The sequence below is a fragment of the Cnephaeus nilssonii genome, assembly GCF_951640355.1.
Source record: "Cnephaeus nilssonii genome assembly, chromosome: 8".
NCBI classification, from domain to species: Eukaryota; Metazoa; Chordata; class Mammalia; order Chiroptera; family Vespertilionidae; genus Cnephaeus; species Cnephaeus nilssonii.
The window spans coordinates 8,171,967-8,316,145 of NC_137079.1; the positions used below are offsets into that span (position 1 = coordinate 8,171,967).

The 144,179-nt window shown below is 50.9% G+C and overlaps 1 protein-coding gene across 1 annotated transcript; it reads right to left on the reverse strand.

Moving 5' to 3' along the window:
* Window positions 1-322: 322 nt before the first annotated feature.
* Window positions 323-76,244, reverse strand: ENPP6 (ectonucleotide pyrophosphatase/phosphodiesterase 6). The gene is made up of 8 exons (XM_079779326.1): window positions 75,777-76,244; window positions 43,427-43,606; window positions 29,683-29,794; window positions 19,963-20,104; window positions 18,993-19,172; window positions 15,605-15,742; window positions 8,832-8,955; window positions 323-3,741 (listed from the first exon to the last, which is right to left on the reverse strand). The coding sequence occupies exons 1-8, from the start codon at window positions 76,015-76,017 to the stop codon at window positions 3,536-3,538; spliced, it is 1,323 nt and encodes a 440-aa protein (XP_079635452.1). The 5' UTR covers window positions 76,018-76,244; the 3' UTR covers window positions 323-3,535.
* Window positions 76,245-144,179: the final 67,935 nt, after the last annotated feature.

Below are 144,179 nucleotides of genomic sequence, written 5' to 3' on the forward strand. Positions count from 1 at the left end.
GTGATGGCTGCAGAATTCTATGAACTTGCTAATGGGGAGTTTATGGCACGTGAATTAAACCTTGATAAAGCGGTTACATTTTTAAAAGTAAATATGCTCAGTATATTTAAAACCTAATTTTCTTCCTTCTTTCCCCTCCCCTTCTTTCTTTCCTTCCATTCTCTTTTGCTTCCTTCTTTCTGTCAAATGTATAAGGATGGGATGGACTATATCTAGTTTATGGAATGAAGTATAATCACCGATTGGGTGATTAGGAAGCAAGCCAAAAGTGAAGTTTATTTAATTTGAGGTACTAAAGACAGAGAATATCTGAGGTGTAAGCAAATCGTTTTAATGACATTTATTCTTTTTCTCATTCAACACATATTTATGGGACATTTATTAAACATTTGAGGCACCTGCACTCAGTGCGATTTTATGATTTCAAAGCAACACAGAAGTGTATTTTCATGGCGTGTACCCGAGACCAAGTTTCCCACGTTTATGACCAGCCCGCCACGACCACGCACACCCTCCCTTCCTGCTGGCCAGCAGTGTATGCGCGCTGCCTTTGGTCTATCACGAATTGCTTAAAAAGAGTAAACATGCAATCGTATTTGGAAATCCCTCGATATTTACAGAAATGCAAACCACTTAGAAAACCCATAAAATAGTAGCGTCTTGAACAAGAGTCTGTCTGATAGCACCGCTGGGAATCGCAGACCCCCGGGAGGAGCGGGGTGTGGGGAAGCCTGCGATGCCTTTCTGGCTCCTCTCCATCACCGGGGTGAACCCATCAGCTTTGGTTTCAGGAGGGCTGGCGGCCCCAGGAGAAACTGGTGGGCTTTGAAATGACTGTCGGGAGACTCAGGTCTACCAGGGTCATTTCGGCACCATTTCTCCTTAGAGCAAACCCAAACCTCCCATCAGTGTGACTTCAGCGTCACGTGGGGCCCCACCCAGGTCCTGCCAGCCTGCGTCTCTGAAGGAGGGTCAGGGGATGCTTACACTCCCAGGACACATGCAAACTGGTGTCTGGGTCTGAACTCAGAATGGATTCCCAAGGTCACTTTAAGAGGAAAAGGAGCTGGAAGTTATCATTCAGAACGAAAGGTGAGAAAGAATCCTCTGGGCCTGTTCTAACTTATGCTTACATCTTCAGGACGTAATTGGATTGGGTTCTGGAGAGTATGCAGAGACAGGGAAAGCAGCCATTCATCTCTTCGATTTAAGGATCTTCCTTCCCTTTATCTTTGTTATTGGCAGGTCAATCCAATGATCATTATCATCCTCCTGGAATTAGCCACGAAGTAGTAAAATAATCCAGAAAAAGTTGTCTATAGGTATTCCTCACAGATCTTACTTCTGTGAAACAAAACCATTTAGAGAAAGTAAAATTTTCCTGGGGGAAAGAATGTACCTTTAAAACAAAAATCAAAGGGGAGGGGCGGGGGGGACTTTAGCCAAAGAATCTAGCCACTAAAATGCATGCATTCTTTTAGGCACAAAGTGTTTTCTCCATTTAGGGGCTGAATTTTCTTAATTAGTTACCAATAGTCATGATTCCAAAAGTTCTTTATTCTCATTCATTGCTTTGAGAGCATTTATTGAGTAACTTCACTTTGTCAGACAACTATCTGAAATTTGATTATGTAACTTGAAGGTTTAAGGCATGAGTGTGTGTGTGTGTGTGTGTGTGTGTGTGTGTGTGTGTGTGTGTGTGGTGGGGGTGTGGGCAGAACAGAGCAGGAAAGAAAAATGCAAGACAGTATACATGTTTGGACCCCTCTTCATTTGATGATCCACTTTTAACCGAATCGCTTGTGTATGTTTTCAGGATCCTTGCTTCACAGGAAGGCGGGCCGGGCGGCGTTCATCAGAGCTCCGTCCTTGAAGGAGAGAGGAGACTGGAACAATGGCTGTGCACTTCACAACCGCTGCCGATGTTGAGAGCACTGATTTGCTTTCAACCAAAGGCTGGTTGGCCTTCTGTCCCTTGGATCCGATGCTGCATTCTAAAGGCACGTTACATAAGCCCTTAGGAAGTTTGTGTGCAGATGAAGTGGATGTTTTGAAGCAGGGACCCTTTGCTCCCATGATTCAAGGCACAGAGGCGGCTTGCTTCGCCTCCTGGAGTCAGGGTGAGCGCTGATATCCGTTTTTCAAGGTCAACACCCTGGAAGGGGCTTCATCGTCCCGAGGAGACCGGAGGTTGTTTTCCTGACACAACAGTCTCACTGGCAGATCCGCCTGGCTTCGTGCGAAGTCATTTTTAAAGCAACGATGTGTGTCCATGAGTCGGATCACTTAAACATGCAGTTGTCCCTTGTTTGTGCAAGATCCCCAGCACCCAACTCGCTGATGAACTGAAAACATTTCGGCCAGGCTCCACGGCTCGTCTCGGGGGCCCGGAGACCTCAAGTCTCGCAGGTGGCAGCTGCACCACTTTCCTAATCAAATGGCTTGTTGGTCAGCGATGGGGATTTGACGCCATCAGGTTCTCTGCCCCCACCCCGCCCTGGTTTTCCTTGGAATTCTGGGGCACGCAGGGATCCACTTTGCTGCTGTTGTTTAACAAGCAAAGCTCCAGGACACCGACGCATAAGACTTATGCTTAATGCATCACCATTCCAAGAAGTGACCTGAGATTTCTGCAAATGTGTCCCCTCGCTCGTCAGCCAGATACCCTTCCCAGCTGTAATGTGCGCCGGGCGTTGCTATAGTCCGCGTTGTGTGTGGTGATCCAAAGAGTGCAGTCTCTGAGAAGGCCTTCATGCTGGCAGGCGGCGGGCAATCCATCAACTCACCCACAGCACGCGGGGGCTGCTGCGGGCGACGCTTCAGGCCGGGATACCCCGCGAGACGTCACACAGGAGCCCTGATCTACGCTAAGCCTTTCTGCTCCTCAAGGTGACGGGGACATTTTTGTGCATCCCGACTTTGGGAGGGAAGTCATGCCTGCCGCCTTATTCTGAGTTCTCCGATCTTTCGTGATTTTGATTGATGGGTGGCCCATGCTAAGATAACACCCTTTTTGGGTCTTTGTAGAAGATGGAAAAACTCCATGAGCTGGGACAGGACCAGATGGCAGCCACGGCTGTCAGGGGGAACCCCCTCTCTCTGGGAAGGAAGGCGCAGTCCAGGACTTGTGGCCACAGATCCCGAGGAGGGCTCCTGGGTGTGCACAGGGCACAGGCTGGGGGCTGCTCTGTGCAGAGCGGGACGGAGTGGGGTCCCGGACTCTCACGCAATATTCTCTCAAAGGCTGCTTGCTAGGGACAGGCCCTTGCTCAGACGGTTCATCTGAATTTCCAAATGAAAAAGCAAGGACAAGCTGACATACAGCTGAACAGATTAAGAGCAAGATGTTCCTTATCTTCAGTTCAGATATTTGTTTCTAAGAAGTAGGGGTTTTTATGTATAGAATCATCCAAGAATAAAATATTGGCAATTTGTGTGGCCCTGATTGTGTTAAAGAAGCTATTACTCAAATAGGACATAAAACTGTTCCCCGTGAAGGCCCCCTTGGCTGAGTGTTTGGGACACAGAGGAGCAGCTACTGAAGGAGCAAGAGCAGAGTCAAGGCCAGGGCCAAGCCGCCGGGCAGATGCCGTGGCGCCGTGCTGGCCGGACTCCTCAGCATGCACATCACCCGGGACCAGGACCCGTTATTGGGCAGCGGGGCGATGCCTGCCGCGCGGCACATGACGTTGTAGACGTCCACGGAGCGGATCGGGGCGGCTCTGAAGTTGGATTTGAAATCTGAAAGACAAAGGCAAGCAAGTAAGTTATCACAGTCAGTGACCGGGCAGGGAGGGGCGAGTCCCAGTGTGGAGGAATCACGCTCAGGCTCCACGGGGCTTTGGGATTGCAAAACCAGCTCTGTCAGTGGGGCGTGGCGTATGGGGAAGGCCACAGGTTGTGAAAGGAAGTCACTTTCCATGGCTCCTGGAGCCGAGTTCCTTTAAGAGACAAATCCCCGCCCAGGCTGACCTTGAGCATAACTGTGCTCCTTGTACCCGCCCAGCTCTGTCTTTCCGGAGGCAGAGGGCCACCTGCAGCTGCTCCTCCTGCAGAGCGCTGAGCGCAGATGTGGCCAGAAGTTCACCTGTCCTGCAGGGCTTGCCAAACCCAGTTTCCGGACACCTATCTAGCAGGGACTGGTTGGCCAGGGCGCCAATTTCTACTGCAGAGACCCCACAGCAACGCAACGATGTTTCACGCCCTGGCTGGGTTGCTCAGTGGTTACAGCATCGGGCCACGGACCAAAGGGTCATGGCTTCAATTCCCGGTCAAGGGCACATACCTTGGTTGGGGCTTGACCCCCAGCCCCAGTCAGGGCACACGGGGAAGGCAACCAATCGATGTGTCTCTCTCATGTCAATATTTCTCTCCCTCTCTCCCCCTCATCCCTCCTTTCCACTCTGTCTGAAAATCAGTGGAAAAAATATCCTTGGGTGAGGATTTAAAAAAAAAAAGAAAATGTCTCTCCACTTCCCAGAGGGCCCAGGGCTGGATGGGACATGGACCGTACAGCAACTCAGAGCAACAGCGATGGCTTCCTGAAGGCGTCCAGAGGACCGCTTGTGCCTTCGCTGGGAGCCTTTCCTTGGCGGATAAAATAGCTTGGCTTCGTGAGGAAAAGCGACCTGGAGTTGGGGTTACAGAGCCAGGAAGGTGCTGGGAGGCCTGATGGAGGGGTGTGCTCCGGAATCCCAGAGGCTGCCCCAAACTCCAGCGGGGACACAGGCCTGGGAAGGGTGGGGCTGGCCCTTCACAGCATCCTAGGTCAGGGGCCGAAGGAGGGATGTCAATCCGGAGCGCACCTCCTCCTTCCGCCCCCCACCCCGGGGGCACATAAGATGCTGACTGCCAAGTGCTTGTCTGCTTAAGAGCGAATGGGAGAGTTTGGCAATACATGTCCACAAGCAGTCTCGCGTTTAGGCCCCAAAACAGAGCTTCCAACAAAATACCCAAAGCTACCCTGGGGTTGAATTGAGAAGGGAGATTGTACCCATCGATACAGCCTGGGCATGGCCTTTCAGAGAGTTTAAGGAAATGGGGGGCTGGACGGCTGCTCACTGTGTAACTGCTTTGCTAACATGGGCACAGATGCTTGATTTAAAGAGCAAACAGACCCAACAGCAACTTCCGGCTCTTGTGTCCGCCCTGAGATTACAAATGTAGAAGAAAGTTACACACAGAAAACTCTGCCACAGAGCACGTCGGATCCAGAGCAAGGATGGGCTGGGCACAGCCTGCACCCCCTTCCTAGCTGGGTGACCTCAGGGAACGGGCAGGGAAATGGTACCCCATCGCAGCTCCAGGCACGTTGTACGTGCTCACTACGAGGCAGCTGGTGTGATTGACAGGCGTGTGGAATAGGTGCCCAGCAAGGGCAAGCGATGGATGGAAAACAGTCCATCCGTTCTCTGGAGGCCTCACTTTACTTTTGGCCGGGGAGGCTACAAGTCAGCATCATCTCGGGGGACAAATAGTTTTTTTTAAAAAAATCCAGAACCTCCCAGGAGAGGCGAGCGTAAGGGCTGCCCCGGGATGCCACCCCTTCTTACTGTTAAGGCAAGTCGTACACTGAAACGAAGGTGGTGGTTGTACTTCCCCGGAGATGATCCCTCTGCAGCCAGAAAACTCAATGGAAAGGTCGCCCCCGTGATGGGAAAGCAAGTCCTCTCCCTCCTGCTGACCCGCCAAGAACCTGGGTGTGATGATCCCACTGCCCCATCACGTGGTGGCCATGCCCTTGCCGTGTGGGTGGGCGGTGGCAGTCGGCGGTAAATCCAAAGTGGGCCTTTCAAGCACCCACTTCTTTAACTCTTAACAGAAATAGTGAGGTAAACTCTGCAGACAGAAGTGTTGGAGATACAGCATCGTTTTCTGTTTCAAGTACAAAATCAACTCCTGTGCCCGTAAGCAGGAAGGAGAACCGGTTGCCTTTCCCGTTCCACCTGGGTCATGGCTTCCTGTTCTGCAGGGCTGGGACTTGGGGCCCAACGCAGACATGATTCAGGCTGGAATGGGAGCTTCTGGAAAATTCCCAAAGAGCAAAACCACACCCCCATCCAATTGGTGAGGACTCCGCCAAAGCTCTGCCAGCTCCACGTGGCATTCTGAACCGCGACTGGGAATCTGAGGCATCCCCAGGGGTGGACATCTTGTGGATATAAAGACTGTTTCTCTCAAAGCGAGAAGGTTCTGCAGACTCCCGAGGTGCCTGCAACCTAGGACTGTTCTCCGAGTCCGCACACAGCTCACTCCGTCAGAGTCCTGCTGTCTCGTCGGAAATATGGAGTTCTTTGGGGCCGGATTAGGTTGTTCCGATTAGAAGCGGGGATTAACCAGAGACAGGCTACCTTCCAGAATGATTCCTCTCTCCCTCAGCTGGGCCAGACTCCCTGACTTCCACAACTGCCTGTGGGCAGCCACGAGGATGCCCGGCCTCCTCCCTAAGCGAGAGGCGCCGACCATTAATCAGGAGAGATGGGCCTCTATCTCAAAGTGCAGCTAGAGAGCCATTAGGGGCCTTGCTCTTAAATTGTCTTCTGAGTAAACAGCCAGTGTGTAAAGCTGTTCAATCTTTCATAAGAATCGGAGACGGGACGGTTGGCAGGGGCTCTCCCGGCTCTATCTGCCTGGGAACATGTTCGCAATGAGCCCCGTCGGTTTGCATCAGGGGTCGTCTTTCGGTCTATAAAAGACTCGGGCTTTTAGTAGTCAAGGAGCCCGGGATGGAGGCCTTTGCTAATGGACAGAATCTCCCCCACGGAACGCAACCCAGAGCTAATGCAGCTTTGGGTATTTTGTTTAACGTTTTTGGTTTGCTTCTGCTTTAAAATACGCCCGGGCCTTGCTCATAAACACTCCTTCAACTGACAACTGTTTTGCATTCATGATCCTTTTTTCTCTCTGGGGAAGGGGGAGGTGATGGTTTTGAACGAAAGCCCGGCTGTCTGGTGCTCTCCGGATAAAGGCTGTGGCCCTGGAGTGTCTCCCGCCTAACCTAGCAGTTGACCTCCACGGAGTCCTCGGGGTCTCATCACTCATTCATTCAGCTCTCAGCTGCATGGATCTGGCAGGGCCCAGGCTGACAGGGAGCACCTGATAGCTATTACTGGTTGATGGCCACATGCTGGACACCCTCTGCACGCCCTCCCCGCGCCCCAACCCCAGGCCCAGGTCCTGACCCGGTCAGGGCTCTATAGATGTTTGCTGCTACTGTTTCTGAGTCTTCCTTCAGCATCGGGAACTTGGATCACACGTGGGAAAGGATTCAGACCCATGAGTTCCCCAAGCTCAGGTTGCCAGAGGCCCCACGGAGGGTGCGGACACAGACACCTCAGGTTCTCAGCCACTGTGCTGGGGTAAGGGGAGTGGGCCAAGGCAGGGGGTTGACACATGCCTTCGCTTGCTGTATCGGGAAGAAGAGCAGGGCTTCGTGGGGTAATCTCTAGCTTATACTTTGAAAGGAAAGCGTGGCTTTCATGGATGGGAGCATTTTGATCAGCATCCAGAAAAGGGCATTTGTAATGTGGGTATCAGGGTCGGCTGGGTCTATTTAACCGGGAGAGTGGACAGTATCGGGAAAGAGAGTCGCTCATGAGCCAGTCAACTGACTGGTGATGGCTGTTGAATGCTCTTTATCCTAATTATTATTATTTTTTAATCCTCCCCCGAGGATATTTTTCCATTAATTTTTAGAGAGAGTGGAAGAGAGAGGGAAAGACAGAGAAACATTGATGTGAGAGAAACACATTGATTGGTTGCCTCTTGCACGGTAGGGTCTGGGCTGCGGGGAGGAGCTGGCAACCATGGCACATGCCCTTGACCAGAATCGAACCAGGGACCCTTCAGTCTGCAGGCTGACGCTCTATCCACTGAGCCAAACCGGCTAGGGCAGTGGTCGGCAAACTCATTAGTCAACAGAGCCAAATATCAACAGTACAATTGAAATTTCTTTTGAGAGCCTAATTTTTTAAAATTAAACTTCTTCTAACGCCACTTCTTCAAAATAGACTCACCCAGGCCGTGGTATTTTGTGGAAGAGCCACACTCAAGGGGCCAAAGAGCCGCATGTGGCTCGCGAGCCGCAGTTTGCCGACCACTGGGCTAGGGCTATCCTAATTGTTTGTTTTTTAAGGAAGGGGGTGTCAGGTAGTAGTATGATCCTCAGAGTATTTGATAAACTTTTGCAAAATGTGAATTTTCGGTGCTCTAAATAATGAAAGCAAATGACCAAACAGGCCCTCTTCACCCCTGCTCTCTGCCCGCCCTAGAATTCATCTGGTTGAGGAAGCCACTTGCTTTCATCCAAGACCCCCCTCGTCCTCCTGGCTGACTCTCAGAGTCAGCCTCCGGGTCATTTCCCAGCCTGCCCTGCAGCGCAGACCAGCTTCTGGTTGCCCTAAACCGAATGACCCCCCAGGGCTGGGTGCTCCAGACAAGAAGTGTGGGGGAGCCAGGCCCGGGGAGCAGCCACACCAGCGCTGAAACTCGCAGCTGTCAGCACGCCGGTGTCCGGTAAGCGTTCCTGGACATGGGATGGCTGTGAAGTCACATTCTGATGAATTAAGTGAAAAATGAATCGCAAACATGTGGAACACATTTTCCGCGCTGCACTCAAGGTTTAACATTTACAAGGAAAACTATTCAGCCACATTTGCCAAACCCAAGGAGCATTTGAACGCCAGCCAGCGAGCGATGTTTCACGGAGACCGGCTGGGTCTGCTCAGCGTTGCTCATAAAGCAATCACGCCAGCCTTCCCTCCGCCATGAGCCCCTGGGGACGCGTCCTTGGGAACGGATGACTGACAGAACCCTGTCATTGCCCCGCCTACCGGGTCCGAAGGCCAGGAAGATGCCCCTCATGTCCATGAGCTCGTTGTCGTATCCGTGCCATCCGTGCTGCCAGCCCGCCCTCTTGCCAGTGCTGTTCATCCAGAACGGAAGCATCTCTCGGCTCTGAAACCAACAAGGCAGTTACTTTCCCGGTCCCAGCACCGTGGCCAGTGGGCACCTGGCCCCGACCACCACCCAGCAGCAGCGGGGACTTCCTTCTTGGCATGCAGGCGTTCTCTTCCTCGGAGCTGAACTGTACCCTGCACCTTGTAATCAGATGTTTTTTGGGGTTTTTTGTTGTTGTTGTTCATCCTCTCCCAGGGATATTTTTTCCATTGATTTTTAGAGAGAGTGGAAGGGCGGGGGAGACACACAGAGAGAGGTACATCGATTGGCTGCCTCCCACAGGAGCCCTGACCAGGGCCGGGATCCAGCCTGCAACCGAGGTACATGCCCTTGACCAGAATAGAACCCGGGACCCTTCCGTCTGCGGGGCCGACGCTCCATCCCCTGAGCCAAACTGGCTAGGGGCATCATCAGTTTTAGAATCACTAAATATAGCATGTTTGTGACCGGCGGGAGGGGGGGTGATCAAGTGTTCCTGCGGTAGAATAAAAAATACATTTGGCCCTTACCCCAGGTCCCTGGCACAGAGCTCCCAACACCCTTGGAATTTCCTGAGTGACAGGAGTCTTTGTGTTATTCATAGGGAGCCCCTTTCTCCCTCACCTGAGTTTGGGCTAATGGCATGACCTTGGGGGAGGGACCAGTTGCTTCAGGATGGAGGCCGGTCCCAGGAGGGACCAGCTACATGATGAGAGGGTTAGACCTGTCGGCCTTTCTCTGACCTCTCAGGTGGAGGTCAGCCACGTGGCCACTGCTTTCATCGCCCCTGACAACACAGCGACACCCCGTATGAAACCCGGGTACCACATGGCCCAGGAGCTTCTGACTGATGAACTCATTGGTGTGCTGGGAGGGTTCCCCCAACAGGAACGAGTATGCTCTGCGCCCCTCCCCCAGGTGTCTCTTCTGCGGGGCTGGTCCTGAGTTGCATCCTTTAGAACAAAACTGTAATCCTAAGTACAGCACTTTTCTGAGCTCTGAGATTCACTCCAGTGACTTATCACACCGGAAGGGGGTTGTGAGAACCTGCACATTGTAGCCAAGTCCAATACAAGGATGTGTAGGCTGGGGACCCCCGACTCTGGCTGCCATCTGAAGGGGGACAGGCTTGTGGGACCGAGCCCTTCACGGGATAGTTAGTACCAGCACTGAACTGAGTTGTAGGACACCCAGTTGCTGTCAGAATTACTGGGAAACACGGCATCTAACCTAGTCATCTCATTTTTCTCGCAAAGCCCTTGGGGCCCAGAGGTGGTCCACTCTGACCATCTGGTGCTCCTTCCGCCGTCCCTACTGCCCTGTCCTGCCTTCCTTCCGGCTCCGCCCTCCAGAGCAGCTCAGCATAGCAGCCCGTCCTCTCCGTGGAGTGACGCGTGCAAAGAGGTCACCCCAGCTCCTCTGACCCAGGCATCGCAATCTTCATTTCCTCCACCGGGCATGGGTTCCAGGGCCACCCCTTCCCCGAAGCCCTTCTTCCCTCCAGAACTACATCTTCTTCCCCTGCAGGTGCCTCCTTGTGGCACAAAAGGCGTGAAGGGGAGTCCTGAGGAGGCCGGAGCCAGGCGGACGCCCTGAGCCCTTCGTGCCCACGGAGCCTTCATTCCTGGGAGCCCAGCCATCCTCTTACTAAGCAGGGTCCAACATCCCCAAAAGCTCAAACGCAGGAGGTAGAGGTGGCGGGTCGTGGTGAAGGAGTAGAAGCGAAACAGCTCAAGTACCAGCAGTGCACAGGCCGGCTCACAAGACGGTAAGAGTCCCGTGTAGTCAGCGTGCCATGCGGTTCACCGAGAGCAGAAACCGCCCTTCACCAAATCGCCACAGCATCCCAGCACGGGTGGTGTGTCCCTACTTTGTAGTTGAAGAAAGCAAGGCACACGGGAGGTGAACTGCTGCTCTTACAGCTGCTGAGAGGGAGGCCTGGGACCGAAATCCAGGCCACCTGTCTCCTGTCCTTACGCACCTTCCACTGACCACGGCCAGAGGTCCCCCAGTGCTCCTGCGGGCCCTGGACGTGAGGCCCTCCTGTCCCTTGCCTCCTCACTCGCCGTAGTGGCGGCCAGTTATAAAATAGAGAGAGACTGTGGAACTGGATGGGTTAAGTCTCACCTTGCCACTTCCTAGCCCCGTGATCCACCTGAGGCTCAGGTTCCCTGCGGAACCATCACACCTTCCTCAAGAGGGTTTGGAGGATGACATGACTGCGTGCTCAGTGCCTGACACACAGTAGGTGCTGCTCGCTGAATGGCTGCAGCCGGTCCCAGATGCACGGGCTGTGGGGCAAGGCGCTCTGGCCCTGACGGCCGGGCAGGGGTGGTGGTGAGGCCTGAACTCGCCTCTGCGTATTTAGCTGTCAGATCGCATTGCACACCATCCCCTCTCAGCCCATACATCGCCCTGGCATGACTGCTTGCCAAATGGCACTATTTCACTGCCTCTCCGTTTCCTGAGTCTCCGTCACCCCGGTCCCTCCTCCTCCAGCTGTAGCTCGTGTTTTTCCACGGGCACGCTTTCATTCACGTATTGCATTTCTGACTTGCTAGGCTGTGTCTGTTCCTTATCTGTCTGATCCTGAGCTGATGATCAGGACGCGTCCCAGTTTAGCTTTGTCGCAGTCCGGGGGGCTGCGACGCCTGGACACCAGGTAGGACCCTGGGTTGCTAGCGACTTCCCTGATTATGAGCCCCACAGGACACGAGTCCCCCGAGACAGAGGCACAGGGGGAAGGGAGATGGAGACCAATTACCTGATTGAAAAATTCCAGTCAAAATTCCACAAATACAAACACACCACCATGAAAACCTGCGCTCACAGGGAGACCCACGAGTTTCCATGACAGGGGCAACCTGCTCCAGGGACCACTGTTCTCACTGGTTTTCAAAAGCAGTGATCACCCGGCTGAGTGCTTGAGAAGCTGGCCAATTCCTGTGAGTGACTGGATGGGATGTGGAGCATTGACTGAATGATTTTTGCTCCTCCTTTCCCACCGAGCGGCTTTCCCCATCGGCACACGGTTCCTACATTCCCCTCCCGGTGCTCGGTGCTCGCGTCAGAGGCAGGGCGGGTGACGAGGCATGGCTCACAGACCTGCTTCAGAGAGTGACCCCCCGGGCTGCCCACCCTCCAGCTGCCGGTCGAGGAGCCCGACCCCACCTGGCAATACCCTAGGGAGGTGCCCAGACTCTCCAGGTTTGGCCAAAGGTGAGATGGGGTAGGACTGGTGTGTGTGTGTGTGTGTGTGTGTGTGTGTGTGTGTGTGTGTAGCCATGGGGAACGCAGAGGCCACACGGGAAGCTCTTACAAAAAATAATGGTTGGGTACGGAGGTCCCCCAGCATCGGGACCCTTGGGAACTGTTGGGTTGGTGGGAAGGGAGGCACCGAGAGGCCCCGTGAGGCGGGGAGGACTGTGTGAGCTCACCTGGGAAAAGCCACAGACGAAGGCAGCCGGCAGCCCGGGCTGCTGGAAGGAGCGAGGGCAACGGAGAGTCTTCTGCTCTCGGTGCCTGCTTGAGGCCATGCCAATCAAATCCGGTGACCGGAATCCGGTCAGGTTAGAATAAACAAAAGGTGAGCGCTGACCTGGGTGTGTGCCGGGCCTGGGGGTATGGTTTCCTTACAGACCCCTGCCGCTCAGTCTGTGGCATCAGCATTCTAAGCGCTCTCCCGAGAGGCCCCATTGGGAGGCTCCCCGGGGCCCTGTGGGTGGTGGCTAAGAGCCTGCAGATGTGTGTGCCACAGGCCGCTGCAAGGAGATGTCCTTCTACCCGTCTCTCTGCCCTGTCTGAGACGGCGCCCTCTTTCTAAGCAGAACGGGATTGCACAGGCTCTGGCCCTGGTCCTGGAAGTGAGAAATGCCCGACAGGGAATGCAGCGGGTGGAGAGGAACCGAGCTCCCTGGGGGAGGGGGGAAAGGGGGAGGACGGCACCGTGTGGATGGGGTTTCTCTCCGTGCCCCCCCCATCTTGTTTATTGACATGTGCCAGGGGTGCAGAGGGCAGGCTTGTGTGCTCAGACGGCTGGCACAGACGACCCTCATCACCACCCGAAAGCCAGCAGCTCCCAGCACTCAACACCCGCTCCCGGGAGCTCAGTTAGCCAGGCCTGGACAACGCAACTCGGGCTGCCACTGCCTATCAGATTGGGAGCCGCGTCTCCCAGATCGTCTTGATTTCCCCCTGCCCCCCCCCCCCCCCCCCCCCCGTGTGTTCTGGGCCAGGCCTAACTGCCCTTCATCCTCGGGCCTTAGAATTGAACCTGTCGTTTCATACCCTTTGCCAGTTTTCAAAGTAAATCTTTCCTCTGGAGACGATCGGCCTGAATTCACTGCATTTCCCTCTGCTGTTCTGCCCGAAGGCGGGGGGGTTGGGGGGAGGTTGGGGGGGGGGGGGGGCGCATGAAGAGGCCGCAGGAATCAGCTGGGGAGCTGGGAGGGACTGGAGAGAGCAGGCGCCCTGCGCACGGCTCCTGCCCTGGCTAACGGGAGCAGAATTGCCATGGTACTTTCAAAGCCTTCTCCCCACTCATTTGGACTACTAATAATTACCTAAGTCACAGGCCTGACTTAACTCCTCTGTTTACTTGGCTTCTGATTTACAAGCCCACCAAGTGAACACCCTGTCGATCCAAGAATCAACCTTCTCCACATTCAATTCATTTCATTCGAATTAAACAAGTCCTCAGCCCTGGCCATGGTCTCATTCCCGTGGAGGAAAATGGAAGGTCAAGGTGCCACAGACCTGACCTCAAGGAGCTTCCACTCCAGGAAGCCAGAGAACAAAAGCAGACGAACCCATGTAGCAGCCGGGGCCTGGCCAGGGCTTCCCGGGAACTCCAGGTGGAGGGCATTAGGGACGAGCTGGGTGCTTCCTCGGAGAGAGGGTATGTGAGTTGGGCTAAAGGACCGGTGGGATTCAGGAGGGGGCCCTCCAGGGACTGTACTGACTGTTTATTGGGGTGACTGATGTTACCAGGACCTTGGAGGGCAGGCCTGGGGGTGGGGGGTGGGGGCAGGAAGCAAGCTGGGGGGGGGGTGCTGAGTGGGGGGGGTGCTGAGTTGGGGGAGCTAGGTCAGCAGTCGCCCTGGGAACTGTGTGGTGCTGAGGACAAATGAAATCTGCTTCCCCATCTTTATCTTTGTCAGTGACACCACTCTAAGCCAGAGGTCGCCTACCTTTCGGACCTCATGGGCCACCAGTGGTCCACAGACCACCGGTTGGTGACCACTGCTCTACGCGACCATTAAAAAAAACCTGACTCCATTAACTGTCTTCCTGTTAGAGCAGCCGGCTGCTTAGAGTCTGCAAAACTTAAACTGGTGGCAAAAAGTTTACAGGGAAGGCGTTTGTGCCAAGGAAGCAAAATCATGCACGCTTATGGCATGGCGGCTGCCGGGAGAAAGGGAGAGGGATTCTATTTTATTGGCCCCCAACCAGCATCGATTTGTCCTGACTCGGCTGTTTTCCCGATTATGGCTAAACTAGCAAGAAGATTCCGCTGCCACGGACGCTGGACCCACAGAGAGCCCTCGCAGGCCTGAGGCCCGGGCTAAGGAATGAGAACGGGGGGTGGCGGGGGGGGCTGTGACTTAACCCTCCTTGTTTATTTGCTTTTAAACACTCAAAAGAAATTCTAGAGCTTTCTGACTTGGAACGTGTCCAGCGTAAGGCCTTCTGCATGGCTCGGAAAGTTGGCTCTATGGGGTCAATGGGATGACAGGCACCTACTAGACCGCATGTGTGTTCGGTGCGAAGCCCTGGGAACCCACTCCGGGGGAAGCTGCTGTGGGCCTCGGGCAATCCCGCTCCGGGGGAACTCCAAACTGTGATCGAGCCAAGAGAAGCACTTGGTTCTTAGAGGAGAGAGCGGTAGGGGCAGCGGGACCCCCTTGGCGACATTTGAAATGACAAGGCGTGGGAAGGCAAGCCTGTGGAGGGCCCAGCTTGGCCTGGGGACCGCACAGCTGGCATTTGGGACCAGGTCTGCTTCGTTTCCTGGTGACCAGGTGCTTTCTGTCCGCGGGCACACAGGGATGACTCCGTCCTCCTGAGGGACAGTTCCATGTCCGGGAACCCCACTGCTCCACACCCAGGCCCCACGTCCACTCATTAGCGTGACCAGTATTTCTGATCGCCCCCTGAGGTCTTTCTGGAGCTAAAATACTATCGTAGGCCGGCTCCTTTGGTGGCCTCCCTTCCACTCCCTCTAAAAGTCAATAGGAAAAATATCCTCAGGTGAGGATTATCAAAAATAAATAAACAAATAGAAGTCACCTGACCAAGTCTCTTGATTCTCTAAAGAAGGAAATCAGGTAATGAATGACACATAAGTGAAAACAAAATCTCTTCCCTGGGAATGCTGAAGAACTAGTACCTCTGGTTGTTTGGTAGAATTTGTCTAATGCAGTGGTCGGCAAACTCATTAGTCAACAGAGCCAAATATCAACAGTACAACGATTGAAATTTCTTTTGAGAGCCACATTTTTTAAACATAAATTTCTTCTAACGCTACTTTTTCAAAATAGACTCGCCCAGGCCGTGGTATTTTGTGGAAGAGCCACACTCAAGGGGCCAAAGAGCCGCATGTAGCTCATGAGCCGCAGTTTATCGACCAGGGGTCTAATGCATAAATTGTCGTCTATTTTATAATTACCTCCGTTATGAACCATCCTTCATCCGCCAGTAAGGTCAGTGGAGAGACAAACTTCCCTTTCTTGTAGTAGAACCTGCTCGGTATGGCTTCCTTCTCGTAGACAGTCATGTGTTCCACTGTTCGCAGCTTGTTGTATATCTGCAAAGAAAACCAGGGGTGACTGGGGCTGCAGTCTCTTTGTCACATGGATGTGAGTATTTAATGCACCTGGAGGAGAGGGAGGACTTTATAAGACTAAAAAGAAAGAAAAAAAAGAAATTACTCCAACAGCTGATAGACTTGACTACGTAAAAAAGAGAAACTTCTATATGTCTCAGAAAACAAGGGGGTTCATCTAGGAAGGCTGGAGATCCACATGCCCATGACCTAGGGGTATCGTGAGAACCCCAGTACAAGTGCGCCTGCAGGTCTGTAGAGGGACACGTACTGCAAACTGGAGCAGCCCCAAAGCCTAGCAACAGTGGAAGGGATACCTGGGTCGAGGGGGTGATGGCAGTGGAATATTATACAGCATTGAAGAGGAAATGGATTATAGCGACACAGAACACCTGAATTTCAGTCTGAGACACACACACACACACACACACACACACACACACAAAAGCAAGTTGCAGAAGAATACAGACAAGTTTTCCTATTTTAGAAGGTTCAAATAACTACAAAAACTAATGACCGTATTTGGTAAAACTATAAAGAGAATTAGGGAAATGATCACTCGAAATTTAGGACAGTGGCTTTCTCTGAGGAGGCTGCACAGGTGACAGGGTCTGAGAAGGGCACACAGGAGTTCCTACAGGTAACGATACTGTGCTATTTCTCAGTACATTGAACATACACTGAGTGGCCAGATTATTATGATCTCTGAACGCATAATAATCTGGCCACTCAGTGTGTATATATATATATATTAGAGGCCTGGTGCATGAATTCGTGCATGGGTGGGGTCCGGCCAGCCTGTCCAGGGGGACGGGACATGGGCGGTTGGCTGGCCTGCCTGCTGGTCGAACTCCTGGTCGAGGGGACAATTTGCATATTAGCTTTTTATTATATAGGATATACACTGAGTGGCCAGATTATTATGCGTTCAGAGATCATAATAATCTGGCCACTCAGTGTAAGGTGCTGTCCTAATATTATCCTTTATACCTTACACACATTTTATAATAATTTTTGGTGTCTACTAAATAACAAATGGACAAATTACAAAAGCTTATTTATGTCAAAAATGCTAAAATAAAATTAAAGAGAGAATGAGAAATTGGATACCACCACGGCCAAAGAAAAAGGATTTGTTCTCTAACTTGACCTAGAACAGTGATGGCGAACCTATGACACGCGTGTCAGCACTGACACGCGTAGCCATTTCTGATGACACGTGGCCGCTGAGGCGGCTGCATGCCAAGGATGAACATTTGCGAAATAATGTTTTTTCCTCAAAGTGACACACTACCCGAGTTATGCTCAGTTTTCTGGCGAAGTTTGACACACCAAGCTCAAAAGGTTGCCCATCACTGACCTAGAGCATGTCCTACCAACACCCGAATCTTGAAAGTACCAGTAGTTTGCCACTAATTACATGCTAGTTTCCTGACGACCTGACATGTAAACTCGGCACCCGTCTCCCATATTTAGCAGCAGCTTACATGTTTCTGGCCAAAATGAAAACCCACTGGCTGACGCCGAGGAACTACTGACTGTAAATTGGAGTTGATCCACTCGACTCTGAAATTAATTAGCCCTCAGGCTGTTTGGCAGAGAGTTTCCGATGGGCCCGTGCGTTGTGACTTCCTCCTTACGCGAGTCCACACTCTAGGGAAGTGGGGTGCCTTTGCAGGAAGCTTTGGGGAGAAGGGGGGAAAGTCCAATGACACAGCGCGGGTCTCACACACGGTTGTGTCCATCACGTGACAGACTGTCACCCAAACACGGCCCCCACTTGTGGATAATCTACCAACTGCTTTAGGCAGCTGGCAGCCGCCTGGTCGGGAGGAGCGCTTCCCAGCTCGAGAGCTGCTGCCTAAGCGTCCTGGAAACGGCGCCCTCCTAAGTGCCAAATTGGAGGTACGGGGAGCTTGCCTGCCAGGGAAACAGACCGTCTCTGTCTCTGTCTCCGCAAGAAGCAGTTACGGTGGCGCCTGCCCCTGTGTGTGATAGTCTTCCCATTTCGTGTTGAGGGAGCTCATGGGACATTGTGCAAACACGCTGTCCCTTCCTGAGAAAAAGGGATGTCCGCCGGGGGCAGGGGCAGAGCTGGGGAGGGTGGGCTGTGGGCCACTGGGTCCCTCAGCCCCACACTGACAGCTCTCAAGCTCTTCGATGGGGTGGGGCGGGGGGGGGGGGAGAGAGGAGTCTCTCTGAGCCAAAGAGAAGAGGCCGCAGTCCACCCCTGCGCTCCATCCACACCAGCAACCTCCCAGCACCCGTCGGCCAGTGTTTCGCGGCTGTGAGCATGGGGGAGGCACCAGACCCGCCAAGGCCTACTCGTAGCACCCCACGGCTGGCGCCTCCACAGGCCGCAGTCACTCGTCCTGGCCCAGAGCAGTTTCTCTGGGAGCCGGCAGGAGCCCCAAAGCCTACACTGGGAGGCGACCAGGCCACGTGGGGCCGAGCGGTCACCCAACGGTACCCCCTGCCCCTCCTCATTTTCTCCGGGTGACTCAGCACCAAGTTCTGCAGATGTAATTGGTGTTTGGGGAGAAGGGTGGGTAGAGGCCTGTGATCTCAGGGTGCTGGGTCCCCGGAGGGCAGCGATGCTGGGAGCGAGCGTGATGCCACATCTGCACGTGTGGGAACTCAGCCACTCCCCTTGGGAGCACCCCCCTTTGATGGTGATGATCATAAGTGACACGTGCATCGTCCGTGCAGCGGCCAGCACGCGCCTGTGCTTTCCAGCAGCCCCGGCGGAAGCTGCTCTGCGTGGACAGGGGGGCCTGGGTAGGAAGATGCGGGTTATGGGGAGCGGGATGGGACCCCCGCAGAGTGGGTCCTGAGCTAACGCTGACCACAGCACACGCGGCCTCAGCAGGGCATCCACCTGCTTGTCTCCAGCGCCCTGGCGGACAGTCAGACGGGGCTGCTCCCGAGAAAGAGCGTCTGCGTCCGATGCTGCCCGGCAGGTGCCGCCCGGGGCCAGCAACAGGCCCGTGAAGGGCTAAGCGCTCGGCCTGCGAAGCACTGTCCACGCCTTCTCTCCTTCAGTTGCCACTGACGCTCAGTGCGGTGGGTCCCTGCACGCCCATTTTAGAGAAGGGAAAACAGAGGCAGGGGAGGCTGAAACCGTGATGGAGGTCACCAGCTGTGGCAGGACAAAGGTCAAGCACAGAGTGGTGGCCGGGCTCCATTCCCCCCCTCCCCCGCCCGCCTCCCTTCCCCGCCGTGTGCCGCTTGCCTCCGCGTGTTTCCCCGGGGCCGGCCAGAGGCTCACAACGGGCCCTCGGTCCTTCACTTGCTGCAGGTCGCCCAGGCTGATGTGCTGCTTCAGCTCAATCACTTTGTCCTTCCAGAAGATGTCAGTCATCCCGTGGTCGGAGAAGATGATGACGTTGAGCTTGTCCTGCAGCTCCCGCTCCTGTGGGTGGACAAAGGCGGTCATCACAGCAGGGAGAGGAGGGGGAGGGGGAGAGGAGGAGGGAGGGGGAAGGAGGGGGAAGGAAGGAGTAGGGGAGGGAGAGGGGAGGGGAGAGGAGGGGCAGGGGAGGTATTTTAAGCTACACTCTATAGAAGAAAGGACACGTAACCAAGTCTGAATTCAATCGTCTGCTCCCCTCCTGAAAGTACAGTTCACACTCGGCAGAAGCACTCTGGGGAGGGGGCGGGCACTGATCCCCGTTCCAACGGTGCTAGAGACTTCACATACGGGCCTTTCACCCAGCAAAGTGCCCTCACTGTTGTCATCTTTGGCTCTTTCAGCCAACTCGCATGGTAATAGAACTGTCCCTCCCATCACAGATGTGCAGAATGGAGCCCAGCGAAGTTTAGAAAAACAATGCCTTGCCTGAAGTCATTCAGCCAGGCCATGGCAAACGAGGGACAGAGCCCAGCCTGGCTCCCTGGCATTGGCTTTGGTGCAGAACCGGCCATCTCGCTGAGCGCTGAGCCGGCTGACCATGCCGTCTGCGTCATTTCCCGCCCCCGGGGCCTGGCTGTAAAACAAGGGGTCTCTTGGTCCCCGAGGAGGGGCGTGTGAGGAAGAGGAAGAGAGACCATCACGGCCTGGGGCTGGCCTGTCAGCTTCCACAGCAGGAGAGACGATGCTGAGGGGTGTGACACAGCAGGAGAGACGGTGCTGAGGGGTGTGACCGTCAAGGAGACAGACAGAGTGACAGGAGGGAGGGCAGCCGGGCCTTGCTCTGGGTCACCTGGATCCACTGGGCCATGTACTTGAAGACGGTGTCCACGGCCTTCAGGGCATCCTTCCTCTGCGGCGACGAGGGGCCATAGTGGTGGCCCTCCACGTCGATGCGCTCGTGGTATATGGCGGCCAGGTCGGCGCGGCCACTCCTGGGGGCAGCAGGGGTTGAGTTAGCGCCGAGAGCAGCCCCATGTCTCCACTCTCACCCCGCTCCCAGGCCCCGGGCAGGCATCGGCGTCCCCAAACCCGCCCTGAGGGCCGGCAAGGCTGGCAGCTCTAAATGACAAGGCGATATGGACATGGGGGTCCTTGGAATATCGGGGGGGGGGGGGGGGGGGGGGCGGGGCACTCTCTAAAGGACATGATGGTCTAACCACTACGCTGTGCCTCTGAAACGGGTACAGAATAATATGCAACGTAAAAAATACACAAAAGGATGCAGAATCCATGTCGAAAAATGAACAGGGTGGGATCTGCGGGGAGAAGCAGGAATTCAGCACCAAGACACGCCGGTCCTGAGCACCTTGGTGACAAGGGTCAGAGGGCACGTGCATGGGCCACTCATCTCTGGCTGCTGTGGCATTGCCCGTCATGTCCCCAGGGTGGAAGTCGTGGTCACAGGCAGGGATGCTCTGATAGCTCCACTCCCGCCACCTGCTGGCATTGGGGGCCAGAAAAACGAGAAGCAGCCCTTTAAATAAGGGCTGTCCCATTATTGCTGGGCGGTCGGGAAGCCTCTAACTAAAGCCCCAGACTGTGGGTTCACTGATGGGCCAGAGCAAATGTCACCACGGCCTTCTGGGAGGCAAACAGGTCCGTGTTCGGGGCTGACACCAGCAGACACTCCGGAACGCTTGTCCTCTGGGGACACAGGAGGGGTCAGCTCCAGTGTGGACAAAGAGTGAATCCTGCAGTGACCACGCTTCTGTGGGTCCCGGGAAAAACACCCGCTTTTGGCCAGAGGACTCAGGTAAAACCCAAGCTCAGTTAGCCCTCGAGGCCGGGCCAGGAATGGCCAGGAACTGGTGATGGAAATTGGAGTCAGGGAGGAAAGAAAAATGCCTTCAAGCGGCGTGTGCCACCGAGTTTCCTCCTCAGCCTTGCCTTTGCCCAGTACCTCAGAACAACGACGATGGTGCTGCTGGTGTAATAGTAGTAGCTGGAACAAACAAACTGGTACAAGCAATGGAGAGGAAATGAGAGCCAATTGGTTTGCTTGGACTTTACCAGGGTTGATAATTAACACTCTGGTGGAATGCCCAATTTCTCTTGAGAAGCTTTATGTTAAATGCACAACACACACACACACACACACACACGCTCACACTCACACTCTCTCTCACACACACACTGTCTCACACACACACACATTCACTCTCTCACACACACACACACACTCTCACACTCATACACACTCTCACACACACACACACACACTCTCACACTCATACACACTCTCACTCTCACACACACACACTCACTCTCACACACACACACACACACAAGGTGGCCTGGTCTCTCTTGGTGTCCTCAGAGCAAGACGAGGTGTCCTCAGAGCCTGCTGTGCCCCGGGTCTAGCAATCCACAGAGGGAGCAAGTAGCCTCACAGCAGACCCGACAGTGCGGCTTACGTGACCAGCCCCAGGTCTCAGGGGCGGTGCTGCCTCCTCGGGAAGCTGGCCGTGATGCCAGGCCCAGCCGGGGGCCCTTCGGGGGCTGACAGGGCACTCCAGGTTCATCTCTGGTTATGATTTTTTCATATTGACTGCAGTTGCCCATGTATGTGTCTGTCCTTCTCACTCTCTAAATTGTGAAATTCTTTTACCCTAGGGGTGGTGGTTCACTCTCCTAGCTGTAGCCTAGTATTTGGCACACAGTAGGTGCTTTAAAACTGTCGGTTGAATGTATAATAGTATGTGCTCTGTGAATGATAGGTTCTCTGGGTCAGGTGATATGTTGAGGGCTTTTACAGACATTATCTTATGTAATCCTCACAACAACCCTATAAGGTAGGTATGTATTGAACACAGAGTTCAATACAGTTGCCAGTATCACACAGCTAGTGAGAAGTGTATGGGACTCAAACCCAGGCGGGACAGACTCTGTCACCCTGAACACAATCACTGAAAACTCTGAAAAATCTCAACAGCCCACAGCACATTCTGCTTAACCCAACTGATCTTGGGGAAACGGTTCTTATCTATAATAATAAAAGCATAATATGCTAATTAGACTAGACAGCCGAACGACCTTCCGGACATCCTTCTGGATGACCTTTCGGACGACCACGCTATGACACCCACTGGTGCCAGGCCAGCCAAGGCAGGCGCAATGCAATTGGTCGGTGCCCGGCCATCACCCCATGATCACCCTGCAGAGGGAGGCCCAGGCCACCAGCCAGCGGGGCGATTGATCAGTCAGGGGGCTCCATGATCACCCCGCCCCAAAGAGGGAGGCCCAGACCACCAACAGGCGGGCTGTGGTGGGTGGGCAGGGCCTACCTCTTTGGGGTCATCAATTGTGGGGCTCTCGAACTATGAGAGGGCACAGGCCGGGCTGAGGAACCCCACCCCTGCCAGTGCACAAATTTCGTGCACCGGGCCTCTAGTTCTCTTATAAGAATCCTGCCAACCCCAAGAAAGCTGATGTGAGACACGGCAAAGGCAGCACCATGAAACGGGGTCGTTTTCACTTCTCCACGTACAGACTCCAGCCTGCGGCCGGTCATGCCTTCAAATTCTGGAGCTACGGTGAGGAGTGTCCCTATAGAAAAGCACGTGGATATTTTGCAGATGAAGCAATAGATCAAAGAGGATTCTGGGAGTTAGGCAAGGCCTCACACATCTGAGACTTGCCCAACCTGGGCTTTTGAGTGTCCACATCCACTTCGTTCACTGCACTGTGCCCAGAGAAAGTTCTGGTACTGTAACCTCGCTGAAACGCCATTTCTCTGCCATGACCCTTCCTCCTTCCTACCCGTCCCTACACCCGCCCCCCTTCCTTCCTCATCGAGCCCTTCGGACATCGGCTTCTGGTCAGCATCACGCTGTCTTAAGGACAAAGCCTCAGGCCTGCTGGCCACACAAACAGCGCTCCGGTCAAGCTACAGATGACATCTGGACTTCAGCTGGGTCACCCCAGGCCCCTGAAAGCAGAAAGACCCTAGGGACCACCCCACAAAACCAGACAGAGCCACGCCGTGCTGACGTCAGGACCTGATGCCGTGATCAACCACCCTGGCCCAACCAGTCCGTAGCGCCACGACCCCGACTCCTTCAGTCACCGCGAGGAATGACCTCCCTTCCATACAGCCCTCCCCGGACGCCGTCGGGGAGCCAGGCCTCTGAGCACCAGCTCACTGTGACTCTGGGCTGGCACCATTTCCTCAGCTAGTAAACTGTAATTTTCTTGGCTGTTAACTTCTGCTCCCATTTGGTTTGGCTTTGATGCACACAAGTGAGTGGACCCCTTTCGGTTGGTAACAGTCTCTCTCTTCCTTGTGGTCAGACTTGCCACGGGGCCCACCGCTTAATGACGCTGTGTTGTTGCTCTACTGCCGGCCCTGAGGTGGGCGTCACGGTTTTGCTTTCAAGGTAAGTGAAATGTTTTTTTATTTTTATTTTATCAAAATTTTTGTTGATTTTTGCTGAAACCGGTTTGGCTCAGTGGATAGAGCGTCGGCCTGTGGACTGAAGGGTTCCGCGTTCGATTCCAGTCAAGGGCATGTACCTTGGTTGCGGGCACATCCCCAGTAGGGGGTGTGCAGGAGGCAGCTGATCGATGTTTCTCTCTCATCGATGTTTCTAACTCTCTATTCCTCTCCCTTCCTCTCCGTGAAAAATCAATAAAATGTTAAAATTTTTTTTGTTGATTTTTGAGAGAGAGAAACATCGATTTCTTGTTCCACTCATTTATGCATTTATTGGTTGATTCTTGTATGTGCCCTGACCAAGGATTGAACCCGCAACCTTAGCACATTGGGATGATGCTCTAACTGACTGGACTAACCAGCCGCCACTTTTCTCTTTTTAGAACAAAAATAAATTAGCCCTTCTTTACAAATGCCATGACCACAGTCCTACACAACGGGGGTTGGGTTAGGTTGTTATTTAGGTGTTTCCCACAAATGATGTTATCACATGTCACACTCACATGTGAGCGGCCAACCCTCACATCTAAGACAGCAGAGAACAAGTCACTGAGATCTCCAAGTGTGTCGGCGGCGGGTGGACCTCTTGCTGGCCCTGATGCATTTTCACTTATTCCTAAATCTCTTGGAGGCCCAAGTTCATGACAGTGAAGGGCGATGGTGCTTCCTCCACCGCTACGTTTGAATGTACGGAACCTTCCAGAAAGGTCATTCCCTCAGGTAAGCCTCAGCACGTAGCTGTGTTGTGCCCTTGTATAGGCAGCATCCCAGATGTGCGGCTTTCACGGTGTGTCCTGTGTTTCGGTGTGCACCCTTCCAGGGTGGGGCTTGTATGTGGGGAACAGTTCCCAACCGGGATTGCAGTCAAGTTCAATGAAATGCTTTTAGGTCATTTCGTCTTAGACACCTCGCTTCACCGCCGCAGCCACTGGGCTGGTTTCTCTTAGACTATTTGCCACATCCACAAATCTCCGTGTGATCAGACAGCCAGGGCTTCTCGCAGAGGTACCTGATGGCTTCGTGTCAGGAAGCTGTCAACTCCAGATGCCGGCAACACCGGCTTCGGGGTGCTTGCGAATCCGGGATTTATGCACGTGCCTTGCGTGAAAGGCTTCGATGCTGGGGTCTCCCTGATTCATTAGGGACCCACGTCTTCCAGGCTGAGAGCTCTCGCCTGTTTGGAGTCTAGCTGACAAATTCTTGGTCGCCAGCTGTTTTCCACCTGGGCCTGGTCTCCATCACAGGTCAGCTCATTTGTCACGGAGTGCTCGGGTGAGGAGCAATGGGTGGGAATGTCTGCAGGTCTGTTACTGGCTATTTATGGCTTGAAGGTCCAGGAACAGTGCCAGGACATGTGGCCATCAGCCCAGTTACCTGAGAGCTGCAAGGGGCCCCTCGTCCCGGGGTTTCAGGGACACTCTGGTCCCCCATCACCTCAGGATTCTGTCCAGGTTTCTTTTCAATGTAAAAAGTTCATAATGCCACATTCATTTTCCTTACTGACGAGGGTTGGAAAGAGAAAGAATTAGGGAGAGAGAAATGGGGGCAATTTCAAGGAATGGTGGACATTACTGACTGTTAACAAAACTTAGAGATAAGGCCAGAAAAGTAACCTTCCGTCCTTGCAGTGCGGTACAAGGCAGCGTCTAGTAATCTTGCTTACGCTCCCAGACTGAACTACGGATTAGCGCCCAGACGCCAGAAGCGCAGCTGTTAACCTGCTGGAGACTGACAGGATGGAACTACTTTTGTCTGATAGAGATCATGGTGTGATGATCCTCTAAGTTATTAAGCATTTCTGCATCTTACAATAATTGTATCCCATTTTTCTCGACCATCCTTTTCTTCGTCCATGTTTCTTATAGTCTCCTTTCAACCCATCTTGTCATCTCCTGAGTCCCTCGGAAGGAACTAACTTGAACTGTTGCGTAATTCTCAGATACTCATGCAGTGAGCACATGACGAAGTTTTCATGAGGAAAATTATGCTTGGCTGGGCACCCAGAACTAGACACACCTGAGTTCAAGTTCTAGCTTCTCTCTTACTAACCCGGAGGTCTCTGAACAGCTCTACGCCTCAATTTCCCGTCTGAAAAGCCTCCTCAAAGCCTCCTACCTGGGCACTTAGTGAGCTGGTGTTTGTAACGTGCTTGCCACACAGCAAAAGGGAGGCAAAGGGGAGACACACCCCATGTCTCTGTTCCACGCAGACATGCGTCGCGTTGGTATTGCTGTGTGTCGAGCAGGGAGGGGACACCAGTGTCTGCTGAGCCTGTGTTCCTACCCCTCTTCCTGGGGCCCATGGAGGAGGGACAATGCCCAGGACACTGGAGCTGTCGCCACAGCCTGGCCTCCCCGCACCCATGGCCCCGCGTTATTGGCCGACCTTTTGAGAGGTCACAGTGGTCAGTCTTCCCGGCCCAGTGGGAGCGTCCAGGCCCCTGCGGGCGTCCAGGCTGGTCTGCCCGCTCTCCTGGCTGCTGCCTGCCCGCACCCTACCCAGCTCCTGGGGCTTGCTGGTCTCGGCATCATGCACCTTCCCCTGCCTGCACCCCCGCCCAGCTCCTGGGGCTGCTGGGCTCCACATCACGCACCTTCCCCTGCCACTAAAGCACAAACATCCTGCAAACAGGACCTCTAGGGGATGCATTAAGCCAGGGGTCCTCAAACTTTTTAAACAGGGGGCCAGTTCACTGTCCCTCAGACGGTTGGAGGGCCGGACTATAGTTTAAAAAAAACTATGAACAAATTCCTATGCACACTGCACATATCTTATTTTGAAGTAAAAAAAACAAAATGGCAAAAACACCCGCATGTGGCCCGCGGGCCATAGTTTGAGGACGCCTGCATTAAGCAATGTGGATCTCACCTGCTCTTTTTAGACAGGGATGTTATGGGCAGGGGTGCCGGGGTGTCCCCTTGAGGGGTGTCAAGGCACCAAAGTACCGGCGATCAGGGCTGCGTGTCGCTGAGCACAGGAGACAGCGAGCAGACCTCTAAGGCCCCCGTGCCACCGCCACCCACATGAGCCCAGGCCCAGCATGTCCCTCCCCGCCTGCTCCCACTCCAGCAGCTGTGCGTGTGCTGTATGGACGGGAGGGCTGAGCACTGCCTCGGAAGCAGATGTCACTCACTTCACACTCAGGAGAGGCCCCGAAAGACAGGGTCCCACACCCCGTGGAGAGGACTGGGCTCTGGTCCCACCGAGTCGTGGGAGGCACGCGTTCAGCTGTCAGTCAGCGGGCTGTCTTGTAAGGGGTGGGGTGAGGGGGGACACCTGTGGAGTGCCCACGCGTAGAGCAAAACGGGTCGCTGGCAATTGAGCTTTGACACAATCCTAGCAGGTGGGCGTTGATGGCATCAGTTCTCCTCCCCTCCCTGCTCCTCCACGCTGAAGCTGTCCACGCGCAAAGGTAGAACGGACAAGAGTATGACTCATGTCGGTAAAGCGTGATGAGCACTGGAGGCGATGCCCAGGTCAGAACAGGAAGCGAGTCAGTGCTTCTACACAGTCGCACAGTATCTTGGCTGACGCGGGCCCTTCGCTGACATGCTGTCCCTGGCGGGAGCCCCCCATTAAGACCTTGACCGTCTCTCCTGCCTTCTGTCCAGGCCTTACCTCTCCTGTGTCTGTGTGTGTGTGTGTTTGCACACTCGTGTGTGAGAGCTCTAAGTGCTCTTCATATTACAGCTAGGGATTGGAGACAAAGCTGGAAAAGAACAAGAGGTGAGTATGGAGCTCTAAACATGTTTCGTCATTTGGGGCTGATGGAGAGGTAAATACTTATGCATTTTGCCTGAACACATGCACCAAGAGAATTAATGATTCCTTTGAGTCACACTCTTGCATGAACAAGCTGCGACTGGCGAAGTGATCTTGATTGTTCTAGACTAGTGATGGTGAACCTATGACACGCGTGTCAGCACTGACATGTGTAGCCATTTCTGATGACACGTGGCCGCATGCCGAGGATGAAACATTTGCTGCTCCTGAGGATGAAACATTTGCGACTAGAGTCTTGGAGTTAGTTTTTTCCTCAAAGTGACACACTACCCGAGTTATGCTCAGTTTTTTGGCGAAGTTTGACACACCAAGCTCAAAAGGTTGCCCATCACTGTTCTAGACGGGACAAATGTTGGCTCACCACTGCCGGTCCTTCATTCTGCTTTGTGAGAAGGAAACGAGATGTGTTCTAGTAGTGAGGAGACGTTTCCCCTTTTTCTTTGTGGGGGAGACTAAGTCATCCTACTGTCCTCCGAGGGCAGTAAGCATCACCTGGCTGATTATCCCCTCCCCCTTCTCCCTCCCTCCGCTTTTGCTTCCCCTCTCTCAGGTTAAGTCCTGACTGGTTTGGGGACAGTAGATCCCACTCTCTACCCCTATCCCAGGGGCCGTTTCTGTGGCCCTGTTAGCTTCTGCAGTATGAGGAGCCCCCATGGCAACTGCACTGGCCTGGTTCCATCCTGCTCAGGCCTTCGCCACCTTCACGTGGCGGGCCATGTGAACGCCATGCCCTGGAGGCCAAGGCCGCCTACAGAGACGCCTGCAATGCTGGGCGATGTGTTAGCCCAGAATCCCCATGTGGAGGCCGAGCTTGGGGCCACTTTCCTGGGCCTCCGGTTCTTTATAATGTTTGCTCTCTAGAGGAGCCCAGTGCCTTTCTACACACACGCACACACGTGTACACACATCACTACCACCACCAGCACCACCACTACCCACAACAACAACAAAACACCATCCTCCCCGTCTCCGGACGCTGTGCTCCACGGTAAAGCTCTGCCTCCCGGGTGCCATAGCTGCGCCATGTTGCTTGAAAACGAAAAAAGAAAAACTTCCCTAGAAACAGGAGGCGGAGACACACTTCTCCTGGACACAGAGCACTGTCCCTCCAGCGTCAGGTGGGCCTCGGGTCAGGGAGGCCTGCCTGGTTGGCCAGCGTGCAGGCCAGCGCTGAGCTGGGATCCCCGTGGCTGTGTGAGGTGCTTCTCTACCTGTGAGTCCCTGGGCGGTGCACAGTGGGAGACCACTCAGCTGTCACGACAAGATGGATGCAAAAAAGATCCCATGCCAAACAGTGTTGCATTATTGGGAGGTGTTTGTGTGACAACTACGTTCCACATTTTCCTATTTGGCAAGGCGGTGGGCTGTAGGGAGCGCTAGCATTTGTGCATGCTGGAAACAGCCTCATGCAGACAGAGACCCATCGAAAGTTCCAGCTCCTCTGCTATGCCTGCCGCGCCACTCTGCTTTGTTTGCACAAACGAGGCTGCCACACAACATTCCAGTTCGTCGTGTGGGTGGTCTTCCAGCATTTGTGGGCAATAAAGACAGCAGAGTAGGCAGGAGACAGATCACATGGCACATCCGAGTTACAACCCATGTGGAGAATATTGACTTACAGGTGACTTCCTCCAATCCCTCTCCCTTGCCTCCATGTCCCCCCCACAACTACCCCCCTCCCACAAATACCCTAAAATTTTACTTTGTTCCTTCTCAACTTTTAAGAATTTTAAACCTATTTTCTCTCCAATCTGTCGATCAGAGCCTGAACCCTTATGTGCCCAGAACGCCTTCTTGATAGACGTTCGTGGAAGTGGAATCACTCTAAGAGACAGCAAAGGCAAGCCTGTTGTCTCCTCCTGTCAGCTCTGTGGGGGTCACTCCTGCTCCCCATGATGCCTGCGGTGCTGGTGGCAATAATGGGATTCATACTTGGCCAATGCTACCTGAGGTACAGTCCCGTGGTAGTGCCTATGGCGTGATGGCTCTACGGAGCTGCCCTGCATGAAAGTCCTTCCATGGTCTCCACGCTCTGAATACAATGGGTCTTCCGCCTTGACCCCACCCAAGAGGCCCCTTCAGACCTATTTCACCACAGATCCTCCCTTTTGGCCACATACTTGTTGATATCTTCTGAGATACAAACACTCACCAAATCACGGCCTACCTTCCACCTACACCGAGACTTTAGAGACATTCCACCTACACCAAGCCTTCTTAATTCACGTTAGTATTTATCTTTGGTCCTGGAAACAAGGAAGAACAATGGTATGGCTAAGAACCTGGGGCACTTACTTGAAGGAGTCGAGAGCATCGCTGACTGCATTGGCAAAATTGATATCCGTCGGGGAAGTTTTATATTCCAGGCAGTAAGTGGGTCTGACACCAAGAATCTCAACCTCACAGCCTAAGAAGGAAAGAGATGGTAAATGGTTACTGAGGTAGGGTGATGAGCCTATTTCAGGATGTAAGCTCCATTAGTTAAAAAAAAAAAATGGTGTTGTTCATTTTCAAGAAATAAAAGAACTTATTGCTGATACGTGGCATATTTAACTGTAATTTTGTTTAACTGGAGCAGAAATTCTCAAATGTCATTCCTATTCAACATCAGTGACCCCTAACAGGGACTAGCAGAAATTGGTTAATAACTGTCTTCCTCAATTCCTACATTTGAAACAAAAAAATTAATTAGTACATAGAAATGTCTCAATTAAAACATTTTTCCTGTAGAGTTTTTCATAACCACTGATTCTTCTCTTGTACCACTGCCTATTCTAGAATCGGGTGTTAGGTACTATCTGATTAGTCCAGGAATAATAAAATAAGAAAGCGTTTCACTAGTCTGACTGGACTAGATTAGCAAGCCTAAAAATCACCGAGTGAACGCGAGGACTCTGAGCCGTGACCTTGCCTCTCCCCAAATGAAGTAGAAGAATAAAAGGCACTCAGATGTTAGGGGCTGCTGTGGCCTTAGCTCCTCTGCCCCAGCCGCCTGGAAGGTAGAAGCAGTTGCCCTGAGGAAGAGACACCCAACCTTCTCAGAATCGAATGCAGGAGACGGTTGAGCCCGTTTCAGCTTGAGTTAGTTGGGTGTATTCATTGAGCACCTACTAGGAACTAGTTGCCATGTTCAGACCAGGCGGAAAGAGACCTTTATTAGCCAGGGGTCTCCCACCTGGAGCATCCCGGAGAGGAGTCCATGGGGAGGAGACATACAGGAAAACAGTGTACTGCGTGAAGTCTGGGCGAGGTGGTGAGGGGCACCTCCTCCTGGAAGCCCTTCTTGAATGCCCATGTTGGGCTGTCTTGCAGACTGCCTCTAGCCAACGTGTCGGGGGCTGGGAGTGAAGGTGGGAAAGAAAGGGACATCCCAAGCAAAGAGAGCAGCAGAAGCAAAAGTTCAAAGTGAGAAGCAATAAGGTGCGTGTGGAGAACTGTCCACACAACGCAGCTCCAGACAAGGGGTGTCAGCAGACCAGATGGCGAGCTTTCCTGTAGCCCTGGGAAAATGATTTCCAAGGTGGACGTGAGTAAAAAGTGGGACAAGTTGGGAATGTGGGGAGAAAGGAGCGTCTCTGTCAAGAATCACATTAACCCCACTCCTGGGTACATCTGGTTACAGCTGGTAGCCATCTGGTCTATAGCTGGTTACAGCTGATTTATTAGAAGGTGGGGCAGCCTCCGAGAAGAATTCCTTTATCCGGCATTCCGGAGCAAGCTCTGAGTGCTCCGCGGACACGCCATCCCTCTCTGGCTGATATCATGGGTGCGGGGAAAGCAAGCGTATCTAAGAGAGGCCCAGAAGGCAGGAAGCTGCCTTCCCAAGATTTGTTTGTTGAGAAGGATGAACAGGCTAGAGGCCCCAAGAGTAAATCCTGCCCGTGGGTTCTTAGAAAATATTCATCATTGGAAGAAATGCCAGTGGGATCTTGGCCAGTTATAGCACATAAGGTATCTGCGTTTTATCAGTTGAAGGTTAATTTGTGAATGTTTCTTGTTCTCTCGAAGGTATCTAGTCAGCCAGGTATGAGTGGGCCCACACTTTGTATCTGCTCTGTGCTCAGGGTCAACAACCCAAATGCAAGCAAGACACCGCCTATCCTGCAAAAGATTACCAGCCTTACACAGTGCGGCCAGGTATCTGCTTCTGGCACATCTGACATATGGTTATGTGAGTTTGCAAGCAATGGAATTTTGACCATGCTTTTGCAGATAAAGCAAACTGCATTGAGAAGTTCTAACGTTGGGTGGTGGGCACACTGTGCAATATTCAGATCTTCTAAGATAGAAACCCACACCTGAAACCTATACCATCATGCTGACCAAAAGTACTCAATTAACACATTTCGTTAAGTAAAAAGCTGCACACTTTTTTGTTTGTACATTAATATCAAACCATAAGTATTTTGCATTAATAATAATTGTTTGTTAATATTATCAATCATATATTCTGTTAAAGCTTTGTTGGATTAAAATGAATCTGGATTTAATATTGGCATAGTTACATAGTTTGCCTGAGAAATGTATACTTGCCTAGGTTAAAAGATGATGTAAAAAAATTTTGTTGATTAATTACACGTAGTATTATAACGTTACACACAATGTGCGGCAACGTAGACCTGTTGTAACACTGTTACGGATTTTTTTTTTAATTTTTAGAAATAACAATGAATTTTAACTTAAGAATCATGGCAGCATCCTTCCAGAATTGCATCCGTGTCTTCGCATCTTCCTCGGTTGCATGGTAGCCTGAGCAAACGTCCCCCTCAGATAATAGGCTTTAGAAGCTGCTATAACTCCTTGATCCATTGGTTGACTCAAAGACGTGGTGGCTCGAGGGAGAATGTCCACTCTGATATTAGGAAGAAGATAACCAGTAGAAGGAAGATGTTCAGGAGCAGGATCAGCAATAAGTAAAATCTTGAAAGGCATGTTATTCTCCAAACGTCCTTCTCTCCATTTCACTGGCATAACAAGCCAGCAGGGCAGCCTGGAAGAGGAGCGGGGTCAGCCGTGCCTTCTCAGGGCCCCGGCAGCTTCCTGGCATGTGTACTCACACATGTGCGTGAAGGCCCTGGGGTCCCCACCGATCACCAAGGGTTTCAATTTGCATCCTGCAACATTGCCCCAAGCAAGACGGCTCTCCTGTCCTTAAGAGCCCGGAAACCTGATATTAACTTGGCCTCCGTACGGATGAAAGTCCTTTCAGGCTCTCATTTCCAGATTAGGGAGGTTTTATCAACTTGAATATTTGCTTTGGCAAGTAGTTTTCCTCCCCGGTCAGCTTATCTAGAGTTTCCAAAAATTCCTCAGCTGCCTTCACATCAGCACTCCCAGACTAACCCCTCGCTTTCACCTGACGTAATTAGCAATGATTCTTGCGTCATTTAGACCACCCAGACCTAGCAGTCAATTCAACACAGTAGCTGGGTCCAGCCTTTTCTCAGCACTGCAGGTGCTTTGCCTTGGCCGTGACCGCCACGGTGCTGAGAGGAGAGTGGTCCTGTGGCTGGTCTTCGATCCAGGTCCTTAGAGGTTTCTCCGTGTCTGCTCTGTGCCCTTCTCAACGTGGCCTCATTGCCTCCAGACCCTCCAATGAAGCAGGCCCTTTAACAGCTTCCGTCACTCTGTTCTTGTTCTTCAAGCTTGGAGCGATGGTGGGAGGGACGTGCGTGGCTGGAGAGCAATAACCATCGCTGATTTTCCACCTTTGTCGTCCTTCGTCACTTTTACTTCATTTCCGGGCCAATCGCTCAGCATGGCCTCTTACTGGCAACTTTAGCAGTGGATTTTGTATACTTAGGGGCCATGATAAATTTAAAAACATGAGATTAAATCAAGCACAAGAGAAAATAATGCATTCAAGAGACTCAATGAACACAAGATGTATGAGGCTGCTGCCGACCTAATACAAACGTTGTCAGTAGAAAGATATAAAGAATGATAGATATAGAAGATATATCTACATAAAATATGAAGACATGGAGGATTGGGATGTTAGTATCAATAAGCTGAATGCAAGTCCTTCAGACACAGTTATTTTGAATAGAATCTATACCTCCATGTGCCCCGAGACAGGACTAGACTCCTACCCAAGTGCACAGAAATGGGGAGAAATGGAATCTTTCTGCTCCCTTGTCCAATGACCTCTCCTTGGTGAAGTCTCAAAAGGAGAAGCAGCCCGAGCCAGTTTGGCTCAGTCAGCCTAAGGACTGAAGGGTCCCGGGTTCAATTCCAGTCAAGGGCACATGCCCGGGTGGTGGGCTTGATCCCCAGTAGGGGGCGTGCAGGAGGCAGCCAATCAATGATTCTCCCACATCATTGATGTTTCTCTCCCTCTCCCTCTCTGAAATCAATAAAAAAATATATTTTTTTAAAAGAAGCATTTTCCTTACCTCTAATCTCCTAACCCAGAATGAATAAATGACCAGGAAAGCAGCCAGCAAGAAATGACAGCCATGACGTAATGGGACATGAGCTAATGAACTGGTGGTTTCAGAGAGAGCAAGGCTAATTTTGCGTGGTGAATTAGTGCGGGAGCTTGGCTTTGTTTTCCTTGGTGTTTATCTGATGGAAATCAGCAGACTGGAGGGGGTGCTGTATGGATCCCACAAGATAGTTCTCTGCCCGGGAGTCTGTGGGCCCCTTTCGGGATCTACCGCAGGTGTAATCTGTGGGCCCATTGCTCAGCCTCGGGGCTGCTGCCTCCAGGCCATTTCGGGGCCTCCCCAGGAGCATGGAGTCTGGGCAGATGAGGTCATTGCAGGTCACTCCAAGGTGCCTGCCTCTGCACGGGGACCTGGGGGGAAGCAGAGGCGATGGCCTGGGCCTCGCGGTTTCACAGCGCAAATAGGAGCTTTGGAGTGAGATTCTGGTTTCACAACCACTCCCAGGGCAGGTTTGACTTTGCACCACCTTGTTTGCTCATGGCTCCCAGGGAAATTGGATGGGAATTACCCTTAATTAGGGTTCATTTTTAGGACATCGTCTCATCTCTGTCTCGAGTCCACCTTCCCACTGATATTTCCCACCTGAGGCTGGGCGAGTATCCTCTCCTACAACCTCATACAGAGGCCCTGAGGAGAAAACAGAGTTACAGGGAACTTACAGACAACCAGAGGGCCACCACTAAGCACAGGCACCTTGGTGCAAAATACATGAAGGAATGAATGAATTGAAAAGACATTTCTTCAGCCCGGCCAGTGTGGCTCAGTGGTTGAGCATCGACCTATGAACCAGGTGGTCATGGTTTGATTCCTGGTCAGGGCACATGCCTGGATTGCCAGCTTGATTCCCAGTAGGGGTCGTGTGGGAGGCAGCCGATCAATGATTCTCTTATCATTGATCTTTCTTTCTTTCTTTCTTTCTTTCTTTCTTTCTTTCTTTCTCTTTTTAATATATTCTTGTTGATTTCAGAGAGGGAGAGGGAGAGAGAGACAGAAACATCAATGATGAGAGAGAGTCATTGATTGACCAAGCCTGCAACTCAGGCATGTGCCCTTGACCAGAATCGAACCTGGGACCCTTCAGTCCACAGGCCAACACTCTATCCACTGAGCCAAACAGGCTAGGGCTCATCATTGATGTTTCTATCTCTCTCTCTTCCTCTCCCTTCCTCCCTGAAATCAATAAAAAATATTTTTATAAAGAGACATTTCTTCAAAATACTTAACTTCCATCATCAGAAAATTATTTTAATATACCCATTTATCACAACACCACTTGACTGCCATGGACCACAACTGCCCAAATAAATATGCCAATCAATGATGTCTACAAGGATGGAAGGATGCCTCCATGGCAGCCTTCCATCAAATCTTTTCATTTTACAGGTGAGGGAGGGAAAGCCACGGATGGGAGACGTGAACGTCCCAATGTCTCCCTCCCTGCCGGCTGGTAGCTGGCTCTGGGACATTCTCGCCATGCCCACAGCTTCCCCGCAGGAGCCTGGCTTCCTGGCAACCCTCTCCAAGGACCACCAAGGGGATCCCAAAAAACTCACATTCCCCCCACTTCCTAGAGCACAGGGCTCACCTTGCAAGCGCGCCCCAGCTTTGACACATCTTGTAACAATAAGCCCCGAGAGCTGCATTTCCTGTGATCGGAGGCAGGTGTACAATTGTTGACTACATGTCTCAAGAGACCTTATTAAAGCAGCGAAGCCAATTAACTCACTCAGAAACATGGAACCTTTTCCAGGAAAACGCATCGGAGCCACAGGAGCTTGTGGGAACAGGTCCTGGGGGACAGCGGGGCCTTTGATCCCTGGGGTCAGGAGGGCCCACGGGGTTGGGAGACCTCTGACGGAGAAGAGGGTGGTGGGCGGGCCTCGTGTGCAGGGGCAGAGAGCAAGCCCGGGCGACAAAGGAGATGAGAAGCAACTCGTCCATTAGAGCAGATCCCAAAACCTCAATGAAAATGCCTCAGTGGCACCAGAAGGGATTAATAGGGGGGCAGGGTGAGAAGAAGCATGTGCCTCCCTCCTGCTGAGTCTCCGCTTAGGAAGTCGGTGGTGAAGCCACAGCAAAGCATGATGAGGGCAAAGGTGGAGTTTCGTCTCTGCACCTGCTGGTTGGCTTTAGGTGGGAAAGTCTCCGGGCCAGGATTGGGCCTGCCCTCCTCCCAGGTGGAACCAGGTGAGGAATGAATGACCACTGCTGGACTGATGTCCCCGGGGGCCTCTCAGATAGGCTATCAGGGCTGAGGCAGGTGCTGTGCTTCTAGATCATCCAAATCTTACAAATGACCACATGATTGCAGTGAGTTCATGCTGGCCCACGGGAAGCCATCTTGACCTCTGCCCCACATGGTATTCCCAACCAAAGCCTCCTTCTCAGAACAGGTGCTTTGCTGAGATTTGGACCACAACAGACCGGGCCAAGTCAGGATGCTGAGCCCTGCAGCTGGATGCTGAGCTCTGGCACCTGCCCAGGGACTCCCCGCGCCCCAGCCCCTCAAATCTGAGCCTGTGATCTCCAAGTCGGACAAATGGCCCTTTCCCCATGTGTCTGAGGGGACCTTGGACCCTGACCTGTGTGAGGTGGTTCTGGGTTACTTCCAGGAACACTGGGACCAGGAGTGAGTGCTGTGTGTGTGGGCCTGGCGACCTCACCTCTCTGCCACCCTTGGGCCAATAGCCAGAGGCCAGTCCAGTGTCCACACTGCCCGGTGGTGAGTGCCACCTCTGCGTGTGGTCATGTGTATGACTTGTCCTGTGCATGAAAAAGCCAGGCTTTGTCCTCCTTTCCTTCTCCAATGACTAAGTGGCCAGCTCCAGCTGCCCGCCCCTTTTCTGTCCCTACTTGCCCTGAATCCTCTTGGCGAGTTAAAACAGGGCTTGCGCTCACTCTGTGCTCTTTGCTGAAAGGTAGATTTGAATTCCTGATGTGAATTCACAATTTTTTCTTTGGGGCTAAGGGTGAGCTGGGTGAGAGCACTCCCCTGCGTCTCATGAAAACGGACATAGGCTAAGCTCTCGTTCTGGGATCTGGGGGCAGAGGATGGATTGAGCATCTCCTCTGGTCAAATACTCTACATCTCTTGTCTCATTTCACATGCCCGGCAAGCCTGCGAGGTACATATGGTCATCCCTGTCGGACAAATAATGAAACTGGAGCACAGGTAAGGTAAGTGACTGTGCCCAGTGAGGAAGTGGCTGAATGGGTCCAGAAGGCACGTTCTGGCTCTTTACATGTCCCCGCGGTTCCCTCCGTGCCCCAGCTGCCCTGCTGTGGAAACACAGGAGGGGGCAGGGCTCTCTGCACACAAAGGGCTCTGGTGGGAGAAGTGGCACCTCTGTCCCAACACCCCTGAATCAGCCAGCCGCCGGCCCACTGACCCGGCTGGGAAAGGCACAGCAGAGGGCGCCGACCACGACCACGACGAAGGGAACAGCGTGTGCTAAGATCCTGGATAGGAAGGGAGACACAGGGAGGGAACTTAGAGGGGAGGGAGGTTGGGGTATGGGTGAGGTAGAGAGAAGCTGAGGCCAGGCCACACTCTATGGTTCAAGCTGAAGAATTTCTTATCATCAGAAGAGGAATGAGAAGTCATTGGAAGGTTTCGGGAAGGAAGGTGACAGCATCACACTGGCATTTTGTCAAGACTGCGCTGGCTGCAGCATGGAGAATGGAATGTAGGCATCCACCATGGATGGACAAGGGGTGACCAACCCGTTAGGATGTTATTTCACGGACCCAGGAAAGAGGGGAGGTTAGCTAGGACCAGGACAACAGAAGTGGTGAGAAATCGGAGGATCTCCAGGACCTGCTGATGGATTGGATTTGGGATTAAGAGATTGAGCCACGGCCCAGGAGGGTCTTGTGCTCCTGTTGCACCAATGGCCTCCCAGATTTGTCAGCAACTCCCCAGAGCATGGGAGGGGGATCCAAAGGGAGGGGTCCTGACAGAGTGGAGAAAAGGGCCCCAAGTTGGTACTTCCCGGAGTAAATCAGTCCTCCGTAGAGAAGGAATGCTGGAGTCTTGGCTTTTTGTGGCTGGGGGCCGTTAGCTGTAGCCATTCCTCCCAGGCTGTGTGCTGTCCCACCAGCACCCTCACTCTCGCTCCCCCACCTTGGCCACCCTCTCAGGTGTTGAGTCACGCTGCCAGATGAAACCAGATCCCTTATAGATGATACCGTGATGCAATTTGCTTTTCATTATCAGACCTTTAACAAATGCACTTTTACATTTACGTGGGCTAATGCGAGATTATCATCTGTCTCCTTGACTGGATGATAAATTCCCAGGGGGTGAGAAAAGCCTGTATCTGGTTTTGCTCATCGTTATCTCCTCAGAGCCTATTCCCGGGCCTTGAGTCACACCCTTGTAAGATTTTTATGAAGAAACACATTTTCCGTGATTCGTGAAGAACAAAAGTTCATCCCTGGATTTCTCTTTAAGGTTTTCTAATTCCATATGGATGATGCTGAGAAACTCTGAGCTCTATTGGCCAACATACCATTGTCCTACAAGAGGATTGGATGTGGCTAGGTAGCTATGAGAACTTTCCAACACTGGAGGAATTGCTTCTGCAGTCGGCAGTACAGAGAGGCAATGCCTTCTCAATTTCCCTGCAGCAGCAATGGTTGATGTTCATAGCAGCATTATTTACAATAGCCAAGATCTGGAAACAGCCCACATGCCCATCAGTAGATGAGTAAATAAAAAAGATGTGGTACATTTACACAATGGAATACTACGCAGCTGTAAAAAAGGAAGGATCTCTTACCTTTGCAACAGCATGTATGGACCTGGAGATTATCATGTTAAGTGAAATAAGCCAGTCAGAAAAGACAGATATCACATGATCTCACTTATATGTGAAATCTAACAAAATAAACTGACAAAATAGGACCAAAGACATGGATGGATGGAACAGACTGATAGCAGATCTCAGAGGGAGGAAAGGGCAGGGAAAGATTAACCAAAGAACATATATGCTTATATGCTTAGCCTATGGACACAGAAAATAATGTAGCAAAGGCTTGGGGAAGGGGGGGATTGGGTGGAGGGGGAAAGTGGAGGGGGGTGGAAAGGGGAACATCAATAAAAAACAAGACTATTAAATGGTTGATGCCTAGAAATCCTGCTTCTGAAAATCACTCCTTTGGGAAGACCTCAACTTGACATGCACATTTGTAATCTTTTTCTTGCTGACACAGACAGACAACGTTAGTGATGAAGTTTTACCAAAGTCACCCACACACAAAGGAAGTGACCCAAGGTGAATTCCACCCAAAGAGCTTTAGAGAACATTGACCCATGCCTACTTTTGCCATACATCATTCATTACAAGAGCTTGTGTTTCATTGGATACTTTGGTGAGTTTTTAACACATGGTTGCATCGCCTTTAAAATATCAAATCAATGAGATATTATAGAGACATATGTTGCCATGGAAAACCATTTGGAGTCCTCATCATTGTGGTCTCTTGTATCCCATGAGCACAAAATTGTGAGTGTAGTATGCACGAGTGTATTGATCTGAAAAGGGAATCCATAGTTTTGATTAGTTTCCTAAAGAGTGCAGGAACCAACAAACTACACACTAAGGCAGTGGTTCTCAACTTTCCTAATGCCACGACCCTTTCTTTAATACATTTCCTCAGGTTGTGGTGACCCCCAACCATAAAATTATTTTCATTGCTACTTCATAACTGTAATTTTGCTACTGTTATGGATCATAATGTAAATATCTGTGTTTTCCGATGGTCTTAGGCGACCCCTGTAAAAGGGTTGTTCAACCCTCACAGGGGTCTCGACCCATAGGTTGAGAACCGCTGCCCTAAGGCCTCTCCCGGTTCTAAAATTAGATACATCTTAAACTCTAATGACAAACTGGGGATGTTATTGGAACATTTCGTGAAAATTTGGACCCCTGGTATTTGCAATGTCTAATATTGCCTGAAAAAAATTCATTTGTTACTCAAATGTTTGAAGTCACATACATAGAGTTAAAGAGCTTGGCCATAATGTTAACGCACACGTTTGTGTGATGGATGCTGGGCTCCTAATTTTCCCTGAGCCTAAGGGTCTGCATCTAATACAGCCCAGTTGGATGTTGTCAGGGACCCACCACAGCAGACAAGGAGAGGATGCTGTGAACAATCCACAATTCCTGATCAATAGCCAATATGTGCCTCCTTACGTATCCTGATGAAATCACCTTGCTTTGAACAACTAAAACTTGATAGAAGCTGAGTCAGATAACCGTGGTTAACTCCCTACCCAGCTCACCTCCGGCAAGTGGGCGAGGGGAAGCCAGGTGGAAGCGTGTCTTTCGCCCACATAGAAGGTGTCTTATTCATCTGAACGTCAGCTCGGGACAGGAAGAGGCCAGCAGAAGAGCCCAGCCCCACACCCAGCGCCATCCCAGAGCCACACGAAGGATTGCCCTCAAGTCCTCCTGATTGCTTGCCTGTAGGGAGTTAACACTGCAAAACGCATGCAGAACCATGCGGAACTTAGATTCTTCAGGCACTCGCTCAAAGAGTCTGGACCACAGGCTCCTAAAAGCTTTTTATTTTTCTGTTCCTTTTTTGTACTTCATGATAGCCACAAGAATGAACTTAAAAACTACTACCACTGTGTAAGGTAGCACTGGTGATCCAAAAAAAATGGCGCCCTTCTCTGCTTTGGGTTACTCTCCATCTGAAGTGAATACGGGAGCCTCTTCCTTCTCCCCTCAATAAATTCCCTTGGACCTCAGAGCACAAGGACAGGGCAGGGGAATAAAATCAGTGAGGGAGCCCGGCTGGCGTGGCTCAGTAGTTGACCGTCAACCTATGAACCAGGACGTCACAGTTCAATACCTGGTCAGGGCACATGCCTGGGTTGCGGGCCTGATTCCCAGTGTGGGGTGTGTAGGAGGCAGCTGATCAATGATTCTCACTCATCATTGATGTTTCTATCTCTCTCTCTCTCTCTCCCTTTCTCTCTGAAATATATTAAAGATAATAAAAATAAAATCAGTGAAAGACACACCGTCAGCTCTTATCCTTTGCAAAACATTACTGGGTCCTAGTCATGCAGTTCCTGGCCGGTTTCGTTGGGCCTTCCCAAAGAAATATTCCATTTCAGGCCTGGGATCCTGTCCTGAGGCACAGTTCTCCCAGCACAGCTTCCTGGCACCGTTGGGTGGGGAAATAAAGGGTCTGTTTACAATATTCTCTTTCTCAGGACTGGAGGTGCGGTGTTTTGGACTCCTCACCACTGATCAATTTTTCAGTCTGCTGCTTTATCTACCTGACAGGAAGACTTGAACTCCTGCCATTTCTAAATTGCTCTTCTAAATATTGACTTAATGGCGAGACTCAAAGTGTCATAACACAGCTCACTGGAGCAATGAAGATTTTCCAGGCCTCATCGAGGGGTCTGCGCAATGTCCTGTGGGACTAGGGAAGGAAGAGGAGGATTCGAGAAGAAAAACAAAATTCAGCCATGCTTAGAAGAAATGCCACTGCACTTCGCTTCATCTTCCTGAGACAAATGAACACTCGCCGTGCTATTAGCTGTGGCTGGAGGGGACCAAGGGGAAGGGGGAGAGGAGAGCAGTGACCCTCATCCGTCAGCTGTCAGCCAGGGTGCCAGGCCATCCTGGCAGGCTGGGCGGCCACTATCTGTGTCTCCAGTCCAGGAGGACTGGACAGTGTGTAGGAAACCAGAGACTTTTCATCCAATTTCTATCAAGACATCACCCCAGCTAGGTCTTTAGCGAATCCTCTTGTAGGTCACTGGGGAAATTCTAGGAGGCTATCCTTTTAGCTTCTTTCCTCCTGATAGTTAACACCATGAGCTGATCTTAAGGCATCGCACCACATTAGCTATTGAATCTTGCCCTTTGAGGAGCTGTTTTGGAGGATCAACAAGATATTTTACATGCAAATTAGCTTTGAGGTTTTTTAGATACTCAGTGATATAGAAATTCAAGTTGTGTATTATAATGAAGAAGCCAGATTCTCCAGGATGAGATCAAGAATAATGCTCTGTGACTGCTCAGGAAGAGCTCAAGTTCCAAGACCTAGAGTGTTAGGTGAACCAGATACCGGGGAAGAGGGCCCTCGGCCTCGGGGAGTGTTCGTCTAGAGGGCCCTTGGGTTTGTTCTAAGGTGGTCCCTGAGGCAGCGCACCCAACCTGCACTCTCCTATGTCTGCATGTGGACCCTTGTTGGTTTGTGTTTTTTAAATAATGATTTCTGAGAATGAGCTCAAACCGCAGCACAAGCTTTTGGCTTCAGTCCTCCCTGCATTGGGCTGAACCACGAGCTTGGCACCTCCAGCAAGTCTGATCAGCTTGGCTGATGCACTGTCTTGTCTCCTCGATCTCACATCCAACTCCGTGAAAAAGCCGAGTCTCCATTTAAAGGTAATGGAGCTCTCTGAAGCCCCTCCCTTGCCTGAAAGCTTCTTACCACACCAGCCAAGGTATCTGCGATGGACACAATCCCAGGTGTCTTCTGAGGAAACGCTAGCATTCCCCCTGAAACTGCATCTGCCAGCAGGCCAGCCTGTGTCTGCCTGTTCTCCTGCCTTCACAGCTCCCCTGTACATGCCAGGCTCTGCTCTGTGGCACTTCCAGGGCACTCGCCACAGCATGGCTCTCCATGGCTCTGTCTGTGTGTGTTCTATGCTCCTCTGAGAGCAGGCATAGCCTGGAGTGCCCTGAGCAACTCTCCACGTGGCCACCTCCATCCAGCATCTTCCCAACTCCTACTGAAGGACACGGCCTCAGTTGTGGGCCATCTATGATTCAGCCTTGGCTTACTCGTCCTTCTCTCCGCTCTCTGCCACCATCCCCCACAACCCACCATGCTCTCATCTAGTTATCCCTTCATTTCTCCTAGACCTTCCCTGAGACCTTCTTCCACATGGCAATCATCGGAGCTGCACCATTAAGAATTAGGGAGAAAGTGTCTATAGCCATGCCCATGGAAAAGTCAGATTGCGCCCTTACCTGAGAACAAATCCCACCACGGGACAGACAATGTGAAGTTAGTTGTTTCGTTATCACTGAGTCCTCTCATCCTTAATGAACGATTTTCGACTGTGAGACGAGAGTGTCCTGAAGACACCTCAGAGCAGCCAGGGCAGCTTGCACGGTTACTTACCTCATTGCAGTAAGTGAAGTAATTTCTTTTTCATTGAATATTATTTCAAGGGGCTTCACCAAATACACTACTGACAGTTGTAAGTGCTTTGAATCATCTTTTCAATGCGAGTAGAGGAGCTCCAAATCTAAATAAATGGTATGCCAAATTCTCTTGCCAGGCAAATAAGCACGCTGTAACTATCTCTCGTGTATATCTAAGATTTTGCACAGGAAAAAGCATGATAGACTACAGCAGCAATCTGGAAATGGCATTGTGCCTGCTCTGGTGTTAGAGAGTTCAAAACAAATTTTTACAAACACGTTCAAAAGCAATCTTTCTTGAATAAAGATCTCATTTTCCAAACCCTGGCTTGGTCCTCACCCTTGTCACCCGCATCCTTTGTCTTTGGAGACTCCACGGTGTTTTGAGATTTGGGTGGATGTACTCACCTGGCCAGTAGTACATGTGGACCTTCCTTTTGGCTTTGGTCAGGGTGACCCACAGAGGTTCTGACCCATTCCACCAGAGTGGCATCAGGCTGTCTTTGTTGACACCAATGTCAAATGACTTGTTGGTGTTGGAGTCCCACATGTAGTTCCCAATCATCTGGTGGACCTCAGAATGTCTGCCTGCAGTAAATAGAACAGAAAGCTGTCGTTACTGTTCTGGGATTTTTATATTGTATTAGTGACCCGGTGCATGGATTCGTGCACATTGAATGGAAATTAATTAGAAGGTGGCCAGTGGGGCGGTACTGGGCGAGACCAGCTGAAAATGCCCTGGAGCCAACCTCCCATGGCCTCTCCCCAGCGTCTGCAGAGTGAGCGGGGTCCCTCTGGCAGGTGGGGTCCTCTCTGCCTGGCCTGCAGGGACTGGGCCGAAACTGGCTCTCCGACATCCCCTGAGAGGTCCCAGAGTGCACTCTGTAAAGTTGTTATCGTACAGGGTGTAGAATGCAAACACAAGTATGCATACAGTAAACCAGATTCGGAGCTGATAGTGCCCCAGCAACAACATAACCCGCGGCCGAAGGTGGAATCACCCAAGGTGCGTCACCCGAGAACCGCCGCTGCCAAGTCACTGCAGCTCAGCAGCTCCTGTGTTGAGCGTCTGCCCCTGGTGGTCAGTGCGCATCATAGCAACCAGTCAGACAGGTGGAGGGACACTTAGCATATTAGCCTTTTATATATATAGATCTTTGTTTGGTTTATAAAAGCTGTTCAACCAGGTGGAGGGACACTTAGCATATTAGCCTTTTATATATATATATAGATCTTTTTTTGATTTATAAAAGCTGCTCTACACTTAGGAAGTATAGAGCAGCATAAACATTGGCGTTTGATTTTTTTTTTTTAACATAGATGTTTCTTCTCTCTCAGTTGTACCATAATGGCACATCACAAAGTGAGAAGTCCAATAATCGATCGAGGATGGGATCATTTTGTGTGAAGTCCATCTGCCAAGTCTAAAGCTATTTTAAGTTAAACTGAGGACGCTGTGTGCAAAATGTGGCCCATTGTTCCTGGCTGGAAGTCTGAGTATGAATCTGAATGGAAATGGCAGACCGCTGTGGGACTTGGGTTAGGGCCTCTCCCCGAGCACTCCCGCACCCCTCCCAAGCTGGTGATCTTCCTGCGAGATCACAAGTACAAGCTATGGAGCTCATTCCCTTTCTTCCTGTAGATGCGGAGTTACCGCTTCCTCGCCGAACAGTGACAGAACCTGTGGCATTTGGAACAGAACGGCAAAAAATAGATTCAACACGAAAAAACAACAACAGCCCAAATGGAGTGTTAGAGACACGGCGGTTGCTTCTGTTGGGCACGGCTTCGTCCCAGAAGAGAAGCCAGAAGCGAAAGACACACGCGCTTGGACGCTTTTGAAAAATGCGAGGCTTAAATTATTTATGTGGCGGCAATCTGTTACATCTTTAAAGTAAAAATAACACAAACATTGGCAAGTGCATCAGAAGTTGCTGCAATTGTAGAGAGCGCCACTTGGCACCGGATAAAGCCTGCTTCCTTGAGCTGACGACGCTTCACGGACGTGGGCTTTTGTTTGTTTGCTGTTCCTTCCTGACTGTCCCCACCCCAACACACACACACACACACACACACACACACACACACACACACACACACTTAATTTTTAAGGAAAAACCATAACATAAAATTTGGAAATTTGGAAACCCCACATCTCATAGAGGGAAACCTTTTATTTCCTCACAGAAGCCCAGGCAGGCATTGCACAAGTCACGCTTTGACTTTAAAGCCCGGAGAGCCACACAGGGTGGGTCTTTTACCCAGGGCTTTCCCGGAACCAGTGCTTTGTCCTTGTAGGAGTTAAAGGGTTCCCACATGTAGGACCCTCTCGGACCCTGTTTAGAAAGTGGGTTTCACTCTGCTGGTGGCTTGGGCCTGGGGTTGTAACGGGAGGCTGTGTTCGTCAAGGGCTTAACCGCAGCACGGATGCGGTGCGGGTCCCAGGCGCATCCCTCTGGGCTGGGAGGCTTGCCTTCGCGGAGGCCAGCAGGCAACGGTGCCCCAACCTCATCGGCGGCTCTGTGGCTTCTGCTGCGCGGACTGTCCTTCCCGCGAGCGGGTGAAGACGGGCAGCGGGGCCTGTCAGTCCGAGTCTGCACTTGCTCGAGCTGGTTTCTCACCGACCCCGTCTCTCTCGCTCTTTCGTGTGTCTTGCCAGGGTGAGCGTGGTGGGAGAGAACAGAGCAAAGCAAACGGTGCTGGCTTCAGCAGCCCACAAGCTCTGATCTCAATATTTCCACCTGACCCATCTCTTTTTATACATCTGCAACTCTTCCTCAAAAAATACATGTATTTATTGGTTTCAGAGAGGAAGAGAGAGGGAGAGAGAGAGAGAAACATCAATGATGAGAGAGAATCATTGATCTGCTGCTTCCTGCACGCCCCACACTGGGGATCGAGCCCACACCCCGGGCATGTGCCCCTGACCAGGAATTGAACCATGATCTCCTGGTTCATAGGTCGTTGCTCAACCACTGAGCCACGCTGGCTGTGCCATCTGCTACTCTTCTTGATTTTCCTATGCTTGTGCTCAATAAACAGAGAAACCCTTTGCTCAAGGCTTCGGCGGAGAACTTCCTGACGCCAACACACACCACGCCTCTCGGGGGGCTCTCGGGTGTGGTGCGGAGAAGGTGACTTCTGCTTCTCCTCCCAAGGACAACTCTGTGGGGCTTTAAAATTTGTGCGACAGTTACACGTTTTTCTCCTTTTTTCTCCCTTATCCCTAAGACACAAGAGTTTGCGAACACAGGTTCCACAGCCAATAAGTAATTTTTTATTATACAAAAGCTTTCCTAATTCCTGGTGTATAATCACTTTTACAAAGTAATACTCATCTTTCATTTCCAAATCCATGCATTGTGTTTTCCTGGGTCCACGTGCGCTTCCATTGGGTGAATGTGGCTGTGTCTACTAGATATCCAAACAGCTGGCTGAGCCCGCTGGTGTGGCTCCATGGTTGAACGTCAACCCATGAACCAGGAGGTCACGATTGATTCCGGGTCGGGGCACATGCCCAGGTTGCTGCGCAATCCCCAGTGTCTCTCTCATCATTGATGTTTCTATCTCTCTCTCCCTTTCTGTTCCTCTCTCTGAAATCAATTTTTAAGAAAACAGCTGGTTGAAACGTGAAAAATAAACTTATATTTTAGGCACATCAATTTATTCCAAACATGGCAACATAAATACAGTTTACACATACTAATGAGGAGCTGATATGTTTTCACAGAGGCAGCCCTCGGGGAGTTGAGTTCCAAGTTGGTGGCAGGCCTCTGTCTCCCCCGCCCCCCCCCCCCCCCCCACACACACACACACACTGGAAGTCTGGGTTACAACTGAACCAGGCTGAGGGCCGTCTGTCCAGCTCAGGAAGGTGATGGGTAGAGTGGGAAGATGCCAGCCAAGTGGTCAGAGAGACCATTGCTAGCCCACTTCACAGGTGAAGCCACTGAGGCCCAGAGAGTCTCGCACCAGGAGGGGTGGTGGACTCAGGCTTCCGCAGGCAGCCTGGCCCGGAGCCCTGGCTCTCCACCGCTGTGACCTCCTGCATGAATCACAGTGTGGGAACTGGCACTCGGTACAGGTCCCGGCCCTTTGCAAGCCCACGGGAAGGGAGCTGGTGCCCACACGCCATCAGCCAGCTCCACCCTCCAGACAGGACGACTGGGGACCGGCTCGGTCCAGGGTGAGGGTCCAGGGCTCCACCTCCTCAGGCAGCGCCTCACCTGGGGCAATGCATGGAGGCACTGGGGGCCAAGGGAGGCGCAGGAGGGTCCTCTCTGAAGGCAAAGGCCTGAGCCAATTGGACAGGTGCTTGCTGATCGGCTCAATGAAAAGACGAGCTAGCAGCGTCTGGCCACCTCCCATGTGGTGGGAACTAGAGCTTCCAGCTCCCATCTCATTGGGCCTCCCATCACTCCGAGAGACAGACAATATCACCCTCTATGCCGTGGGAGAACTGGGGCTCAGAGTGGCTGGGTGACCAGGTGGCGGGCAGAAGGGCAGAGCCCGGTCCAACCCAGGCTTCTCTGCCCGTCCACACCCTCTGGTACCAGCGACCCCACAGCCCCTGGGTTCTCACCGCCCAGCAGGGCCCAGGCCGTTTTCACAGAAATGGCCTCAAAATCCAGGTCTGCTTCCGACTCTCAGGAAAGTAGCCACATGGAGTTTCCCGCGTCTCAGAAAGCCAGACGCACGCCTGTCTCCTGCCCACTGCCATGCGCTGTTACCGTAAATATCCTAAAGGAGGATGCTGCCAGCCCAGGGGCACTAACAAAGCAAGCAAGAATCTTCCATCCTCTCTCCCTCTGGAAAGAGTCCAGCCGTGGAAAGAGTCGTCCAAAGCTCTGAACCCTTCAGGTCTCACGCTAATGAGTGCATTTTGGAGATCAAATGTATAAACATCACCTCAAACTAACACTGCCCTAGGAAGCAATCATACCCCGATTCCCAGCCGGCGGCCTGGGCGCGTCATAGAAGGCAGGCTTTCCCACGACCAGACTCCTCTGAGCACTTTCCCCTGAGTCTTTGTTGGGTCTGAAGACTGGTATAGACCCTGTCTGGTACATTTTCAAATAAATACTTGCTATCCAAGGGACTCGAAAGAATGAGCAATGCATTGCTCAAAGCCCCCGACTCACAAAAGGAAATGTGCTTCCCAGATCGCCTTGCCAGGGAATACATCTTATTTTGTTAACTTGTCCGAAGGCAGAACGTGGTGCATTAAAGACGCGGCTTTAAAAAAAAAGGGGGGGGGGGCACACTTAGGTTTTGGATCCAAGCCATGTTCTCCAATCTAGCCTTTCCATCGGTGCAGAACCTGGGATGACCGATGGGTGATCTCCGGCAACACGGACCAGACATCAACATGTTATTGGAACAACCGCTAAGGCCAAGAGTTGATACGGAATGATCAACTCCAGCTGTTAGGGAGTGTGAGGTCATCAGCAATACCAACGGCTCTATCCAGTGTGAGCCAACCAAGCCACAGGAAGCAAGTGGAAGAGAACTCGCGTCTTCGGCCCGGTCCGCCTTGTTTGTCTTTGCGAGAAGGTGTGAGGGACCTATCCACGTTCACTGCCTTGTGCCAGGTGTGGCCACAGAGAAGTGAGACCAGCCCCCCGAAGTCATGGGGTGAAGAGAATTCAGGTCATCGCGGCAGCCACAGCGCATCTGTTCTGATCCATGGCCAGCACATACACGAGCGGTGTTGGAACTGACAAGGTGCCTCACTTAATGATGTGTGGACAGCATTCCCTGTGGGTGCTCTTGGCATACGTTGACAGACAATTTGCCTTCGGGATGAAAGCGTAACTCAAATGTGCAACTCACCCCCTGGCTGGGTGTGAGGAGCGCCCTTCTGCCGTGTTCCGAGTTGCCCTGTCCAAACAGTAGGCACCGCTGGCATACAGGAGGTTGTGAGTGAGAATCAGAAGCATCGGGCAGGATGGGAACAGGCAGGAACGGAGGGCCTACGAGAAGCCTGGGGCCCAGCAGAAAGCACTGAAGTGTGAATGCTATGCCTGCCTGCTGTGGGACCCCACCCGTGTCGCTTCACTTCGGTGGGAAATGGGAATAACATACTTCCTTGCCGGGGTAAGTAATTTGGGGCAGGTAAAATTTTGCACAGTGTCTGGAACACAGTAGACATTTGATAAACACCACCTAACCACCCCCCCCACCCACCCCTTAGAAGGGCGATGTTATCAACTAGCATGCAGCCATCAGTGGTTTCTAGGGAGGGATGAGGCTGGGCAGCCTATTTCTTACTTTGTATTTATACTCATAGTCTGGGGAAGACTCTCAAAATTCTTGACGGTGAAGAAAAGAAGCCTTACCACATTTTGCTCCGGAAAGTCTGCCAGAGGTGAGTCCCAAATTCAGAAACTAATCCCGGGCCTCGCCTGGGGAGAAAGCGCCGCCCCGCGCCTGGGACATGCCTGGCCCGACACTGCCCTCTGCTGGCGGCCACAATGCTCTCCACTGCCCGCAACCTGGGGCGCTGCCCAGGGCCGCCTGTCATTTTGTTTTCACATCTCACTGTGGGAAGGAGCCCCGGGATTCTTAGAGCTGCTTGTGAAGATGCTAAACCCGCCAAAATCCAGACCGAGGCAGACAGCGAGGCCAGCGAGGCTGGGCGGCCGCGCACCCAGGCAGCCCCGCACCCAGGCAGCCATCTGACTCTCCTCTCTGCATCTCCTGTTGCCTTCCCCTGTCCTCATCCACCCGCTCCTGTGTAGTTACACTTCCCTTTTCCAGATTGGCTCTGTTTGGTATTTTATTATACCGTTCTCCCCCCCACCCCACCTCCACCCCACCAAGCCCTGCATCACCCTCCTCTTTTCCCTTTCGGTTAAGGTCAGTGACTTTCCCCTCCAATCGGCAATGGTGCTCCAGTGGACACTTAACTTCCCTAAGACCCTTTGTCCTTCTAGCCACCCCGGCCCTTGGGAGATTCCTCCTCCCTCCCGCAACGCCTCTCCGACCTTCCAGCTACAGTGCCTGGTAGAGAGTGGACATGTGTCTCAAGCTGTGCCCCCTCCTCCCTCCCCCAAACACACATGCGCACACACACACACACACACACACACACACACACACACACACCGTGACAGTGGTGGCTCCAGGATCCAGGCTGGGTGGGTCAGACCCTGCCCCTCGCTCCTCTGCTGGGAGGAAAGGCCCCAATGGAGAGACGCAGGACCGGGAAAGGTGAACCGTGGAGCATCATCACATCACGGGCCGCAGGAAAGAGCAGCAGAGGCAGGAGGAGGAGTCTTCGCTCCGCCCCGGCTCCACCTGGGCCTCCGGGTGCAGGAGCCACGGAGACCTCTGCCGGGAGCAGCAGCTTGGATTCGGCCCCTTGCCCTTCCTCACTCTCAAAGTCACCACCCCCCCCACCCCCGCCCCCCAAAGACCAACAGAGCCAAACCCACATCCCAAGGACAGCCCCTCCCACAACACTGAGAGGCCAAGGGTCGCTGTGAGTGTGACGTTAGGAAGCCTGTGAAGCAGCCGAAGCCTCTCTCCCTGTGCGTGGTGCTGCGGGGGGGGGGGGGGGGGGGGGGGGGGGGGCGGGGGGGGCAGAGACCCTCCACAGGACAACGCCCACACCTCGCCCCCTCCCAGCTCACACGAAACCGTGTCCTCATTTGGATTTTAAAAATGTCATATTCTTGCCAAAATAAGGCTTTACTCAAATCTAACCAGAGAGAAAAATCAGACGAATCCAAAAGTCAGCCTGTTCACAGGACAACGGGCTGGGCTTTTCAAGAATGCCAACGTCCCTCTTGAAAACAAACAAAACACCAGGGGAAGACGTTCCCTCTTCATGGAGAGCAAAGAAACATGGCAACCAAACGCACTGCTTGAGCCTTTCGGTTTTTTATTCTTTAAAAAGCTATGAAGGATCCTTTTTTGGCCAGTTGAGGACATGTGGTGACAGGAGACTATGCCCCACATGCTGAATTGTTTAGGGGTGAAGGGTCATGATGTTAGCAATCTACTTTCAACTGGTTCTGCAAAAAAACAACCCAAAACGGAAACGTATATTTCTCAGGTGAGAATAAATGGATGTGCCAAATGTTAATGATTAGGGAATCACAGGAAGGGCACACGGATATTCATAACTCTATGTCAGTGCTCCTGCAGCGTGGAGGTTTTTTATTATAAGAAATGGCTGATATCCATGTGATGAAATACTACTCAGCACTACGAAGGAACAGCCTGTGGTTACATGTGGGTGAACCTCAGAAACATTATGCTCAGTAAAAGAAGCAAGATCCCATATCGGATGACTCCATTTGTGTGAAATATCCATAAAAGGCAGAGGTAAGAACACGTGAAGTACATGAGTGGCTGTCTGGGGCCGAGGCAGTGACAAATGGAAATTGCCAATAATTGCGAGGGATCAGACCTCTCAAGGGACGAGACCGCGGAGGTGAGGAGAGAAGGAGAAAAGAAGATCAAGGACCAAACTCTGAGCCGCCCCAAGGTGATGGGGCTGACGTAAGAGAAATCAGTAGAAGTTTCTGGAAGTGAAGTTGAGGGGAGGGAGGAAGCTCAGAGCCCAATGAAGAGATGGTCTCTAGAAAGCTTGACTGTCCAAAGGTAAAATGCCACGTGAAGAGGTTGAAAGACGTCATTGGATCTGGCTATCCGAAGGTCTTGGGTGAATTCAGGAAAAGCAGTTACGGTAGAAGGATGCCATCGAAAGTCAAGTTGCAGTTCCTACATTTGCCCGGCTCTGGTCGGAGCTGAAGCCTCCTAGAGGCCTCCCTCACCTGAGTTGGTCTGTGTTCCCACGTCCTCGTGGCCAGCATGACCTTTCTCAAGTGAAAGGTCATGCTGGAGGCCCCTGCTCAAACCCACCTCCCTAAGGCATTTCCTGCACTACCAACAAAACCCAAAGTCTGCACCACCACCCACAGGGACCTGGTGTGGCCTGTGGCCTTCAAGACGGAGATGGAGCCCTAACCAGTGTGGCTCAGTGGATAGGGCATCGGCCTGAGGACTCAAGGGTCCTGGGTTCAATTCCGGTCAAGGGCATGTACCTAGGTTGTGGGCACATCCCCAGTAGTGGGTGTGCAGGAAGCAGCTGATTGATGTTTCTCTCTCATCGATGTCTCTAACTCTCTCTCCCTCTCCCTCTCTGTAAAAAAAAAAAAAAAATCAATAAAATATATATATATATATATATATATATATATATATATATATATTTTTTTTTTTTTTTTTTTTTTTTAAAGACGGAGATGGAGATGAGAGTAGACACACCTGAAATCTACTGGCGGAGGTTCCGGAGGACGGGGAGGAAGCAGAACTAAGGAAAACCCCTCATTGGTGAAGGTCTGACATTGGTGGAGGAAGATGGAGAAGGAAGGGTTTGGGCAGAAAGGACCTTTGCAGTTCTGAGAAATTTGGGACAGACGGTAGTATACATGTTTGCTTCTTTCTGTGGCCCTGCCCAGGGAACGCAGCTCCATGATGTAGAAACATCGCCCTGTTTGGTGCCTGTGTCTCCAGGGCCTGATGAGTGACCACTGGTGGGGCTGGTGGAAGGCTTTCTGAATGGATGGTGTGTGAATGATAGACACCTGCAGCAAGCCCTGAGCGTATTCATGTAAAGAATGAATGAGTCAGGCACAGTCTGTGAGCTGGGGATAAGGACCGAGCAAGACAAAGTCCTGCTGTCATGGGGCATACGCTCTTTAATAAAATAAACGACTGCGTATTGGGTGCTAGGGTCTAGCCAGTCATTTGTGAAAGCGGGTATGAGTCCCTTCAAGGGAGCATGTTCCTGTAGGAGCCAATCCCAGGACAGGGTGTAGCATGGCCCGTGGGCCAAACCAGCCCAGCGGTCTCTGTTTTTAGTCTAGGGTTTACGCTTCAATTCCAGAAGCCAAGCGCTGTGCCTGAAACCCTCCCCAGTGCTGTGTCCTTACGCAAACGTTATCCGAGCTCGGCTTCTGTGGGCTAAATTTCGAGACTTACAAAGCAAACATTTTCTTAAAATGCCAACCCAATTCTATTTAACAAAGTCAAACATTGTCCGAGGCTTTTGCTCCCAGTAAAGAAAGTCACCTCTTCCCCAACTGCCCCTTTCAGTCCTCCCAATGCCACCTGAGGCCTGGGAGACCACGCTCCTTCCTGTCGCTGGTGGGCACCTGGCCACTCTGATTGCTGGAAGTCACCAGGAGTCCCCGCCTTGGGGCCACACTCAGGCACTTCCTGTAAGACGGAAAAGGAATACAGAAGAAGCCGAGTGTGGAAACTGAGCCCAAGTATCTCCAGAGTCTGAAAATTTAAGAACAGTTTACCCTCAAAAAGACGCAATTCTGAGGGCCAAAGATGAAGAAAATGTGTTGCCAATTAAATGGTGGAGACAATTCTGAACAAAATAAACTAATAAACAAAGTAGAAACAGACTCATAGGTACAGAGAACAAATGGACTGACAGCCATCAGAGGGGAGGGAGGGGGGCTGCAGGGCTGGGTGAAAAGGTGAAAAGATTGAGCAAAAACAAACAAACAAAAACAAAACCCACAGACACAGACAACAGCGTGGTGAGTACTAGAGGGGAAGCGGGTGGAGGGAGGTAGAAGAGGCAGAGGGGGCATTAATGGTGACGAAAGGAGACTTGACTTGGGGTGCTGAACACATAATCCAATACACAGATGATGTATTGTAGAATTGTACATCCGAAACCTATTTCATAACCAATGTCACTCCAATAAATTCAATTTTTTACAAGTGTAAAGTAAATAAATAGATAAATAAATGGCGGAGACATCTGAAAATACAGACGTTAGGTTCACTGTAAATCCCCTGGGCCGTGGGCGAGGCCACTCTTGCATCTCACGTGCTTCCTGGTGTGATCGGAGAGACGTTGCCTGGAGAAGCCAACCCCTGGGCTTGTGAACACTTGGACTTGACACCCCTGAGATCTAGAAAGATTGATCGGAATCGACGTGACAGATAGGGTGACTAAGCGAGCAAATGTCCTCGCTGTTCTTTTACAACTTAATCTCCTGGATTTCCCATCTGTGCCCCTCGGGGATGGCCCGGAGCCCACCCACTGGGCTGTTTCCCAGGCTGAGGCTTGGAGCCCACGGCTCTGCGTGCGGAGCGGCCCTCGGCCCGGCTGGAAAGTGGATTGGAGTTGATGTAATAAATCACCCCTCACGGATATGCCAAATATTTCTCCCCAAGGCTGCCCTCCTTTTGTGCAGGTTGCTCCTGTGAGCGGAAGGGGGACGCAGCCCATTAGATATTTTGCTAAAAAGACTGAAACGCTGTTCTTCGGGGAAATGGGTAGGGAAGGGTGTGATTTTAAATAGAATAATTTCTGGCCCAGGTTTCTAATCCCAAAAATCCTGCCTCAAGCCAGGCTGTTTCCCCCCCTTTTAAAAATTATAGCCCTGAAAAAAAAAAAATTATAGCCCTGAGTGTTACCAGAGTGAGGAGTATGTGCAAAACTCTCACGCGTGGCTTTGGGAGTAAATGGAAATGCTGATAAGCTTCATTTGGAGGACATGCTGTGAAGAGGGGCATGAGGTCACGTGGACGAAAGGGGCCACAGCTAACCTGACCAGCTCAGGGGAGGCCTGCATGGCCATGGTCTTGCAAACTCAGAGACCTAAAGTAACCACAAAGGATGGTCTGAAATCAAACTTTAACTAAAAGCAGGGATGGTGGGTAGTTATAGCCTAGGCCGGTATCTTCACTGACAAGGTCAACCTTCACCTCAACTGAGCCTATCTGTCTTTTTTTTTTTTTTTTTTAATATATTTCACTGATTTTTTTTACAGAGAAGAAGGGAGAAGGATAGAGAGCTAGAAACATCGTCCTGCATGCCTCCTACTGGGGATGTGTCCACAACCAAGGTACATGCCCCTGACTGGAATCGAACCTGGGACCCCTCAGTCCGCAGGCCGATGCTCTACCCACTGAACCAAACCGGTCAGGGCCTATCTGTCTTTTTGCATCTATAATAACATACCCTTGAAATGTCTAGGTAACCTGTAACTTCCCTTTTTCTGGACCCCTTGGGGCACAACCTCATGTGCTGGGCACCAGGACAAATACCACAAATTCCTTCATTGTTATGTTAATTGTCCCTGCACCCACCTAAGTATGTGTCTATCATTTACTTTGCTTTCTCCCGCCTCTCTAGTCTATCACCAATGGATTTCATGTAACCCACCTATGTCCCTATGTCCCTTTCCTTTGATTACAATGTATAAATACAGATGTAGCCCGCCATTCTCCGGAGCATTTCCTCAATTCATTGAGGTTCTGCTTCCCGGCGTATGTCAACAGTTTGGCTCAAATAAACTCACAAAAATTCTTTACAGGTTTCAATGGTTTTTTTTACATTAACATCACATACCCACCTTGCCTTTCATGGACATGAGCCAAGGTCAAGGACATGAGCCGAGGTCAGGAAGTTCAGGGGAAGCAGATCAGAGGTGGTTACAACAATAGATTAAAAACAAAGAAGATGACCGGGCCGGCACGGTTCAGTGGTTGAGTGTCAACGTATGAACCAGGAGGTCACGGTTCAATTCCCGGTCAGGGCACACGCCTGGGTTGTGGGCTCAATCCCCAGTGTGGGGGTGCAGAAGACAGCCAACCGATGGTTCTCTGATCATTGATGTTTCTCTCTCTCCCTCTCCCTTCCTCTTGAAATCAATAAAGATATTTTAAAAAAAGAAGAAGATGGTAACGTTCAAATTCACTCCTTAGAGCCCTCATCCGCCTCATTTTGTCAGGAAAACAAAACCTAAACCCAGAAACACTTCGAGGCCACGAAGTTGGTACCACCATAGCCCGGACTAGAACCCAGTCTCTTGCTTCCGGCCCGTCGCTGACCTCACCCAGGTATCTTCAAGGGACAGCGCAGAAGTGACCAGACCAGAGCCCAGGAAGGGCCCACATGGGGGAGAAGTGGTTGGGTTTGGCAATGAGCTGAAAACAAATACTCACTATGGCTGAGTGAAATCCAGGGAAGTGGTGTTTGGCAGAAGCAATGCCTTTTTATTTCTGATCGTTAAGAAACCCATATTCTCCCGCCGCCCACGAAACCACCTGGCCATGGAACGGAGGCTGGGCCAGAGCAGGAGGCCTCTCCCGCCCACGGGCCTGAGCGGCGTCGCTTCTGAGGACTTTTCCAGACTCGTTATAAATGGCCCAAGCTCCCAACCCTATGTCTCCTGGGAACATGAGAGCCATTGTTTTAAACCACCGAAGCCCTGGGCCACTCACCAATTTGGAATTCAGTGAAAAGGCAAACCGTCATAATTTTAAGTTGGGTGTCTACTTGCCTCTTAAAATATTCGAGTTTGCAAAAGACTTAATTATACCCATTTCTGCTTTGTACTCTTACATCCTGGGCTGGGTGTGGACGGGCCTGGGGAGCAGAGGCAGAGAGGGTCGAGGAGCTGTGTCGGAGGCAACCCTGGCCACTTCCGTTGGCTTTGTCATCTGCTGGGGGACAAAAGTGTCCCCCTGGACAGACGGGCAGCAGAAACCATTTCCGTCAAGAGTGGGGGTGGGATCAGAAGAGAAAGGTTTACAAGGACACTGGTTGAGATTTAGGATAACGCCAATTCCGAGTAACCTTAAACAAATACAAAGAGGCATTTATTGAGCTTCTACGCAGTGTCAGGGGCCATGAGACACCTGAGTGGGAGGTAGGCGACTGGGCCCTGCCCGGGCGGGACCACCAGGCCCCCAGGCCCCAGAACCAGGGGCAATCAGGAGGGACTAGGCGGGGTGGGGGGTTGCAACTCAGTAAGGGGGAGGTCAGCTCCCAGATGTGGCTTATCAAAAGAGGCCTGTTTAAGCCCTTTTCCCCAACTGTTCAGCCTGGGCCGTTTGAGATAAAGCAGCTGAGTGTCTGGGGTTGAATCCTCTCTTTTATACTCAAACCCAGAAGCGCTAATTGTTTGCATTGTCCATTGAGACACACAAAGCGGGGATTAAAACAGTTGGTTGCCCATGAGGTGGCTCCGTCTGGAGGAAGCCCGAAGACGGAGATGCATGTCCTCCTACGGGTATCTGCATGTGCGGGCATGTGCCGGGTGCAGGCATGTGCCGTGTGCATAACACAACCACCTCCTGGCTGTCTGAGGGCCAGAGCCACTTCCCTAAAAGCAGGAGGAGAGAGGCAGCGGGAGGTCATGGGATCACACGGGAGTTTGACCTCACAGCCTGTTCTTCATGGGCTCTGTGATCTGAACAGTAATTTCCTATGGCCCAGCCTTGGCTTCCTCGCTTGTAAAATGGGGATAACTGTGCCCGCTGTACAGGGTTTTATGAGGATGGATTGAAATAGTATTTGAAAGCACCTAGCACCGAGCGCTACAGACATATAAAGCGCCTAGCACTGAGCGCTACAGACATATAAAGCGCCTAGCACTGAGCGCTACAGACATATAAAGCGCCTAGCACTGAGGGCTACACACATATAGACATACACATACTCAGACGCCTGGGAAATGCACATTCTGCTCCCTGCTGGACTGAGTCTGGCTGCTTGTAGGTCACCAAGGAAGGCTACAGGCGTGCTGCAGGGACAGAGGCCACCTGCTGTCTCCTCAGGCTCCCAGTCTCCCAACCGGTGGCATAGGGTGAAAGCTGAGTGATGCCTGGGGATAGCAGTCTTCTGTTGGGTCCTGACTTACTCACTTCCTGGCTGGGTGACCTCAAACTCCTTACTTACTCTGTCTAGACTTGACATCTTTTGTTTGCAAAAATGCCCTCCCATAACTCCCAAGCCAAGGTATCAAGATTAGAAAGGAAGACGCAGCTGTCTTATTGGCAGAGTGGACGAAAGGGGCCACAGCTAACCTGACCGGCTCAGGGAAGGCCTGCATGGCAGAGTCTTGCAAACTCAAAAGACCTAAAGTCACCACAAAGGATGGTCTGAAATTACACTTTCACTAAAAGCAGTTGTAGGTCACCTCCTAGACCTGTACCTTCCCTGACAAGGTCAACCTTTATCTTAACCGAGCTTATTGCTTTTTTGCAGCTATGATAACATACCATGGAAATGTCAGGGTAACTTGTAACTTCCCTTTTTTTCGGACTCCTCGGGGCACAACCAAATGTCCTGGGTGCCAGGACAGATACCACAAATTCCTTCATTGTCATTGTTGTCTTGTTAATTGTTGACCGTTAACTATCCTGCACCCAAGTAAAAGAAGTATGTGTCACCCAACCAGCCTGGCTCAGTGGTAGAGCGTCAACCTATGAGGCAAGGTCATGGGATCGATCCCCAGTAGGGGGCATGCAGGAGGCAGCCGATCAACGATTCTCTCTCATCATTGATGTTTCTATCTCTCTCCCTCTCCCTTCCTCTCTGAAATCAATAAAAATATATATATTTTTAAAAAGTATGTGTCTATCATTTTACTCTTTATCCAGTCCCAGAGGCTTTGCTTTCTCCCACCTCTCTAATCTATCACCAGTGGATTTCATGTGACCCACCTATGTCTCCTCCTTTGATTGCAATGTAAAAAAAAAAAAAAAATAGATGGACATTATCCTTTCTTTGAGCATTATCCCCAATCTGTTGAGATTCTGCTTCCCGGCAATTGTTGACAGTTTGGCTCAAATACACCCACAAAAATTATTTACAGGTTTTAATGTTTTCATGTTAACTGCAGGAATCGTGACCTTGTATATTCGTATATCAGAGAATCCTAAGGAATCCATAAAATACTATTAGGATTAATTTTTTTAAAAATTCGTCAAAGTAGCCAGATACAAGATTAACACCCAAAAACCAGTTGTGTTTTCATATGCTGAAAAAGGAAATTAAGAATTCTACTCACAATGACATCATAAAGACTAAAGTGCTTAGAAATATTTCACAAAAGTGTGAGACTTGTGCTCTGAAAATTGTAAGGCATTGCCGAAAGAACTTGGAACCTGACTAAGTGGAAAGACATCCCGTGTTTGTGCATCAGAAGACAATATTTTTAAGAAGGCAATGCTTCCCAAATTGTTCTATAGATTCGACACAATTCCTGTCAAAATCCTAACTGGATTTTTTGCTTTGTTTTCAGAAGTTGACAAGCTCATCCTAAAGATGATTTGGAAATTCAAGCAACTCAAAATAGCTAAAACAATCTTCAAAAAGAAGTACAAAATGGGAAGAATTACTCCAATTTCAAATTTCCTACAAAGTCAAGTAATCAGGACAGTGTGGTCCCAGCATAAGGATGGAATACAATGGAGGGCCCAGGAATAAACTAACTTTTATGATCAGTTGATTTCTAACAAAAAGTATCAAAAAAAGGCAGTGGGAAAGGAATAGACTTTTCAACAAATGGTGCTGGGGCAACTGCCTCTCGTTATACACAAAAAATTAACTCAAAATGGATCACAAACCTAAATGTAATATGAGCCTAACCAGTGATCACGGACAACAGGGGGAGGGGGGCTTGCGTGTGGGGGGATTGGGAAGGGAACGGGGGGAGGGGGTTGATGACAAATATGTGATACCTTAATCAATAAAGTAATTTAAAAAAAAACACCCTAAATGTAAGCGCTAAAAGTATAAAACTCTTCATGATGTTAGGTTAGGCAATTAGTTCCTAGATATGACACCAAAAGTACAGTCATTAATATATATATATATATATATATATATATATATATATATGACTTCATCAACATCAAATGGTTTTGTACTTTAAGACACTCCATCAAGAAAGCGAAAAGACAACCACTACCCAGAGAAAAATATTTGCAAATTATATTCCCTAACATATATCCAAAATATATAAAGAACTCCTACAACTCATAATAAAGACAAATAACCCAATTTTTAAAAATAGATAATAGAATTGGAAGACATTTCTGCAAAGAGGTTATAAAATAGCCAATAAGCTCATTATGTTAAGTGCATTCAGTCATTAGGGAAATTCGAATGAAAACCACAACAAAATACCACTTACACCCAATAGAGTGGCTATCATATAAAAAAAAAGTGACAAATGTTATCAAGGATGTAGAGAGATGAGAACCATCATGCATTGCTAATGGGAATGAAAAAAACGCTGCAGCCAAAAAGCATTAGCAATTTCTCAAATGTTAAACATAGAATTAGCATATGATCCAGCAATTCCACTTCCAGGTGTGTGCCCAGGAGAAATGACAACATGTCTCCACACAAAGACTTGTACGTGAATGTTCACAGCAGCATTTTTCACAACAGTCGCAAAGCAGAAACACCCAACAGCAACACGATGTGGTCTGTCCATGCAGTGGAATGCTTCTTGCCAATCAAAGGAATGAGGTACTGATACAACACGGATGAACCTCAAAAGCATCATGCTAAGCGAAAGAAGCTGGACACAAAAGGACACGGATTCTGGGGTTCCATTTACAGGAACTGTGAAGGCAAATCTCTAGAGAAATAAAGTAGATTAGGGCTTGCCCGGCCAGTGTGGTTCAGTGGTTGAGCAGTGACCCATGAACCAGGAGGTCATCAGGACACATGCCTAGGTTGCAGGCTCAATTCCGAGTAGGGGGCATGCAGGAGGCAGCCAATGGATGATGTTTCTCTCTCATTATTGATGTTTCTGTCTCTCCCTCTCCCTTCCTCTCTCAAGATCAATAAAAACATTAAAAAAAAAAAAAGGAACTAGATTAGGGCTGAAGGTGGGAATGTTGAGCACCTACAGGACACAAGGTTTCTTTGGCGTGGTGGAAATATCCTAAAAGTATATTGGTGATAGTGGTACATCTCTGTAAACATGCTAAAAATCACTGAATTGTCTGTGGGGAGGTCTGTGTTTCTGAAACAACCGCTGATACTGCCTGCTTGGACACATGCCTTCCTCTGGGACATTTTATCATCTCAAACTGAGCCGTCGGAACTCACTGTGAGTGTCTCTGGAGGGGAAGGGAGCGAGAAAGGACATCTGCCTTTGGGAGAAGAGAGGAAGAGAGGAAGGCGGCACGGGCCGCAGGATTTGCAGGACCTGGTGCAAAATGGAGATGTGGAATCCCTTGTCCATAAACTATTAAGAATTGCAAAAAGTTGACAGCGGAGCAGAAAAGCAAGCATGGGGCTCCATGGGAGTACCCAGATCACAGCTACAAAGCTGGTCCTGATGGAAAGGTATGAGGGAGTCCGCTGGGCCAGGGAGAGCAGGAAATGGGGAGTACTGCTTGGGGGGAGCACTGAATTCTTGTCTGACCCTCAGATTTTTTTTTTTCTCTCTCTCTCTGATCCTCCACACCAGTGGTCGGCAAACTCATTAGTCAACAGAGTGGCAAACCGTGGCTCGCAGTTTGCCGACCACTGCTCCACACAGCCTTTCCCTCTCCACAGAGCCTATCAAATCCTTGACCCCAGGTTCATTCTGGCCCTGGGGCCCAAGGACTTGACTCCAGGTTCCCACATTCTCGCCTTAGACTCGGATGGCCTCCCTTAAACCCACATGCTCAGAGATGTCAGAGTAAAAAGAATAAACAAATAAAAAGAAATGTCAGAGTAACTGTCTTTAACCACAGGTCTGGTCTCCAAACTCTCATTATTGCCCCCTGTCGGAATCCTGCAGGCCTTACCCAGACACCATCACTTCAGCGAACCTTCCCTCCTCACCTCGCAGCCTCAGAAATGGGCCATGCGTCCCCTGTGCCTATTCTATTCTGTCCTGTGCTTATATTTATTTCAACATGTACTTACTTAGTTGCTCCGTCTTAATTACAAGCTCATTCAAGACAGACAGAGGCCATGTCCCAGCCATCTTTAGACCAGCCCCTCTCACAAAGTAAACGTTCAATATATCCCTCCTTGGAGACTGTTCATATACAAATGTACTGTGTGAATAGACACCAACATTATATGTTGTGATAATTGCCAGTTTCTGTAGTTCTGACAGTCTGTGGTAAAGGAGTCCACGAATAGATAGATTAGAACACAATCTCCAAGCCGCACCCAGCTCTGAAATGTTACTCCCCGAAGGTCAATGCCTTTCAGAGGAGGGACGTCTTGTGGAAGAGAAAGCTGGGGGGAGGGGAGCTGGGCCCGGGCTGCAGCAAAGCAAAGGGGAGGACTGCATGTTCCCAGACAGGCCTCCAACAGAAACAGAGGTGGCCGAGCAGAGGCGGAGAGATCAGCTTCCAACACGCCAGGCCACCGCGGGGGTCACCACTGGCCACGTGGACCCTGGTGACCCCTTTGTCAGAAGGTTAGGAATCAGGCCGATGTCTGCTGACGGAATCTGGAGGCGAATTTTCAAGACCCCCACACAGTCCAACAGGTGGTTGGGGATTGGGTAAATAACACCGTTTTTTTGTTTTCATCCGATTATCTTGGCTTTCAGCTTCATGTGGAAAAATGCATGTTGACACAGTCTGAGAGTGAATTCTTTGGAACAAGATTCCCTTATCTGTTTCATCAGAACTTGGCGAGATCCTGTCCGGAGTTTAAAGCATAGCAGCCGGCCTTCAATAGACACCCATAGCCCTGGGAAGTAGGGAGGACGGCTGAGCGGAGTCCAAGCACCACCCCAGCATTCTAGGTGGTTCTATCTCCTCTCTGACCAGATCTTTGATAAAATCTACAAGAAAGCTTCCTTGAGTCTCATCTCCACTACAGCTCACCCATCCTGGAGGTGTTAATGAGGGTGAGAGAAGAACCAAAAGCAACCCATGCGGGGAGCCCACCCATGGAAGAGCGGAGTGGAGAGCTCAGAGCCCAGCTGAGAGCTCAGGCAAGGAGGTGACCTGGGTCACCGGGCAGGCAGGGTCGGAAAGGACACCTGGGCTTCCCTGCTTGGTCACCCGAGGGAGGTCGGACCTGCCCGGACTCGGAGACCTGTGCTTGGTGAGCTCCTGCCCTGACCTGGCTGTAGGACCTGCGTCTTAGGGCTCGGTCTCCTGTGCTGCGCAGTGAGATGAACAAACGCATTCAGATTTCCAAGGTGTCTTCTGCTTTTTACATTTTGTAGCTCTGAATGCCTTCGGGGGAAATTCTGGATCAGGATACTGTGGGTTTGGTTACATATTCCCGAGCTCCTCCGCATGGTTTCCGTGTTATATTTTACCGACAAACGCACGCTGAAACGAACTCTGAAAAGTCACAGGCAGACACGGACAGGGAGGGCTGCCACGGTCTGGGACGAGGCCAGCTGGCCAGGCTGCAGGGGAATGGGCCAGACGGGGAGTAACCGGAACCTGGAATGAGATCCACCACAGATCCCAGCTACACCGGGGACATCGCTGGGTGCTGGGAGGCCGTGATGACAGGAGGAATGTGGCGTGGTGGGGCTCGGGGCCCCGCCAGGAGAAGCATGTTCAGTGTGGAGAGGAAGGAGGGAGCGTAGAGGCTCTGGAGTATGGCCGGGGCTTCGTTAGCAAATAGCGGACCCTCAGCAGATGAGGCGCAACAACAAAACTCTGGAGGCCAGAAGACAGACAGACAGGACACGAGCCTTCCACCGTGGGGTCCGACAGAAGTCAGCTCCTGGCACTGACCCAGCGCGGTCCAACAAGCACCCATCAAGTGTCTCCTCCGAGCGGGCACGGGGCCCTAACGCTGACACTGCCCACATTCCCACATTCCCCTGCCCTTGAGCAAGTGTAGACCGAACGCAGGGTGGGGTGCAGGCTGGCCTGCAGGGGGAGCCTCAAGGAGCCACCTGGGGAGTGGGAGCTTCAGGGCTGAATGGGAGGTGGGACCTGGTAGGTTGCCCTCGTCCTGCTCCTCAGAGGGGCAGCTTCCGGAGGTGAGAGTCTTCAAAAGGCAGTGACAGCGCCTACACCGGGGCCTCCTGAGCCCTGGCTGGCTGTGGTTTGTAAGCCGGCAACACAGACCGAGCAAACCAAACATTGCTTTAGGCCCACTGGGCTGGGGAGCCCCATGTCAACAACCCTTTTAATGTGATTCTGTTTCCCTAAGTCCCAAGGAGAGTGCAGTGAACAGAATGTGTGTGTCCTCTCAAACCTCATCTATCGAAATCTAATCCCTAATGTGAGGGCATCAGGCTAAGGCTGAGCCTCTGGGAGGGGATTAGGTCATGAGGGTGGAGCCCCCGTGAGTGGGATTAGTGCCCTTATGAAAGGGACCCCAGAGAGCTCCTGCCGTCTTCCCGCCATGTGAGAACTCAATGAGAAGATGGCCATCTGCTGCCTGGAAGAGGGCCGCACCAGCACCGGCCCTGCCAGCGCCGCGACCGCACACGCCCAGCCTCCGGAACTGGGAGGGATACATGCCCGTCGTTTGTCAGACACCCGGTCTGCGGTGCTGTCACAGCAGCCTGGACTCAAACAGGGGCTTAGCCAATGCTAAGCTAACATGTCTGCTAGTCACCCAAAGATGAGCAAGTTCCGCTGGATCCAGATAACTCTTTCAATTTGATATTTTGAGCAGATAAATCATACTGTTCAAAAAGAGAGACAGCTGTCCCATACATTTGCTTCTCATCTATCCAGGGGTCCCTCCAGTAAGAAGCCAGTGCCTGGTCCCTATGTACCTTTAGAGATGTTTTCCCTCCTGGTGGCCCCAAATGGTGGTGCCTCGGGTGACCGCTGCCTCTTCCCTCCCCGGGGAGTCTGGCTGGACCAAGGGCAGGGGGTGCTGCCTCCACGCACGGAGCATTCCTGACCACAGACGGGGGGGACGGGTGTGAAAAACCTTAAAATAACGGGCTGTGGCCTGGCTTCCGGGAACATCTCAGCTGAGCGGCTTCGTGGCATTCTCCAGGGACTGCTGGAACCAACGTGAGGACCCTGGCGACTTCTCTGAGGCGCCAGCGTGTCCTGGGGCGCCCTGGCCTCTCTGGTGGACTCCTGGTGGGGTGTGTTGCAGGCCAGGGGTGTAGCCTCGAGGGGGCCCGCCTCCTTCCCCAGAGACAGCACGGGAGCCCTGGAGGGCGTCCACGTGGCCGGGGAGGGCTTTCGTGGCTTTTCATTGTTCGGGGCCGAGGAGTGGGGTGGGGTGGGCAGCATGCTCCAGGCGGGGCCTGTGGTCTCCTAATGAGGGACGAAAGCCCAATATTTGAGGTTTCCTCCCAAATTCCTATGTTTGCTTAAGGTTTCGCCTTCCACCAGTAAATCAGTGTTCTCGGGTCCACCTGAGAGAGCCAGGCCCGCCCCGTGCAGACGAAGCCCGCCTGCTCGGGGAACGGGACGCGCTGCACGGCGGGTGGCCTCGTTTATTTGATTTGTGAGCATAATCTGGAAGCAGAGCCCACGCCCAGGGCCCCCCAGGAAAGCGCTGCGGGTGTCTTGCCCACTTTATCCCCAGCACGGGACCTCCCTCTCCTGCCTCCCGCCCTGCCGGCGGCAACCGCAGACCACGCTCTCCAAAGAGGTACAAAGAGGGGGGCTTGTGACCATCGGGGAAGAGGTGCAGGCTGTCACTGAGCAGGGGTGACAGTCACCCTCTCCCTCCGCCCTAACCTCCTTGGACCCTCCCTGGCATCCCCAGTCCTGGAGCAGAGTGCCCAGACCCGCGGTCGCCAACCGTTTGGACCTCAGGGACCACCATTGGGCCACGGACCACTGGTTGGCGCCCGCTGGCCTAGACCACCCCACACTGCACTCACTGAGCACACAGCTAACCCCGGGCGCCCTCTGCCCGGGCCTCTGGGGGGGGGGGCGGGGGGAGCAGTGAGAACTCAGGACAGAAGAGGGTGTGGCTCATCCCAAGTCCCAGGGGTCGCACAGACTCCAGAAGGAACCGGGCCGGCTGACTCCCCCGTGCTCACCCCGTCGGCTTTCCAACCTGCTCCCCATCAGTCGTTCTGGTGGGACCCCTGGGTGAGCAGACAGGGCTGCGCAGACCCCAGGGGACGGGGACGGGGGCCTGGGCTCCCCCCACACCTGGCGCATTCACCCCGCAGCGCAGGCCGGGCGCCCTGATGCAGGTGCTCACACACGTTCTCACAACCACCCGCTGGTCCCCCTCAGACCCCGCCACCTCAGGAGTGCGTCCTCTGAGGGGCATGGGCCTGGGGTCGGGGGGCTACTTCCTCAGGTGCAAGTACCCGCAGTGTCCCCCACCAAGTCTGTGTGCGCTGTCCGCCTGGCAGGCCTCGTCCCAAAGAGCCAGCCCTTCCCCGGCCCCTTCTCCTCCCTCTGAAAAGGGCTGCCGGCCGGAGATGGTTATGATCAAGCACCATATCCACCAAGAGCCAAATGCTCCAGGCAGGACCCAGAGGAGCCCCCCAGCTGCCCGCCCGCCGGGGAGACGGGAGACAATGGCCCCTTTCACGAAGGGGGCTCTGCAACCTGAGGAGGTGCTGCTTCAAGTCTCCGGAATAACCGCTCACATGCTGACTCAGGCTCCCTCGGAATGCGCTCTCAGTGCCCTTTTTCCCGTTTTTGGCACATGGCACTGCGGATGAAGCCGGCACTGAGAGAGGCAGGGCTCACCCTGCTCCCCGCAGCCTGGATGCGAGGGGGGGGGGGGGCGGGCACGGGCCTGTCACTCAACCTTGGGGTGGGGGAGGTCAGCCCTGGTTCGCAGCCTCGGTGGCTCCGGTGGGTGGGCCTTCTTAAGAAGGGGCTTGCTCTTCTTATAATCAAAAGCTTTCGCCACATTCGGAAACTGTACCCACCACCCTAACCACTCCCTCTTGGGGGCCCCGGGTTCCCAGCAGCTGAACGCCATGTAGCAAGGGGTCCCTCTCATCACCATGGAAGCCAAGAGAAACATGCCTCTGAGAAGTGGCCCTTCAGTGCCGAGAGGTCTGCGGAAGGGCGCTGAAATAATGACGTGCGGGAGAGGTTAGTCTTGCGAATTCTTGGAACACACTTTTTTCTCAGGGCATGAGCCGGTTAGCGCTCTCCGAGGCTGCCGTTGGCCGACGCCTCCCTGACCCAGCCCGCCTCTTTAGGCAGCTTAACCAGGGCCCCGTAAGACCTCCGTTTTCAGTAGAAACCTGTTGTTAGGTGTCCCTAGGAAGTGACAACATTTAGGGGGGAAATCATGCAGATGAGACGGCAGACTTGACTGTGCTTCTGGAGAAGTGTCCTCACCAGCCGAGTGGCAGGCAGAGAGATAAGAAGCCCATTGCCTGGGGTCCCCTGGGACCCACAGGAGCAAATTCTCTCCCCCTGTGGGTATTCTACACGTTTCTGGACTCTCCTTTAAGAGGTTGTCTCTGATCCCCTAAAGTCTCAACTCCAGGTGGATATCCTACTCCAACTTGAAATTTATTTTGATGAAACTTTACTTCCCCCATAAAGAGTCCCCCCAAACTTTCTCATCTCTGCTCATAAGAGTCCCAGACTCCTGATGCAGGACCCCTTACTTTTAATTCTTCCATATTCACTCATTATCCGACCAGCAAGTTCTGCCTCAAGGGCACTCTTCCAATTCAACCCCTCACTCACAGCCATCAAAAAGAAAAAATGCTCAAATGTTTCAAGTGGAAAAGGAGAAAAGAATGAGCTCATTGGATTATCTTCCATTCAGCTTTCTTTTTAAAAAAAAAATGTTTTTATTGATTTCAGAGATGAAGGGAGAGGGAAAGAGAGAAACATCAACGATGAGAGAAAATCATCGATCAGCTGCTTCCTGCACACCCCCTACTGGGGATCAAGCCCACAACCCAGGCATGTACCCTGACCTGGAATTGAACCCTGGCCTCTTGGTTCATGGGTCACACTCTACACTCAGCCACACTGGCCAGGCTCAATTTAGCTTTCAAAGCCTTCCATCAACTGAATGTCTTTAAAGAAAACAAATGCATCCCTCTCTAACCCTCTATCCCACACCTGAGCGATGAATGGTTTGAGCACCTCCCCTCTTGTGAATGCGTCTCTGACTTGGCTTATGTTATGTCCCTCAGATCAGTCTTTATAGATGTTTTTTTTAAGACCTGGCTCAAAATTCATCTCTTACTACCAATCTTGCCACTCATCCTTCAGTGTCTAGTTCTAGTTCCACCTTCTCATGGAAATGTTCAAGACCATGGTAACCCTCCCTGAGCGGCAGATATGTATATCTCTAATCCATTCATTTTCATTAAGACCCACAAGGTTCTTCCAAAATGCAACCCATTCCGTGTCTGTGACACAGCGCTGTGATGTTAAAGATGATTCCTGCACCCATTGCCGGGGGGTGGTGTACACCCCTGACTTACTGGCATCGAGTGAGCAATAGGATTTGCTGTGGCCAATGAAATGTTAGTGGGTGTGACTTGTGATACCGCTAGGCAGAAGTTTTAAGCATTATCATTTTCCATTTTCCCTCAGCGGAGTGACCAGCATGTGTTATTTAGAAACTGCTTCTTCAGCCTGGGTCAAAAAACGAAGAGGAAATGGGGCCACGTTCATCCTCAGTGTTCATATACATGAGTGAGAAGCACACCTGAGTTGTTGTAAGCCTCTGGTATAGCTTGTTATTGGAGCACGGGTTAGCCTGATCTTACTGATACAGTGTGTAATGTGGAGAGTTTTCAGAATGTTGACTTTACACGTTTCTCATTCTGGCCTCACCACAAGCCTATTTGGCCAAGTCTATTTTCTCCATTCTACTGATAAATAATATCAAAACGCAATAGAACTGCTTCAATTCCAAAAGTCAGAAAGTCACATAATAGATGAGCTTAGGTCTTCTGCAGCAAACCCACAGCTCTTTCCGCGACATCAGGTGCCATGGGTCGAATTGTGTTCTCCAATTTAAGTTCTATCCCTCAGTGTCTATGAGTGTGACCTGATTGAGAAACAAGGTCTTCACACGTGTCATCAAGGTAAGATGAAGCCATTAGTATGACTGGTGTCCTTGAAAGAGAAGAGACACATACAGAGACACACGGGGAGAATTCCATGTGACAGAGGATGCAGAGACTGGAGGGATGCAGTGATATATCTACAGACCAAGGAAGACAAGCACGAGAAGCTAGGAGGAGGCGTGGGACAGTTCTCCCAGGAGCCTTCAGAGAGAGGGTGGCCCTGCCCACACCTGGATTCTAGGTTCCCGGCCTCCAGATCGGTGAAGAAATCGTTTCTGTTGTGGTAAGTAAGCCACCCAGCTTGTGGGAACTGGTTACAGCATCCCTAGGAAACCAACACACCAGGACTACCTCAATCTCAGGGCAGAAACCACCAGAGCGCCGCAGCACCTAGGTTTGGGGATGGCAGTAGTCTGTCTAGGAGAACATTCATTCTTCTCTTGGCAGCGTAGTCTCCATCCCACCTTACTACTTCCCAAGAGCTAACATAACCATGTGCCACAGCTGGTGGCTTCAACAGCAAACATCAGATTTCTCATAACTTTGGAGGCCAGAAGTCCAAAGTCAAGGTGTGGTCAGGGTTGGTCTTTCCTAAAGCCTCTCTCCTTGGCTTTATCATCTTCTCCCCGTGAATTCCCTCGTCTTCCCCCTGTGCCCACCTGTGTCCTGATCTCCCCTTTTTACACGGACACCAGTCATATTGAGTCACCCCCCCCCACCCTGCTTACTGACCCCATTTTAACTTAATTACCTTTTGAAGGACCCTATCTCCAAATACAGTCACAATCTAAACATTGGGCCTTCAACTGACAACTGAGGGGGCAGGGGGCACACACAATTCAGTCCATAACACCATGTTTCTAATATCGAAGTAGCCTCTCACAAGGCCCATGTTGACAGCCTGGCCGCTTGAGCAATCTGAGAACACAGGGTGGCCCTGCCAGACCCAGCCCTGGTCCGACAGCCAGGACCACACACAACTTGGCCTTGGCTGTCCCCTCACGGTTGTTTGTGAGGTTCGGAACCGCTTGCCTATCTCACGCTTTGCTGTGCCCTCAGCTTTCATAGCTTCTGCCACCATGGCTGGAATTGGGCTCTCTCTCAGGCTATGCCGATGGCTAGCATTCTGGTTAAATTCCCAACAGCGGGGCTTTGATCCCTTACTTGGCACAGCTCCCTTCTCCTTTCAACCCTCTTGCTGCCCCCAACTTTATCATCAAAATTTGAAGCAAAATCGATAGACACAGTTTGAGACGTAGGATCATTAGACATAAATGGTAACCAGTTCACCTCAATGACTGCTAATTGCTTAAATAAAACAAAGCATAATTCCAACCTTCTTCTTCTCCTTATTAATTTAGGAATATCCAAAAATCACTTACTTATATGTGAACTCTAAAAAACAACACAAAAGAACTAATGAAAGAAAATAGAAACAGACTCATACAGAGAACAAACTGATGGTTGCCAGAGGGGAGGGGGTGGGAGATGGGTGAAAAAGGTAAAGGGGAATAAGAGGTACAAACTTCTATTTAAAAAATAATTAAGCCACTGGGTAGAGTGTACAGCACAGGAATATAGTCAATAATATCACAATAACTTTGCACAGTGATATGCGGTCACTAGACGTAGCCTAGTGATCACACTGTAAGGTATACAAAGGTAGAATCACTGTGGTGTACATCTGAAACTAATAAAATATTGTGTGTCAACTATATTTTAATAAAATAAAAAAAAGCGTTCAAAGAATTACAAACAAATGTTGCCATTGGCCTCGGCAAAACCGTGTCATGCCGCTTGAAAACATACTCAACATTCTCTCTAACGCATGATCTGGATTGAGCACACCCCTGTTTTTCTTCCATGGGTTTCATGTGAAACTTTACTTAAATCAAATGTGGATTTAATTCAAAGAGAATAACCTTACAGAAAGACCCACAGTCATACTAAATAGACAGCACCCCAATAGCAGTTCCTCTGTGGTTGCATTTTTAACCACAATGAAGTTGAGCCACACACAGCTCTTCCTGAAGAGAGCTTATGCGTCCAGTAAGGTAGACTGATCCACACAATGCTTGTGGCTGATCCTCCCAGCACAGAGCCCACCTCCCTCAAAATGCTCTCACCTGTTCCTCCAAAAGGAAGAAAATCCCTCTCCTCTGGTCCTCGGTAGCATGTTAGGAAACTACCTGTTGGTCTTTGTGCATTTGCTAGAGTTGCCACAGACTGGGTGGCAAAACAACAGAAATTTACTTCTCAGTTCTGGAGGCTGGAAGTCCAAGACCAAAGTGTCGGCAGGTTTGGTTCCTGCCGAGACCTCACTCCGTGGCTTACGGACGGCAGCCTCTCACGGTGTCCTCAGGTGGCCTGTTCTCTCCTCTTCCTCATAGGGCTCCACTCTGAGGACCTCGTTTTAACTTAATCACCTCTTTGGCTGCCTCCTACACACCCCAAACTGGGGATCAAGCCTGCAACCCAGGCATGTGCCTTACAGGGAATTGAACCATGACCTTCTGGCTCATAGGTCGATATTCAACCACTGAGCCATGCCTGCTGGGCTAAAGACCTCACCTTTAAATATGGTGACACTCAGAGGTATCGGGAATTGGGAATTCAACACATCAGTCCTTGTCATTCATTTTAGAATATTACTAGGTACTTGATGTGTTTCCCATCCTCAACTTGAGTGTAGCCTTCCTGGGTAAAAGGCCCTATTTTAGGATCCTGTGTCTCCAGGAGTCAATGGTTTGATGGATTTTCCCGATCACTATTTCCCGATCACTATGGGAAGTTTTGTTCACATGTGTCCCGATACACATATAACTTGAAGGAGAACATAAAATCAGCTGCAGGGGCATCATGTCAATGACTGGGCTCGATTTCTGAGCTTCCTTCCACATCCTGTGACTGTTCATTTCCCATCACCGGCCACGTGGCTTCCTTCCCATGAAATTCTCTTCCCCAGGAGTTTCAGACATTCGCTTCCTTCTTATATGTAGGCCTCCCAAGATGTGCCATCCTAACTTGTTCTAGTTCCCTCGGTATGGCTCGTGTTCACGTCTGCATCTGGTGGCAACCTGAGATCTGGGGAAACTGAGGCAGTGTAATGCCTTTTGCCCCAAGTCTTCCCGCGTCACCCGGATGCTGAGAGGACTCAATCCAAGGTCTTCCAGCTCCAAGGCCAAGGCTCTTTCCAAGAACCCAGGCCTCCTCCTCCCACTAAGAGAAGAACACCAGGGCCTTGTGTCTTATGGGCAATCATTCACTAATGAAGTGAGGTCGTCGTCTCGCCTACGAATCCTGGGGACCCTGAAACAGCCCCCCTTTCAGTACCCAAAGCATCTAGCATGACTCTTTTGTTGGTTCATAAAATGCTCAAATGCTCAAACCATATGTTCAAGTGTAATTCCCCATGGTTATATTCTTCCTTACATAAAAAGGAGAGGAATTTTTCAACATCGGGTAGGAAAATAAGCATGAATGTTGGGGGAAATAGTCTGCACTTAGCCCTGAGTCGGTTCCAGGACAGCAGAGCTGACACCAGCTTCACAGCCTGGCCTCTCCGGCCTTTGCCTCCTCAGTAGGTACCACAAAGCCCTGCCCAGAACCATCTGCACATGAACGTGAGCCTTGCTAGACACGTCCTGCGTTAATACTGCTTCTAGGAAAGGGGGGAAGCCGACCTAGGTATCGAGCAGTCTTTCCCATCAGAGTATACATGTTACCATCTGAAGAGATATAGACATAACACGGAGCTTCCTGGGGCTAACGCCAGTTTGAAAGTGAAGGTGAAACCCAGAAATCAACCCAAGCTCAATTAACATTTGACAAAGAAGGCGAGAGCATACAACAGAGTCAAAGAGAGTCTCTTCAATAAATGGGGTTGGGAAAATTGGACAGATACATGCAAAAAAAGAGAAACTAGACCAACTTACACCATACACAAGAATAAACTCAAAATGGATAAAAGACTTAAATGTAAGTCGTGAAACCATAAAAGTCCTAGAAGAAAACATAGGCAGCAAAATCTCAGACATCTCTCATAGCAATATGTTTACAGATACATGTCCTAAAGCAAAGGAAACTGAGGAGAAAATAAACAAATGGGACTACATCAAAATAAAAAGCTTCTGCACAGCAAAAGAAACCATCAATAAAACAAAAAGGGAGCCCACTGCATGGGAGAACATATTTGGCAATGATACATCTGATAAAGGGTTAATATCCAAAATATATAAGGAACTCATACAACTTAACAAAAGGAAGACAAACAATTCAATTTAAAAATGAGCAAAGGACCTAAGTAGACAATTCTCCAAAGAAAACATACAGATGGCCAAGAGATATGAAAAAAATGCTCTAAGTCACTGATCATCAGAGAGCTGCAAATAAAAATGACAATGAGGTACCATCTCACACCTGTCAGAATGGTTACCATCAACAAATCAACAAATGACAAGTGCTGGCAAGGATGCGGAGAAAAGGGAATCCTAGTACACTGCTGGTGGGAATACAAATTGGTGCAGCCACTGTGGAGAACAGTATGGAGTTTCCTCAAAAAAAATAAATATGAAACTGCTATTTGACCCAATGATCCCACTTCTAGGAATATATCCTAAGAAACCAGAAGCACCAATCAGAAAGAATGTATGCACCCCTATATTCATAGCAGCACAATTTACAATAGCTAAGATCTGGAAACAGCCCAAGTGCCCATCAGTAGACGAGTGGATAAAAAAGCTGTGGTACATTTATACCATGGAATACTATGCAGCAGTAAAAAAGAAGAATCTCTTACCCTTTGAGACAGCATGGAGGGACCTGGAGAGTATCGTGCTAAGTGAAATACGTCAGTCAGAGAAAGACAAATATCACATAATCACACTCATATGCAGAATCTAAGTAACCAAATAAACTGCTGAACAGAGTGGATCTTGAGACATGGAAGCATGGAACAGAGTGCAGAATCTTGGAGGGAAGGCAGAGGAGGGTGGGAGGTAATCAACCAAAGACCTTGAATGCATAGATGCATAACCCATGGACACAGACAATGGGGTGCTGAAGGCCTGGGGCGGGGTGGGGTGATGGGGCTGGCTGGAGGGGGCTCATGGGGGGAAAGGGGACATATGTAATACTCTCAACAATAAAGAATTATTTTTAAAAAAAAAAAAAAAGAAGTGAAAGTGAGATCTTTGCCAAGCACTTTGGGGCGCTGCCCGGGCCACCATAGAAAGGACGCAAGACAAGAGCCAAACCTGAACCTGAGGCGTGTCTCTGCGTGGCGGGGGGCTCGGTGCCAATCACTCCCGGTGCCAATGTCAGGAACGGGGGTCCCACCAACAAAAGCCCGTGTCACTGGCCTCTGTGCAGATGGCAATTGCCCCTTTGACTCCCTGGAGCCTGGCTTTCTGAAATGGATTTTGTTCGTTCTCCACGGAGACCGGGGGAACTGCACGTGGCGGCTATGAATGGGGTCTCCCGGCGCGGCTCCGAGAGCGGCTGGAGGGGGTGGTCTGCGTGTGGGGACCTCCCGGGACGGAGCTGCCGTCGGGCTGTGACACACAATGGCATCTATGTGTGACCGCGGCCTGCACACGGCTTCCCGACGAGGGGGGTGCGCACGCCCAGGGGGGACCAGAGGGCTCTGTCGTCCCCCCCCCCCACCCCCACCCCTCATCTCAGAGAGGCTGCTGTTTGTCTGCTGGGAAACGTGTTAAAATCAACAAATGCATTGTTCGCTTAAGCACAGCCTGGATTTTTCCCCCCGTCTCTGTGCCTTCATTTCTAGTTCTCCAAAGTCTCTTTCCCCTTTCATTCTATGGCATTTTTATGTGTATCTACATAGAGGACCCACACATGAAGTCGGGTGTGTCCATTGTCTTTGCAGACGCCTATGGCTGTGCTATTCTGTGGGGATCCATGATGAGATATGGAGTCCTCATCCCCTTCGCACTCACATAACCAACAGTGTTCCCCGTGCTCAGAGCACCTGGCAAAGTTCAGCAATCGCAGCAATAACGGTGCATTCTCCACAGCCGCCCTAGCAGCTGGCTGAATTCTTCCTGGGAGCGCCTCGCTGGCCCTCACACAGGTTACTGGAGAGCCAGCTGGAAGCCAGGAAGTCCCTGCTACGGAATCACATTGACCCTCTGCAACCCTAAATGAAGGTCCCCCTCAGGCCCAGCCCAGCTTCCTCGCACCCTGGCACAGTCTGCGTTAGCTGGCATTCTTGCTCTACTTTTTTTATTTCAGAGAAGAAGGGAGAGGAAGAGATAGAAACATCAAGGATGATAGGGATTAGGGATTAAGCCCACAACCCAGGCATGTGCCCTGACCGGGAATGGAGCCGTGACCTCCTGGTTCATAGGTCGACACTCAACCCCTGACCCACGCCGGCCAGGCTCATTCTGTTTTGTTTTCATAACAGATGCCACAAGTTAACAGTGGGAATCTGAAGCACACCACACATCTTTTCTCTGTGCTGTTTCACCTGCCCCAAAACGGCCAAAGAAGGGCCAGGTGGCGTTGCTAAGGGATACCTCACGATCTGCCTGAGCCGTTCCCTCCGCGCGACCCAGGAATGCACGTGGAACTCGCACAGCCCAGCACATTGTTAAACACGCCGGATGCCTCCCGATGACAGATGACTGCAGAGCGAGGGGACGGAAGGAATGTGCTACAGACCCATGAGGACAAATGGACTCTTTAAAGTTGAACTTGGAAAACATGATGGAGTTAGCTGGAATTTTGAGTTGTAAGCCAAATAACCCCCTTTTTAAATCATCCATCCATGCAGCTCTCTCTGTTCTTCACTCTCTGAGAATCCAAAGCAGGTCCTTGGGATAACTTCCGGAGAACACAACCATGAAAACAACCATCTCGGCCGAGAACACAGACTTTCTGTCTGTCTCTGGCGTCCCAAGGGACTAGGGGAACCTGAACTTGTACATGAGACTCTGAGGCCAGGCGCTAATGGACCCCTGTTGGACGCCAGCACCCTCCGCCCCCCGCGCCCCCCCCCCCCCCCCCCCAGCAGAGGACCAGGGACTCACCAGTCATCAGGGTGTAGTAGTTGGGATAAGAGAGCGTGGGGAAGTCTGGGGTCAAGTAGTCCGCTTTCACCCCCCGGCTCACAATCTCTTTCAAACCAGGCAGGGACTCCAGGGCCTCGTCGCTGATGTAGTCTGAGCGGAAACCATCCAGCAGGAACACCAGCAGCTTCCGGGGGGCAGAGGCTGGCTGGGCCAGGCCCAGGGCGAGGACCAGCAGGAGGGCCCGGAGCGGCACTGCCATGCTGCCAGGAGCCTGCTGAGCCGGCTGGCACGGTCGTCCCCTTGCAAAGACCGAGGATGGAGAATCTGTAGCTCTTCTCTCTTCTAGGGGCTGGACCTTGACTGCTGGCCTTCCTGAGCCAAGTTCACTTTCAGAATTTAAAGGCACAGCACCCTTTTATTTTTTTTTTTTTTTGAGTCCTATATGAGCATTTATTCCAAGCAGCAGGTCATCCACAAAAATCTGCTCTGCAGCCCCCAGAAGCCAGCTGCTCATATAGGGTAGGGCACAGATTACACAGGCGTGACAGGCACGGGGAAGGAGGAGGCTGGGGTGGGAGCCCATTTGTTTGGGCAACAAGGTTGTTCCTCTTTCCATAACAGGAAGTTCTTGAATGGAATGGACCGCATTCCAAGGATGATCCCCGCCCCCCCCGCCCCCGCCCGCCAGGTCCAAGGTTGACTCCCAGGTCCCCGGGGCACACCACTCCCAGCCAGGTCAGAATGTCCTTTCTTTAATCCAGGCGATCATGGTTAACGGAGCAGGATTAATATTTCCCATAACCACAGCTACTCCCCAATATTCTTTTTTTTTTTTGCCCCTAACATTTCTCCGCTGCCATTTCTATCATCTCATATCTGTGAGATTAGTTTTAGGTGAAAAGTCTCATCCTGCTGGACCGCATCTGCTTCTGCCCTGAAAGCAGCTCCCAGGGATGGAGTACACCAAATGCAGGACCCTGGACATGTTTTCTATCAACGGGGGATTGTCAGGAAGATGAAAACAGCACATTCCTTCACATTCCTCCCAGCCACGGTTATGCCCCAAACAGCCAACGATCCCCGGCTGCCCGGTTCTCTAGGACGGCCTCCCCCACCTGGCTCCGCTCCTGATGTGTCCCGTGGATGGCCCTGGAGGTGGCATCCAGGGCTCTGACCTTGGGTCACTTCTACGTGACGGGAGCCTGCCAGTCCCAGCGTCACAGACATGGTCCAAGAAGACCTCCAGCAGGTGGGCCTGTCACCGCAGTCAGTGCACGGCCCTGTGGTGTCTCCGGGGCTCCGAGCTGGCCAGGCATCCTAAGGCACAGGGCCTCCCGGTGTAAGACCCCCAAAAGGAGACCCTTACTCTGTCCCACGAATCGACGGCAACCCCAATCAGCCACAGGAGGCGTCACTTGATGCAAACCGCAAGAGGCTTTTATTCCAGCGCGCTGGGGCTCAACTCGTGACTCACGCAGGAGCAGAGGAGTTGGGCCCCGAATGTAGAATCTTACACGCTTATAAAGGGAAAACTATAACCTGGGGCGGGGTACAATGTAATTCGGGGAATTTCTAAAGTGGACCTGGGCTTGTTTACAGTAAATTTTACAATAGACCTTCTGACTTAATCAGTTGTTCTTATCTGATAACCCTACCTCCTATTTTTCTTAATTGTTAGCACCTGTTGCTCAGAGCTGTTTCCTGGAACAGTTTAAGGCTTTTGTTCCCAGTACTGGAAAAAGGGGGTTTGTGGAACAGTTTAAGACTTTTGCTCCCAGTACTGGGAAAGGGGGTTTGTTTAGAGCTTCTGTTTTGTTCTATCACCGGTACAGCACCCATTTTTTCCAAAAGACATCCGTGCTCACCCTTTCCTGGAAAAATCAGGAAGCTGACTCCTTTGGAGAAGCTGGATCCCCAAACAACCCGGAATTAATGCCAGGGGAGACGGTGCAGCCTTATCATTTTGGGTGCATGTTCCAGGAATACGTGCCCCACAGAGACGCGGGAGTGCGGAAGATGACAGACGGCCACACTGACTGTGCACTTGGGCTCACCCAAGGGAGGCGGCCAGGAAAAGGGCAATCATTTTCTAATTTGCCGCCATCCCACCTCTTTGCTCGATTTAAACTCTTACACTTGGTCGCTTTCAGTTTAGAAATGCAAACCTCGGCACTCCGTGTATAAGCTGAACTCGGTGGGCATGTTTGTGAATTGTTCGGCAAGTCCCTGGCCATAGCTCTTGCAAACCAATGGTTTGTCTCGTGCTTTTATTTTTCCAGTTGCTGGGGTCCCAACCCATCCATGGGAGGAGTGGTTCTCAGCAGAGCTGTAGTGCCGGAGAGGACGTTCCCCAATGGGCCAGCAGGGGTCACTGCTGGCAGAGTGCTCGGAGGCAGCGGTGGAGGCTGGAGGGTGAGCGTTTGGGATGGGAAGGCGGAGTTGGGAAGGATGCAGCCTCCACCCCAGGACGGGCCGGGGCGGGAGGCGGAGGCTGACCAGGCCTCGGTGAAGTACAGCCAGGCACAGGGGTGAGAGCCTGAGAGCTCAGTCCAGATCCTCAGGCTGCCCCGGGGTGGCAGACAGTGAAAAGGGCTTATAAAATGCGGGGGGCCCACAGCCGGTGCTTCCCACATGCTGGCTAAGCTTCCCATCACCACGTTGCTTGGGTCCTGGTGAGAGCTGCAGGCTCAGGGCCACGTCCACGGGACCGAAGGCCCGAGGACACCAGCCACCTGACCCCGACCAACTCTGAAGGCCTCTCTCACCCCCGCCCGCTGCTCCTGTCCTCCCGTATTGGGGGTCTAGCCCTCCCCCGAGACCACCGGCCACTTTCTAAATTGTGTGACAAAAAAGAAATCACACCGGCCAAATTCCCATCCCCCTCTCCGTGGACTTAGACAGGCACCAGACTTCATTTTCCCAATGAAAGTAACGCCTTTTACAATTGAAAAACAAGAAAAAGGAGGGGAGCTTATCCGTAACGTGTGTTACTTGGAGAGCATGATGTTACTTCTCTTTCTGTGCGTTGTTGGAGACGGTTGTTATTCTAAACAGACTAAGTAAAAGGGGTGGAAGAAGGACAGAGGGAGGGATCGGGGGAGGCAGGGAGGGAAAAGGGAGGGGAAGGCGCTGAGGAGTGGGGTGCCTGTCACTGTCACACACCCTAAAGAACTTCCTCCTGGAGGGAGGGAGGGTCCCGGGAGGCAGCAGACAGGCCCAAGGGGTTCTGAAGCTTCAGGGCGGGCAGTGAAGATAACAGCTGAGTAGTCCGCCTTGGGGATGACCTTGGGACTCACTTGGGGAGAGGTGAGGGATTCTAAACCCTAAAGATGACTATAAAAGGGGCACCCACTTTCCTCTGCTGCTAGCTGGGGGTGCAACCCAACATACAGCCCCCTGAGCGCCTGATCTAGCTGTGAGGGGGCCAGCCCTTCACGGACTCGCTCTCCTCAGAGTCCACAGGCCCCTGGGTCCCCAAGGCCCCACCCCTCACGCTGGGCCCTGTCTGGGTGGCGGCGTTGCTGATGTGCCCTGTATTGTTTGATGGTGATCGTATCGTTATACCATCATGTTTAGGTCGTTTCTCTAAGGTTTTGGGTCAAAATTATTGTCCATAAACATCTTTATCATTAGATGCCAGCAGCATATGAAGAAAGGAACGTTTGAGATGGGATTCCAGTCAGACTCCTGGCCGTGTACATGTGACCCAGAAGAGGTGGGAAGTAAAAGCTAAGCAGCAATAAGCAAAGGCGCTCGATCAGGAAACGTGGTTAATATTAAGTGCCCCGAGCCTGCGGCCCAAGGCCTTGTTTGCCTGTTAGGGGAGGCCCTCGGCTGGGGGCGATTATCAGCACCTACCACGTAAAAGTGCTTCTTGCCACTTGTTTTTCAAGGGTTGACAATGCCCTGAGGTCATTGCCCGTGGGGGCGTAACCTAGACAGCGCAGAAGAAGGAGAACTTTCCGTAGAACGTGGGACCGACCACCTTTGCCCTGGGACACGCATGAGCGCTCGGGAATGTGCTGCGCAGATCAGATCCGTCAGCACTGTGGCGCCTGGCCTCCACGGGAGGCACTGAGATGGGAGGAACGGGGCCTAGGAGAGAAAAGACGGGGTCCCAGGGCCTGGGAGTCTAGCATTGGACAACTGTGTGATTCTGAGAAAGCTACCTTCCCACACTCGGTTTTCACCTCTGAAAAGTGACCAAAGGAAGGCTCAAGGTCCTTTCCAGCTGTAGAATCAATGAGATTCAGAAGTTGTGATCCAAGTCAGCCATGTTGGCCAACATCAGCCTTCTCTGGTCCTGTTAATGCATCTGTTTTGCCCACCCATGTTGGCCCTTGTTTGGCTCATGTCGACACTTTCATTTCCTAGAAATCAGCAGTCTTAGCTCCTCAAAGCGCCTGCCCCAATCCCAGACCAGGGCACGTGTCCCATCTGCCCTCTCTCTGGTAAGGCGGAGGAACTAGAATCTTAATACATTTTAAAGGACTGACACACTACAGAATATGTTCTAGACCCATGAACATATTCTTCTAAAATTAAGATGAAATAAAGACATTTTCAGCCGAAACCGGTTTGGCTCAGTGGATAGAGCGTCGGCCTTTGGACTGAAAGGTTCCAGGTTCGATTCCGGTCAAGGGCATGTACCTTGGTTGCGGGCACATCCCCAGTAGGGAGTGTGCAGGAGGCAGCTGATCGATGTTTCTCTCTCATTGATGTTTCTAGCTCTCTATCCCTCTCCCTTCCTCTCTGTAAAAAAATCAATAAAATATATTTTAAAAAAGAGAAATAAAGACATTTTCAGAAAAATGAAAGCTAAGAGAATTAGTCACCAACACACTTGTACTATAAGAAATAGGAAAGAATGTCCTTCAGGTTTAAGAGAAATAATACAAGATAAAAAAAAAATTAAGTCCTTGCCAAAACCGGTTTGGCTCAGTGGATAGAGCGTCAGCCTGCGGACTGAAGGGTCCTGGGTTTGATTCCGGTCAAGGGCATGTACCTTGGTTGCGGGCACATCCCCAGTGGGGGGTATGGAGGAGGCAGCTGATCGATGTTTCTCTCTCATCGATGTTTCTAACTCTCTATCTCTCTCCCTTCCTCTCTGTAAAAAATCAATAAAAAATATATTTTTAAAAAATTAAGTCCTACAGGAAGAGAAAAAAGTTATCAGAAGTGGTAAATATGTGGATAAATATAAATGACTACATGTTTTTCTTTTTTAAATGTCCTTTAAAAATAACAGTTTAGCCCTAGCCAGTTTGGCTCTGTGGATAGAGCATTGGCCTGCAGACTGAAGAGTCCCAGGTTCAATTCTAGTCAAGGGCACATGGGCTTGATCCCCAGTAGGGGGCATGCAGGAGGCAGCGGATCAATGATTCTCTCTCATCATTGATGTTTCTATCTCTCGCTCTCTTTTCCTCTCTGAAATCAATAAAAAGTATATATTTTAAAAATTGCTTTTAAACAAAAAAATAACAGTTTAAAGTCAAAATAATAACACTATGCTGGGACTTATTATTTATAATTTATGAAGAATTAGAAGACAAAAACAGTAGCTTAAAATACAGGGGTAGGATGTTTAAGTGGAATTAAACTGTTGTGACATTTTCATTTACAAAGTGGGGAAAGTCAGATATAAAGAATAAAATGTAAACTGATCAGATATTAATTTTAAGTAGATTATAATAAGGATGCATATGTTAATGCAAAGAGCAACCACTAAAAATAATACAAAGAGGCATAGCTAAAAAGCAGATGGAGAATTAAACTTTATCAATATAGTAAAGGCCATATATGAAAAACCCACAGCTAACATCATACTATTAATGAAAAAAAACATTGAAACCTGTAAAGAATTTTTGTGAGTTTATTTGAGCCAAACTGTGGACATAGCAGAACCTCAATGAATTGAGGAAATGCTCCGGAGAATGGCGGGTTACATCTGTATTTATACATTGTAATTGATAGATCCTCCCTTCCCCCAACTGATGGACGGAGCATGACGTAAACTCCACCTGCAGCCGGACATTCCTGAACACCTTATATGGACTGTACATTGAACCACCAATCAGCACCTGCCAAATACCCTAAGCCCCTGATTCCTAAGTCCCTAGGTGCCTAATCAAGTGCCTTGTATGAAACCACCAATCAGCATGTGCTGAGTGCCCTAAGCCCCGTCCCCTCTTTTCCTCCCCTTAAAAGGCACTCTCGCCCAGGCAAACTCTCTCTCTCTCTCTCTTTCCCCTCTAGAAGGCGGCCGGCAGGGTGATCGCCAATAAAGCCTGTGTCCTGGTATCCCATGGTCTCCGGCCCTCTGTTTCATCTTTCAGTAATCAAAGGAAAGGGACATTGGTGGGTTACATGAAATCCATTGGTGATACACTAGAGAGGCGGGAGAAGGCAAAGCAGGGAAACCCCTGTGATTGGATAAAAAGTAAAATGATAGACACATACTTAGGTGGGTGCAGGAACAATTAACATGATAATGAAGGAATTTGTGGTATCTGTCCTGGCGCCCAGCATATGAGGTTGTGCCCCAAGGGGCTCCAGAAAAAGGGAAGTTACAAGTTACCCAGACATTTCAAGGGTATGTTATTATAGATGCAAAAAGACAGATAGGCTCAGTTAAGGTGAAGGTTGACCTTGTCAGTGAAGATACCGGCCTAGGATATAACTACCCACCATCACTGCTTTTAGTTAAAGTTTGATTTCAGACCATCCTTTGTGGTGACTTTAGGTCTCTGAGTTTGCAAGACCATGGTCATGCAGGCCTCCCCTGAGCTGGTCAGGTTAGCATGTGGCCCCTTTCGTCCACAATACTCAATGGTGCAAGGTCAAAATCTTTCCCTCTAGTATCAGGAACAAGTCAAGGATCCTCCTATTCAACACAGCACTGTAATTCTTACCCCGAGCAATAAGTCAAGGGGTTGGGGGGGGGAGGGGTCGGGGGGCATCCAAATCCAAAAGGAAAAGTTTAATTACCTTTGTTTGTAGAAATATAATTCTATATATAGAAAATCCTAAAGACTCAAAAAAAGTTTTTAGAAAGTTATTAGAATTAATAACAAATAAATTCAGGAAAGTTGCAGGATAAAAAATTAACATACAAAAACCAATTGCATTTATATGCATTAGCAGTCAATTATCTGAAAAAGAAATAAATAAAGCAATCTCATTTATGTTACCATCAAAAATAATAAACTATTTAGGAATAATTTAACTAAAGAAGTGAAAGATCTGTAGAATGAACATTGAAAGACATTGATGGAAGACATTGAAGAAGACACAAATACAAGGGAAGGTATTCAACCCTCATGGTTAGAAGAATTAATATTGTTAAAAGGTCCATACTAGCCAAAGCCATCTATAGATTCAATGCAATCCCTATTGAAATTCCAATGACATTTTTCACAAAAATAGAACAAATCCTAAAATGCATATGGAAGTATGAAAGACTCTGACTAGCCAAAGCAACCCTGAGAAAAAAGAACAAAGCTGGAAGCATTACAGTTCCTGATTTCAAACTTTATTTCAAAGCACAGTGATCTAAACCGTATGGTATTAGCATAAAACACACACATACACCAATGGATTGAGTTAGGAACCCAGAAATAAACCCACACACGTACAGTTAACTAATATTTAACAAGAGAGCCACATATACTCAATGGAGAAAGGATCGTCTCTTTAATTAATGGTGTTGGAAAACTGGATAACCTCATGCAGAAGACTGAAATTGAACCCCTATCTTACACCGCTCACAACAATTAACTTGAAATGGATTAAAGACTTAAATTTAGGACTCAAAACCATAAAACTCCAAGAAAAAAACAAACATAGAGACAGAGCTCCTTGACATTGGCCTTGGCAATGATTTTTTTTAATATATGACACCAAAAGCACAAACAACAAAAATAAACAAGTGAACTAAATCAAACTAAGAAGCCTCTGCACAGAAGGAGAAACAATCAACAAAATGAAAAGGCAACCTACAGAATGGGAGAAAATATTTGTAAATCATCTGTCTGATCAGAGGTTAATATCCAAAATATAGAAGGAACTCAACAATGCAATAACAAAAGAATAATATCATTTGAAAATGGGGAAAGGACTTGAATAGATATTTTTTTCCAAAGAAGACATACAAATAGCCAACAGTTATATGAAAAGATGCTCAATGTTACTAATCATCAGGGTGAAAGGAAAAGCGGGGGTGGGGGGGGGGCTTGCAACCTAGTTCAGTATCTGGTGAAAACTGTAGCTGAAGCAACTTCCCCACCAGACAGTCATGTAAATCCTTACTGATAAAATAGTCTGCCTGTTCCTGGAAATTGCCTGCCTAAGGGCTATAGGTGGATCCCAAATTGAATAAAAGGATCACAAGGCAGGAGTCCTTCCTCTTGAGCTGGGCTCCGCCTGGTCCCCCAATATTTCCAAATTATTTCTTGTCTTGTCTCTTTCATTTGTGTGAGGCCCCTCTTCCAGAGCCCCAACCCTGAACCACGCGGGACGTGGGACTTCACAAGTGGAAGTTGCATCTGCTTAAAGGCAAAGGTGTTCACTCCGCACCGCACTCCTCTTTCCCACGCCCGGGCCATGGGGAAAGGGGGTGACGGGACAGCCACCGTGGGTCGGAGACAGGAGCCCGACAGCAAAGGGTCCCACCCACCTGAGCTCCCGAGTGATCTCGGGGAGCAAGGCGGGCCTGCCGTCCCAAGCCACCTCCCGGCTTTTGAAAGCTTACATGAGAAAAAGGCAATTAAATTTCTATTTCAGTTAAGCCATTCCATGATGGCATCCTTTTGTTACGGCGAAGAGATGTGCCTAGCCCTTAGGGTCTGTCTCCACAGATCCATCTATGTTTTAGGAGCATATATGTTTTATTGGCAATGGCTGTGATCCCCACGTATTTGTACACTTAGTGATCTTGTTTTCTTTTTCTAAGTCATGGCTGAAAAATACGCGGGCTGCTTTTTCCAAGGTGCATGATAAATCAGAGTGAGACCCCTTTACCTCCTCAACATACATAAGCAACACAGCACCCCCCCCTCCCCGCCGTGGGTGTGTGGTGGTGAGCCCCAGGGGTGAGTCAGAATCTCTGCATAAGTGTGAGGGGGAGGAGGGGAGGGTGTGTGTTGTTACCTAGCGAAGCCCCAGAGTCTGAGACGCGTCACACAGAGCATCAGGCTACGTCACTGGGCATCGCGCCTATGGGGCCCTGTCCGCAGTCGCTGTCTTCCTGATGGGCTATTTGGCACCTGTGGTGGGTTTTCTCCGTGGCGCCTCCAGTGGGCACAGGTGATTACCATATTGGGTGCCCTCCCCCACGGGAAGCAACCGCTACTGCGGAAGTAGCATATTTTTTAATATATATTTTTTATTGATTTCAGAGAGGAAAGGAGATGGAGAGAGAGAGAAACATCAATGATGAGAGAGAATCATTGATTGGCTGCTTCCTGCACACCCCACATTGGGGATCGAGCCCACAACCCGGGCATGTGCCCTGACCAGGAATCAAACCATGATCTCCTGGTTCATGAGTTGACAGTCAACCTCTCAGCCATGCTCAACCACTCAGCCGAAAATATGGCCGAGCTCTATTTTTAAACTGTGAGATGTCAGCAGCAAATCTGTGTCAGGGAGCCCAGCGCCTTCTAACGGAGAACACGCACCCTGACTTCTACTTCAGAGCAATGTTGTCAGAGGACACGTGGCCACAACAGGTCTTGTCTGGACAGCCAGTGGCCACTGGTCAGACCCCACGCGACGGCACTTGCAGACCTGAAATCGATGTGATTCTGTGTTTTTACATGGCATCAGTTCTGACGGTTTAGTGGGCTTTCTTTCCACAAAGAATTCTGGTTGAACGTTAAGCTGCCGATGGCTAGGTTAAGAGGCCCTTGCTTTGAGTGGCCTGGGGGAGTATGGAAGAGGGAGCGCGGGAGGTGGGGAAAGAGGTTCACTGAGGTCAGCATTGAGGGTGAGTGTGGGAATTGCCCCTTCGCTGTCCACCTGTTAGGTCAGCCCTGGATACCATTCATAAACAGTAACAGCGTTTTCCTCTGTACCCACAGACATGGGAAAGGGCCTCGGTTCCTCAAAAAGTTGTCTCCCTCTAGTGGCCAAAGATTATTATTTTTTTTATTTTATTTTATTTGTTAAGATTCAAGCCTGGCCCTAACCGTTTTTGGCTCAGTGGATAGAGCATCGGCCTGCAGACTGAAAGGTTCCAGGTTCGATTCCGGTCAGGGGCATGTACCTTGGTTGCGGGCACATCCCCAGTAGGAGGTGTGCAGGAGGCAGCTGATCAATGTTTCTCTCTCATTGATGTTTCTAACTCTCTATCCTCTCCCTTCCTCTCTGTAAAGAAATCAATAAAACATATTTAAAAAAAAAAAAAAAGATTTAAGCCTGCAAGAAAGCATGAGTCACTGAGAAAACCCTCATCTTTTTGTGGGGAATATGTGCATAATCCTTGAACTTGACAATATAATTATAGCATATGATTTTTTAAAATATATTTTTATTGATTTCAGAGAGGAAGGGAGAGGGATAGAGTGACAGAGACATCAGTGATGAGAGAGAGTCATTGACCGGCTGCCTCCTGCACACCCCCTACTGGGGGGATCGAGCCTGCAACCCCAGCATGTGCCCTGGGCCGGAATCAAACCTGGGACCCTTTGGTCCACAGGCCAACGCTCTATCCACTGAGCCAAACCAGCTAGGGCTAGCATATGATTTTATAAGTTTCCTCACCATAAATCCTGGAATGATAATACCAGTTTCAAAGGATGTTGTGAGATCTGTTCTGAGCATCCTTAAATGAGAGCAACCAAGCTGTGTTGGGACATCAAAGCCGGGAGGTCGGCCAGGCTCCCTCCCTGCTAAGGTACTGGCGATGCACAGCAGCAACCATGTAAAAAGGCAAGCAATTGTTCGTCATGGATCGTCACCTCCAAATTGTTGAAACCAAGAGCATTCAAATCTTCAAAGGTCAAGACTATGGGTGGCAAAGTATGCTGTGCGGACTGTCCCCGGCATGCCCTGTGGGAGGCAGCACCTTGGCGCTCCCAACGGGAAGTGAACGTAGCAGATGGACGTACAGTCGGAAGGGAGGTTATCCTGGATGGCCAGGGAGCATCCAATGGAATCACAGGGGTCCTTAAAGGTGGGAGAGGAGGTCAGAGGGGTGTGCTATGAGAACGAGGTGGCGAGGTGTGAGGCAGGAGGGCGAGAGCAGGAGCCAGGGGTGTGGCCAGCCTCTGGGAGCTGGAAGGGTCCAGGAAACAGGTTCTCTCTCCCGAGAGTCTCCCAAATGGAAGCAGCCAGCCAGCACCTTGGTGTCCGCCCCTGGAGACCTGCTTCGCATTTCTGACACCCAGGACCGTGAGGTGACGCATTTGTGTTGTTTTAAGCCCCTGTGACAGCGGGGATAGGAAACTGCTCCGGCCCTCCTTGCTCTCCGGGGGGCAATGCGCGACACTGTCAGACCTTGAAGTTACTTCCTACCCAGAAGTGACCTGCCATAAGCCTGGGACTGAGGGCTCAGGAGGCTCCGATCTGAGCGCGAGAGGCTCGGACAGAAGACCGGGCGCCCCGCGGCGTAGCTGTTTTGTGCTCCTTCCCACCCTGACAGGGGAGGGCCCGCCTTCCTCGCGAAGCCCGGCTGGCAGTCAGCACAGTAGCCGGTCACAGTCACGGTCACATAGGCTTCTTCAACAACCTCGCTGGTCCCCTCCAGCTCCACAAATTCAATGAATCTGTGAGTCCTTCAGCCTTTCAAGCAGTTGATAAAGTAACAACGATCCTTTTGCTTCTGCAATTCTCTCTGTTCCCCGATGGGTTCCATCAAAGCAAGACCCAGGGCTGCCGGCTTCTAGAAGGCGTTTCCAGCCGCGTCGCACCCGGCTGCCCACAGGGCCACCCTTTCCTTCAGCTCCTTCTGCCCCAGCGGGAGGCGGCCGGCACAGGGACCACAGCTCCACGGTGGGGCGTCACGCCTTCGGCTTTCGTGACTAAGCCTTCGATAAACCGGGGGCCTGGGGCCTGAGAAGTGGGTGCTGTCATTCATTAAACCCCAAGACCCCAAATCGCTCCGGTGGTGCTGGCTAAGGGTTCTGAAGGCGGTACGTTCCCAGAAGGAGTCCCAGGACTTTCACCCCCGGCTGGGCTCCCTGTGCCAGGCTGGTGGGACGTGACCGTGGCCGGGGTCCCAGCCCAGTGTGTGTGGGGAGCCGCTCCATTGGCCTTGGCTGAGTCTTTGGACGGCTCTGCAGCTGAAATCCTCACTCTGCCTGTCAAGCCCCTTTCCCACCTCATTCCAGCCTTAGAACCAGCGTGGAGAAGTTGACGCCCGGCTTTGATCGGACCGCATCTTGTTTCTATGGAAACCCAGCCTGCTCCATAAGCGCCATCCCGTAGTCCTATGGCCCGGCTGCCTTCCATTAGCAACTTAGCATTTTCACCTTCCCTGAGCGTAAGCTGCCCTTTGCCTTTTAGAGGCTGGAGTCGCTTTGTGGAACGCAGACCGTGCACAGGCAAAGAACTCCACGGAGAAGCAAATCCCAAATAGCCATGTGTATTATGTGTTTTCTCAACACGGAGGCCCACCCAGCCGGGAAGACGAACCTGGTGATTCCTCCAAGAAGGCTCAAGCACACCTGCGGCCGGAGGAGTCGGAGACTGCCGTCAGGCTCCGCCGTGAGGTGCTGCGATGGAGGGGTGACTCCTGCCACGGCCTTGGGGAGGCCACGGAGGCGCGGATCCTCCCTGAATGGAACACGGTGTGCTCACTTCAGGGCAAAGCAGCCTCTCCAGTCTGAAGTCCCAGGGGCTCCTAGGAGCGCAGAGTCAGAGGTCAAGCCAGAAGGTCACAGGAGTCACCTCGGGCCCACCTGGGGCGCCCCAGCCTTCCAGACTCGGGTTCCTCGGGGCCTGGGCACCGGCGGCCCGTTCCTTTTATCGGGTCAGGCTCCGTGTCTGTCCTGAGCGCGTGATGCACAGCATTAGGAGTCAGCCCTGCCCTTACCTGGGGGACTGCCCTGCACGGAGCAGGGCAGAGAGCATCCATTTCCTCTTCCTGGACCTGGGGCTCCAGGAGGATTGGTGAGGATGTTGTTGTTGCTGCAAGTGAAGGAAGCCGGCCTTGAATTCGTTTAGGCACAGCCAGGAGCAAGGCCTGGGGGTCCCGAGAGTCTTAGCCCGGTGTTCTTCCCACCACCGGCCTCCAGCTGCCTCTGAGGACCATGGAACAGCGGCCCAGGTGGGCCCGGCCCTTCCGCCTTCGGTCTGATCACACGCCAGGGAGGGCCTGTCATCATCGTCCAGTCCTAAGAACAACACACAGGTTCCTGACAGGGGGCGAGCGGACGCTGAAATCCAGCTCACGCCCAGGAGCAGAAAAGAGAAGCAGGAAGAAAGCGAGCTGGGAGAGATGCTCCCAGAAACTGGCGAAATCTGAGAACTCAACTGCAGAAGGCAGCCCGTGAGCGGCCGCTAGGCGGAGCCCTATGTTCAAAATAAAGTCCATCCCTCAGCTCTGAACCAGCTTAGGCGGTTCAGCTCAAATGGCTTCATCTTGACAATATCAACGGTTTATTGCGAGGACTTGCTCCACAAATCCGCTGGCTCCCATTCACATTGTATGCCAACCTAAAGTCTACAGTCTCTGAGCTCAATGTTTACACTTTGGTCCCTAGATTACTGTGTTCAAAGTAAATACAACGCAGGTGTGAATGTGTGTGTGCATTTAAAACTAAACCAAGCCCCGGCCGGTGTGGCTCGGTGGATAGAGCGTCAGCCTGTGGACTGAAGCGTCCTGGGTTCGATTCCAGTCAAGGACACGTACCTCAGTTGCAGGCTCCTCCCCAGCCCGGACCCTAGTCAGGGCTCGTGCAGGAGGCAATCAATCGATGTGTTTCTCTCATATCGATATTTCTCTGTCTTTCCCTCTCTCTTTCTCTCTAAAAATCAATGGGAAAATATCCTCAGGTGAGGATTAAAAACACAAACAAACAAACCAACAAAACTAAACCAAAGAAGTTGCAAAATATGTATTTATCTCAGCAATAGAGTATTTAAAGTATATGTTTAAAATATATTCCAACTTATAAACTATATATTTAATATATACTGAGTGGCCATAGTATTATGATCTTTGAACACATAATAATCTGGCCACTCAGTGTGTGTGTGTGTATATATATATATATATATATATATATATATATATGAGGCCTGGTGCATGAATTCATGCATGGGTGGAGTCCAGCCAGCCTGGCCAGAGGGAGGGGACATGGGCGGTTGGCTGGCCTGCCTGCTGGTCGAACTCCTGGTCGATGGGACAATTTGCATATTAGCCTTTTATTATATAGGATATATATTGAGTGCCAGATTATTATGCGTTAAAGATCATAATAATCTGGTCACTCAGTGTATATTCTATGTAAGATGTAAAATATACTTGATATAGTATGTACAATTACACATAGTAAGTTTTAAAATATATTTTAACATGTAAAATATTGATTTGCTATATTTTATATACAATTTATATATTACACTAGAGACCTGGTGAACAAAATTTATGCACAGAGGGGAGGGTCCCCTCAGCCCAGCCTGCACCCTCTCTAATCCAGGACCCCTCAGGGGATGTCCAACTGCCAGTTTAGGCCCAATCCTGGGGATTAGGCCTAAACCGGCAGTCAGACATCCCTCTCACAATCCTGTACTTCTGTCTCCTAATTGCTCACCTGCCTTCCTGCCTGATTGCCCCTCACTGCCCCCCTGCCAGCCTGGTTGCCCCCAACTGCACCCCCCCTCGCCAGCCTGGTCATCCCTAGCTGCCCCCTCCCTGCCAGCCTGGTCGCCTCTTACTGCCCCCCCTCTCCCGCCGGCTTTGTTGCCCTCAACTGCCCCCCTCTGCTGGCCTGGTCGCCCCTCACTGCCTCCCCCAGGCCTGGTTGCCCCCAACTGCCCTGCTGCTGGCTTGGTTGCCCCCAACTGTCCCCCCTCCCAGCCTGGTCGCCCCTCATGGCCCCCTGCCGGCCTGGTCACCCCACACAGCCTGCTGTTCAGTCATTTGGTTGTCCCTCACTAACCCCCCTGATGGCCTGGTGGTAGGCAGCCATCTTTGTGAGGGTGTGACAATCAATTTGCATATTATCTCTTTATCATATAGGATATTTAAAATTCTTTCTGCTATTGAGTGATAAATACATGCTTTGTAACTCCCATTATATATTAAATATTCTCTGTTATGTTTACATGTAATATAGTAAATATATTTTATATGTAAAATATTAATAAACATATATTTTAAATTATCTCCATTGCTGAGTGATAAATGTGTGTTTGCTAACTCTTCTGGTTCTGTTTTCCCATAATAATCACCAAAACCCCTGAAAGAACAGAATAGCAGTTTTTTTGTGTGTTTTATTTTAAAGAAACTTTTATTTATTTATTTTGTTTATCCTCACTTGAGGATATTTTTCCATTGATCTTTTAGAGAGAGTGGAAAAGACAGAGAGAAACATCGATGTGAGAGAAACACATCGATGGGTTGCCTCCTACACGTGAGGTACATGCCCTGGACTGAAATTGAACCTGGGACCCTTTGGTCCACAGGCCAACACTCTATCCACTGAGCCAAGCTGGCTAGGGCCAGAATAGCATTTTTATTAACCCATTCAAGGTATTTAATTCTATGTTTCTCTAGCCCATATCTGTTCATATACAGTTGAAAATGGAAAAAAAAATGAGAATGAGTAAAATTAAAGAGAATGGGCATTCACGATTGTTCCTCGCTTGATTAAAAGAGAAAGCTCGGAGGAGAAGAGAGGCTGCTGTCGCTCAGAGGAGGAGGGTTTACACGTCACCACGAACATGAACACACAGACGTCCTCCTCTGAGCTCCCTTTGCGCTAGTCCCTGACAGACAGCTGAGAGGGGAGAGCGCATATTGAATAGTCAATATTTATGCTGCTTTGAGGAAAATCAAGTTAGTGTCAAACATAGAAAAATACATTTTTGGTTTTTAGTGAGATCTGATCATTAACCCTAAAATGCAACTTTTCTCAGCCTTCCAGGGAAAAGCACGAATGTGCCCCATGACCAGAACGGGGCTCAATGGCTAACCTAACGGAAAATAGGCACAGACTCCATCAACGACCTCCCCACAGAGCTGGTGGAAGGCGCACCTGCCAGCAGACTTCTCCTCCACATCCCCGGCTTTCACTCGGGAAACAGACCTCGAGAAGCTTGGAAGATATTCCGTACATCCCTGCATGCCCCTCATCCCAGAAGATATTCCGTACATCCCTGCATGCCCCTCATCCCAGGACCGGGATCCAAACACTGAAACAACCAGAAAGTCACCCCACAGTTCCTCCCTGTGATACGGTCTCTCTTCTCTTTGAGACGTTCTGAGAACAGCACCCTAGAAAGGGGTTCGTGGCAATAGTGCCCCTTTGTGGATGTTCTGAGAACAGCACCCTTGTGATACCCACTCATTCAACTCCCGTTTCGATCTATGTTCATTCAGAGACAGGAGCTTTTCAAAAAATATGTGCTGGAAATAGAAGGAACTGGTGGTAGCTCATTGCATTTTAGGAACAACAGCGCCTACAAGGACAGCTCTCTGAGTAACAGGAGAGCAGGAAAGAATCCTGTTGGGCGGTGTCTTAGAGCCTAAGTGTTTTGTGTACTCCCTGGACTCAGGGCACAGTGTCAGAGAACCAATAGACAAGGTAGGAGACATTGGCCGTTTGGTAAGATAGAGATCCTATAGGTGAATGTCGGCCGAGAATTGGGGACAGGAACTTGGATTGTCCACCTGCCCACGCTATTGTGTAAATATTTCTCTCTTTCCCCCATCCACTGTGTTTAGAGAGCGATCCGGTTCCTGAGTAGGGGTGGCTGGGGATTGAGAAAGTGAAAGAAAGAGACATACACAGAGATGGAAGGAAAAGGCTGGGGCCGGGTGGGACCACTGTCCTCTGATGGAGAGACAGGGACAGGGACAGGGACTCAGAGCCAATACCAGGTGTTTATTTTATACAGCAAAAACCAGGAAGTTTTACTAAAAGTCAGGACAAAGGAGATTATGTGCATTCTTGGGTGGGCCTGAGTCGTATTCATTCCTGCTGCTTGGCTGGATTTAAATAACAAAACCCACCCCCTGGCACCTGGGCTGAAGGTCAAGCTGACAACACTCCTGCCTCTGGCAAAGCGTGTTTCCAGGACATGGCCTTGCCAAAGCCACTGGATTCAGCTGACAATAATTAAAGAAATGCTCATGTGCCTTCCCAGGCGCTCTCTACACTATTGTTCTGAGAATAGGACTCCACATGGAGGACATGACCACGGACAAGCAGCTCGCCCTACCTCTCATCGAAGACTAGCTCGATACAGATGTCACTTCATTCAAGGATGAGTAAGTCAGGGGAAAGCCCTGTAGGGGGAGCTCCTTTTGTGGCAAAAGAGAGAGGGGATGGGGAACATCTGCAATAGTGTCAACCATATTTTTTAACGGCTACAGAAAATAGGGAAGGAATGTCATCTTGATGACCCGGAAGAATTGTATCTTCAAAAACATTCTCCAGCAGGATCCAGAAGATCCAACAAATGGGCATGCTCTGTAGGATATAAGAAAATATAGCCTCTAATAAACAAAAGCAAAAAAAAACAAACAAACAAACAAACAAACAAAAAACAACCAAAACCCCACATATAGAAAGAAGAAGTAGAGATGGAAACTGAGAAATAGAGATAAACTAACGCGTTCAACCAGTATTCATTGGGAACCCTCCATGAGCTGAGCCCTGTGCTAGAGGCGAGCACGCAGAGGGGAGTGAGACGGACACAATGCCATTTTGATGCCACTTATACTTGGGTGGGCTCAGAGTCGATAAAAGCACAAACCAAATGCTTGGCATGTGGCCATGGCTATTCAGAAAAGGCAGAGGGTGCTGACTTGGGGAGCAGAGGGGGGACCGACTGCGATAGAGGCATCAGGGAAGCGTGTGTAAAGGGGTGGCATTTCACCTGCGCCAGCTGACAGGGCAGCTGGGAGCATCAGTGGCCACGGTGCCTTCAGGGCAAACAGTCTGCAGCTTGAGGAACCGAAGAAAGACCAGCGCGCCTGGCGAGCGGTGCAGGCGAGTTCGGAAACACAAGCACGCCGGCTCACGCAGGACTGCACAGCCGGGAAAAGTACTGTGGGTTTTAAGTGCAAAAGGAAGTGATTGAGTGTGACTAGACTAGTATGTAGCATGCATTTATATGCATCTATTTGTGTAGATGTATGCCTATATACATACATATTTGACTATATACACATACATTAGATGCTACTGTATAGAGAATGGACTAGAAGAAAAATAGAGGAAGCAAAAAGACAGACGATCTTAGTGTAGGGATGAGATGATGGTGCCTTGAGCGGAAGAGATGGCAGTGAAGTTGGAGACGAACTGACAGTCCAAAGAAATACTTTGGAGCTGGAAATAAGTATTCCTGTTGATGGGCTAGCAGGAGAGCTAAGGGGCACAAGGTTCTACGCTCACTCCACCACCATCACTCCCAGCCCAGGACAAAGCTTACCTCGAGGAGCTGATAAAAGTTCTGTAAACACATGCGGACCAGCCCCGCCCTTCCTTCTTCCCTGTACCCAAGGCGGCCGCCACACCTGTGCGCTAGATCCCATGACCTCTTACCCACTTAGGGACACCACTCAGCAATCCCCTCCCCCCCTCCATCCAGGATCTCTCCTGCATCATTACTGAGAGCATTCAAACAGCTGCTCTTTCTCCTGCCACCCATCCGTCTCTATCCATCTCCCAATCATCTGGGTCAGGCCGGGTGAGGGCGTGGCGGGAGCCCCTGCCTGGAGGAGGAAGAGCTGGTCAGGTCCAGTAAGGCTGCTCTCATCCAGTGGGCAAAACCAGGGCAGAGCGTGGCCCCAAGACTGCCCCACCCCCATGCCTCCAACTTTTCAGGCAGGTTCTGAAGGGACGAGAGCTCCACCGGGTGCAGCTACATTTAACGGGAAAGGCGAAGAAAGGCTTTGCCGGGTTTCCAGCAGCCTGGCCTGTGCCCTGAGCCCGTGCAGATTGTAGGTGCTGGTCACTGGCTTCCAAGCTTTCCACCGCTGCCCTTTTCCTTCTTGTCCTGCTGAACAGTCTTTATAGGAATTTCTCAATTGTCTTGACTGAGATCAGTGGAAAAGGATACTTTGCTTTTCCAGCATTTGCCCTGTGACAGCTCTGAGGCCGTGCTCGGCGGGACCAGGTGTGGTGGCGGCAGGATCTGGGAGAGCATGGGATGGGGAGTGGGGTGGACACGCAGGTGGGGCAGGAGAAGGGGGTGGGAAGGGCAGAAGCTGGGGTTGAGCTCCTTCCCACTGGCTTGGCTCTCCCCCACTGGGAGGGGGAGGGCCTCTCCATCCTCCCCCAGAATACCAGGAGTGGATTTACAGGTTGGGGGAGAGGAGGTGAGAGGTCACTGGATGCCCTGTGCAGGGCATGAGTCCTCTGGGATGTCAGGTGGCTACAGCTGGCCCCTGGGAATCAGCAAAGCGGGCAAGTTAACCACTGTCGCAGGTAGCCATGCCATGCCCACAACTTGGAGCATACAGTGCCCACAGACTCAAGGGTATCTTCTTGTGGCACCCCGCTTAGGCCTGCCCTAGTCATCCCGTGTTTCAGATTCTCCTAGACCCCCAGCCCGCCCTCCACCTTCAGTTCCCTGTTTTCCATGTATACAGGGCCTGCTCTCTAGATTTGCAACCATATTCTGAGATTTTCACAACAGGGTCCAACGAAGTCCCTACCACCTTTTGTGTAAAATATTTGAATTCTTTGTAGATACGCCTGGTCTCGAGGAGAAAATGAAATGCTGGGAACTTCTGGGTCATTTCCTCCGTATTAGATGTCCACTTGTGGGTTGTAGTCACCCCACAGAGAAGCTTTGTGGCTGTCACACAGGAATGTCAGCAAAAGAACAGACATGCACTTTCAACTTCAGGAGGCCATCGGGAACCAGGAACCACGGTAACAACCACAGGTGCCCTGAACAAGTGTGGTGGGTTCCTCCCCGCCCTCACAGGGACTTCTTCTCTTGCTCTCCCTCCTTCTTTTTTCTACTCTTCCCTCTTTTTCTCTATTCCTTCCTGCCCCCCCACGTGCTGGAATGTCGGCCCCATGAGGGCAGGTAGGGGTTTCTTTGCTTTGCTCCCTGCTGTGCCTGCGGTACCTAGAACAGTACCGTGCACACAGTAGGAACATTGCTGGATGGATGGATGGATGGATGGATGGATGGATGGATGGATGGATGGATTGATGGATGGACGGATGGATGAGGAAGCTAACAGCCTGGCATATTGTCACCATCGTCACCCATCTAGTGAGCATTCGTTGATATGAAATAAAAATTTCCTTGTGGCCGAACCCGGTTTTGCTCAGTGGATAGAGCATTGGCCTGAGGACTGAGGGGTCGGTCCCAGGTTTGATTTCGGTCAAGGGCATGTACCTTGGTTGCGGGCACATCCCCAGTAGGAGGTGTGCAGGAGGCAACTGATCTATGTTTCTCTCTCATCGATGTTTCTAACTCTCTATCTCTCTCCCTTCCTCTCTGTAAAAAATCAATAAAATATATATATTTTTAAAAATTTCCTTGTGAATCTATATTTCTGGGTTCCGTTCACTTCTCAGTCACTGCCAGGACCTTAGAGCTTTGACTGCCGGGGTGACCAGAGCTTGGAGACCTTGGGGCCATGTGCGAGAGCCTGCAATCTGCGCCTATCTGTGGCTGTCGTAAAGTGCAGTTGTCATAAACTGCAGCTGTATCAAGTGCAGCTGTCCTCCAAGGGCAAGGTGAGTCCCTCCTCTCTCCCTCAAACCGTAGATCAGTTGGAGAACATTCCCTCCACACAGCTGTGTACAGGCTGCTGCAGCACAGGCTGAACACCCGAGGGGAGCTTGGTCTAATCCAGACACTCCACCAAGCACTTTCCGTGTGTTTTCTCATTTGAACCACATCCGAATCCTCTGAGACACGCACTGTCCTCAGCCCATTTCACAGATGGGGGAACGGAGGCCTGCCCAGGTTAAATGACTTGCCCCGCACCACAGAATTATTAAGTAGAGGAGTCAGGGCATGAGTTCAAGCCTGGCACTGAAGCTTGCTCTCTTAACTTTCAGAGAAAGTTCCAGGCGAGGGGACAAGAATTAAGCACGGGCGCTTGGGTTCTGTCAGAGTCTTCACCAGGGTTGCCCTTCCAAGAACAGTCGCCGCGCTTGTAAACATCTTGCGTGTTGACACTGCTGCCCACATGTGATTTTTCCTCCTGCACTTTCTGTTGTACGCATGTAGGAACCGTCTATATTTAGCATAGCTGAGTGTTTGCGCGTGGTCTTGGGAATCTAAATAGAATTCATCTTGTTTCTAAGTTACAAACAACCAACTTACAAGGAGAATTTTGGTCTTTTGCCTGTTTGTTAAATCAGGCACTTTCTGGACTTTCTGCCGAGAGAGGAGAGAAGGAATGAGCATGTACATCATGTTCATTAGATGCCACCGACCCTACAGAACAATCCCATCTGGCCCACTGGCCCACGGGAGAGGCCCCTCCCCCATTCTCTCGGTGAGAAATGGAAACTTAGGCACAGTGAGCGGCAGAACCGGGATCTGGACCAAGTCCCATCACCACAGCCTGACTGTCTCCGTGGCTCTGCTCACACAGCTGGCGATGGCCCCCCTGAGCACCTGGGGCAGGGCTGAGAGTGGGCCCACCCCAAACCCTCCCCAGGCGAGGAGTGACCGTGTGGTCAGGGTGCCCAGCACATCCCTGGTAGCGGCTGTTGCGTGTTCAGTGAGGCTGCCCACAGAAGCCTGAGGCGGCTTGAGAGACCACCGCTGATGACCTCCAGCATGAAGGGACCACCGCCGGCCAGTGACAAAGATTCTCGTCGCGCCCGGCAGGCGTGGCTCGGTGGTTAAGCATCGACCTATGAACCAGGAGGTCACGGTTCGATTCCCTATCGGGGCACATGCCCGGGTTGTGGGATGGATCCCCGGTGTGGGGTGTGCAGGAGGCAGCCGATCAATGATTCTCTCTCATCACTGATGTTTCTATCTCTCCCTCTTCCTTCCTCTCTTACATCAATACAAATATATATATATTTTGTAAAAAGATCCTCAACTTGCCTCAACTCCAGCCAGGCCCCTCTGAGCCCTCTTCTCAGCTAAGCCTCCAGCTTGGCCTCTAAAGAACAAAACATCAATGTGGCATCTAAGAGCTCAAGGCCGCATTCCTAGGGTGACTGTACACCCTCCTTAAAGGGCCAGAGAACTCAAGGCCAAAGGAACTGCCTGTTAGTTGCAGCCGACACCTGGAGCAGGCCCTTCGCCTCCCAGCCTCTGAGCGGGGGTGGGAGCCTAGCTGATAGCTGCCACTTCCCCAGCCCAGATGGTCTCACATGAGCCAATCCCACTCCCGTCTCACTTTTTGTAATTGTTCACTTCCTTGCTCTACGGGGCCCCCACTCAGCCTCCCCGCTAGCCCCTCGTTCTCCCTTTAACACGCTCAGTTACTTCTGTACAAAGCAAAGTGGAGTCCATTCACGCTGGTTCTTTTCCCTATTACAATGGCATCTTACTCATGAAAACTCATCCTAACCACCTCAGCATCCAGCTTTGTTTGCCTTTGACACCAGCCAGCTGGGGCAGACAGAACTGTCCCCCACCCCATTGCCTGTCACTCAATGCTCCACGGACCCCGCCCTGGCTGCTGCCCCCACTGCCCAACCCCAACACCAGTCCTAGCAACCATCACCTGCCTGCACTCCCCCGTCCTCCTGCCTCCTGCCTCTTCCTCACCCCTTCCTGGGCTGCCACTTCTCCTTTCTGGGAAGAAAAGTAGAAGTCACCTGAGCTAGGCTGTGGCATGAAATAGCCAAGTGTTTGGGTTGGATGTTTGTTCCAGTCGTTGAAACAGCCCTCTCCTCCCCGCCCCCGCCCCCCCCCCCCCTTTTCAAATCTTACAGTTTGTCCAGGGCATTGGGAGAAAGCAGCACCCTGCTCAGAACCCAAGAACGGGAAGCTGCAGAGAAAGAAGCTGCTGGGCGCTCTGGCCACCCTGCCTCATGCGGCCAGAGCCGCCTCTGCAGGGCCAGCACCCCCCACTGGGGGGGACAGGACTCCGTGGGCAGGGACACAGGGGTCCTGGGCTCCTGGCCACCTTGCGGGGGAGGAGTTCAAGACTGGCTTCTTCAAGTCAGACGTAGGGCCTGATCTTCAGAGCCACTTCATGAATCTGCAGGTGGGGTGTCAGCTGGGAGTTTCCATGGAGTGGGGTGATTTCCAGATGGCTCAGTGTTTCCTCCCAGCCGTGCACAAGGCCTGAGACATCCACGCTCTCACGTTTTCAGAAGAAGAGGCGGGCATCCCAGGTGTGGCCGCGGCACTAGTTTGCGGTGAGTGTTGAGGGCAGAGCCCAGCACCTGAGCCAGGCTCTCCCTTGTGAATTCAGGCACGCGCTCTCAGTCTCTGGACCAGAGGAGGTTCCTCTGTGATGTGAGGTTGTCTGAGTTACGACAACCAAAGTATCTTTAAACTTTGAAACAATACTTGAACGTTTCACATTCTTAAGTTTTCTTAGTACCATGCTGGGCAAACAGTCGTAGAATACGACGTTGAATTATGGGCAGGTGACATATGAGTCCTGGAGAGTTCTGGTATCCCTTCTGACCCGTCTTCATGTAGAATTGCGTCCAAAAGAAATATAAATTCATTTCCAAAAGCAGTGAAACTTCATGAAGTTCCACTAATCCCAGAAGCTGCTCTACTTGAATGTCTCCTCTTACTCGCTCCCTCCCCACTTCCCAAGTTTGTGAGCTTTCTTTTCCACCCAAGGGCACCGCCGGTGCGTCCCTTTGCCTGCACCAAGCGTACGTTTCTGCAGCTCTACACGAGAGGGGAGGAGGGTGAGGGGAAGTCTCCATGCTCTTGTGTCTGTCACATGTGAGTCCGAATGCACGTGTAACCATATCTTCCCAGAAGATACTGTTTTACTAAAAAAAATAAAATAAAATAAAAAAATAGCAGCGTAAGTCCTTGACCTTTCAACACAGTTCCTCTACCTTCTCGAGGCGTGTTAGAGCAGTGCTTTCCAAGCGATAATGAGCATTGGAAACCCGTGGGTCCTGCTAAAATGCAGACTCTGGTTCAGTAGTTCTGGGGTCGGCCTGGGATTCTGCATTTCTTTCTTTTTTTCTTTTTTAAAATATTTTTTTGGGTTGTTTTTTTTTTTTTACAGAGAGGAAGGGAGAGGGATAGAGAGTTAGAAACATTGATGAGAGAGAAACATAAATCAGCTGCCTCTTGCACACCCCCTACTGGGGATGTGCCCGCAACCAAGGTACATGCCCTTGACCGGAATCGAACCTGGGACCCTTCAGTCCGCAGGCCGACGCTCTGTCCACTGAGCCAAACCGGTTAGGGCGGATTCTGCATTTCTAATAAGCTCCCAGGTGATGGCCAGTCCTGAGACCTCGCTTTGTGTGACGGGGTGTAGACTAACCCATTGCTACCCCTACACGTCACCTGGAATGATTCCCAGTGCTGCGTTTCTCATTTTGCAACGAGGCAACCAAAGTATTGGCTTGGCCTGTGACTACACCTCTTCATAGCTCTGAGCCAGAGCTGGGGTTCTCTGACCCATGGTTGGTCTGTGGGAGACTGTGCCACGTGAGGCCCTAAGACAGACAGGGGCATGCTGACAGGGAGCTGCGGGCATGTCTGTGGGGATCTTTAATGAGCCAAGGATCTGACTGCTATGGGAAACAATGTCTTGCGTGGGTTTATGGGGAGAGAAGGAGCATCTGTTTAGGACAGTGGTCAAATTTCCTTGTAACATGAGGCAGGGGCAGCCTGGATGACTTTTTCAGTAAAAAGAGAAAAGGCAAGAGCCTTGAACTAATAGGGACCCACTGAGCTCCTCTTTCCTCTGAACCTGCCCAGCCCTCATTAGCATACCCTTCCCCATCCTCCTTAGAGCTGTGAACTGAAAAGGGAGCTTGGCGAATTCGGCCTGTGGAAGAGATTATGGGATCTGGGGGCTGAAGGCTGAGGACTAGGAGTCTGATGTCCCATGAAGAACACGAGTTGGTGATTGGACTGCTGGCCAGAGGACCTTACAAAGGGGAAACATCGGCCAGCTGCTTTCTTTTCTTTTCTTTTCTTTTTTTTTTTAATTTTTATTGATTTTTAGAGAGGAAGGGAGAGGGATAGAGAGATAGAAACATCAATGATGAGAGAGAATCATTGATTGGCTGCCTCCTGCACACCCCCTACTGGGGATTGAGCACACAACCCAGGCATGTGCCCTTGGCTGGAATCGAACCTGGGACCCTTCAGTCCACAGGCCAACGCTCTATCCACTGAGCCAAACCGGCTAGGGCCCAGCTGCTTTCTTAACGCTATCAAATCAGGGGAGGTCACACGGGAAGAACCCTCAGAGACCACCTGACCTTACCCTCCCTGTGCAGGCAGAGAAGCTAACAGTCAGGAAGTTTGATGACTTGCTCAAGGTCTTAATATGAGCTGGGGCTTGGAGCTGGCTCTGAGCTCATGGTCCTGAGCGCTTTGCTGTTGACCGTGCTGTTCCTCACATGTGTTAGCGCTGACACATGAAATCACATATAAAAATGGTTCCCAGGAATTAATTTAAAGCATGTTTCTGCAACTGTCCTGTGACCAGGAGAGCACCCGGCAGAAAGGGCATCACCAAGGCCCCCGGCTCCGCTGTGGCACCTGTTAGAGGCATGCTTAGACTGTCAGCCCCATGAGCATATTTTATTCCCACAGTCAGGGGAGGGCATCATCCCATTTCACAGATGGGGAGACAAAGTCTGAGATTGGGTCAATCACTGTGGGTCATAGACCTGCTGGCCTGGGATCCGGCCCCCGGCCTGCCTTCTCCCGGGTCCTGTGCTTCTCCCACCCCTGCCTGGTCCCTCACCCTTGAGAGTGCCCGGAGCACTGTCCAGGGGCTCTGGGAACAGGACCGCTTTTCCTAAAACCCGGGGAGGAGGAAGAGAGAGCAGGGACGTGGGCCCAGAAGCTCGGCTCGTGGGAGAACCAAGAACCCGGGAGGACAAAGCAGGACCTCCCTGGGAGAGGTTTGCCCGGGGCCACACGCACGGCACAGTGTTTCCTCTCTGCGCCTGTTTCTAGGAAGGGATCGTTCGAGGTACTTTCCAGCAGCTGCTCTGGCCTCTTGTTTTGATGAGCTGGAACAGCAGCGCTTGTGTGGGTGGCGGGAGCCCCCTTTCTCACCTTTCCTTCCTTCTTTCCTGTCCTGACTCCGGGGGCCACAAGTCACCCGTGAAACCGCCCACGCGTATAGCAGGTGTGGGCGGCACCCAGGCTGTGCGGCCACGTCCACGCAGCCAGTCCGCCAGGCTTCCTGCCCGTCCTCACACGGCTGGTGCCTGGGGGGGAGGCGGGCCTCTTCCGTAACCAGCACATCTTTGCTCAGCACTGACCACCACGCTGGGGTTTTGTTGGGTCTGCAGTGAGGTGGTCAGCGTGAAGCAGATTTCTGCCGAGAGAGAGATTTTCCTCCATCTTTTTAGTAGGCCGAAACCAGATTAGATGGCCCAGGTCACTGTCCACATAGATAGAGAAAATCCGCCATCCCCACCCCCCCAACACACACACACTCTCTGCCCCCCCCACTCCCTAGACCCCCCTCCACCCGCCACGTCCTGCAGCGGCCACTAAGCTGGTCCGGCTGAAAGCCTTAACACAGAGGATGAGACACGGAGGGAATGAAGGCCGAGAGCCAGGCCCTGTATAGAAGGGGCCACAGGAGGAAGGGAAGGGGACAGCTTAGGAGAAACTCTGGGGCTCTGGTTACCCCCTCTCAGGACCAACTCTTGAGCAGGAAGAGAGGAGCTTTAGAAGCTCCCCCATCCGCGAGGGAGCTGGAACCCCAGGACGGAAGTGTTGGGTCCTCGGAGAATGCCTGCCTGCATCTCAGCGCAGCATCTAAAATGGGGGACACGCTTCTGGGGGCCCGGGGCCTGCAGGTGGGACTGGGTCCCAGCACCCCAGGTGCCCCAGGGGACACCGCCGTGCTGAGAAGGCCTCAGCCGTCCAAGATCACGGACGGTGAATGCAGACACCAAGACCAGGGGACACGGCCGGGTCCCCGGACCCCGCGCAGGCCAGGGCGGCCGGCGGCCCTCAGAGGGACCGGGGCAGGAAGCAGCGCCCCCGCCGCTCGGTTGCGCAGCCCGGCTGCTACTAGTGGACACAAAGGGACACAAAGGGACCAGGTGTCTCCCGGGCCACGAGGTTGCACGAGCCCCACCCGCCTCCTGGTACAATTATTCATCGCGCTCCCTCCTTGTCCAGCCGGTACAGGGAGGACTCCTGTGGCCACAGCCGAAATCTGACTCCTGGTTTGAAAGGTCAGTCACTCACTTCCTCCAACAGGCAGGAGGATGCCATTCTTCTGTGAGAGGGGGACCGGCTTTATTTCTCAGTGAAGGTTCCTTGGGCCCACAACCACTGCCGGGCCCCCTGCGCTCACGTGGGTTCCAGGGTACAGACAGGGTCCCCCTGCGCTCACGTGGTTCCAGGGTACAGACAGGGCCCCCCTGCGCTCACGTGGTTCCAGGGTACAGACAGGGGCCCCCTGCGCTCACGTGGTTCCAGGGTACAGACAGGGCCGCCCTGCACTCACGTGGTTCCAGGGTACAGACAGGGGCCCCCTGCGCTCACGTGGTTCCAGGGTACAGACAGGGGCCCCCTGCGCTCACGTGGGTTCCAGGGTACAGACAGGGGCCCCCTGCGCTCACGTGGGTTCCAGGGTACAGACAGGGCCCCCCTGCGCTCACGTGGGTTCCAGGGTACAGACAGGGCCCCCCTGAGCTCATGTGGGTTCCAGGGTACAGACAGGGCCCCCCTGCGCTCACGTGGTTCCAGGGTACAGACAGGGCCCCCCTGTGCTCACGTGGGTTCCAGGGTACGGACAGGGGCCCCCTGTGCTCACGTGGGTTCCAGGGTACAGACAGGGCCCCCCTGCGCTCACGTGGGTTCCAGGGTACAGACAGGGCCGCCCTGCGCTCACGTGGGTTCCAGGGTACAGACAGGGCCCCCCTGCGCTCACGTGGGTTCCAGGGTACAGACAGGGCCCCCCTGCGCTCACGTGGGTTCCAGGGTACAGACAGGGGCCCCCTGCGCTCACGTGGGTTCCAGGGTACAGACAGGGGCCCCCTGCGCTCACGTGGGTTCCAGGGTACAGACAGGGCCGCCCTGCGCTCACGTGGGTTCCAGGGTACAGACAGGGCCGCCCTGCGCTCACGTGGGTTCCAGGGTACAGACAGGGCCGCCCTGCGCTCACGTGGGTTCCAGGGTACAGACAGGGCCCCCCTGCGCTCACGTGGGTTCCAGGGTACAGACAGGGCCCCCCTGCGCTCACGTGGGTTCCAGGGTACAGACAGGGCCGCCCTGCGCTCACGTGGGTTCCAGGGTACAGACAGGGCCCCCCTGCGCTCACGTGGGTTCCAGGGTACAGACAGGGCCGCCCTGCGCTCACGTGGGTTCCAGGGTACAGACAGGGCCCCCCTGCGCTCACGTGGTTCCAGGGTACAGACAGGGCCGCCCTGCGCTCACGTGGTTCCAGGGTACAGACAGGGGCCCCCTGCGCTCACGTGGTTCCAGGGTACAGACAGGGCCCCCTGCGCTCACGTGGGTTCCAGGGTACAGACAGGGGCCCCCTGAGCTCACGTGGGTTCCAGGTACAGACAGGGCCCCCTGCGCTCACGTGGTTCCAGGGTACAGACAGAGTCCCCCTGTGCTCACATGGTTCCAGGGTACAGACAGGGACCCCCTGCGCTCACATGGGTTCCAGGGTACGGCCCGGGTCCCCGCAGCCTGAGGAGGTCAGGCAGGGTCAGCGGCAGCCCCGGAGCAATCACTTCCAGTCCGGAGAAGCCTCCCCGGGGCCCGGTGGCTGGGTAAAGGCTCGCACCTGCTCCGTGTGCCAGGACATGACAGACTGGGGAGCATCCCGGCCACTATGTCACAGCACATGAGACCTCGTGACGGGTTGTGGTGTCCGGAGAAACCGCCATCGCCCCAGCGTCCAGCGCATTGTGACGGACGCCGCCCTCCGCGTGGCCCTGCGAGCACATGTTCAGGATCCCAGGGCAGCAGGCAGAGCCGGGACCCTCCTCCTGCCGTCAAAGGCCCTAAAGGGGGAGCCACGGGCTGCAGAGGGGGCGGCTGGGGAACCCCTGCAGGAACACACTCTCCTCGGGCACTGCGCTCATGGCAGGGAGAGAGGTAGCGAGGATAAACCACTTAGGTCTCAGGGTCAGGGAGACCTCCGTCACGGAGAGATGGAGACCCCAAAACACACAGCGTGCCCCATACATGCCACACACAAGCCTAGGCTTCCAATCGAACCTTTCCGCTCTCCCTGACTTGCTGCATTTCCTCGATTCTAGGCATGTGCGTTCCCCACACGCGTGCACATCTCTGAAGCGGAGAGCCCCTTCAAATCCCAGCCTCTCCCAGTCAGTGTTCGCCAAGCAGCAGCCGTGAAGCAGGCATCATCGCTTAAAAATGCTGGAACATAAAAGCGCCAGCAGCAGAGCTTAGCGTGGCTGGAAGGGAAGTTCTAGAAATAACAGTGTCACACGCTTTCAAGCACAGGCTCCCGCGGACTGGGAGGAGGAGTGGTGAGCAGATGTGCTCAGCGACATTTCTGAAGGAGGAGGAGGCGGACGTTGGCTGATGCTGCACAATTGTCAGTCCAGCTGAGAGCCAGACCAACGGTGGTGGTTCCTCAATGGATCGTTTCAAGAATGGTTGCATCACCAATGTGTTTGGGTAGAAATAATAATAAAAAAAAACTATCCCAAACTTTGAAATAAGGGAGAGTGGCATACGTTTCAGTGTGTCACGCATCACGCACTTGTGTAGTGGAATGTACTTCTGTTTCATGTGCAACGTGGGACTGGGCAGGGTCACGGTGTGTGAAGTCACATGTTAACTTGGAGGTGTTTGTCCGGTTGAAATGCAAATGATCTCTCTCGAACAGAAAAGCAACCACAATGCTCCATTGTCCTGTAGGGCATAAGCCGCTTATAAACCGGTTTGTTTCTGACCTAGCAATCCGCCTCCAACCTCGCCTCTCAGTGCGCACGCCCGCTCCTGCAACCTCCGCTGGTCCCGCCTGAGGCTGGGACATGTGTTCATTCTACACCCGCATGTGAATCGTGTTAGGCTTTTTGAAAAGCTTGCACATTAATGACTGAGTGGAAACATGATTGAAACGAGTTAGACTCGGAATGTGAAGGCGTTTTGGAAAGGCCTTCGCCGACTTAGTTTACATTTACTTTGTTTTTAGGTCCTGCAGAAGGTGATTAATGTTAAAAATATAACTAAGTGCGAGAGAGAACTTTGTCCATTTAAATAAAAACCCAAAGTGACAGGATCATCCTCTAGTCGGCGATGGTGCACAAGGAGCCCAAGAAATGAAAATCTAGCTGCAGCCGGAGGAAGTAGGCTACCAGCTTCATGGGGACCAGGGAGGAAAAAGTCCCAAATATCTCCAACCCCGAGGTGTGGACTCCTCGCCACCAGACCATGCGGAGGCCCTGGAGTTCTGGAATGGTGGCCCTAAGTTAGTCCCCTGTGTCCCACCAATGTCATTGCAAGGATCAGTACTGTGGTCCCGCGGGCTGATGACTACCCTCAAGCATCAATATAGAAATGGACTTGGGCTGGGTTGACATTAACAGTTTATAAGGTACATGATTTTTTTAAGACCAGGAGGTTTGAATTCATATGTAAATCAAACTCATTATTAATACTACCATATTGCATTTCAGGATAATCTGTGTTTACTTGGAGTTTACTATACTTGTAGGGATAAAGATAATTTGCCCTGGAGAAGAATCTAAATAATGAGTCTTGTGATTACAGTTTAAAGTGTGTTTTGAGTTATTTGCACTTGTAATTTTAGTGTAAAGAATGATACAATTTTTTTAAATATATTTTATTGATTTTTTACAGAGAGGAAGAGAGAGGGATAGAGAGTTAGAAACATCGATGAGAGAGAAACATCGATCAGCTGACTCTCGCACATCCCCTTCTGGGGATATGCCCGCAACCAAGGTACATGCCCTTGACCGGAATCGAACCCGGGACCCTTGAGTCTGCAGGCCGACGCTCTATCCACTGAGCCAAACCGGTTTTGGCACAATTTTTATTTTTAATTTTGAAGACAATATTGAGTCATTTTAGTAACTTAAATTGCCTTAATTTTATGCTTATCTGATTTTAAAAAGTTAACTGAGGTTGGGGGAGTGGGTGAAAAAGGTAAAGAGATTAATAAGTACAGATTGGTAGTTACAAACTAGTCATGGGGATGTAAAGTACAACATGGGGAAGCTATAGTTAAAAATATTGTAATAACTATGTATGGTGCCAAGGGGATCACTTCGTAAGTTATATAAATGTCTAACCCACTATGCTGTACAGCTGGAACTAATACGAAATAATATTGAATGCCAACTATAGCTGAAAAAAGTTATCTAAAGTATTTGGGAAGACATTGTATTCAGATATGCTCAAAAAGATATCTGAATATAATCAATTCATAAATAAAATAATGATACTTATGGGGATCCTATGACAAATTTAATTAGCATATTTTAAGTGCATTTTCCCATTTTTTAAAAAATATATTTTATTGATTTTTTACAGAGAGGAAGAGAGAGGGATAGAGAGTTAGAAACATCGATGATAAATATCAATCAGCTGCCTCTTGCACACCCCCCACTGGGGATGTGCCCGCAACCAAGGCACATGCCCTTGACCAGAATTGAACCTGGGACCTTTCAGTCCGCAGGCCGACGCTCTATCCACTGAGCCAAACCGGTTTCGGCATTTTTCCATTTTTTACATTCTGGTTTCTTTTTAAGTATTTCAGTTTCTGTTTGATAGACCTTCCCAAATAGTAAATATGATTATTGAGAATGTACTTTATTAATAGATAAAAAATATGATTTGGAAGCTGAACTTAAAAAACTTAAGGAAGAGCTAGCTTGTTTTTAAAATGTAACTTTAATAAATTGAACATTAATTTTTAAAGCCAAATAGTCCCTGAATAAAATCGGTTCAGTCATCAACTCAAATGGAGACCGCAGCCAAGAAATCAAGAGAAAGTAAGACTCAGCAGGGCAGCAATGGAAGAATTGGGAGAGATCCCCAAGAACTGAGTGAGTCATTAGAGGTCAAGCCCAAGGTCATCCCCATCCTCATCTTCCCAATTACTATGTACAGGTATGAAAGTTGCGCAGGGAAGAAGGCTGATGGGGGGAAGAATTGTATTCATATAAAATATGATGTTGGGGGAGAACTCTACAGATACTCTGGACGCCAGGAAGATGACCAAGTGGGCCCCAGAGCAAATTGAACCTAAAACATCACAGAAGACAAAACAACAAAACTGAAGCTGTCTTACTTCGGGCACATCATGAGGAGGCAGGGTTCTTTGGCAAGGACAGTCATGCTGGGGAAACAGAAGGCAGCAGGAAAAGAGGAAGACCAAATAGGAGAGGGGTCGACTCCATAAATGAAGCCACAAGCGTGAGTCTATAGGAGCCGAGCTGGGCTGTTGAGGACAGAACCCTGTGGCCCATCACTCATTCATAAGGTTACCAGGCGTCAGCATCAACTTAATGACATGCAACACACCATCTTTTCTACCGAAAAGGACTCTCCCCGCCCCACACTCACACGGATGCCCACATTCACTTTTGAGTCGAGCAAGCCCGGTGTAGAGAGAGAAGATGGACTAGCAGCTCATCATCATGTCACTTTCTGGACCTCAGTTGGCGCTCAATAAAAGACAGCAGCTGTATTTAGGATGTCGTCTTCCTCCTCCCTGCTCATTCTTAGTTTCCTTTCGGTCCTAAAAATTCAGACACTGGGTGTCACTATTGCTCAAAAGCACAGACCCAGTCTCAGAGTCTGGATAGAAATAGTTTAAGTAAATCCTTTGACAAATCACCCAGGAACGTTTTTACTATGTTTGTGAGCTTGACAGTGGAAACAAAACAAATTTGTACCCAGAGTTCTGCCCCTGGCGTGCACCTGACCGGGGCAAGTCTGCAGTTCCGTTAGGAACCCGGGGAAACAGCTACTTTCTAACCCCATCGGTCCCTTCTAAGAGCTTCCTTTCCAAGCAAGGGACCACTTGTTATTAAAAAGCAAACAAACAAACAAAAAAGCACGAGGGACTTTGGAGTGTTAGTCTCCTTCACAAAGAGTAGCTACGTCATTCAGGTTTAAAAGCAGGAGCGGGGAAAGGGATTCCCACCGCAGAGGAGAAAGGAACAGTGAACGAGATGAGTTGAATCACAAGCTCGTGGCTTGTAGAATTGGTCCAGGCACCTGATACTACTTCCAGCATCAGAAATGCTTCTTCCTTATTCCCCCCCCCCCCGCCCCCCGCCCTTTCTTCTTTCTCTTCTCTATCCCCCAAACCAAGGGGAGATTCGGATTTGTTTGCTTGCTTGCTTATTTTAATGGTTTTAGCTGCAACTGTCCAATGCTTAGGACCCAGATTATTTTCCACCTGGGTTTTCAAATTGGACTCTTTATCCTGCCCCCTGATCTCATCTCACTTCTCTTCCCACCCTCCAAGTTGAAGGGCCCAAATTCTCTCAAGCTCCATTGCTGCTGGGAGGTGGGGGGCAGCATTGTCATTTGTGAAGGTGGGAACCTCCCGGATGGCTTTTTCTCCCCCTCCTCTCTCTTCCCTCACTGCCACCCACTCCTTTTTTCTGTTCTCTCTTCTTTCTCTCTGTTCCTTTTTTCGTAATGTAAAATCTACCTATCCCAATAGAGTTTCCCTTTGATTAATTCTACCACTTCATTTTCTAACATTCATTCTTGACTTTCAAGGGGGATCCTTGCCATTTTGTGGGACACTTCTGATAGTTTAATGAATACGAACCAGTTTCTCGATCAGCCGAAGGGAAGGGGACTTGCAGGCATGAACCGCCCAGCTTGGCCCTCGGAAAGTGCTCTGTGCTCCATGGAGCACGTGAAGAGTTGAGCCTGGATTGCATGCTGCTATCTGGCAAACCCCACGTGCCTGAGCAGTTGGGGTCACACTCGCTCCTCTTTGAAAAGAGCTTCCAACAGGAGAAGGCCATTGTCCTTGGCCTGAGCAAGTCCCTGATGAAGCAGTTAGAGGGCGGGGACCAGGCCGCCTCCAGGCTGGCACAACTCGTGAAGGATGAGATTCTGTGGGTACAGCTGAGCTGCTTCTAGTCTGAGCCTGGACTCCAAAAGGGTCCGGAACAAGGAGAGGTTGAGATGGATTCGCCCTCAGCAGCGTCATTAGCACTTTGCTTTCATCCTCCACTCAGCTGCCTGGCCACGCTTTCTTCTTCCTCAATTTCCCCCTCCAGTGCCAAAGAGAGAGTCTAACATTCAGGAACACTCGATAAATGTTTGGGATGGATGGATGGATGGATGGATGGATGGATGGATGGATGTTATAAATCTCCACTGAGGAAACACCTGGAACAATCACTCTGTGACGTGAATAAACAAAAAAAGCACTAGCTTACCACTCAGGTCAACAAAGCTTAAGACAAGTTCATAGTTCATACCTCTTTTGAGGGGGGCTGTCCAGGTTTTGTTTGTTTGGTTGTTTTGGATTTTCCGTCTCTGGCTGCAGAGGTTGAGGACACCGTGTTCTCTATCCCTGACGCAGTGTCACTGCAGGGCTAGGCAAGGCCTCTCCCGTGGTTATTCATTACCTCGTCCTGCGGTTTTTCCTTCTACCGGCAGCCGGTAACTTCATGGTGAGGAATTTATATTAGTCTTAGGAATAGTATTATATGTTATATAATAACACATTAATATATTAGAAATATTATTTTTACTGAACTACCCAGGCTTTATTGACCTCTCAGATGTAGGTTAACATTCTTAGTGTGTGCAAAGAGTTCTTATAAAAGCTCACAGAAGTAAAGATGAAAAACCTCACACAAACATGGGGGAAATAAAGAAATAAGTCAATTGCACACCAAAAAGAAGTATAACCGGCCAAAAATTATAAGAACGTAGTCACCTTTACTCTTAAGGAAACCAATTTAAAATAAATGAGATGCTATCACATGTTTAAAATTTAAAACTCAGTGCTCTAGGGAGTATTTTTAAAATGGAGTTTACATACTCTGTAGTGAGAGCATTCATTTGATTCAATTATTATAGAAGGGCACTTTGGAAAAAATGTGTAACCTTTGAAGAGTAGATGATAGATACATGCATACATGCGCGCGCGCACGCGCGCGCGCGCGCACACACACACACACACATTGCATATCTTTTCGCCTACCTAGCAACTAAACTTTCAGGAATGTGACCTACTAAGGCCAATGAGCTTGAGAAGATACTTAATCTCACTAGGTATAAGGGAAATGCAAATAAAACACAAGAAAGCATTTTTTATCAGAGTTAGATCATATAAAGTGTGGGTGAGGGTGTAGTGACAAACACACCACCCTCATCTGAGCTCTGGTGGGAGTGTTACTGTGCAGTCACTTTGATGGGCCATTTGACAGCATCTGTTAGAATAAAATAAAAATGTGCCTCCTCCATGATGTAACAATTCCACTTCCCTGAATTTCCCCAGATAAACATTTGCACACATGCATCAGGAATTTGTTTGCCTTAGCAAAACACTGAAAGGAGCCCACATCCTAGGCAATAGGGAAAGAACGCATTAAACAGTGATTTGTCCTTATTATGGACTCTGACACAGCAGCTACAGGGTGCGATGCAGACCCTCTGTGCTGGTATGGAAATGTTTCTAAGATATGCTACTGAGTGAATGCACGTGGCATGGCAGTATCTGAGCACCACTCCCAGCATCACTAATAGAAACTATCCAGCACTATGTACTCTATTTAGATACATGAGAATATATGTAAACACATTATAATAGAAAGTTACGCAGTAGCCAGTCACAGCAGTTATTTCTATAAGAGTGACAGCGACTAGATTGAAGCTGATCATAATGGGGACTTTAGTCACTTCTGTAATGTTTGTTTGTTTGTTTTTACCAAGAAAGGTGTTCATTCATTACATAGGCATTTAAAAATATTTAAAAGCGTGGCTCGCACAGAGTTGGCTACGCTAATACTTATCACAGCGCTATTTGGAGTAGTGGGAAGTTGGAAGTAATCTGTCCAACGGCAAGGAATACATAATGGATGACAACACAACCATCAAAACATCACACCTTCCATTCGTCCAGCAGGAGTGAGATATGAAAAGGGGCAATGCCTAGAGCTGTCTTCAAGGACATTCCCTTCAAGGTGCACATGTCAATTCTATTTCCATTTCATTGGCCAGAACTCAGGTGTGACCACATCTACATGCAAGGCAGTCTGGGAAATGCAGTCCCTACCTGAGTGGTCATGTGTCCCGGTAAAAGTCTTGATACAATATGGGGAGAAGGAATACTGGGAGTTTCCTGGCAGACTGCTACTGTCTGCTTCAGTATATTGTTTTCTTTTCCCTACTCGTTAACTATTTACCCTTTAGTGCTCACATTGAGTAACTGAGGTGTCTTACCAAGAGGGTGGGAGGGAGGCCAATAGACTACATCCCTATGAGGCAAGGACTAAACTAGATTAGCTCTTAAGATATAAATCTTCTTGGAAATGTTAAAAAAAAAGAGAGAGAGAGAGAGAGTATAGTTTTGGCATACATGAACTCAATAATAGAAAAATATTGAGCCCTGACTGGTTTAGCTCAGTGGATAGAGCGTCGGCCTGCGGACTGAAGGGTCCCAGGTTCGATTCCGGTCAAGGGCATGTACCTTGGTTGCGGGCACATCCCCAGTAGGGAGTGTGCAGGAGGCAGCTGGTCGATGTTTCTCTCTCATCGATGTTTCTAACTCTCTATCCCTCTCCCTTCCTCTCTGTAAAAAAAAAATCAATAAAATATATAAAAAATTTAAAAAAAAGAAAAATATTGAAATGCAAAGTTTGGAAGCAACAGACTTGATTTCAATGTACATGGGATAAAACATTGTGATAATAATCTTCACCGTGGCACTTTACAATTTTTCATTCTTTTTCATATTTTGAATGAATATTATGCTTTATAATGAAAATAACCACCATTCGTAGAAAGTTGTATTCGTTTCCTATTAAAATTATCATAAACTTAGTAACTTAAAACAACACAAATTTATTATCTTACTAGAGGCCCAGTGCATGAAAATTTGTGCACTGGGGGGAGGAGGGGGTCCCCTCAGCCCGGCCTGCCCCCTCTCACAGTCCGGGAGCCCTCAGGGAGGCAACCAGGCCAATCAGGGGAAGACGCCACCCCCATCACCCCACTGCTGCTGCCACTGCCCGCCCTCACAGCTGCCATGGCTTTGTCCAGAGGACATCCAGAAGATGTCTGGTCTGTCCAGTCTAATTAGCATATTACCCTTTTTTTAGTATAGATAGTTCTGGAGGTCAGTGTCAGAAATTAGTTTCCTGGGACTAAAATCAAGGTGTTGGCAGGGTTGGTTCCTTCTGGAGACTCTGGGGGAGAATCCGTTCCTTGCCTCTCCAGCTGCTAGAAGCTGCCTGCGTTCCTTGGCTTGTGGCCGCATCACTCCAATCTCTGCTTCTGTGGTCACACCACTTCCTCCGACTCTTCATTTGATTTCCTGTCTGTCTCATGTAAGGCCCGTATGGGTCACCCAGAATAATCTCCCCAGTTTAAGATTCTTGACATAATCAAACCTGCAAAGTCCCTTTTACCAGGTAACATTCACAGGTTTCAGAGATTAGGACGTGGACATCTTTGGGGGGTCCTTATTCAGCCGACCACAAAAGGCAAATGTATCCCATATACTGTGCTCACTGTTTTCTGTATGCCCTCTCAAATCCTCACAACACCTACGTGTGATATTCCATATAAGTGTTAGAATCCGTTTGCAGGTGAGATAGGACATAACTAACAGGTGCCACACCATCTCTAAGGACCAAAGACAGAATCCAGAACTACATCTGCCCAAGTAAAGGTCATTCTCCCTTAATAACGACTGGCATCCCCACTTTCCAGATCATCACCCACTGTCATTGAAAACAGCCCTGAGCAGGTCGGGGAGCCCTGAGTGGCTTCATGAATTCTCCCCTCCACCACCATTTCCACAATTCTTGCAATTAATCCGGAAACCTGGGCCACTATGCATCGTCTACCCTCACTTCATGAGAAAAAGTGTCCCTAAAATGCCGAGAACACACACACAACTGTACAATAGGGTGACCCCTGAGACAGAAATCCAACTACAATGTTGAAGAAAGGGGACCTTCCTGGGGCACGCTCTGGGATTTCCTTGGAAAGGGCTTGGCTGTGTTTTTCTACGTGCTTTGTAGTCACTGCTCTTTATGGTCTCAAGGGACCCAAGCCCAGCCATTAGTGAACTACAGGAGCCAGACTCCCCTTTCTCCAGTAAACAACGCCCGGAGGTGCTTTCTGCTTCCTCCTCGCAGCCATAGCAACCGTTGTTGGGTAATCCATGGTTGCCAACTCCTCAAGTGGAAAGAGATTGTTTTAAAAACCGGTGTCAATCCAGGACACACGAGAAAAGTGTTGTTGTTTTTTTTAACCCTACTAGGCTCCTTTATAACTACGGTGTTTCAGAAGAAATATATATATACCCTGATATGTCCCTTTCTACTGCTTTGGAAATATAATTCACATACCGAGATCTGTCTCTATTCTAGCCTACACCAGTCCCTTCTCCAGCTGGTACCCGAGCCCACCCGGTGACCAGAGAAGCAAGTGCCCATCCCCACGCCAGAGGAGGCACTCACTCCCAGGGGATGCAGTCAATTAAATGTTGCACCCCCCTTGCCTCACCCAGTCCCTCTCCCAGCCCCTCCTGCTGTCTCCTCCGGGGGCTCTGTGAGGGGGTGCATTTGTCCCTCAGGACCCCTTCCTCTTGATCTTCACCACAATACCCTCCTCCCTTCCTCATACCCCAGACCCCCCGTTATTTCTGTTCACACGCTGACCCCACAGCCCGCTGTCTGGGAACCGATGCCCTCTCCAGGTGCCCATCCACAAGAGGGCATCGTGGCGGGCTTTTGTGATTATTATACTACGATCTTTGCTCTGTCCACCTCCACGACCCCTCAACAATGGCCACAATATCAACAAACACATGAATGGTACGTGTCAAACAAAACATGCCGGAGTGGACCCCACACAGGCCCACGCGTGTCCAGCGTAGCCATCACTGTTCAGTATGACTGACGGGTTTGCAGGTCTCTTTCCTACGTCACCGCTGGTCACATCACCCCTGCCAACACCTGTGGACAATTCACTTCCGTGGCTTCAGCTGTGAAGCGAGGGCAGCCCTGGCACACGAACACACGTGCAATCGCGTCTTCCTTTCTGTGTTTTCCGCCACTGCATCCATGGCGCCTGGCCCAGCAACCGGGACATGTGTGCTGAAAGGAAAATCCGTGCCTGGAGAACCAAGAGGAGACGGTTCTCACAGATGTCCTGATGTGATGGGAGGAAGACGCGGAGAAGGAAGAAGACACGTCCAAGTGTGCGCGTCACGCCACGTCAGAGACATTAACCGTGGGGCTCCTGTGGGGGCCACGCCCCAAACTCGGGCCGGGTGGGCAGTGCTGGGCGGCCGGCCTGGAAGTTTCTCAAAGCCTGAATCCTAAACTATAGGTCAGTCAAGCAGAGCAGGAGAAATAGAACAAGAGAGAGAACAAAACCATCTGCAAGAGGAGCCGGGGCTGCGTGGACCTCTGATCATCGGGGGTTCGAAGAAGCTGGGCCTATGAGCTACAGAGTCCGGGAACCAATGAGTTCATTTAATAGGGCAGAGACCTGTGTGTCAGGCTCGAGTTCTAGAAATTTCTCTCTGGCAAAGTGAGGACAGATTGGAGCGGGGGATGACTCACCATCAGGATGGTCACCGCTCTTTGTGGACATTAGAAATTGACCAAACCAAAACCTCGGGGGGGGGGGGGAGCCAGCACCCCCAGGGCCGGGCCTTGCTGGGAAAAGCCGTTAAGGTCTTTTAATGGCAGGAATATCTCCTCGCCAGATGCGTTCTCCTATTTTTAAATACAGACAATCCCCACCCTCCTAGAATCTGCCTCTGATTCTTGGAAATTGGGTAAAACCACATGTTTTTCATCATTCCTCAAAACCGCGAGCTCGAGGCACGGGGTTCTGAGCCGTAAGCAGCCGGGTGGCGTGTCTGTCCCCACTCATTTTCCTCTGGTGCCTTACAGCAAACCCTGCGAGGTGAGAAGGCCATCGGGGAGAGACGGGGGCAGCCAGGGTCCTAAAGGAAGGAGGCCGCCCGGACGGACGCTGCCCCAAAGGGCACAGAGGCAGGGGCGGGGTCCCAGATGCAAGGCCCCAGGGCACACATGTGGAGCCTGCTCAAAGCCAGCCTTCTGTCCTGGTCCTGTCATCTCGGTCTCCTCCTTTTCATCACCTCGCGGGGGACGGCGGGCGCCCTGAGCGCTCTGCTCAGTAGGAAGGAAAGCGGCTGGCATCACCCATTCTGCGGTCGCCTGGGCTCCGTCAGCGTCAGCGGGCTTCCACCCGCTGCAACGCTGTTCCAGGCGGCCCCGGCCCCGTGCAAGCCCCTTAGCTGGCCATGGCCTCGGCTCCGCAGGGTTCCCAGTACTCATTGGCCCCTGCGGCCCCCAAACGCCAGAGGGCTCATTTGCCAAGCGCCAGGTTGTGAGAGGGGCTGGCGCTGACTTGGCATCGGAGCAGTGAGCCAGCGCAGCACCCTCACGGCTGTCCGGCCTCTGGGCGCTGCAGGGGCACCGGGACGGCTGCTGGGCGGGCTGCCGTCAGCGGGAGGGACTCCGTGGAGCTGCCTGCTGGGATGGGGTGGGGGTCAGGGCTTTCCTTCGCCCCCCTCTTGCAGACCTTGGGACAGTGTTGTTGCTGATGCGACGGAAGCCATGTGTCCCCTCACTCTGGCAGGGGTGCATTTCAGCACCGGGAGGTTTGTGCCCCACGCCCAGAGGGGCGCTGCGTGTGGGCAGCAGCACACCCCGCCTGCCCATCAGGCCCGGGGTCTGTTTTGCTGCAGAAACTGGCAGTCCTGCCCCTGCCCTCCTACCAGGACACTGGGGAGAACTCAGCAAGTCATGTATTCTACACCCTGAGGGAGGGGAGGGGAGGGGGAGGGAGGGAGGGGCCTCCGAGTCCATGGTATTACTGTCGTGGGAGGAATTTGTACACAGCGTGCGAGAGTAAAGCGTTAAGACAGAAAACCTTCGCCTTTAATGTAATCAACTTGCGATGCAGATTTTTAAAACTGTGAACTGTTACCCAGAGTCCAGTTGAGATATTTCACATTTAAAAAACCAAGACTTCCTTCTTTTCCCAACACACAGGGAGGCGGCAGCTGCGGGCACAGCAGCCCAGGCCCAGAGCAGCTACACACACACACACACACACACACACACACACACACACACATCCGCTCCATGGAGCCCCGTGCGCCAACCTGCCAGGGTCCCCCCAGCGTCTTCGAGTCATGCATGCTGCTTGCCCGGCCCCTGCGGGCACTGGAGTTGGGGGTCAGGCCTACTCAGTGGACCCCAGACATCCAGTCCGGGGAGGGCTGGGCCACAGCCTGTCCTGGTGATGCCCACGCATCCAGCACGTGGCTTCCATCCGTCCGCCTGTCTGTCTGTCTGTCTGGCAGGAAGCCACTCTGAGCTCTCCTGCCCTGAGGAGCGACTGCTCAGAACGGGACGAGGAGGCGGCGGCGAAGGCCAGGCTGAGCCGAAGGTCTCCCCACCGCTGACATGAGTCCCGGGGGAGCCGGGAGCCAGTCCGCACCCTCGTGCCCCCTCCGATCCGTGCCACCGGAGGGGTGCTCACCACCAGCCTCGCACAGGCACACACAGTGGCACCTGGTCCATGGCGACGACTCCGGTGAGTGCAAACAGGCGGCCCCGAAGGCAAGTTGAAGCTGAATCTCTTTCAGGAAACACACACGGGATTTTTTAAACGGCCAGTTTTCCAGAATTTTCCCCATCGTGCTTTTAAACCTGAAGCTTTTTGCACCTGTTGTCTGGGTGGACTGCAAGGTGCAGCATGTTTACAGAAATACCAACACTCCCAGCCCTGACAACCAAAGGCCCAAATCTTGTGGGCCCGGGGTGGAGGGGCGGGGGGGGGGGGCTCTCATAACCCTAGGACAGTGGTCGGCAAACCGCGGCTCGCGAGCCACATGCGGTTCTTTGGCCCCTTGAGTGTGGCTCTTCCACAAAATACCACGTGCGGGCGCGCACGTACAGCGCGATGGAAACTTCGTGGCCCATGCGCAGAAGTCGGTTTTCGGCCTGGGCGAGTCTATTTTGAAGAAGTGGCGTTAGGACACTCCAGGGGCCAAAGAGCGCATGTGGCTGGCGAGCCGCGGTTTGCCCACCACTGACCTAGGGCACCTGACACTCGGGCACGAAGGAGGCTATGAAAGAAGAAGCAAACATTTAACTTCTCTTTGGAGGGAATCACTCTCTCCTGACCTTGAAGTATCACAGGAACCCCCAGAAGGCACGGGCTTGGGAAACCCCATGTGTCTCCACCCCGACTGGCAGGGGCGGGTGGGCTCGGGCTCAGGTCCCCCCCCTGGGTCTCATGACAGCCAGTGCTTATGTCATAGCCTGGCCCACGGGTGGCATAGGCGCCCCTCTCTAATCCCCCCATCCCTCCTGCTGCCCCCCTCACCTGACCTACCCCCACTCTGCACAATGAATGCCACCCTGAACCGCTTAACTGCAAAGCTTCGCTCGTGTGGAGGGCACTCGCTGTGCACACACGGGGCTCTGAGCATCCTGACTCGGCAAGCACAGCGCCCTAACCCCGGGGCGGGTGTGTGTGTGTGGGGGGGGGGGGGGTCGCAAACGGCCACCCAGACCCTGGGGCCGTGCCTAACCCCTGCCACCCAGAACCCTGTAAAGCATTTCTCAGTTCCTCGGGTTTCACACCCGAGAGTGAGGCTCGGGAATGCCCGAGGATCCCTTCTCTTCCCGACCAGAGTCCCGCCCCCCAATTCTGGTTTCCCTCTGAGGACCCGCCACCTCACGAGAATTCACAGCGGGAAGTCCAGCCACGTCCCAAGACCGGGTGTGCCCAGAGCACCACAGCGCTGCCCACGAGATAAGCACCTCCGAGGACGGAGCCCGGCTCGCTGTCCGGGAGACGCACGTGCTGACGTCTGGCCTCACTGTTCCGTTAGAAGCATCCGTTCTGCCCACGCGGGGGGAGGGGGGATACCTGAGCCTGAAGAACTTTCGTCAGCCAATTGAGCTAAGTGTGGCAAAGCCCGGGCCGCCTCCTGGACGCTGTCCTTTCCCAAGTAGGAGAAGCTGGACTCATCGGGGAAGAGGAGAGGTGGATTTATGGGTGAGGGGGGAGTTCAAGCTCCTTTTCTGTAACTGACATTGTCTACCACCCACTTGCCTCACCTGTCGGTTCTCCCAGCCCATCATGGAGATGAGCTGATGTCACAGCTCTGGAAAGTCCACTAGGGATTCTCACATGAAGTTGCTGTTCACTAGCACTGAGAACGCATGGAAGGGAGATGACTCAGCGAGTCGGGCATGCACTCCCCGCCACGCCCCCAGACACTCATTCTGAGCCAGCGGCAAGGCCATCAAGGCTGATGAATAGTCCCAGGATGAAAAGGCCAGTTTCTTAGGATGCCAAGAGCACAAGGCCAGTTGGCATATCAACGATATCTGATGGGAGGCCTTTTAAAGAATCGTGGATAAATATGGCAACATTTAATCAACTTTTATTTCATCATTAATTCCTAAACAATGACTTATGACAATAATTATTAGCAATAGTTAGTTAATTTAATTTTAGTAGTATTGTTATTTAATAATTGCTTGTAATGTGCTTATTGAATTATTAATTATAATTATTAATTAATAACTAACTCTGCCATGTTTGTTAATTAGTGAATGCATAAATGATGGAGTGGGCTGTGGGAAGCCGTGGCAAAGGACAAAAAATCAGAGGTAGTGGGCCAGGGAGGGTACTCGTTCACGCCGCTGGGCTTCGGAGAGCCATGAAGACAGAGATCTTGGACCTAGAGAAGAGCTTCTCATGTAGGATATGCTTTCTGCATAGGAGTTTTTAAACTTCCAATCATTCTACCTGATTTTTTAAAAATAAATCTTCACTTGTGTAGATTTTTTATTTAAAAAAAAATGATGGCCCCCAAAATGTAATCAGGTGGGGAAATTTTTATCAGGTGTCCCCACGAAATTGAGGACCTGGAGGGTATGCTCTCCCAGGGCCCGGGGGAGAGCTGGCGCCGGGTACATGGGAAATTAACTTGATCTGGAAAGTCAGAGGAGAGAAGGATTCCTATTAGCTTCTCTGGCAATCAGAGGGAGGCCATGCGTGTGCTTTCGGCTAACAGCCTCTACACGGATGCCTGCCTACCACATCCTCTCCAACACAAAGGAACAGCGACGTGTCCCCCAGCAAGAAAGTGCGCAGCCATGAAAAGGAATGGGGTTCTGACACATGCTACCTGGAAGGCATTATGCTAAGTGGAAGCCAGCCACAGAAGAACAGAAATTGTATGATGCCATTGGTGTGAGGTACCTAGCGCCGGCAGATCCACAGAGACAGAGGAGCGTGGAGGGTACCAGGGACTGGAGGCAGGAGGATGGGGAGGAATTGCTTAATGGGGACAGAGTTTCTGTTTGGGAGGGTGAAAATATTTGGGAAATTGTGGTGATGGTTACACAACACGATGATTTATGCCATTGTATCGTAAACTTAGAAATGGCTAAAATGACAAATTTTATGTTTTGTATGTTTATCACGATAAAAAAAAATACAAAAATAAAAATGAATGAAAAGTTGGGATGCGTCGCACATGATTCTTTTGCTGCAAGACAGACAAGACCGTGTTTCCGAGTCCTTACAGCTCACTGTCAACCTCCTCTTCCAGCTGGACAGCCCCCGCCCCGCCCCCAAACATTCTTGCCCAGATTTCAACTCTGCTTCTAGTCTCAGCCCCGGCAAGAAAAGCTTCGGAATCCCAGAAACCCATGCTGGGAAATCAGTTTGCTTGAAGCCTTCATTTTTGGTTTTAATTAAAAAATTTTTTTAAATATCTTAAAAGCAAAATTGCTATTTAAAATAGGCTAAAACATAACTGCAACTTTTGGGAACCTTCATTACACATGGTATCGATGCCTAGCCCATGATCAATCCATTTTTATTTGCCTTTTTCTCTTATTCCGGGAAGTAAAAAAATAAAATGGCTTTGCTTTTTTTAAAAAAATATATATTTTATTGATTTTTTACAGAGAGGAAGGGAGAGAGACAGAGAGCCTGAAACATCGATGAGAGAGAAACATCGACCAGCCGCCTCTTGCACACCCCCCACCGGGGATGTGCCCGCAACCAAGGTACATGCCCCTGACCGGAATCGAACCTGGGACCTTTCAGTCCGCAGGCTGACGCTCTATCCACTGAGCCAAACCGGCTTTGGCAAAATGGCTTTGCTTAAATATAAAAACTAACCTATCTTCTCATCTTGCTTACTTGCTTGTATTAGATGGTTTCCCCAAACTGGCTGAGACGTCCTAAAGATGGCTTTCTAGCTAGGATGCTTACAGAACATCTGTGTTTTTTATAACCACCCACATCGGGTTTGCCTTTTAAGTTTCAGGAGGCAGAAAATTCCTTAAAGATTTTCTTTGTAAATAAAGACTTTTTAAATAGCACTGACTAGACATTTCACATAACACGGGGGAGCGTTTGCCCAAGGTCAGTGTGCATGGCTTGAACTCTACTCAAGGTCACCAAGGAAGCCATGCTGAGAAGAGCCTCGGAGAGATACGAAGGGGCGTGGGATTTGCAGTTAACAGGCGGTGGTAGTGACTTTGATGTGTCAGGTTGGCAAGGCCACGGGACCCAGATAGGCGATCCAGCATTCTTGTGGATGTTTCTGTGAGGGCGTTTTGGGTGAGATGAACGTTTCAATCAGTGAATTTTGAGTAAAGCAGCTGCTCTCCATAATGTGGATGCGCCTCACCCAATCAGGTGAAGGCCCACATAGAACAAAAGACTGACCTCCCCCACGCAGGGTAGAACTCTGCAGCAGGTTCCCTTCAGACTTGAACGACAACATCCGCTCCTGCCCGAGTCTCCAGTCTGTTGGCTCACCTTGCCAACTTTGGACTTGCCCATAATTGCGTGAGTCAGTTCCTTAAAATAAAGCTCCCTCTATATACACAAACACATCCTTTTATTTCTGTGTTTCTGGAGAACCCTGACTAACACAGATCTAGCACCTCTCTGAGCCTCGCTTTCTTCATCTGTAAAATGGAGGTTTTTCTATTACCTTGAAGTGTTCTGGGGAGAATGTACATAAAGCACATGACATGTCATGGATGTAAATAAAAGGTAGCATTTAAGGGGGAGCACTACAAACATGAAACTAAAGAAACGCTTCTCTCCCTTCCGTAGCTCACACCTTTGCAAGCGAGATCCTAACAATGGGGGTGGGAGGGGGTGTCGATACCACACGAACAGGACTACAGGTTTGTGTTCTCAGGTATGATGAGGACTAAATACACCACCCCAAAACATTGCACTTTGTCCTAAGGATTGTTTTGAGCTGCAGGCCATTAGCGCTCTGCCCTCCCCTTCTCCGTCTAAAAGCAGGACGTGAATTTCCATTTGTACAGGTGTGTCCCTTTACCTACCAGGAAGAGACATACTCCAGAGACAACTCTCAGCCTCTACAATCTCAAGCCTGTTTCTCTCTCCCTGGATTGATGGTATGTTTACCTAGAGAAGACAAAGCCAAAGGCATTTAGGAAGGTAATATTGGCAGTAAGTGGGGTAGAATAGATGGAAAAGCCCACTTAAGAGTGAAATGATCCATAATTATGGGTGGATGACCACCAGTTTTTTCTTATTCCTGCTAGATGTTGAAACGAGAGGTATTGAATAAAAAGCATAGGGCTTAAAGTCGGAGGAGTTTTCAAGTCCCAGCTGTGCTTCTTAGCAGCTATGGGCACTGGGAGAGTTACACATAGTCTCTGAGCTTCACGTTGCTCATCTGTAACATTCCATTATGGAGCATAAGAACACAGCAGATCCTAGAGTCTTTGAAAGAAAATTTGTTTACCCAGCCCAGGCTTAATGGATCCAAGACCGAGACAATGGCATTGGCAGGATTAGGTTTGAATGGGATGACAGCATAAGTGGGGAAAAAAGAGAATGATTTGGGGAAAGTTGAAAGAGCTTCAGAAATATCGAGGGCCTCCTGACAACAAGGGTTTGTTGAAGTAGTTAAACCCCAAAGTGCTTTTCCAACCTCATTTTTAGTAAAAGGAAGGGAGTTCTGTTTAAGAGAATAAGAGAGAAAACCTCTACGAACCAGGAGAAATCTAATCTCTACCGCACTCGGGGTGACCAGCTGGCCCAGGCAAAGCAGCGTGGATGCTCAGGGGCCTCGAGCTTCTCCACCTCGCTGGCCTTAAGATGGTTCCGGATGAGCCCATGAGACAAGATGCTTTGTCGGACTCCAGTTCAACTGTGTGGACCTCGGAGAGTGAGTCACACATTGTCATTCCTACCAGGACCGAGGAGGAGCCGGTCGTGTGCACGCCGGGAGCACACGGACTCTGGATGCTCCAAATTCTGGTTTCCTAACGAGCACAGAGGGGCTCTGAGAGCTGAGGGTGTGTGATCCTTGTCCACCCTTCGCCTGCGCAGGTGCCAGCGTACGAAGCGAGAGCAGAGAGGCCGCCTGCGTTTTGATGGGGTGATACACACAAGCAACGCGTGTGCTCTGATGTCCGTCCTAGCGCAGAGAAAGGGAACTTTAAACTCGCTGGCGGACAGGGGATTCCTCCATTCTCTCTAAATGCCTACCCCCAGCTCCCCGCCCAGCCTCAGTCCTCAGGGGGCTTTCTTCGTTGAGTCATAAGGGTAACCTCTGGCTGTCTCCAGAACTAACAGGAAGTCCCCTTAGAGTAGCACTGGGTTTTCTTTAAGAACTTTCATCCATTTGACCAAAAAAATTTTTTTTTAAATATACATCAATTCCTTATGCTTATTGCTATTGGTTTTATTTTTTAAAAAAACAAAAACAAACAACAAACACCATAATATCAGGAACCTAACCTCAAAGATTTTACAGCCTGCTTGGGGAATCAAGCGTACAAATGGAGTAAGCGCTATACACAGCAGGCGGGCATATTACTGATTTGGAGATAAGCCTGAGAGCACTAACACTTACTGAGCATCTGCTGTGTCCCAGGCCTGACCAGGTGCTTTCCTGCGCCCTCCGATTAAACTTCTCTGGAAGGTGGAAGGGGCTCCTGCCCCTTACCGAGGAAGCTCTGGTTAAGGAACCGGAGGGGGCTTCCCACCAGAGTTTCTGGTTAAAACTCCAGGAACCTTTCGGCTACACCCGTGGTCGGCAAACTGCGGCTCGTGACCCGCATGCGGCTCTTTGGCCCCTTGAGTGTGGCTCTTCCACAAAATACCACGGCTGGGCGAGTCTATTTTGCAGAAGTGGCGTTAGAAGAAGTTTAAGTTTAAAAAATATGGCTCTCAAAAGAAATGTCAATCGTTGTCCTGTTGATATTTGGCTCTGTGGACTAATGCGTTGGCCGACCACTGGGCTACACCAAACCTAATCAGACATTTTCCGCGTTTTCAGGAAGAGCGAGCACTGCCGTTGGCTGCGCCCAGAAGCTCTCCTTGGCTTTCCCAAGCGGCGTGCTCCCAGCAGGGTAACACCGGGCCTGACACGCACCAGTCTCCTGCCTGCCATTGGCCCAAGTCCCATCCGAGTCCCCTCCCGCCCCCGCCCCCCTCTGGGCTTTCAAGAAGAGGTAGCTGCCTTCCTAAGGAAACTTTATTTTTTTTGTTTGCCACTAATGAAGAGCCAAGGCCCTTTCCGAAAACCCCGCTGGCTGCCAGCAGCTCCTCTGTGGGATCCTTCGGCACGGGTCAGTTTCCTGTCGGTGTTGGCGCTGCTGTCACAGAGTGACCCCAAGGCTTCACTGAAGGCTGAGAAGCGGCTCAAAGTTAAATTGCTGGGAGCTTCCTCAGCGTGACTCTTCACGGCGGGGGCCCGGGCCCGCCAGCTTTCTCTGCTTTCCCGTGGTGTTCACGGACACGTTGCGTGCACACATCTCTGTGGCATTTATACATTTCTCATGACGAGTTCATGTAGACAGTGGTGTGTCACTCTAAACGTCACACAGGTAACACCAAAAACAGCTCATCTGGCAGCCGTGCTTGGCTCTCAATGGATCGTCGTGTTAACGTGAAGAACAGACAGAAAATGGGGTGTTTAGAATCCGGAGTTTCAGGAGCCTAAGGACTCCTGGTGGTCTCACCTCTTGTACTTGTGGGGTTCTCCAGAGGAATTTCACAGCAGTTAAGGCAATAAGTAAGCATCCTCTTAATCAAAAGTGACAGGCACAGAAGGGGAACGGCTCAGTGGGTGTGTGTGCTACAAAGAAGTGAGACTGGGAGCAGAGAAAAGTACCCCGCATGGGGGGCTGGTACTTAAAGATATTAAAGGAGCAAATACATGACATAACTGACTCCATTAGAAAGCAATTTGAAGTGAGGCAGGTTTTCTGTGCCTTTTGGTATTTTTTTAAAATATACTTTTTTAAAAATATGTATATTTTTATTGATTTTAGAGAGGAAGGGAGAAGGAGAGAGAGATAGAAACATCAGTGATGAGAGAGAATCATTGATTGGCTGCCTCCTGCACGCCCCCCACTGGGAACTGAGCCCGCAACCCAGGCATGTGCCCTTGACTGGAATCGAACCCGGGACCTTTCAGTCCGTAGGCCAATGCTCTAACCCAGTGATGGCGAACCTATGACATGCGTTTCAGCACTGACACGCGTAGCCATTTCTGATGACACGCGGCCGCATGCCGAGGATGAAACATTTGCTGCTCCTGAGGATGAAACATTTGCGACTAGAGTCTTGGAGTTAGTTTTTTCCTCAAAGTGACACACTACCCGAGTTATGCTCAGTTTTTTGGCGAAGTTTGACACACCAAGCTCAAAAGGTTGCCCATCACTGCTCTAACCACTAAGCCAAACCGGCTAGGGCTTCTGTGCCTTTTGTAAGAAGAACACCGGGCTCAGGGAGGAGGAACAGCGGGCTCAGGGTCCTGTTAGCCCAGGGATAGCAGCCTTAAGTGTCATTCAAAAGCCGAAACTGGCTCATCCGCACGTGGTTACATATAAACACAAACCACACGTGGTTCCTGGAGCGGCAGGGTTCTCCCTTTTCAGTCACCCCCAGCTCCACACCATTGAGTTTCGTTTCCTAAGTCCTTCCAATGGCACAAAACGGAGGGAGCCTATAGGAAAGGGTTTAATGAAGAACCAACACATGGAGATAGGAGGGGCCACAGGAATGAAGAAAACCGGCTGCAGCCAAGGTCCCTGGCGAGAGATTCCCGCTGTTTCCAAGCCTTAGACCTGAGAACTTCCCTGAACCAAGGGGCACAGCACCCAGTGCGGGCCTGTGTGCCAGGTGCCTGCAGTGGGGGTGGGTGAGGGCCACAGGTGTCCCCCTCCACCTCCTTCCCAGGGGAGAGGTGACCATGAAAGCAAGGCTCAGACCGAATTCAGCCATAAAAATAAACACTCGGACGCCAGCAGGCACCCGAGAGTCGCAGAACCAGCTCCGTGGACTTGAGGAAGTCCCGCTGCTCCCCTGGCGCGCTGACAAGGCCTGCAAACCCTCTCGCTCCGGCGCAGGAGACAATGTTCTATCAGCAAGCCTTAGCGCCTCCCCCAGCGAGAGGCAGGGCGAGACCCTCCTGCACGCTGGGGCCCCGGCCCTGTTTCCAGTCCTGAGGCAGAGGCAGCGTTTGGGAGGACATGGACTGCTCATGAGGCTTTCTCCATCCTCGTGCCCTGGTGAAGCCAGGGTAGGGGTGTCCGATGCAGTATTTTCTTTCTTTCTTTTTTTTTAAAAATATATTTTATTGATTTTTTACAGAGAGGAAGGGAGAGGGAGAGAGAGTTAGAAACATCAATGATGAGAGAAACATTGATCAGCTGCCTCCTGCACACTTCCTACTGGGGATGTGCCCGCAACCAAGGTACATGCCCTTGACCGGAATCGAACCTGGGACCTTTCAGTCCTCAGACCGATGCTCTATCCACTGAGCCAAACCAGTTAGGGCTAATGCAGTATTTTCAACCGACTCGCATACAGCACTCCCTCTCATCCGGGGATCCGCTCCAAGACCCTCTGTGGATGCCTGAAACCGCGGATAATGCCAAAACCGACGTGCACCATGTTCAATCCTGCGTACATCACACCTGTGATAGAGTTCAATTTATAAACGTGGCACGGTAAGAGGCTAACAACAACAACTAAAGAGAACAGTTACAACAATATCCTGTAATAAGATTTATCTGAATGTGCTCTCTCAAAGCATCTTCCTGTGCTGTGCTCCCCCTCTTAGGAGGTGGGGATGTAAGTGCCTATAAAGGCGCAAGCTTTCACCCCTTCACTCAAAGGCAGTGCTCTCCGGCTTCCTTTTGGCATCTGCGCTGCCAGCATCACTCGGCTTGCACTCTGGGGCCGTTATTAAGTAAAATAAGGGGCCCTTGAACACGAGCTCTCAGATAACAGGACAGTGGACGTGATGACGGAGACAGCCACCGAGTGACTCACGGACAGGGCTCGTAGGCAGCGTGGGGACCCCGGACCAAGGGAGGGGCCGAGACCGGGCTGACCAGAGCGGGACGCTCAGGCTTCATCGCGCTACTCAGAACAGCACACTTATAGATTTAAAACTTACCAATTATTATTGCTGGAATTTTCCATTTAATATGTCCAGATCGCTGTTGACTACAGAAAACTGAAACCGCAGGAAGCGAAACGGCGGATAAGGGGGGACGACTGTGTTTTGAACACCTCTCATTTCACCAGTGAAAACTGTTTCTGAGATCCATTATGCCACGCGATTAAAGCGGAGGTAATGATGGGGAATGGAGCCGGGAAGGGCTTACAGCTGCCTCTAGAGCAGGCGCTTCAGAATGATCTTCCCAATTCCAACAAACCTCCCCTGGAGTGTGTACTCGGCTAAGTAGGTCCCTCACTAGGAACTCAGCCCCTGGGTGTCCATTAAAGTCCCAGAGGCAGTATCTCCCTGCCTCGGGCGGGGTTCTTTAGCGGTAACTGCAGACAGCGTAGATTTCTGTGACTGTGCTCGATTGCTTCTAGCCAGAGCCCAGACGTGCCATCCGGGCCCCCTCTCTCTCCCTCCTGCGCTGTGGTCTGGAGTCTTTTTCAGACGCTACCCAGTCAGTTCTGTCTTCTCCAGCCCCTGCCTTGCACCAACCCTGTTGACCAGGTGACGGTGACCAGGGTTAGAGCTCAGCTCCTTCCCAGGCTGAGGAGGTGATTTCCTTTTTGCCTCTAACATTTTGTTTCCAAATGTCCTGATTTTTTAAAAAAAATTTTTAATTGGTTTCAGAGAGGGAGAGAAACATCAGTGATGAGAGAGAATCATTGATCGCTGCATGCCCCCTACTGGGAATCGAGCCCGCAAACCGGGCATGTGCCCTTGACCGGAATCGAACCCGGGACCCTTCAGTCCATAGGCCACTCTATCCACTGAGCCAAACCAGCTAGGGCTACCCTGATGTCTTTTGATTCACTATGAAAGGTACAGAATATCAGCCTCTCAAACTTCAGTAAAAAGGAAACAAATCCATTTTTAAAACGGACAAGATATTTTAAGACTCTTCACCCCCAAAAAAGATATATAGACAAATGGAAAACAATTACATAAAAATGTGCCAACAGCATACGTCACTTAGAGTAATGTGCATTGAAACCACCAAGGGTTCCCAATACACTCAAAAGACTGAAAACACCAAGATCCGGCAAGAATGTGAAGGAATTGGAGCCCTCATCTACTGCTAGCGGAAATGTAAAACGGTACAACCAGTTGGGAAAATAGTTTGGCAGTTTCTTAAAAATATAGATAGGCACTTGTGACGTATTTCACGTCTAGATATTTGCGTAAGCGGAAGGAAAGCATACGTCCATACAATGCTGGTACGTAAATGTCATAGAACCTTTACATGCAATAGTCCAAAACGGAAACAACCCAAATGCCCCTCAACAGATGGATGGGGAACCCGCTGTGGTATAGCCATACAATGAAACCGCACTCAGCAATCTAAAGGAGTGAGCTACTGATACACAAGACACTGTGGATGAACCTCAACAGCATGCTGAGTAAAAGAAACTGGAGAAAAAAGAGTGCATCGTGGATGGATTCACTTATATAAAATTCTAGAAACTGCAACCTCATCTCTAGCGACAAGAAGCAGATGAGGGAAGGAGGGGGTGTGGGCAGGAGAGAGGGGGAGGGATCGCAAAGGGGGACAGGAAACAGAACTTTGGATGGCGATGAATGTGTTCATCATCCGAACTGTGGTGACGGCTTCATGTGTGTATACATATGACATAACTTCCCAAATCGCATGCTTTCCATATGTGCACTTAAATATGACACATTGCATTGAAGGGCGTCAGAGTTTGCCATCCCAAAATATACCTCTTTGGGATATTGATTATTTTAAGCTGGTTATTAATATTGTTTAATCCTCACCTGAGGATATGCGTTTGTTTGGTTTTTATTGATTTGGGAGAGAGAGAGAGAGAGAGAGAGAGAGAGAAATATCTATCAGTTGCCACCCATACGTGCTCTAACTGGGGATCAAACCTGCAACCTAGGCCTGTGCCCTGACCGGGAATTGAACCGGTGACCTCTCGGTTCATGGTTGACACTCAACCGCTGAGCCACACCAGCCAGGCATGCCTGAAACGTTTTAGACGGAGCATCTGCCCCAGGAAAGGAGTGGTCAGCATAAACAACTACAGTGTAATAGGAACTAGTGCGGTGGACAGGGAGGAACCTAACAAGGCCCCTTCGGTCAAAGTCCGCTCTGCGTCCCAGTGTTAAAGATGGCCCTGCAAGCATTGCTTTACCAAATATTTGCCTTTCAATCTCCAGTGAATTGCCTTCCTTTCCTTTGAAGCCCCAACCCACTGCCTACCCCCTCTTTCTCCTTAAGGCAACATGGCATACAAAGCTCAACTGCCTGATGTGTGCCTGGGGTCCCATATTCTTATGGAACCCCCAAATGCACACACACAATTAAACCTGGTTCTTTTCTCCTGTGCATCTGTCTCATGTCAATTCGGTTAGTAGACCAGCCAGAAGAACTAAGAGGAAAGCGCGGGGACGTGTTCACGTCTCCCACATTATCATATGTCAATTATACTTCAGTAAGTCTCCCGCACGTTCACACTTTGTGCTCGCCACACTGTTTCTCCAGTTTAAAGGGTCCCTGCTCTGGTTACCGCCAGCCTGGTTATTGGGTGAGAGATTCCATCTTGATGGCAAGTTACAGCTCACAGCTGAGTGACTGGCTCTTCTAAGTGCTTGTTAACGAAGGCCAGGCGTCAAAATGAACGAGGAAACTCAGTGGGAAAGAATCAGGGAGGCAACCTGGGTGGGTGGAAAGTGGATGGGACGAATGTGGGTTTGAGTGGTTATGCTGGTACTTACAGATGGTGACTTTAAGCTGGCTGCTTACTCTGTGCATGACTGAGGGGCACCTGGTCACAAGCTGATTCAGGATAAGGTTTGGGACAGACAAGAACCAGTAGCTCCAGAGCATCCTTTTAGATAGATAGATAGATAGATAGACAGACAGATAGATTTCAGAGAGAAAGGGAGAGGGCAAGAGAGATAGAAACATCAGTGATGAGAGAGAATCATTGACCGGCTGCCTCCTGCACACCCCCTACTGGGGATGAAGCCTGCAACCCCAGCATGTGCCCTTGACTGGAATCGAACCTAGGACCCTTCAGTCCACAGGCAGACGCTCTATCCACTGAGCCAAACCAGCTAGGGTTCCAGAGCATCTTAATAGCAGGTCTCAATAGTTTCACCCAGAATTTTCTTCCCTCTGGTCCAATCAAATTCCAGAGATAGCATCCAATTAGGCCAGTTTGAGTCACTTGCCTGCCCCTTGACTAGGGGAGGGACAAGCATCTTATTAGCAAGTACAACTAAAGGGATTTGAGACGCTATCAGCAAATGAAGGTAGAATAGATGCTTGATGCCAAAACCAAAAAAAAACCCACACCAAAACAAAAACAAACAAACAAAAAAACAACCACAAATGGCTACTATACCAATTATATATTGTGCATAACAGATTATAACAGATTCAGTGACTGAAGACAACAATGACTTGTTACCGCTCACAAATCTGAGGCTTACCTGCGCGGTTCCTCTTCTACCAGTCGTTTTGCGTGGTTCACTTGTGCAGTTGCCTTCGGCGAAAGGCAATTGGTTGGAAGGTCCCCGTGGCCACACTCATGTGCCTGGAAGCGGGTGCTGGCTGTCGGCTGGGGCACCTTGTTTCTTCTCTGCATGGGCTCTCACCCTCCAATGGGCCACGCCTGCTGCATTCAGGGACTTCCAGGACCTGCTCCACGCGAATGAAGGCAGAACCTGCCAGGCCTCGGAGCCTGGCTCTGGCTCTCACACATCTCTTCTGGAACATGGTTTAAGCCAGAGTAAGCCCCACGGTCATTGCACCTTCGAGGGCGAGGAGACATAACCTGCACTTGGAGGGGAGGAACGGCTAGGTCACATTGCAGCGAGTATGCATAACTAGAAAGAGGGGCTTGTAGCCGCTAAGTAATCAACCAGCGCCCCTAGACACGTCTCCTTTTCCTCGTGTATGAAATGAGAATAATAATACCCAACTCCTAAGGTTATATGATCATTAAATAAAATAACACACTTGGAAGATGTTTTTCGCCAAAAAACACGTGGTGAAAGAGCACCTGTTATTAATATCATTGAATTGTAGGCAGGCACCCCTCAAAGGAAAGTCTCTCGTTTGAAACCCTTGTGTTACCCTCTTTTTGTTGGTGCAGGCTGCAGTGCAAATGGCCAGGAACTGAGTTCTGTTGTCCAATTTCGGGATAAAGTCTTGCTTATGGTTTCCTTCCTGTGAGCCTCATAATGCAAGTGGAGTAAGGGATTAAACACATTGAAATGTTCATTTGATTTGCCTTCAACTTTTGTCTTTAGTTGATATGTGTGTATTGGTCAGTGTCCAGTCAGCAAAACAGAACTACTTGAGGAATTTCAAATAGAGGGGCGTTGACATGGGAAATTGGCTGTGAATGTATTGGAGGGCCGGCCGGAGGAAAGGAAAAGTGAGCTCACGCACAGATCAGTAACTGCAGAAAGCTGCTACCATCCTAAGGTTGACGGAGCCAAAGGAGAAATGGTCCGGGATCCACTATTGCCCTGTCACCGAGGCTGCTGGTACACCTACGGCTTCCCTGCTGTGCTTGGGACATCTTTCGGGAAACCAGGAGGCTGAACTCCTACCCACGGTGCCTGTCACTGAGCTGGGGCTGCTGCCAGAGCCAGACTCCAGGGATCCTGAGCTACGGAGGCTGCAGGAGCACCCGCCTCTGCTGCTGAAATTCGACTCCCTAAGCACAAACCCACCCTCACCCAAAGGCTGCCTTCACCGCCCAAGACTTCATTCAGCAGAAGCCGGGAAAACTTGGCTCCTCTCTCCCACCTACCCTCCAGACTCCCACCAGTGCCTCCCATTAGCAGAACCTGATTGGAAGCCAGCTCGCCGAGGCTCTGGGAAATGTAGTTTTCAGGCTTCTAGCCCCTGTGGAGAAGGACCGGGAGAGTGGGAACTGAGGTGAGAGCCTACAGACAAATAACCAGCGCAGTGTACGGCTTACGCACAGATGTTTCACACACAGTGCCGCTGTGTGTGGGTATCTCCAGCTGTTCTCTGTTCGGGTTTGTTTGAAGCAAAGAGAACATGTGTCGACTGTCTCAAACTTCTAGTAGAACACTATCACAACACATTTAACCACCCGATGATCAAACTCCTCTTCCTCCTCGCCATCTACTCCTTTCCTCCTTGGATTTGGCAGGGGATATGCAAACGCTGGCAGACACTGCAGTTCACACTCCACTTTGCAAAACCCCAATGGAATCTTTCTAGCCTCCTGTCTTTTGCCCCTGAGTATCTTCCATGTGTAACCAAGGTAATCCTATATAATAAAGGCTAATATGCAAATTGACCGGACAGCAGAACAACCAGTCGCGGGGAGCGGGCCTAAGCCGGCAGTCGGACATCCCCCAAGGGCTCCCGGACTGTGAGAGGGCATAAGCCGGGCCGAGGGACCCCCTCCTCGAGTGCACAAATTTCATGCACTGGGCCTCTAGTCCCATATAATAAAAGGCTAATATGCAAATTGTCCCCTCGGGAGTTCAACCGGGAGTTCAATCACTCGCTATGACATGCGCTGACCACCAGGGGACGGGGCGGAGCATGGTGGGCGACCAGTAGCGGTGGGGTGCTGAGGGAGTGAGGGAAGGAGGAGGCAGGGAGGCTGGGAGGTGGGAAACCTGATCAGCCCTGATCACAGGCCTAGGGACCCTACCCATACATGAATTTCGTGCACCGGGCCTCTAGTATGCTAATAAAATTGTGTTCCTTTTTTCTCCTGTTAATCTGTATTTTATTACAGAGATCTCAAGTAACAACTCAGAAGGCTAGAGGAAAAATTATTTTTTCTCCCCTACACACATGAAGTCTGCTAGATCCATAATAATACCAAAGGTTATTCTATTGAACTGGCAATGACTGTCCCTTACGGGGACACTTTGCTCTTAAGACCCAAGCATTAGACTATTTTTGTATTTTTCTCTTAGGTTAATTGAGCCTGGTGTTTCCTTCATGGGCTCAAAACATGCTGTTGTCTATAAGGCAAGCCCTAGAGATGGAGGCGTAGGAGGACGTGACAGGTCAGAGCCACTCTGACAAATGCGATGTGGTCAGGGCTCAGGAAAACCTCTGTCCTGGAATTAGCTTCCCAGGAATAATCAGGTCGCGCCGAACAGCAAGGGCAGGCATGAAGGTGGAAACGGAGCGAGGCTTGTTTTGGACGTGGCGGTCCCGTGGAACCTCAGGTCGCTGCATCACCCACGGGGACGCCACCTGAGGTGATGACAGGGAATGCAGCTGTAAGCGGGGTCACCTTGGGGTGAGGGGACGGCATGTGACTAAGACGTTTAAAGAAGGAAACTAGCCTATATTGAGGTCCTACTATATGACAGGCATGTCCTATCACTTTCTCATTTTAATCCTGAAAACCTTATGACATTATCGCCTCTTTAGAAATAGGGAAACTGTGCCGGGGGGGCGGGGGGGGACCCCACATCTGGCAAGCAACATAGCCAGATTCCATGCCGTGTCTATTCCAATCACACGTCAATGCAGGCAAATCCATGGGACTGGCACCCCTTGAGGGGGCTGAGGGACACGTAACCTTCACGGGGCCTCTGTCGTGTACCAGGCACTGCGTGTGTGTCTGACACGCATCATCCACTTTACCCTTTCTAAGCACCCTGAAGAGTAGGTACGGGCGCTTCCATTCTATAGGGTAGGAACATAAAGTCAAACTTTATAAATGTGTGAACACAGGATTTCAACCCAGGTCTGACTCACTCCAAAGCCATATTGTTTCCCATGAGCCTTCAGCCTCCCCATCTACTTTGGGAGTTAAGATACAATCACCTAAAGGTCAGGAAGAGTCCTGGGCAGAGCACAAGAGCCAGGTGACTGGTTTGGACAGAAGTGAGTATCAACAGCGAGGCGAGGAGAGAGCCCTGGGGCTGGGATGGCCTGCCCTCGTCACATTGTCTCACCCCTTGTGTCCCTCCTCCCTGCCAGCATCTCTCAGAGATCCACAGAGGCCTGGGCCACTTCCTTTTATTTTTCCCCAGAACCCAGGATGAATTGGATTTGGGGTCCCAGCCACATGTTTTTGCTGACCTCCCCTCAGTGGGCCTCTTTGCTGCCTGCCACTCCCTCTGCCCACACTCCGATCTGCTGGGCTCCATGGGGTAAGCGCCTCTCGTTACAAAGAGGCCTCCCCTTTCTCAAGGTCATAAATATAGCCGGGCAGGGCCCACGCCTGCGCTTTAATTGGTGCCCCTCCAGACCCGTTACATCACTGTGCTCCCAGGGGATGGCCTATAAATATCTCCTGGCCAACTGAACACGCACAGTGCCCTTTAAAACAATCCCCAGCATCTCAGGAAAAGTGTGGCCACCGAAGTCCACTTCATAGGCTCAGTTTGGGATTTGCCAGCAACATTTTGAGTGGCTGCAAAGCATGAAGATGTCAGAGGCATCAAACAAAATGAAAGAGGCAAACCATAAATATATTATTGTTTCTAAAATCTCTTCCTTTTAAAAATGATGTCATGAGATAGCATTTTCTGCCCTAGGCAGCTTGTAGTCATGCCCTCAACCCACACACCCTGCTCTGCCCCTCCTCCACCTCCTCCTCCCTCTCCTAAGAAGAAGAAAGAAGAAGATGGAGGAGGAGGAAGAGGAGGAGGAGGAGGAGGAGGAGGAGGAGGAGGAGGAGGAGGAGGAAGTAGAGGAGAAGGAAGAGGAGAGACGGGGGGGAGGAGGAGGAGATCTTATGCTATTGGGAAATTGCTGGCTAAAAATTCCTCCAATCTCAACACTCTGTCCTCCTAACCTACATCTGTGAAAGGTCTCAGTGGTCAGAGCTTCACACATTTAAGCCAAACAGAGCTCAGAAACAGAGAGGAGAGTGAAAGAAAGAAAATGAGACCATCTGAGTTCATAAAATAAACCGTTTTAGCCTAGTGTTCCATTCTAGGTAAATGCCCTCTACAGAAAAATGTTTTCCAACACCATGTTATGAAAAACCATTACTGGGAAGCAATGATCAAGGGATTTCCTCTTGGCAAGGAATGTGATTCTGTGTTTGATATTTCACATCGACCCCATTTCAGCCGGTGATCAGAAAGGCAATAATGCTGGGCCAGGCCTCCACTGACAACAGTTACAAGACAGACATCCAGGAGCCTGAAAAGCTACATCCCTAGTGATGATCCCTAGGCAGTTTTAAAGACAGATTCCGTTATTACTCTCGGCGAACTCCAGAGGCATTTCCAAAATGTCGCTTTCTTGCCTTCCTTTTTAGTTCCTCTTTCAGCTGTGGCCCAGCAAATGCTGCGGCAGAAGTGACTTTCTCCCACTGCTCTGGAGTTTTCAGCTCCAAGTAGGAATGGATGGATGGATGGATGGATGGATGGATGGATGGATGGATGGATGGACATGTGGGTGGATGTGCATGGTCCTCTGCCTCTGGTTCCAAGAGCCTGGGACTGAAGGAGCTAGTTACTTCTCAGCAGTGTCAGATTTCTGTTGACTCAAGAATCCACCCAGAAATCTGGGGCAAGAGCCCTTGTACAGCGATACCCATGCTCTCTCTTCCAGCTTATGCACTGGTCAACACGTACAGGAAGGAAGTCACAACTTAAAAATAAAATTCACACCTAAACCATCAGCCAACATTTAAACCTTCCTCTGAAGCCTCACCATGCCCCGCACTGAGTTTTACCCAATGTCATGAACAATCACGTGGATACTCAGACACCTGGACCATCTCCTCGAGCCGGGGTCTTCTCGGCAGAGTTGCCCCAGCAGAACCCGTGGTGGTGTCCTCTGCTGAGAAAACCTTCCCATGGCAGGCTGGGAGTCCCATCCCGACTCCCGTCCATCTGCGTAAGGGTACATTCCCCAGGCTTTCTGACCTCCTCAAATTCTGCTTGAGCAGGATTTGGAACTTGCCTCCTAGACATGAATGATGGATGAAATAGCTTGTCACTGAGTCAAAGGAACTTCCATGGAAGTTTCTGCTCTTCCACAAAATTACTCCAGCAAAGGCTTCCTCCTCTGGATCCTATCCTCCCTGACAGAGGCCCCTGGGTGTGGTGTGGTCACGCTCGGAGCCCAGAGCAGCCAGGAGGGGGGTCCCCATGTCTCCACCCAGGGAGAAAGTGGGTTTTAACACTTTGAAGTGAATGAACTTTCCCAAACTGCCCTTCAGTAAAAGATGTTCCAACTTCTGATATGCATATATGTTTTCATTTTTTAAGATCACTTCCTGGTAGTAGCCAGGACTCATGTAGATGACTGGCTCCTTTTTCTAATCCCCCAGGGAGCTTCTGTGGCTCTCCCGATGCCTCGATGCACTGCCTGTCCCCCGATGGCAAGGCTCTGCTACCCAGAGGTCACCGTGAGGCCAATGGCAGAGCCATCTGGCACCCAGGAAGTGGGAAGTCACCATCTGAATCCACGGATCATCTGGATTAAAAGATCATCTGTTAAGAGGCCTCTCCGAGTAGTCTAGCACCTCGTTAGAGAAATCCCTTTCTGAAAGTACGCTCCAAACCATCACTCTGACCAAACAAAACTAAGCCAAACACCTAGCCCTGGACAGGCCCTCCAAAATATCGCTCTATGCCTACTCTTCGCCTCGGCCCCTTCCGGGCCCTCCTCCCCCCCCCCCCCCCCCCCCCCCCCCCCTGGCTAAGGCGAATTGTGTCATTATTTGCTGACCCGGGTGCTTTCTCTCCTGGTTTCAGAGTTCCCCTCTTCCGTGTTAGAAGTTGCATAAACAACCTTATCTTTTGGCAGCACTTTTTAAACACGTAAGTCCTTTCTCTTTCCTCCACGCCCCCTGCCCGCCCGGGCAGTGCCAGTGCCAGCTTCCCCGGCTCTCCTCCGGCCTCGTCCTGGCATCGGGCACCTGGGCCTGATAGTTCTGCTAACCCAGTGGGCGACTAGGGCTCAGGGGATTGTGGAGCTGGGCTCTCGGAGGTGTTCAGGGAAGGTCAAGGTCCACTGTTCCTCCCGCCCCTCCTTTAGAACACAGAGGCCCACGTCCTTCTCACCAAACCAGCTTAAAATCTGATACCTTGCGAGCAGGTAGGTGCGGCCGCACAATGATTCCCCCCGCCCGCCGGCGAGCAAATATTTACCCGCGCTGGGCAGCTGCCCGGCGGGCGGGGCTCAGGGCCTGGCCCCTGGAAAATCACACCCATAGCTCTTTCCTCCTCCTGCCCCTTTTACACCAAATGGAACGGAGCCTGTTTGTAAAGGCTTCTGAGAAGGGTGCACAATTGCCCTGGGTAGAGGCCTTTAATGCGTAATTTAAATCTAATTCGTTTACGCACTCAACCTGCACTTACTAATTCATTGCATGGATGTCATCTCTCATTCTGATTTCTGGAATAAGAGGGGGGAAGCTGCATCGCACACCTCCCGCCCTCATCTCCTTCCGAATCCTTGGGGGTGGCGGGCGCGGGGGGGCGGGGGGGGAGAAGCAGATATGGAAGCTCCAGCTCCACTTTGCCCGGGGGGGGGGGGGGGGGGGGGGGCCCTCCCGCGGCGCCCTGGCAGGGAAAGTGTAGGGGATGCCGGCTGTGTCCTGGGCAGAAAGAATGGCCTCCCGTCCTCCACGAGGAGCTCAGTCCCAGGCCCCAGCACCCGCCTATGTGCCGGCCGTGGGGCCTCAGGTTCCCGTCGTCCTCACAGCTGCCTTTGAACCCTCCGAAGGAGTTGTTTCTCCACCGGCACTGCCTGCTCTGCAGCCCACGTCTACACCTGAGGACACAGCGGCGGGAGAGTGGAAACGCGGTGGTGACGGCAGCCCCGTGAGAACAAAGGCCAAGGCCACCCCGTGTCCAGGGGGCAGAGCGCGCAGGGCAGGAGCGCCAAAGGCAAGGGCAGGAGCAGGGCACCACGATGCCCGTGTGCACAGGGAGGGGCAGCCGGGGCCCGCGGGCTTAGCTGCAGCTGCAGTGCTCACAGCTCCTTCCCACCCAGGGCCACCTTCTCGCGTGGGGGGTGGATTTCAATGAACACCTCAGAGAGCCGAGCTCCATAATCCCTTGAGCCCTAGAAAGAGACACAGACGGGGGAGGAGGTGAAGAGGGGCAGCCAGGGAAGGGAGGGGAGAGAATGGCCTGCACAATAGACATGGATTCAGAGTGGCTCCGAGGCTGAGAGCGGCCTGGCGCGGCACACGCCGAGGTCCAGGAGGCCCTGACCCCCGTGGGCAGGTGTGCGTGTGAGGCCTCCCCGCCCCCCAGCGGCCCGGTGCGTGGGCCTTTCTCTCCGTGTTCCCGGAGAGGCAGAGGCACGCAAACCATCGGAAGGGCCTTGGCTGGAGAAGCCGGGGGAGGACGCATCTCTGGAACCTGCTCTTCTACCTTCTCTTTCCTCCGAGAGAGCCAGCGCCTCACAATCCCAGGAGGTGCTTTCCGGGGAGACTGCAGGGCGAGGCGCTAGAAGGAATCAGGAGGCGATGCGGTGTGCTAAGTGCGAGCGGAGGCCTGGCGCCGTCTCCTGGGGAGAAGCTTCTAAAGGCCCACCGTCCCCTGTCACGTGCAGCAGCCACACGTCTGTGAGGGCGCTACCTCTGGGCACCGTGACTGCGCCCACGGGCACCCTGAGCTCACTGCCGCTGCCAAGGACAGGCTGCTCTGGCTCGATTGCCCTGAGCAGGTCACACTGTGACGCAGTGAGACGCAAGGCTGTTCGGCACTAAACAGAAAGTGCCCGCGCGACGTGAAGACGTGAAGAAAACCGTCGGAATCTTTTGCAGAAGTGTCTCCCAGGAGTGCCAGCAGGAGCTGGTTTCAGAACCTCCAGAAACGGGACTTCCCGTGTGTCTGGGGAAGTTGGAAGTGAAGAGGAAGGGCTTGCCAAGACCTTTCCCCCCAGCGTTTGAAAAGCACTGATTGACCAAGAAGGCCGTCTCAGGACCCTGCTTCCCCTTTTAATGAGGAGGTCACATCAGACACACGTGCCCTCAGACACATCCCGTGCTCCAGGAACACACGCGCGCCCAGAGCGCAGAGCTGCCGAGGATGGGCTGGCCGTGGAGACGCGGGCGGGGGGAGGTTACTGTACTCATGTCTTCAACTGGTCTTAATTTAATTAGTGCTCTGGTTGTACATCCCACGGTTTTTTGTTTTGTTTTGTTTTGTTTAAATATATTTTATTGCCTTTTTACAGAGAGGAAGGGAGAGGGATAGAGAGTTAGAAACATCGATGAGAGAGAAACATCGACCAGCTGCCTCCTGCACACTCCCCACTGGGGATGTGCCCACAACCAAGGTACATGCCCTTGACCGGAATCGAACCTGGGACCCTTGAGTCCGAAGGCCAATGCTCTATCCACTGAGCCAAACCGGTTAGGGCCATCCCACGTTTTTTTTTAATAATCTGCCCCAACCCTCCTTTTCTCATAAACCCAATTAATTTTAATGCCTGATTTTGCAGAAGTAAGGTTTTAATCTTTTCACGGTGGTGGGGGCGAGGGGAGAGAGGTAGGAAAGGGGGTTCTTATATGGCATTACAGTAGGAACCTAGGTATTTGGGGATTCTTGGCTTATTGTCCTGTTTTCTGGATTCTTGTCTCATTTCACTTTGCTGTATTAGTTTCCCATTGCTGCTGTCAGAAATTATCCCAGGCTTAGTGGCTTAACACAACTCAAATTTGTTATCTTAGTCTGAAAATCAGAAGTCCTAAACGGGTCTTGAAGGATGAACACCAAGGTGCAGGCAGGGCTGTGTTCCTTTCCTTTGATCTGGGCAGGTTTGCGATCCACTTGTTTTATTCTGCACATCACCGGTGGTGGTGATGGCCGTTAATGCATGGTTGTATTATAGTCCTCCTCAACCAGCATTTGGAAGGAAACGTGGACTCTCTTTCTATGCCCTCCACTCTGTTACTGCATCGCTATCATTGCTGATGCAATAGGACACTCCCTGTATTAAAAGGGCCAAAAATTGTACACTTGGAACCTATATCATTGTATTAACCAATGTCACCCCAATACACTTAATACCAAATTTTAAGAAAGAATAAATGCTTTTCTGTTGACTACGTCCATAGAGTTAGCAGTTAACGCTGAAATTTGTCAAACAGCCCTTCCTAAATTATACTGTGGAATATAAAATAAATGGATTACTTAATTTCTTTTGAAAAATGCAGTGCAAATGATGCTGCAGGACTTCCAGGTCATAAAAGGCCCTTGGCTTGGTCCTGCGCTGGTGCACTTGCCCTTGAGCCCTGAGCTTCTGCGTTAGGAGTCCCACGGCTTAAGGCCGCCATGCTGTGAGGAAGCCACACCACACGGAGAGGCCCGGGAGGCGCTCCAGTCAACAGGGCTCATCTCCACATGCTCCAGGCCCAACACCAGACATGTGAGTAAGGGAGTCTTCAGGTGACTTGAGCCCCCAGCTGCTGTGTCACCCCAGCTGCTGTGTCACCCCAGCTGTCTAGACCCCAGATAAAATGGAACAGAGACACGGCATTCCTGCTGTCTAAATTCCAAATCCACAGAATCCATGGGCATCATAAGGTGGTTGTTTTAAGCCACTACATTTTGGGGGTAACTTCTCCTGCAGCAACAGGAGCTCGGGCACCGGGTACATAGTGTTCATGGAATGTACTGCTCAGGACCGTTCCTGAAGCACAGTTAGGATGATAGCCATCATGCTATCAGAACAACTAACACCCAGCACAGTTAAAAGACAATTAGTGGCTTCTCCAGAGTCTCAGGTGCAGGGCTGGGTGTGAGAAAACGTGACAAAAATCCATTCTAAGCGTTATTTTGGGGATTAAACCACTTTTCTAGAAACGAAAACGAGCAGAATGTGGGTGCGTAGAGACACTGAGAGTAGGCACAACACCCCTTCGCCGTAGCCTCCAGGGTAAGCTGCCCTCCTGGTATGAGGCGGGTCAGCACCCAGGCTGGGTAGGCATGGCCTCTGCAGGAGGAAGTCAACCGAGGAAGCTTCTCAGACAGGTGAGGAATTCCAGGCAGTCTGGGAAAAGCCCTTTCTGCTGCCTCATCTATCTATCATCTATCATCTATCTATCATCTATCTATTTATCTATCATCTATCATCTGTCTATCATTTATCATCTATCATCTATCTATCATCTATTTATCTATCTATCTATCATCTATCTATCATCTATCTATTTATCTATCATCTATCTATCATCTATCTATCATTTATCATCTATCATCTATCATCTATTTATCTATCTATCTATCATCTATCTATCTATTTTTATGCCACATTGTGGTAACACACACACACACACACACACACACACACACACACACACACTGCACAGCTGACCGTGGCCAGGACTTCCTGGTGACTGGGTAAAATAATTGTTGCTGGGAAGAGAAGGGAAGTGCCCGCTTCCGGTGAGTTTTGCCTGATGTGGCTGAAATGTGAGGAACTTGGCACACTTCCCAGCCGGAGAAGTCTGTGTGAGAGACTGATAAGGAAGGGAGACTAACTCGGTAACCAAAGTTACTGAAGTACAGCGAGTTGTCCTTACGCCAGACCCTTCCTTATATGGGGAAGGGTTAAAATACAAAACAAAGCACAGTAGATTCTGAAATATTATCTTGACAGTTAACAGTCACCCACAGATACTGACCAGACACTTAGGAATCCAAGTGATAATTATTTGGACTATTTTTTTTCTTTGCTTAGGACATCTGGACAATTTTGCACAAAACACGATGGGAATACAAAATTCTTAGGTTTCCTTCCCCAATTAAATTATTTCATCAATAAATAATTCCTGAGCAGGTAACTCCAAATATGTTCATTCATATCAAGAAATTCCAAGCAAGTAACTTTTAAAAATCTGTACTAAATGGATGTTTCCTTCTGTATTGGCTGGGGCTCATTGTGTATTATAAATTGGCTCAACATTCAAGGCTCTAGACTGAAATTTTAAAGATCAGGCTTCCTTCTTCTTGCCCTGAAAGGTGCAAACTTGTGCTGACGATTGGTTGAAGGTATGTTGGTTTTATTTAGTGCAATCACCTACCAGATGCCCTCGATGATACTACGGAGCAAAATTTCCAGAATTCCTGGGCTAATATCCCGGGAAAAGTCAGCTATGTTATCTTATATTAGTTAAGATGGCGCCAGCTGTTATCAAACATGAACCTCCAGCCCAGCCGGTGTGGCTCAGTGGTTGAGTATCAACCTATCAACCAGAAGGTCACGATTCGATTACCAGTCAGGGCACATACCTGGGCTGTGGGCTTGATTCCTAGTAGCAGGCATGCAGGAGGCAGCCAATCAATGATCCTCTCTCATTATTGATGTTTCTATCTCTCTCTCTCCTCCTTTCCTCTCTGAAATCAATTAAAAAAATATTTTTTAAAAACATAAACCCCCAAAACTCAGTGGCAAAGTATTATTTATTTGTATGACACAAAATGTTGCTTATGAAATTTACTTCCCATTCACGTAGTGTGCAACTGACACAAGGCAAGGCAAGGCAAGGCAGCACACTCTGCAGAATCCTGTGGAGACCCCAACGGACGGGGCAACGCCATCCTCAATGCGTGACCTACCCAGAGAGAGCAACGGATCACACAGGCCAGGCCTGGAAGCGTCTACATCACTCTGACCCACAATCTGATGGCCAGAGCGCAGTCAAAATGGCCCAAATTAGATGCAATTATTTCTGGGCAATGTCACCCCTGGCTGAGCACCCACTTCCCAGCAATAGAAGCGAGCATAGTTCTTTGGTGACAAACCACCCCTCTGCCACCCACCTCATGGACAGCGTGGGTTCTTTTCATCCCCAGGCCTGTGGCTGGTGCCATAAATGATCAGGTCAAACCTCGCCCCACCAAGATCCAAAAGACCCATGCTCTGCCGTCTTGGTCTCCATGACCTTTAGTTTGGAATGGTGCTATGGAGCTGAGACGGTCCTCCCCAGGAGGGCCTAGCACAGATGGTGAGGGTGTGCTGGCCCAGCCCACCTTCATTGCACAGTAGTGCTAGCGCCTGTTATGTTTCCAGTGTTCACCCACCCTGGGAATGCTACCACGTGTGGGAGGGCTCTGTGATAGAGGAGCGTGTTCCCTTAGTCCTTGGTGATAGATGGGCATGCTCAGTGCCCCCAGGCCCACTTTGGGATGCCAGGGCCAGGCATCAAGAAGATTGCCTATGGGACTAGGCCCTGGTCTGGATTTCACTTCGTAATAACTATCCCAGCTGCCCTTGTTCTCCCGGGAGCAGCTGCTAATGATGCAATGCCCAGGGCAAACAGGCCCGTGTGGAGATGTATCACTTACATAATAAATGAGCCTGCGCATCACCCTCCTTGTACGCAGACCTAGATTGTTTTTAAGAATGGCAGTGTAAACCATCATTTGTTGTTATCCCATTATACTAGGCACTGTGCAAAGTACAGTACCGCTTTTTAGCTATAATAGTAACAACTGTTCTGATAGATAGAAAT

Coding starts and splice junctions, on each gene's coding strand:
- ENPP6 (XM_079779326.1), bottom strand. CDS start 76,017: ATGGCAGTGCCGCTCCGGGCCCTCCTGCTGGTCCTCGCCCTGGGCCTG. Junction 20,105..29,682: donor GATGCTCTCGACTCCTTCAA/GTAAGTGCCCCA, acceptor TGCTGCCCCCAG/GAGTGGCCGCGCCGACCTGG. Junction 3,742..8,831: donor CTTCCTGGCCTTCGGACCCG/GTAGGCGGGGCA, acceptor TTTGTCTTTCAG/ATTTCAAATCCAACTTCAGA.